The sequence below is a fragment of the Botryllus schlosseri genome, chromosome 12 (assembly GCF_051294905.1).
Source record: "Botryllus schlosseri isolate E-star chromosome 12, Bs_hap1, whole genome shotgun sequence".
Classification (NCBI taxonomy): Eukaryota; Metazoa; Chordata; class Ascidiacea; order Stolidobranchia; family Styelidae; genus Botryllus; species Botryllus schlosseri.
In genome coordinates, this window is record NC_137247.1 from 16,312,708 (window position 1) to 16,434,603 (window position 121,896).

Genomic DNA, 121,896 nt, shown 5'->3' on the forward strand with positions numbered 1-121,896 from the left:
ATGCATTACGTAATATGAGTTTGCGGTAGACGTTCTTGCTCAACCGTGCTAATGCGTGCGGTGTGCATACCCACGCATAATTGTTATCATCATTTCTATGCGTGACATCACTGAATACCTAATATCATGTGATTTGACATCAGTTACTATCCTGTCGCAAAACGTTATAAATTGTGGGTCGTGACGTCACTGAATACATTATCAGTAAGAGATATGCCGGTTCGGTTACATACATATTCATATCAACATACACGAGGCTGTCTCTTATGTTGAGTATGGGTCAAAAACATGAAAAATGCCATTTAATACGAGCGAGTCCGAGTCTGAGACCGAATCTCTATATGTTACCCGAGAATAAAACACGTAATATCAATTTACGACATGCGTTCTCACTCGTCCGTGTTAATGTGTGCGGTATACATACCTACATACATATGCACGCATGCGCGCCTAATATTTATCATAATTGTCAGTAGTGACATCGCTGAATACATACTGCGGAACAGGGATATCGATTCGGTCCAATACGTATATATAAATATACTCAAGTCAGTCTCTTATGTGGAGTATGTTACATAAAAAATGTCAAACAGTGATTTTCAAGGGCCGAGTCGGAATATGATTCCGAGTCTCTGTATGTTGTCCGAGATTGTATTACGACCTAACACTTCGCAATAAGCTTTATTACATATCCATTTGAATGTGTACGGTAAACATATATAGATCCATGATATTTATCATATCTTGTATTAGTGACGCCACAGACTACATTCGACGGAACAGGGATACCGATTCGGTCCAATGCATATACATATATAGATAAATTAATGCGGTATCTTATGTGAAGTATGGTTGAAATAAAATGAAAACTAGAGATTTTCAAGCGGCCGAGCCAGAGTATGAGTCCCGAGTCTCTGTGTGTTACTTCAGGCGGAATTATGGCATACCCGTTCGCATTATGTGTTCTTACAGATCCGTATCAAGGTGTATGGTGAACGTATATATATAGACTCAGCCAGTAAACTTATCATTGGACCTTATTTACTATCATGTTAAAGACATCATACATTATGTGTCGATTAAAATTCAGTTCATAATCGGTCGGAATCCACTATCATATCGACCATCAATTTGCATGCTTATACTCATATATGTGGGACACCTATTGAACAGCATCACTGTGTTCCATGTGACGACTAAACGCTTTATAACGAATAGTATCCACTTTATGTCATCATGTCGACCGTTATATTAAATTAACAGTATAGTGTCCACATTAGGTATGTTTGCGATTGCGCAGGTTATTTTTATAGATTTTGATGTTTTTAGCGGAATCAGTTTTCAATTCAACTGTCCTTATTCCTAGTTCGCTTTATCATTATAATTGTCTCGTTTAATCCTGATTTTTTGATTACTGTTATATCATGCTAATTGTCTGATTTTGATCCTGATTATTTGCGCATGCTATGTATCATAATATTAGTTCATGTATAATACATATACATGACTATAATCATGTCTCTTAGGTAGAGTAGGATTAGCAGCAGTACTGCAATATTGATTGGGTGTTGTAACCCGTCCGGCACCCAAGAAAAAATTGGGCAGCATTTATGTCCATGGTAATGACATGCAAATGTGATGTGGCGCCATTGCGCTACGCTCCGCTCGCGCCCTGGCTCGTCCGCTCGACTTATCTCTACTTTCGTGGCATATATCTAATGAGTAATGCAGCTACAATGACATGCATATATATTCGCATAAACGAATAGCTAAGTAATGCTTAGATACTGCAGTACTGCAATATTGCTTGGATGTTGTAACCCGTCCGGCACCCAACAAAAAATTGAGCAGCATTTATGTCCAGCTGGTCATACTCATGGTAGACATTACACGAATTATGACATACGACGAGCGGACGAGCCAGGGCGCGAGCGGAGCGTAGCGCCATGGCGCCACATCACATTTGCTTGTCACTACCAAGCGTGGCATGCTATGTTACTGTATTTCCCACCGCCTCCCTTCCACCACCCTGTAATATAACTACATTGTTACCTATCCTTTACGGTGACGGTGCGTTTGTTGTTTTTATTGCCTATGTGCCATGGCGCCACATCACATTTGCAGTTCACTGTAACGCAATGTCATCGTGACGTAATGTAGTCACACGATATCACAAATTTGTTATAGCACATTAAATAGTATTATGTCACGCTTGGTAATAACATGCAAATGTGATGTGGCGCCATGGCGCATGGTTCATTTGTGGTTTGCAGAAAAAAGCAATCATCCGACAGCGAAGATGAACACTCACCTGAAAGGGAACCGGTCAACGTGACCAAGGTCTGTACCGGCTTGTTTGACCCAATAATCCAGAGTTAATGGACCCCCGTCAAAAGAAATGGCTTTCCGATCGGCCGTCAAATAAGTCGTCGCCATAATAGATCGAGTAGAACTAGCAATATCGGAGTAATGAAAAAGGAAGTATTCTAGGCCTGCTTATGCTTAAAAAATGGGAAAGTGTTACCTGGAACTAATCTAAAAGCAAAACCACTTTGTAGGTAAGCCAAACCAGTAGAAGTAGCGATTCCAAGTAACAAAGTAAGTATTCTATACCGACATTTGTCAATCTGTCCCAAAATGAGAATGCCTGAGTATGTACTGCAAACCTGCTTAAAGCAGGACTTTTGTTAATGACCTGTGCATTTTTTTTTGCGCAACCAGAAACCTTTTCTGGAATTTTGCGTCCTAATCTGTTTGCAGCAGGTCGTCAAGCGTCAGGCCGCTAAACCGCGGCCATGACTCGAGTCATCCCAACACTGAATATGCATCTCATTAGATCTCTTCAGTCTATTATAGCTCAGAAACAGTGAAGTAAGTACTACTTTGCCATAACACTCGCGTACACCTACATAACTTAAGTTACGCACGCCGAAGGAGGTCAAAAGATGCTTCCACCGTGTTCGGTTTATCAGCAATTTTTATCAGTTCAATGCACAATGCAATGTATATCACAGGATAAAATAGATTTAGTGACGAGGTTCCAAACCTTTCATTAGGACAAATTAGGAATTGTTCACTAATTGGATGAGGCTGACAACTTCAAATCGGAAATGTTCCGCAAACATTTCGAAGTCACCACAAAAATGCGATGCAATGAAAGGATAGGAAGGTGTCGAAACGACTTGGAGTAGTCATCGGAATCAGACATCCATCTTGGCTTAGGCGATGTAAAGAGGAGGCATGCACATACACACAGAATGAAAAGTAAAAGAAAATAGTATAATAAAAAGCAAGCGACAAAAATGGGGTGGCATATCATGGGAGGCGAGGCGAGATGGATAGGTCAGGTCGTGGTCAGGTAATCTTGAGGGCGGACTAGTAGGCCTATTTATTTAGTAGAAATTGCTTGTATTTCGACCTGTATGTGGTCCGGCATATTTGATAGAGCGATTGTCTTTTCGGTCGATCATATGATACTTGGACGACGTGGACGGGCGTGTATTGTACTTGTGCGCTTTTGATTCCTAGGTAAAGAAGTAATTGAGATATTCGGGGAAATGACCGCAGTGGAACTGATACATATACTTGGCGATTTCTAGTTTCCGCATATCTTCTATGTTCAGGTCACCGAATCTCTTCAGCAGCGACTTGTTGTATGTACATTGTACAACCATGTGTTGAGCTGCCGAAGACAGCGAAACAGAAAATGAACTGCCCATTTTAAGGCGCATTATATGATTTCTGCAGTACATGGATCCATTTGGAATTCTTGTGGTCAAATATATTAAAACGGAATTTGTTTAGGTAAGAATCCCAATCATTTGCGAATATAGATTTCTTCCCCATAGGCCGTCATTGGCGGAATTGCCCCTTCCCACGACGACGACGGCTTCAAAATACTCAAAATCAACCCCACCTGAACCAATAACTCGCGCTTCGGTCGAGAAAACATAATCTACTCGCGTACCACCTGGAATACATTCACGTAGCCTATCACTAGTGGTACGCGTACCACAGGTTGGGAACCACTGCAATAGAGAGAGTAAATCATCGTTTCTTTTATTGTGAGCGGCTTTGAGAGATAGACAGGTGAAGCTTGTTATGAGCGCTACCGGGGCATGCCCCGGCTAGGCATTTACAAGGCGAAAACACTGAAGATAATTCGATTTTCGCATAGACTTCGTTACATATAAGCATTTAAAAGCGAAAGCACAAGAAGAATGCGATAATCGCAGTGATCTCTGTATGTATTGATTGCTTTATGTCTATATAAATGGTAAATCATTGTTTTAGAACAGAATTTTAGGTGAGGCAATGCTCCAGTTGCCCTATAGCACGAGCCGCCTCAGGGTTTAGGCTTAGGTACTCCTATCTAATACCGAATACTGTCCAATGTCCATGCATATTTTCCGTACCACCACCACTGCCGTGTGTTATGTATTTTGGTTGGATGAAAAGAAAGACTCTCTCTATCTTAGGGCATAGTCAACACCCACATCCAGAGTGGCGTCGGTGGTGTAAAGGTTAGCATTGTTGCCTGCCATCCAATAGATCTCTCTTCGATTACCGGTCGACGCAATTTTGCTTGTACTGCTCGTCATTGCCGAATGCCGATGAGTTAGGCTTAGCGAACACTTAACATTTTTTCTACCACAAGTGGTTGACCGGTCACCACCTTCGTGATAGTTCAGGCCGCTGGCTCTACGGTCACAATGGTATATTTGAAACACTACTACCTTACGAAATATTGCGAAAACTTTGGTCGGAGACGGCAAAATATGGAAACTTAACGTAAGTCGTGGTATGCAGACTAGGGCTCTTCAAAAATGACTTTTTTCTCAAATAGTACTGGCTACTTGATAAAATTGTTAGGTTACCTAATTTAAGCCTACACACAAAATTTGGTTCAATTCCAGCCAGTAACCGCTTTGCTACAGAAGAAGAAAGTTTCTATTTGTTATATAACAATAAATAATAAAAAAATTGAAAATTTCTGTTCACCTCATGAAAGTGTTAGGCTGTCTATAGAAACGATCCTCACCAAATTTGGTTCAATTCCAACCAGTGGCAGCGGAGTTATTGCCATTGAAAATTTTTGATTTGAATAAAATAGTATTTACGGTGAGCACAACTATAATAAATAAACAAGGATTCGGTCACCGTAAATACTATTTTATTCAAATCCAAATTTGAGAACGATTTGAGAAAAAAAATCATTTATGGAGAGTCCTAATGCAGACATTTCGATTCATCTTCCGGGCAGTCAGAGTTTGCATTTGCATTGCGGGTCGGTCGTCATTTCGCCCGGGTTTCGCAATATCTGACCCTCTCCCGTGCCATTGCACGGTTGCAGACCACAGGAGTTCCTAAACTTTTTTTATCGCGAACCCCTTCAAGTTTCAGAAGCCGATGACTAAAATCTAGGTCTTCACTTTGCAACCCAATCTCGATTTAGACTATTTGTATAAAAAGGGCATCACTCAGACATTGCTTCATTGATCATTTGCTACCATTGTTTAATTTTTTTTATATTTTCCTTTCCTAACTAAACATTTTTTTACAGCCAGACTGTTCTGAGTCAAGTGTACCTGTTTGATGCTGGTGTGATCAGACTAGATGACCTTCACGGTCTTATCGATCATTCCTATCTAATACCGAATACTGTGCACGCATATTTTCTGTACCACCGTCACTGCCGTTTGTTATGTATTTTGGTTCGATGAAAATAAAGACTCTCTCTCTCTCTCACTCATCAGTCATCACATCAAGCTCAACTCTTTTAGACTATTCCATGCCTAGAAAAAGCTAATGACTAGATAAGGTAAGGAAAGGTAAGAATATCAGTTTTTACTGAGAAAATGTGGCGCACTCGACGAATACCATGTAGTGAGTTCGAATTAGTGCTACCATGACGTCACGAATTTTCAATTGTTACGTAACAGCTTATTGGCAATATGGCTCTTTAAAAGTTAAAATAGAAAGAAATAGGTCCCATATGGCTCTTCGGACAAAACAGGTTCCCGACCACTGCTATATGCTGATACCATAGTGTCCTATATGGTGTCGACACAAGCAAATCTCACGCCTCAGTGAAATTGTATCACGTCACGATTTCCATTTGGCTACAGGCAATTTGACGGTCATTTTTGACCGGCTTGCCGAGCATTAGATTTGGTACAACGGGTATCAATCGAAAGCTGACTCTCCACTGATTACGAAAATATAAGTTTTATTCCGCTCGTGTCCCTGGAACTCCCACAATCAGCCTCGAATTTTTCATTGTTATGGAGATTGGCATTGGGACGCAACAATGCTGTCTGGCGAAACGAGAGACGAGCTCAAGAGAAAAAGAGCCAGACACCATTGTTGCGTCCCAATGCCAATCTCCATAACAGTGAAAAATTTGAGGCTGATTGTGGGAGTTCCAGGGACACGAGCGGAATAAAATTTATATTTTCGTAATCAGTGCAGAGTCAGCTTTCGATTGATACCCGTTTTACCAAATTTAATGATCGTCAAGCCGGTCAAAAATGACCGTCAAGTTGCCTGTAGCCAAATAGAAATTGTGACGTGATACAATTTCACTGAGGCGTGAGATTTGCCTGTGTCGACACCATATAGGACACTATGCTGATACCTTTTCCACTACTTCTTTTTTTCTAGGTAGTGACCGAGTGACGTAATCCTCTCGCGCGGAAAAATTCTCTCAGACTTTGCAATATAAACGCACCGGGAAAGTTCCTCACTTGTGAACTAGAAAATCACAGCTACAAACAAGTTTTTAGAATTGCGTCCAAACGACAAAAGTTACGGACTCACTATACTACCCTATTAAGTTTATTTGAATTATTCCACGTCGGAAAAAGTGAGAATTATGGACAATTTTCTTTCACACTCGTCCGAATTTTAATTCGCCCCATTCGCCCTGAATTTTTTTCATTTTTTCATTTTCATTTCGTCACACAGGTTGAAAAGCACTGATGTAGCCTAATTGAAGATTACCTTACCCCGGACCCATGGTTGTAACCAAGTCACTATTAGGCTCCGATCGAGTCACAATTCAATCTCACTTTTATAGTTTTGACTCGAATCAAGTCGAGTCATTTTAGTTCACCACCGAGTCGAGTCCAAGTCAGCGAGCATAGGGTAGAGTGTGAGTCATGGTATTATGACTCGAGTCCGAGTCCAAGTCATTGCGTCGATGGCTCAGTTTCCAGTTGAAGTCTTGTTTAACCCTTTGCGACCGGCGGTCTAGTATACTAGACCGCGACTGTTTAACACAGAAGAGTCGGTATTTAATCGAAGATAGCTAGACCTGTATTGGTCATAAACTATTGCAATCGGTTTGTATGGATAGCTCTTATAAATACGCATACATCAGACTATGTATAACCTATTATTGCAATGTATATCCTGCTTGAAATGCAGATAAAACACGCAAAAACGTTTCCCGCAAAATTGAATTTATAATGATGTTCGCGTGAATGACCGCCTGAAATATAAACCATTGTATCTTCCGTTCTAGACGTGATATACCCAATTACAATTATCTTCTATGACTTGTTGTTGGTCATACTATTCTATGAAAGTCCTTATATCGAAGATTAGCACGTAGAAGATGTTTCAAATTGACGTGAAAGAAGCATAGCTTATTACGTGAAAATCATGGCTGCGTAAGATCACCCGACTCGCTGCAGTTTCAAACAGATGTACAATTGCTTCATGCAATAGCAAATTGTACGTATGGTTAGCCATTATCCTGACATATTCATCAATATCCCTATCATGAAGCTTAGTTTTGTATAAGAAAGCCAACACCAGCCCTAACACTACACAAATAAGCGTGCGAGTTAGGCTATTTTGGTACCCGAGCCTGTAATAACAACATCATATAGAGGCAGTTATATATCAGTCTTAGATGACACACGAAGTTACTGTTGGCTTCTATGAATACTGTTGATCATACATGGAACACTAGCCGTGTAGAATACAGTTCAAATTGATGTGAAATAAAGCAATAATGTATCACGTGAAATGACTTTTCGAGCGTATATGGGCGCTGGGCAGTGCCGAATAAGGCAATATGTGTATACTTACGGATCCCTTATGCAGTTGCAAGTTACATATAACAAGCAACTGGGGTTGGATAACACTTCAATAGCATGGAGATATATACGATCTAAGGGAAAATTGCGCAGGCAGTTACTATGTTATGTAGAGCTGCACGCGCGTTTCCTTCAGCGAGAATACGAGATTACGTAATCGATTACTCACCGGCGGCGGCCGCGTGATTGTGCTTATCATCCCTACCTTTCCAAGATCGTAGCGCTGGGCTATGAAGCGCTATAGTAGCGTGTAATGTATCATTGGAACGTGGAGATTCATGCGGAAGGCAATCAGGTGGCCATATACCAAAAGACGGCCTAGGTATGACGTCAGGAGATATAGAAGAACAAAATTATATTTTATTTTCAATAAAATCACAAACATTTTCTCGCATAACGTTATTCCCTCTAGCGTCTGAGCCGTGAGAGTATCTCAGACCGCTAGGCGGCTACTTCAGGTTTACGGCAATATATTGGGCGTCGATTTAAGCCATATGGATGACATTTTATCGTTATTTTTTTTGGATGCAGTAACATTTTGGTCAGTAGGCCGGCCGGTTACAAAGGGTTAAACCACTTTTTATGATTCTGTTTGGTGATATCGAATGGTTCTCATTTAAAATATACTACGTACTACGTAAAAGATACTACGTACATTTTCTGGTCGCATTTTCCAGTACCAGGACCAATAGGCGAAATACCAACAGTGTGGTTACTTATTACTATTCTTCGCAATTACAATGAAATGTCGGTATTGGCCGTCTGAGACTCGTCGAGTCATATGACTTGATCCGAATCATGCGCAATGACTCGAGTCCAAGTCGAGTCAATAGACAGATTGACTCCAGTCGAGTCGAATCATTTCCGTATTTTGAGAAAATGACTCGAGTCATCAGAAAATCGCGACTGATCGCACCTTTGGTCTTCATTTTTGGGGACTTCACACGATCTTACATCGCATGCGTCATGAGCGTACGTATTATGTAATCGTCCTAATCCCTGTCTCAATAATAGTCTCATAACTTTACGAATATTTCTTACGTTAAGATGGGTCTCCTCGTGAAAATTTTTGGTCTATCATCGGCGATAACATGCCGTTTATTACGATTAAACTCCAATCACGCGAGTCACCATTTTTGCGTGGGGTTGGGCCTAACAACAGAAGTTTACTTATTGCTCTGGTGCGTCTTGTGGAGAGCTATAACGAATACGACATTTGGAAAATTTATGTTGTCTCTGCGTTACTTGGCGTTTCGGATTCTATACGGAAAGCGGCGATCATATAGACAGGATCGAAACAGCACTTCGCCAGTCTCCCGAAAAAACGTTGGTCTTGGGCCTCCCATAGGGTGATAAACCAAAGTTTTGATGAGGTTCAACACCCCAGAGCCGCAATCTGCCTATACGTTTTTGCCGCTACTCATTAGCGAGTTCTGTTGCACTGTTTAGTGAGTCAGCATATATCGCCTTAACGCGCCAATTTTACATAATTCATGATCGAATCGGTCAATATGATGGTCCGGCACTGCTGGTATGCTACCTTATTACGCTGTGTGTAGAATGAATAGCAAAAAGGCGTGGACAGAGGTGCTGGTCAGTAACGATGAAGTACTTTTACTTTTTCGAAGTACTCAAGTCGTTTTTCCTCTACTTGCAGTATTTGTTCAAGGAAATCTAGTTTTACGACACTTCTATTTCTACTTGGTCATATTATATGTGACTTACCAACTCACTTTTCGCTATTACCAGTTTGTAAAGTACAAGTATCACGAGAGAGAGAAAGAGCGCACGACGGAGAAATTCAGAGGCTGTTTTCACGGATAGTCCAAAATTTTCGTTGTGATTCGCACGAATTATATATGGTGTATCCAATATTTTTTCATGCAAGTATCGGTCAATATCATTTACGTAGCAGTTGTGTGGTTCGTGTCTGCAATTTCAGGCCACTTAGTGGTTAATATGTCAGGCTCCGCACAACTAGTAAATAAAGCTCAGCAGCATAATTGGAATTTTACGATCTACTGTATTTTCAGTTAGGATACCTCCCTAAACGCGCAAAGCCTAAATGTGCTTCGGCAAAACTTATCCGTATCCCTCGATTGTCTTAACGCGGGCGTGACGCTATACCGTGACATTTTTTAGAAAGGGGCACAAGCGTAAAATGGATAAAAACCAGAGTTCTAAACTATCACTTGCATCACATGATGCGGTCGAATCCTTATATGCTATTGAAAATATATATTGCAGCGCCCTGCTCTCTCTCTCTCTCTCTCTCTCTCTCTCTCTCTCCTATCCGTTATGGAATATTACCACACGACGTGACTTCTATTCACCGTTGGTATAAAACCAAGTGCATATTGTATATTGGAGGCCTTGAGAATATGAGACGTATGTGTAATACAAAACCTACTGTTTGATTAATCCGTACAATATATATTTGAAAAAGGCAAATGGTCGTCTGTTGAACTGCTAGTCAAGAACCCATTCGTCAGGACGCTGTACCAGCTATAGGCTACCGCCGCAGTTGAGTATATTTGTAAGTAAGCCAATGGACTCGCTGTATAACTTCACAGGCTATTGGAAGACAAACGTTCTATAATATCCATCTCCTGGGATGTAGCAATACGAAGCCAGCTCACTTCACCGCCCGCCCATCAGTTTCCAGGTTTCAGCGGTCAGTGAGAGTGTGCCTCATAAGTGAAGCTTTTCAAAACTTTTTACCTATGATTAGTTTCCAAAGCCACCAAGTTCTACTTCTACTTAAAGTAGTTTTGGGCTGCTTCAAAAAGCACTAAGACCTACTGCTATTCGTACTTGAGAAGAATTTTGGGCCGTTATACTTCTACTTCTACCTAAGTAGCTTTCTTGACTATACATTGACCAACTCTAGGTGTGGGCCACTGATATACGCACACTTTGATTGTCCATGTTGTGTCATGAAATAGGGATGAACCCTTTGATCGACGTTGGTAGGTCGCGTTCCTATTTGACATTTCTTGTGACGTTGTGAACCGTCTGGAATCGGCGCCAGCTGGGTGGCTATATTTTTCATATCTTTCAGGGATTTTTAACCTATGGGTCATGGCATACTGCTTTCAGTGGCTGTAGAACTTGCATGGTATACACACAGTGTGACAGTGATATAAGAAATCATGTTATTATAAACAATAGTGTGTAGCCTACTTCTCCTGTAGTCTCCTCATTATATTCCCAACTAATGAAACTGATGCCTTTTACACAACGTGGTTAAGAACCAGAGTCATCTCTGTTGAACAAGTCCAAACCGCGCAGCTGACATTCTCATAAAATTTGAGGAACTTATTGCGTTGTTGGAACTTTTTCATTGAACGTTTAATGGGCCAACGCCACTTTTTACAATTTAGTGGGCCATAATTGAGCGAAAAAAGTTGCGAACGCTTAATCTATTTACAGTACGTGACGATGTTTCCATGACCTCACGTCATTATTCAAAAACTGTAGCAATCCAAATGCCAGACCAGGTCTGAAATCAGCGGCATGTAGGCCTATCGCCCAAATGATAGGGTACGTTACCCATGTGTGATTTGGACACCAGTTGTACCACTTACCATATTTGAGAATCCAAAAATCCCAGAATATTACTGATACCCAAGTAGAACAAATGGGACGCATTGGTACGTTCTGATTTGTACCAGATATAGGCTAGTTTAATCGAAGCCAAAGAAAAACTTGAACGCTTAGGATGAGTTCTCATCTGAAGAAAGGACGAATACGTAAGTTTCAAAAGTCATCGAAGACTGAACTATATACTCTGTATTTCCACAACCGTTATTTCATGAACGAACCACGAAAACAAATATAGACCAACATTATTTAGGTATAGGGGATTATTTAATTCTGCCAATACTTTCCGTATAAATTTTAATGGGAAATCGCCGTCGTCACAGGTAACACGTAACGGCCGCAATACCAGTGGTGGCGTTTTGGGTGGTCGAGGTGCGCGGTCGCGCAGGGCCCCCTGGTCGAAGCCCCCCTCTTTGGCTTAAGCACTTTTGTTAAGGATTATAGCGAATGAACGTGTAAATCCGTGTACCAATCAAGAAGATGAATCCGTACAGATGGTTCAATCATGAAATCTTTGCATTTGTTAGAAAAGTCCATATCCCGATAATCATCACGTCTCTGCATACGGTAGAGTTGCTTAGTTTTGATGTAGGCCTAGTATATCCTTGCAGACTTACAATAATAGATATGGCCTAATCCAGTGCTTGGTCAAACCTTGACGAGTTGCGCTGGCCTAGCCGATAGCTTTCCAGATTAGTGAGGTCTATTTAACCTGCAGCAGTTGTATCGCTATTCTATTATTTCACGCTACATGCCATACATCTTCAACATTTGTGAGCTACAGATAACTCGGGCACTTCTTTTATAATTTGCCAATGTATGATAAAAGGCTCTGGAGCTAGAGAAATGCGACGCTTAAGCCTGAATCAAAGCCGTGTTATACTGTTATACAAAGATCACGTAATTCCGTTCAGTGGCGCATCAAATATTAGGTTAAGAATAGATGCGAAAGGGGGGTCTGGGTCGAAGTCCGCAAGAAGCTCCGATTCCATTATTACAGTCAACCCCCTTCCCAATCGTAGGGCCACCACTGCGCAATACGCATGCTGTATTTAACGGGGCAGGTAAAGAGGATACAGACGGCCGAACGCCAAGGCAACAATGGTATAGGAGCTAGAAAACATGCTATTATTGTGGATGTCCTCTCTAACGCTATGACGAGTGGAATCGCAACTAGGGCGTTGGTAATGGGAATATATCTTTAGTTCTTCACCAATGCCTCGTGTAACGCTCAACGCTAAGATGTCTCCGAATGTCTTCCAATAGCAGAACCCTTGCGTACTATAGTAGACCACAAAAACCACCAGTGATAATGAACACGCGAAACACAGCGATAAATAGAATACATTTAATTGGATCATGATTCGGCAGCAACATTTGATAGAACAGACACATCAACGAAACGATCATTATAACAACAGCAACAAGCTACACACAATCAGCCGGTACGGGTACGCCAAGTCCGGTCCAGCCGCCAGCTTCTAAGAAGTTCAATAGCGACTCCGAACGGGCATGCGGGGACAAGCAAATTGTCTACTTACCGGGCTGCCACAGCTACTTCACACATGATATTAGAAAGACAACAGAACACACTCAAATTACGGCGCATAAAGTAGCGATGTCTGACGTCATTAACATTCCAAGAATTATTTCAGTCGACGAATCAAGACAATTATGCGACCTCGAGCAAATTTGCGGCATCAATCAGGCTCCATGTGCGAGCGCAGCTCACATGAAACAATGACACATACACAACACCACTGGGAAATACGTCCCCGAACATAAAAAATTCTTCAGCATCCGTTTTTGTTCTGGAAACAAAACATCATCAAACTGCATCAAGTCATTCAATCGACTGCTATAATTTACCGATGGTAGGAAATAGGAAATAGACAATAATTCGTAAAACGGAGAATTTTACAGGAAGCTCGAAAGCGAGCCGCAATCACCGCAATCACATCACATGATCAATCGGTACAGAAAATTAAATACAAAAAAGTGGATGAACTTGCACGGTCTAGTGATTTGATTCTGGTTTCGTACTAAAAGTAAAGGAAAATCTAAGGAAGTCCCAGCCGCGAGCCGTACGAAGGAATAAGACCGAGACACACTCCATTAGTACAGGGTGGAAATCGTCAAATGTTCACAGCACACAAGTGTGAACTGAGCAAGCCAGTTGCTGAGCATAGCAGGACCGTCGTCTCCGAATTGAAAGAAACGATATGAAACTGCGGGGATGTCCGGTATAAAATGCACTACACCGTGAGCAAATGATGAAAAATAACAATAGGGGCGCTAACGTACGTTGACCCTAAAATTTCATGACCGATTGCAATTATGAAAGCCCAAACGCAAGCGGATTAGTATATCCCGCTATGAGGGCTGGCAATATTAATGTGGAAAAGGGTAGTTGCAATTTTACGAGATAACGGTATTCCTTTGTGGCACATTTCAAATAGAGTGCATGCGGCAGCAAAATTGAAATAAGCTTCACAGCGAAACTGAAGGTAGCGACACCACATTACAAATCGAAAATACCACAATTCAAATACCACTGGAGTTTGACTATAGTCTTACCTTCAAAAGACCGCATCGGCGATCGGCAAACAGACAAAATGAGCACGGCAAGCCCAAAGCAATCGAGGCTACAGCTTTTCGAGAGCATAAAAAATCGTGATTACCCGGGAAGCACAGTGATATTAAATTATCCATCGTTATTAAATGAAAAGTTTAATATTCAGGTGTGTTGCAAAGAAGACCCGATTAACCCGTAGAATTACAAACGAATTTTTACACCTAACGACAACCGGGGAAAAGATAGGTAGTAGATACGTTGATGTAATAAGACAGCAAGCCGAGACACAGAAGCATTCCGTCAACTCTCGGGTGCCGTAGGATGAATTGGCAAGCATAGACGAACATATAGAATACACAGGAATTCACACTACTATTGTCAGATATACGAAGTGATCGAAAAAGATTTATATAAGGGCAATGCAGAATACGCCAAGATAGCGGAAGAAAACCGCCGCAGAATTTTCAATGTTGGCATTCAAGCGAGTCATGTTCAGGTTCCAATGAAGACCAGCGGGAATAGTGGTTCGTGCTTGGCATCACTGATGCTTCAATTTTCCATTCCTATAATAAAAGAATTATCATTAATAGCAATCACGATTCGAGTACTAGAAGCCAACTAGAGTACGAATTTCGATAATTCGACATCAGTAAAAAGGGCGAAATGTTCGAGACCGAAATTACTCGCCCCTTGCAAAAACGAGATATTCCATCAACGAGAATCATCCTTTTGATATTTTCTTCTTCAAAAGCTATATTGCCCAGCTATGATACCACTCAAAACATGTAGCATGGAAACAAAATTCCTGCGAAGTCGTGATGGAACTGTCTGTCGCAATGGTACAGAGCCGCAGATCGATATGTCATAGTTAGTGCACAGCTCAATCAACTATGTGGGCAATTTAACTAGGGTTATTGTTGATAAAATGGTAATCAATTTCGATTATATATACAACAATTATATGAAGGTAGTAGTGTATATATATGAACTGAAGCCGGCATTATTATATGATAATGAGGAGTGGAATATATGATTCCGTATCGAAACACTTGCGTATTCGGTTTTGCCCAGCTCTAATTATCGATGAAATTGGGTTTTTTCCCTGCGACCTGATATACCATGCAGCTGTAATATACGTTTCGACTACTACAAGGCATATCTTTCGCAGTGAACAGTTAATCTGAAATTATCACTAATACGATGCGATTGCTGATTCAATGTTCTTTCCAATTACAAAGTACGAAAGTAGTATATGAATAGGTTTGTATCACATTCACGAGGGAAATAGCCATAAAAAATGGGTGATGCATATCCTGCATGACAGTAACAGATTATAATCCCGAAAATTGCACTCACGTTAAGCGATATTACTCATTCTGTGTCAAGTCTGCGTCTACTTTTACTCGAGGTAGGAGCAGCATGCTCTGAAAATCACTTCTACTTGCAACCGAGTAGGAATTCAGGGCATTACTTCTACTAGTAGCTTACTCGAGTAGCATGAATGACCATTTCAGTCACCTCTCATACATCTTACACTCCGTTAATAATGTAGCATTAGCTTGTACGTTAGTAGTTTCAAACCACAATGGCCCGTTCACACCATGGAGCCATTCACTCAATTCTAAGTTCTGTAATGTGGGAAGAGCCTGTGCCACATCCGAATGAGTACAATTCTTGATCTTAAAGCCTTTCTTTCTGAACATTCGATGAAACATTCGAATCAAAAGACTAGTGCCCGTTCCGTAGTGTTCCCATCCTGAGTTGATCATTTGCCAATCATTTGCATTAATTTCAATCACGATGGTTGTGCTAATTCACCTATCGTCCTTCAGTTATTGCAAATGTTATTATAATAGTCTATACCTTGGAGTCGTTGAAACAGCCATGCCTTACGCAAGCACGACATACAGATTTTATTTAAGCACAAAGCACTCCCACGGAAATAGCTTAGCCTACTCATCAGAAATATCTCGATAATAGATGACAACTACGTATCCATGATGTGTTATGATTCTTTACTGCTGGAGGAATCGGTCATAGCCATTAAACAATGGGATCATGTGACATTTCCCCAACGAAATTTCTTATTGAGGATTATTATTGAAGTATCCGGCCATGGAAAAGGGTCGAAACACGGTTCCTCTTTTAGCTATAGCTGATGTTCAATATTCAATGGCAACTCTTTGAAAAACAAGAACTAGTTTTGAGCAGGCTTGAGGACCAGGTTTAAATTCTGCGAGCTATCTTATGGCATATCGAAAAAAATCAAGTCCGCTTCCGAGGCGCTACAGTGATTATTATCACTCAGGTCTCATCAAAGAATCCGATTACTCTTACAAAATGACACAATATAGCAAAAAGCTATCGAGCTTTGCAAGCCACTAAAAACACCCAGTATACAGTGTGGATAATGTGCAGTAAACTGCTTCACTGCAGCGCAATATTCAAAACCACAATACCCGTCATCCAACGAATTGCAGAAATTCAATGCAAGAATAATGTTTTCACAACAGACTAAAAGAGCGCGCAAAGTAGTGAGCTCGCAACACTCTTATTGTATGAAACACGCCTGCATACTCTAGGAAATATCACAAAAGTCATGCAAAGATTTCAATAGCCACGAGCGACTTACTTTACATGGCCGTTCCTGTGTTCTTTCTTATGAACTCCGTTGGATTGCGGCCGTTTTTCCTCGTATTCTCGAGTGTCGTCGATTTCGCTAGCCTTTCCAGTGACGACACGATACGCCATGACAACAATGAACTACAAAAGCGACAGAGGTCAACCAAATCCACCCGAACAGGTAGTTTGCACCGGGGTTACCTTGAACCAGTAAATATTCATGGCCAGCAGCATCCACAGTAGGACGTTGAAAAATATGTAGAACGGTACCTCGTTGGGCAGAAAAATCAACGATGCGTACCCGGCGGAATACATGGCTTTCAGCGGATACCAGTAGAGACGGAAGACAAACCTAAGGAGAATAACTTGAATTAAAATCAAAATCGCAAACGTTAAAAAAGCCAGCACAGCTGCAGATCAAACCAGCAGCAATTTACAGGCGTCACCGTTTTCGGTGTCCGGTCAATACCGAGAATGCTATTACCGAGAATGCTATTACCGAGAAGGACAATACCGAGAATGGACATTACCGAGAATGGACATTACCGAGAATGGACATTACCGAAAATGGACACCACCGAGAATGCAATACATGCAATGCAGGCATGTTATGCATATGAACAGGTCGTGTGTGTGCAACACGGCGTTGCCACATTCGGTATCGATTCTCAGGTATAAATTTCTCGACAACGTCCGTTACATTAAGCTAGATACTTGGCATTGGCCATTCTCGGTAATGTCCATTCTCGGTAATGTCCGTTCTCGGTAGTGTCCATTTTCGGTAATGTCCGTTCTCGGTAATGTCCATTCTAGGTAATAGCATTCTCGGTAATGTCCATCTCGGTAATAGCATTCTCGGTAATAGTATGGAACCACCGTTTTCCGGGCCACATCGGGAAATAGATTCCGCCAAGCGAATACCACATATATTCAGGTGTCATGTAGAGGAAGGATGCGGCTATGCGCTCGAGAGTGGCAACTGAATTAGTAAGGAAATGGCGGTTTGATGCCAGTTGTCTCGTTGCAATGGATTTGGAGGCTAGCAATGGTCATATGAAAAAATCCTAGACACCATTTTAAAAATCCATTAAAAGTGCCGGTCGCAGATTTCATTTACATAGTCTGTTACACATTTGAACATCATCATAATGATGACAACAAAACATCGATTCAGATAACGTTGCCTTTGAAATGTTTGCAGATTTTGAATAGAAGATAAAATACATAGACCACATATTTCATCCAAATCTGAAATGAAATTGTGGCCCAATTTCATCAGCCTATACTCTTCCATTCGTTGTTTGGACGAAGGTGATAATGAAACTTAGCAGCATGAAGAAGTCACTGCCAGTGGTATATTACAAACACTACAAGAGAATAATTTCACATTCTGAAATCTCTGAAGATGAATGTCATCATCCCAAAATAAGCAGCCTACAACCACCAAATTCGATAAATCATCAACAAAAACCACCGCGACAAGTTTGTTTTAGTTTGCAATGAAGAATTATACAGAGTTACTTTTACAATCAAAGGCTAATTGAAGACTAACGAGAGCTCACGCCTTTCAAAAATGATGACAGCTTAACACCAGAAGCACCACTTCCACACAAGACTGAAAGATTATAAGCAGATAGTGCACTGCACATCATTTCACCGCCCATTCAATTCATATTCAGAACACCGTAACCACAAAGAGAAAATACAGCAAGCCACACCTTCCTTGTTATACCGTCTGTTATAGCACCAAAGTGATCAGCCTCTCTGGGATTATGCTTCAATCGGGCCACTACAAGACAGTCTACCACATGAAAGTTGATCGCATCCAAGGAATGTTGTGACTCAACATTAATCTTGATACTAATATTAACGCAAGGCATCACATCGGAATGAGCAAGGTATGAATGAAACTTGAGACAATTCGAAATATGCCCGGCTGACCATGGTGTAATCGAATTTAATTTCCCCTGGGGTCGAAAGCTGAAAAGATTCTCTAAACGGAAACACCATAACAGCAGCTAGTGCATAATTCGTGTTTCTAGTATTCTCTCATCGACATCTGTTTGCATGCAAGCGAATACACCCGCATTTGAATCTGGATTTGAAAGAATTGACCCAAGCATTTGATTTTGAGTCGGATTTATGATCCTGTGAAAACTAGTAAACCAGTAAGCATCAAATCCGGAGTATAATTGGAATAGCCTATACGACTCAGGAGAATTGTATCATCTAAAACTATACATCAAAACACTGAAGACGTCAAATGTTTTGACATTCGATTACATCACAGCACTTAAGGGCGCTGAGATGGGTCCGTCTTGTCGAAGGAATACGATAATTGATCCCCATCAAGAAATTGGTGATATCCCGATGCCGCACATTTCGGGCTATCAATAATTCAGTCTAAAATGGCACACTTAATCAATAGGAACAATTCAAATACCGCTGACACTTCAGGCGTCCGTGGCCTCTAAAATGAGCAGGTAGGGCATGAATAGCAAGTAGCTCTGAGTAAAGGTCAATCATTATCCATACAAGGCAGATGTTGCTATAATGATAACGATTCACGACAGACAGGTGCTTTGTCTGGAACAGTACGTGTAAAACTCACCACGCCACTCCAAAGCCCACAAATCCCACGGTAGACAATGCATCGCAGACCGTAGCCCATTTTCCGCCTTTGGATTTGTGGTACAATACGAGCTTCGTTGCTTCCAAAAATATGTCGGTGATGTCGTGAAGAAAGAGAATCAACACTCCGATGTTAGTGTACCTGTAAATCAAGAAGGCATTTATGGACATGGTAAGTTACATTCATTCCAATTATCAGCCGTCATATTGAGGGGTATTCAAATACAGAAAATAGTCCACAATGCATCGAATTTCAGAAAATTTCAACCGTAGCCGAATCCATACAGACCTATCTAAATAGCCTGTCTGCGATGACTGTCACTAGACCAACAAAAACATGCCGGGGGGGGGGGGGGGGGAGGTTAATATAGTCAATTTGGTTGCTGTTGCTGTTATCCTAAATAGTTGAAGGAAACGCAGCCAGCTGACCACGAAAACTGCAAGTGCGCACGAAATTCAGTTGTCATATGCCAGAAGTCTACTTCTTACTGAAGATGAGTGCTGCACTTTTGTGTTTCCTGGTAGACCACAGAGCTATTTGGAAAATCGCAAAGTTTCACTACGGTATTTTATTTCAGCAAACAATACATTGATACTACCAAACTTGGTTCTTTTAAACTCAAAAAGCTTTTCGGCTGACCCTCATTAGGATTGAACGGCACTAAGTGGGGTAAACCAAATCCAGAATGAAGATAAAATTAAATTTTGTGTTATAAAGGCAGAATCGATAGATATTTCGAGCTGAAATTCATGTAGGCAACTGAATATATTCAAAAATAGGCCATAGCTACAAGAGAGTTAAGATACCCTTGGGTCACGGGGACGCATTATTGGCAACTGACATCTAAATCTGCTGTTCCAAATGATATGGAAATGCTATCAGCCCACGAAGGCCCGATAAATGCACTAAATCAAAACATAGCAACAAGGCAAACAGTATAATTACCAGCAAGGGATATGATGGTCTTACCTCATGGCGTAGGAGAAACTCAGTAGCAACAAGGTAACAATATGGTGCATCATCATAACATTGGAATCTTTCCTCCAAACATCCATGCATAATGTGCCATATACAGAGTGTACGTAAAAGCTGAGTTGCGCCATGTAGAATGCATAGATATCTCCTGGTACGTCATGACCACTTTGCCACTCTGCAAACAAAATCGGTTTGCTTTTGAAAAATTTAATTAATTTATAATATAACTTCCTCGTGTATTGTGTTGTATTGAAATGGTGCTATGGAAATTGGTAATGTTCGTAGCTAACTTATTATTGTGATACCGGGAACCCACGAGATGCCTTTCCACCAATAGCAAAGGATCTTACATTATTACTATAAGAATATTTGGTATCGTTCATGTGAAGTAGGGACAGAAAAATAAGTTTGCAGCACGCACGTCTGAAACATTTTTTGGGTACCTTCCAGCAAATTGACGTATTGAAATGTCATGCAGATGCAGAACATGCACACAACACATGCAAAACTGCAACTATCAATCATAACTTCATATCCGTTACGTAATATCACTTGGTGTCAGGAACTCAAACCTGTTTGTACAACACAACGCAATTGCTTTTCACAATGTAGTACAATATTTCCAAAGCGTTTGGTGTGAACAGACACTATGCTTCAAAGTCTTGGGAAATACAATTTGGCATTTTCCACCACCATCACATTCACCTGGGATAGAGGCCCCAAATGATGAATTGAATAAAATGATATTTCCTGCTTTCTGCATTAAGGGCAGGCTACTGCAATGGTGTACTCCACCATAAAATAAATACTAGTTGCAAGAATAATAACCATTCTAAAAATCACAATTTTTACGGGCAAATCAAATCTTGGGTCATTTTTATAATACCTAAATAAATTGAAAAAATGCGCATAACCTTTCCTAAATACAAGCTTGGTACTTTCAAACTTCCAAAATTGGCTGTTCAGCTAGGAAAGCAAGACCTTTTGTATATGGCAACATCGCCGGCTGAACACAACAGTCAGCAAACAGTTTTTGCACCCTATAAATTGCATCAGGACATATTTTGATAAGTTATTAGTTGGGATAATAATGGTTCTGTTCTACACTATGATTGCTATTTCACCGTGCCTGAACACTACCAAGTTGCAGTCCCATTTCAGGACTGATTAATATCCGTATTATAAATATATGCATGTCGCATCATACAGAGTAAGTTATGCCACCAAGCTGTCCGACATGAATGTTGATGGAAGTCATCGTCGTATGTTACATATAACATATGGTGTATAGGCTGTCCACTGTATATATTTCAAGAAAGTGAGATTATAGAGCATAAGAAGGCACGATTGTGATTTTGCTACTCAAGTTGCTGATCAGTGATCACTTCCTTATCCCACATGTTGGAAGCTTTCACATCGCCTCAATAGGCTTGTTTTCATTGTACAACCAGGAAGAAGATCACTACACCTATCGGACATCGCTGCTGTGCCGAGTTGTGTCCATGCAAATTAACAACCAATTACAAATAGCCAAAGAACATGCTGTAATAATACTTGCACTTTGCCGCACTGATATACAGACCATGAAACATAACTTACTGGTAGATTAGAATTATAATGAGACCATAGAAACATTTCACAAACTAGAATAGAATTAGAACCTAATCCAGTGGTTCTCAACCGGGGGTCCATGAAGCATTTTCCGGGGGTCTGCGAAGCCTCTAAATTTGTAAAATGATTGACAACCTATATTTTATTCATTTTTTAATCAGGAAAAGCATGAGCCAGTTTGGCTTCATAATTGCTAAAACTTTAGGACTCACATCATTAAAATGGTCGTCTCAGATGAAATATCTGACTGTGCAAACTCATTTTAATTATAAAATTGCCAATAACCTACTGATACAAACGTATTGCTGTTTATAGATGTTTTGTTAGGGTTTGTGGAAAAATGAAATGTTGGAGATAGGAAAATATAACAGGGTGACTTTGAAATGTTTTCAAAATATTTTGGATTTGGAGTTGTCAGTCTCAGCAAATTAGTAAACAGTCATTTGAAACAGAAATTCCTGAATTTTTTCCTAATCTGTACCAATAAAGGAATTGAAACCTCGCCACGACATCCATTTTCCCCTGTGATATAACCACTATATAAATTCAATATGAGATCCTGGATAGAAATGACCAGGCTGGACAGTGGACATGATATGTTCATTAAAATGTCACATCAATAGCGTTAGTCGGAAGCGTTGCCCGTTGATATTACATTCGCCACCAATATAGCTTTGTGGAAATGGATTGTCAGCACTCATTCAAATCAAATCGAAGATGCGGATTTTCAAGACAATAAATACAGCTGGAAAATTCCCTTCGAAATAATAAAAGTCTAGCCAATTTCTACATAATATAGTGTTCTGTTATTTTCAAGATCAATCATTCTGTGGCTGTTTATCACTAGCCTGCAATCAATATTTGCACAAGACATATGACGGTTTGCACGTTAATTGAGGTAATTTTGAAAGAACACTCGAGGGGGTCCGTGGGGGTCCACGAAGACAAAAAGGTTGAGAACCACTGCTCTAATCGGTGAAATTCGATAACTAGAATTATATAGTTGCCTTGGTCTGGTGACAGATTACGACAAAGTGCATTTGCTGCGACCTGTGAGTACAGTCCCAATTCGTAACTTCACATGTACTTGACTGCTTGCGACAATTTTTCTATTGAATTTCTTCAAAATGGTTATGCAGTGTATTAATATATGATGTGCAAATTTCGGAGTCAAAATTAACCAACATAAAACATGCTGAGCATGTGTTTAAATGTAAGATATGCGCCTTATTATAACTCCACCAAGCTCTGTTCCTTCCTAATGACAGGCACAAAAATATTGAAGTCGAAGTGATATCCACAGTTGCCTGGCTACACTTTTACCAAATATTGTTATTCACCCAAACTACAGACGTTCCGTGCACACAGCCAACTTTAATTGTTTTCCTAATGACAAAAACGCAGGAAGTAGGACAAATACCGCATCATGGATAAATCCACAGGAACAAGTTTTCATATCTAACTTAATGATAATGAGTACGAGATGACGACAAAGATTTGTCGCTTCTTTACCACATTTTATATTATCATGAGCACCAACTGGAGTTATGGGTGGCGGGGAGTGCAAATAACAATTTCAAGATATCCTGAACTGACACATGTAGGCTACAAGTACACTCAATACCAGTGGTGGGCAAACTACAGCCTAAGGGCCGCCAGCCGCCCACAACACTATTTTTTGCGGCCTGCGAAAGCCTCAAGAAACGTTAAAATATTGAAATACGTACTAAAAATCAAATTACTGTGGGCACTTAATTAAACTTTTCCTTAATATATTTCAACACGATAATGATGAGTTATATTCTTACTATAGTATTTTTTCATTTTATTGATGGCGCGACAGCCCTAACTCACGGCCCTTGTATTTTGAAAGGTTTCAATTGCTAAACATGACAAAAAGCGAAACGTAAATGACTCAATTTTTATCACGAGTGTAATTTTACATTGGCAACACAAGCAAGTTTATTACTTTCAGTGCTGTACTTGGAAAAATCGATTCGCGAATGTTAGATCTATCTGACTCTATCTAATAGACTCGCTCTTTGTATGTGTAAAAGTATTTATATTTATATTGTAGAAGCGTATTTAAAGGTAACATGGTTATGATGCTGTCAGCATTGTGTGTCGGAGTTGAACCAAAAGTACAACCATCAAATCTATGAACAGATCGCTGCTCACAGACTCCAATGTACACCCAGTTCTAAAGAATCGTGACAACCGACTTTTGTCCCTAATTGTGACCATGAATACGACAAGCTTATAAATTCTTGTCAATGTTTCGGACGCGTGCACTTTCTTCATCAGTGTTTGGTTTGTTATACAAATACATAGATATTATTTCCATGTTGTCATTCACTATAATATAATTATAATCAAATAACAATATTGAATTTTGGCTTAGTATCCTAATTTTATATAGTAGGGCCCGCGAATGGATTCAAATGTTGAATGCGTACCGTGAGCTAAAAAGTTTGCCCACCCCTGCTCTACACTATACACAGTATACAGTAGCCTACAGCCAAGTAATAAGTGCAAAGGACAAAGAAAACTTGTCCAGTTGAAGGAATATGAACTAAAATATTTTAATTTATATTTCGCAAAGTGAACGCAAACAAGTCAACTTTAAGGAGTCATGTTTGCCCGATCCCCTTCATGCCCCCATTGATTGGTGTACTGAGGATACTAGAAATCGTGAAATTAATAAATGATGTCTGGCCGAATTTCGTCATCCCTTAATTCAACATATTCCGTGTACATTTTCCTCATCCGAACACAAAAACCCGTGTCAGCCTATCACGAATAGCAGGGGAACAAAGAGCTCAGTTATTCTCCGGGACCAAAACATGAGACCAGATCCCGCGTGTCATCAGATGGTAAACGAGTCGATTATGTTGACATTCACGACCAAATTTGAGCAATTGCTATCATATAAATAGAACCCTGAATCAACATTAAAGAATCTGGTCTGTGGCCAATTGATTCAGCTTCAAAGGCGTATGTAGCTTGTCGGTACTAATGCCTGAATGAAATTAACATCAAGAATTTTAAATACACCAGTGCGCAGTGCTCCTTCTAAACAACGGAATTATTATATATAAAGAGGAAAATCCAATCCTAGTGTAATAACTTTTCACAAAGATCACTACCCAGGTTAGAAGGCGACCCAAAGATGGGTTGAAATACAGGAATTCCGAACCACAATATTGATATTATAAACTTACAAATCGGTCCTACAGCTATCATTGAAGTAGGTGAGTAGGAAATCCTGAGAACTTGTGTGATAACTGGTGGCATGCACATTATTGTACGAATGCTGCTAAATTCTGGTATACCAACAAGACGCCATTTCTATGGCAAGTAAATTTGAAATGAAATTAAAGCACTAAGCAGCATCTGTCATTAGATTAGCAGTACACGGCAAGTGACTCACTCAGATCACCGAAATCCACAATCAATAGTATCTTGTACGACTTCAGAAATCAATATAATCTGGGCTGGTTTTAGTTTGAATAGATGTTCTCATCCAAGAATGAATGGAACGAATAAAGAGTTGGACGCTTCTAAAGCAAACCACGCCTAAAATTTAACCTATCTATAACAGGGGTCACCAACACGCGGCCCGCGACCTGATTTGAAATAATTTCAGAAAAACGCTTAGTAAATCATTTTGAAACGCTGAAATTGATTTCAGTTGAAACATCATGTTGTTGTTGTTCAAAGTAAGTCATTGTACTGTGCCCAATATCACTATTCCTCACTAGTTGATACGACTTCGGCATGGTAATATCATTCCATGGATGAAGAATTTGCTGGTACGAATGGGCATATTGCCTTGACGTGCAATGGCCCACCACTATCAAGACCGAGACGCTTGAAAAACGACTTCGGGCTCTCCAAAAGACCATGCTTTACGAGGAGATAGTTGTCTAGCAAGTAGGCCTACCGTGTCTAGCTAACCCCAATATTGATTCTTTAATCCAGGGGTGGCCAATCTGCAGCAGTAAGGGAAATTATGCGGCTGTCGACACTTTTAATAACTACGGTACCCTAAGTTTTCGACGATGCACCCTGCATCAGCTCTATCGGTGAATCTGATCACATTGGCCGACAAAGAATAAATATCTTATAGTAATAGGTGAAACTATACTAATATTTATTGACGAAATTCACTCACGAACATGAAAACTACAGAACGGTTTCATGTGGCTCTTTACAACATAACTACTAACCATTTCGGTGGTCATAGTAAGCCGATATACGTAAATAGATTAGTTCGGAGTGTACCGGCAATGGACAGGACATGGGCAGTTTAACGTGGGTATTTGGCCCCCGCTAGTTTATCACGACTAACCACCGGTATGCGGCCGCAGGCTACATGAGTAATCGAAATGCGGCCGTGAATAGCAAAAATGTTGGCCACCCCTGTTTTAGCGGCTACAGAGTGTTGTCAGGTATCGTATACAGCTCATAGTTCAAAATATAATGAAATCGATGAGCATGATACTTTTTGTTGTATTTGTGTTTGTTCAATAAAATATTATTTCTTTTGTGGTGACTATAACCGTCGCTATGTTAGAGAGCACAGCATTGTAAAAACGTGGAGTTATCACACGTGGTTGTTGAACTGTGTTGCCTACTTTTATCTCGAAATTGATGTCATGCGGCCCGCGGCCTCTAGGAATTTGGAAAAGTGGCCCGCGACCCATTTTGAGTTGGCGACCCCTGATCTATAATTTTGGATTTTTGTCAGAATCAACAGATGACAGAGGAAGAATGGAAACACACTTTAAACAAAAATGGTTCTTATTTTCGAAATTTAATGAATAGCCTCCCCGACGTGGTGTTACTATCATAATATTTTGAACTTAGTCATGAGGAATACTCCTTTCAATCTGAGGATGACTGGACGAGGTAGAGTTTCATACACCCAGAACTTAATTGATCTGACTATGGCAAATGCAAATTAACTTGCAGCATAGGGTTAAGAGCAGGATATGGACAAAGTGGAATGAGTCTGGTCAATGTGAAAAGCTACTTACAACCATAGCCATGACTAATAAAAAATGCAACTTTACCAGTTGTCGCTAAAATGAAAGTTTACACAGCTATATGCATACTCAGATTTGTGTTCACAGTCTACACATCATACTACAGTATTTGGTAAAAGATTAGAATTGTATACTTGATACATCAAGTAATTACTCTTCACCAAGTTTCAAAAATTAAATTATGAGCCGGCTGCTATTAGCGTTACCAAATATCACATCCGTGTAAGTATCTGAATCACATGACTGGAAGTTTCGATCAAACTCGGCTGTTTTCGCCGCTCTGCACCGGGCAATAAAGTGACCTATACTTATCTATATCAAAGTCCAAAATCATACAAAAGGACAAATAAACAACCCAGCTGTCGAAAATCTTGCTGTATTGACACAATTCTATACACATAACCTGTGGTAACCTGGATTGGAAAACAGTTGTGAGCAATCTTGGTAAACTTGATATCAGATTTGGTCGTACAATGCAATTAGCTAAGATTTCGTCAGAGTTGAGCTGTGGCATCAATGGAAAATTACCAACATAAATCCCCTACATATAAGTGTCACATACTCACATTTACAAGTTCAGGTCTGCAAGCGAAGCTAATGCTAAATTGCTTTTAATAACTCTAACTGTGAATCTGCAAATTTATGATCTTCGACCTTGTTCGAAGTAGGGCCTAGATTTATCGGAATCTGGCAGCCACAGCCTACTGAGATCATAAATTAATAACCATATACCAACACCTGTCAAGCTTTGTTAAGTGTGTCAAACAAGAGTGATCTAATGCCTCATCCATGTTTCCATGCTCATACAGCACCCCTTGAAGATACACCATGTTCGTTATATGTCAGAAGGGAATACGAATTATCATGATCAATACTTAGTTCTTGAGCATTGTAGCCTAATGCGTGTACTTACTGTAAAATGCCAATGGTGGATGATGAAAGAATTCATAATTTGAGTAAAACAAGAGTTTGACGGAGTAACACCATGTTGTCGAATAAAACATCAATTTCCAAGCGCTTTCTGGAGCTTTGAGAGTTTCTTGCTCCTTCAGCTTTGAAGCTGCTATGACAGGCTGTAAATGAAACGATTATACTTGATTACTGGGAAAGGTCTAGATTATTTTAAAATGAAAGCACACATCACGAGTAAAATATACAAATCCGAAAATTTCATAGTGCATACAGACGTATTATTATAGACCACAACCCCAGAAGAGAAGTTTGGCCAGGAGATTTTTTACAGCTGTTAATGACTTTAAAGCTGGCTCACTGAAGCTCAAATTAGGCTAAGCAGTATGTTTGCTTATGCTTACATTTCATTGAGTTGATGTCTCTATGTTATTGTAATCAATCGGATTCATTGTCGCGGTGGAGTCAAGTAGCTTTTGTCCATTCTTTCAAATTTTGAGGTCCATTTTTTCAAATTGATAGAAAATGAAGTTTTTGTAAAATTTTCATATTTTTTCAGCCATATAAATGTGGTGAGTTCGCGAGCTTTATGGTAATTGCAAGGCTCATTATGCCAGTAAGAAGTGATAGGGGGATGGTGAGACTTGTCCATAAAAATTCAATGCTGGACTGTACAATAAACAAAAAGTAAAACGCAAAGCGTGATAAAAATTCAGGTTGAATTTTGTGGAAATATTTATGCGAGAAGTAAGCATTATGTAAATATTTGCGAAGTATTTTTGTCTAGCTTCTTTCATCTCAGTTGAGCATAGCTCAAATGTACCAGACTAGAGCGGGCCACACACCATCCGAGACTGGCAAATTTTCTCTCAAAATGGTTCGAACAAAAGCAAATGGTGATATGTATAGGAGTGCTTTTCCAACTTTTTAAGGTCAGTGAACAGTTGTTTCAACTCAACTAGTCAGTTGAACATGGTCGATTTCAATTGTAATCACTCAATTTACGATTAATGATTTTTTTGTCATCAGCACTACTACATTCGCAATTCACACCTAAATTGATGATAATACATAGGCTACAATCTTACCTTCAGTATAAGAGCAGTAACGATATAACGCAACAAAGTCCAAAAAACAGCCAGGAAAAGGCAACATTGGACGTCGGCTCTCGAAATGTATAAATGTTTGTTCCAAGTTTCCAGCCATGACATCTGCTTTTCGTCAGATATTGATCGTCTTATGCTCTTCAAAGCAATTTGACTTACATCAGCAAGAAACTGCCAATATGTCGGCATTGAGAAATTATAGGACAAATATTCCGTGTCCACTGTTGCCACAGCCATATCGACAGTTGGCTTTTCCAAAAGAACAAATTAACTTTGCTACACTCTATACATATGCTTTCTCACGTCTATGGTATTAGCTGTCAAACAATAAGAAGCCTGTCTCAAATTATGCATGAGGGTATAGGTAAATCACTCAAGAACACAAAGTAAAAGCAATGAACTGTGAACTTTATTTAATTTTCAGGATATTGTTCCGGCATTCCAGAGCTTGGCTCTTACTACTGAACACAGAATATTGCTTTGAAATTTATTATTATGTATAAGCTCCTTACTGTTGAAACACTCTGAGAATGATGTAAATACATTTTTCAACATCATCAGGTCGGCGTGTATAAATAAACAAATATCGGTTCGGGCACGCGTCATATGCATCGATAAATGATATTATCACACTATCCCGTCCTTTCCTAATGTCGAAACTCACGAATCAACCGATTCAATACGCGAACATCTAATCCAGTGGGCTGAATCCGCTGACATACTGTCACCTACGACCTACGTCTCTAATGAATATCCCTCAATGTGAAGCAATGAAGAGACTCCCTTTTGCTAGCCAGCACGCAACAGAGTAGCAGACTTATTAGTGCCCCGCCACACATATGAGGCTGATAAACAAAATTTCGGCATATCCACTGATCTATAGGCCTACGTGCTAAACGTCGATTATCCCAATTCCAGCAAACCCAGCGACATATTGTTCTGAAAACAGTTGAACTGCCGAAACACGCCCGTCGTGTGATTGTGATTATCGTACGAGAGTATTCGTGACGCACTACGCCAACGCGTGAGTAATCCATTCATTCCTAGAATGATTCCGCCGCCGTAATAGCTCGGCTCAGCTGCATGTTTCGCATTCTGTAGCCACTAGCCATTGTAACTACTACAACCTAATGAAATAGCTGTGTCTAGCAGGAGTAGGTCATTCATTCACAAATAGCATCATCGCCTACTTTACAGTATATCACCTGTGGGAGTAGTTGACATCTTATGACATACCCTGTGCCTGTATATTGCATAAACTGTAATCTAGGCCTACTAGACAACGTACAGCCAATAATAACGTATTTTGCTGTCAAATAGTGGTGTTTACGCTTAGATTCACAACAATTTAGTCGTGTCGCATACTACGCGCAGCGCTACAGCAATGCTAGGTATAGTATACAATACAATAGTAACTCCATGTATATTGGGGATTTATTTCAAACCAGAGTAAACTTTGTTGCATGGGGTAATCGTTGAGACGTATTTTCATCTTAACAATACACACGCAATGTACTATGCGATAAGACACAATAAGCAGATAGGAAGATGTCAATAGATAACCAAGGTAAACCGGTTTACCTAATCTCTAGTCGAACGAAGCGCAATTGCGATCTTATAGACCAGTGGTTCCCAACCTTTTTGTCTTCATTCCCCACTTCAGATCTATTCCGAGCCTTCATTCCCCACCAGGACCGTAAGAGCACTGTGTTAGCCCCGCCACAAAAACGTTGGTCTTGGGCCCCCAGAACCACCTAAGCCCCGCTGAGCCTGTAAGCTTTTTCCCTGTAACTTATAAGCTACATTGGGTCTACTGTTTAGTGCGTCGCCTTATTTCGACTAAACGCGCGAAGCGCGAAAGATTTATATAATTCGTGTTTGAATCGGCCAATATGATCGGGAATTGCATATATTTTGCTATCAATTTTTCATCCCCTCTCTGCTCACGTAATCAGATTTACCGGTAGAGCTGAGTGAGGTGTGTTGGAAAAGGAAGGACCCCTAAACAGGGCATGGTATGGTATGGTATGGAATGGGAATCTTCCATACTCCATACCCGCCCAATCGTTCCATACCATACTTGACAATTTTCCATACCATAGCAACATTCTTCCATACCATATTTGATACTTTTTCCATACTTTTGCAACTTGACCAACCTTTCAAGTGATATTTTCTGTTTGATGTGTGGAAATGCTCCGACGTTTATATTCTAATTATTTTGGATGAGATCGTCTATTTAAACAATCCCGATGCACTAATGATATCCCCAGTTTCTCTATATCATATGTCGTCAGCGATGTAGGAACGTATAAAATAAGCCTATACACACGTGATTATTTGGAAATCACAACAGAATCTCACGACATGTAAATCTAGTGTGGTAACGCATTGCTAGCAGTAACCTCATCTACAGAATAACATAAAACAAAGGTATTGTCAAATTATAAGATAGGTTCCCAACCTTTATACACTTTGAAATTGCTCCTCCAATAAAATTTGGTAAAACTTTCTTTTAGAAAGACTTGCTATTGGTGAAAGTTAAGACCCCCAGAATGGAACAGCACGCAAAAAAATTAATCAGCAGTGAACTGGTAACCATACACTCAATGTTGCGCCTCCGTAAAATGGATATGTGAGGTAAGCCGACAGAAACATAGGAAGGGTTTGACATTTTTCCAAATGTACCAAGGTAGCATCAATTTACATGTGTAAATGCCCAATATATTGCATGGGTCAGATAAACTTCCTGGTGTTGACGAACTTATGCGTATGGTAGATATAGGCCACCATAATCTACACTGTCGCACGCCACTGAGGCTATAACTCGAGCAGTAAGATATATGTCATTTTATCAGTAACAAGTCCGGCTTTGCTATCAATTAGCGATTTCACGATCTCCCGTGAATACATATTCATATACATATGAACTATCATCTTAACGAATCAGGTGATTTCAATCACACCATTTCACATGCGAATGAATAAAAACCTATGTGAGCGAGATCGCGTGTCGCTGTCCAATCGATTCTCGCTAATTGAAGGCACTGATAATACGAATTGCTAAATTGCAAATGAGCGAAGAAATATTAGAGATATATACGATCGGCATTTCATACAGACGCTTAATAAACGAAGTAAATAATGTAAAGAATTTGTTTTCCAAATGAGTCTATTCCCAATCAGAAGCCCCTAAATTCAACACAATTCAAGTATTCCCCACCGATTAGAAACACCTGCATTAGAATATATTTTTAAATATATAATTTTACATCACTACAATCATTTTACGACAGCTGATCAAATGTCTATTTTCCCAGCCAATCTGTGGGTCACACTCATTAGCTTCATTAGCCAACATCAAGGTGTCCGCTATCCGTTATATCAGAAATAACCAGATTACAATGCGTGTTGTAGGCCGGCATATCGTAACGTCGCTCCAAGACAAGCTACATATTTTTGAATTACAATGATGGTTCTGTCAAATAGATATTGCGTGATGATCATCCTCCCAAAGCGTAGAAAATTATTTCCAAGTTCAACAGATTGATAAAAATATTCATGTAACTTCTAACTTCTCAGAGTCTACGATTTTAATACTCCAGTGGAAGTTACGATAAGCGAAATGCAATTGTAACGCGACAGCGGTCGAATATCATTCATTTTTATGCTATTTAAATTGGAATAATTATCAGTATTAATATTTTCATTCATATGCGCGTCGCGAAACTTCGTTGTCTTCGAAAGATGTCGACCCAGGATGGGTGAGTCATGAATCACAGTTTGAGATATGAACGTAGGTAGACAGAGAGTGATTTTGTGTGGTATGCAATCAATTTGACAAATCGAAAGTAGGATTATTGTCATGGTTCTGGCAGAACTGTCAAAGTATGGAAAAAGTATGGAAGTATGGAAAACCTGTTCCATACCATACTTGAGAAAATTCCATACCATACCATACTTGCACTCTTCCATATTCCAAACCGAAATTTCGTTCCATACCATACCATACTTCCATACCATACCATTCCATACCATGCCCTGCCCCTAAATAAGAATTGAACATCCTCGGGCGGACCCGTTGGTATATTGACGTCGTTGCATTATGCTATTCGTGACCTCCTAAATCTGCTATGTCAAAAGGTATGGAAATCGCCAAAAGTAAAAGGCACACACGATTTCAAATTGGTATTGCTTTACTGGCAAATAATTTTTCCCTGCGGGATGGCATTTGTCCTTTGGGGCTCAGATCGCCCAGACAGGAACATTCGGCGCAGCCATTTAGCCAATTAAACATATTATGTGTATTGTATATATATCAAGGGCATTCCTTCTCGATCAAGGTCTTCTCGTTGCTGATCCTTCTGGCACACTTCTCGGAATTGCACGTTACATGGCCTATAACTTCATATGCCTTGGTGCGTCGTGGCGCAATAATGGCCGACGCCGAAGTCTCCATTTCTATAAATTCTACGTATTTTCGTGGGGGAAAGGTACCCAATAATCAGATATTCGGCAATATTAAATCGCGCACCAAGCGCGAAATTATTTTGTAAAAGTGGCATAAATTAAAAAAATACTTTAATTTATGTTGATTCACGAAATAATTTTGGGCCCCTTCGAGCTCGCCCCCCTAATTGGGGGGTTTGGGGTGCGGCAATTACGGTCCTGCTCCCCACTACCCAGCACTTATGTCATCACAGAGCATCTATTTGCTGGTTTGACTACACAAGACACCAGGACCGTAACTGCCGCACCCCAAACCCCCTATTGGGGGGCCCGAGCTCGAAGTGGGCCCAAAATTATTTCATGAATTAGCATTAATTATAAGGTATTTTCTGAAAATTTGTGCAACTTTTTCGAAAATTTTTCGCGCTGCGCGCGATTTCAAGTTGCCAGTTTTCTTTATTATTGGGTACTCTTCCCCCAAGAAAAAATACGCAACATTTATAGAAATAGGCATATCAGTGTTGGCCATTACCGCGCCACGACGAACCAAGACGTATAAAGTCTTAGGCCATGCAATATGCGACTTCAAGAAGCGTGCCAGAACTATCGGCAACGAGAAAACTTTGGCCGAAAGGGACTGCCCTTATACTGACCGAAAACTTCGTTATATATACAAATTACATATAGGTTTAATTGTCCATAGGCGCCTGAATGACAGGCGCCGAATGTCTTGGCAACCTGAACCTCACAAGACAAATACCATCCCGCAGAGGAAATTAGATGGCAATGAAGAAATCTATATTTTTTTGATATAGCAGACAAGAGGTCACGAATTAACATCATTAAATGAATAGCAATATATATGCAATTCCCGATCATATTGACCGACTCGGTCATGAATTAGAGAAATTTCTTCGCGCTTCGTGCGTTCAGCCGAGAAAAGCTGACTCATTAAACACGCCCCAACGTAGATGATGTGTAGCGGTAAACGGCGTACAACCTGAGGGAGGGTCTGGGGGGCTTCGCCCCCCAGAAGTTAGGTTTATCACCCAATGGGGGGCCCAAGACCACCGTTTTTGGGGGGCTGACGAAGTGCTGTTACGGCCCTGCAAGACACACAACCACATCAGTACGTAAGTCAATCGCCTGTAACTGCAACATAAAACGTATTGTGAACCGATACCAGTAACGCTCAAAATTTCGCGATAGCGTTATTTCACGTCAAACTATAGTCGTGCTGGATGCGTTTGCGACGCCATCATTGGCCCTCCAGAGTTAAAAATGAGGTTTTGTGAACAACTAGGGTTGGGACTTCGGGATCAAATTTCAAATCCCGGGATCGGGATTTCCCGGGATTTTCGCTCCTCAATCCCGAGATTTCCCGGGATTGGCAAAGTAGCAAAATGCACATACAAGCTACACAGGCAACATTTATTCATTGTAATATTGACGCAAAAACATGCTCCCGTGAATACGAATGAAACGCAGCGATTGAAAGCCACCCGGATAATGAGCGTTTAAATTCATGTACCGCCTGCTTCGTGTAGGAGTTGATTTGTCCAACGTGATCGAAAACGTCCATCATTCCGTTACATTGCCATAAGCTCTTCTTCCACACACTTGCGGATTTTTTTTGTGCTCGATCACGAATAAGTCCCGAACCTTCTTGGCAAGTTATAGCCGTCAGCCTTGAAGGCCCGACGAATTTGCTCACTTTGAAGCAATTTGTTTAAATGCTAGCCCGTCCACAGCAGTTAACTGGCTAGGAAGTTCATCGAACCGACGATTATGTGATTTATAAAAGGAATGATATTTTTTGACTTACCCGATTGAGATATGTGGGTTGATTTAATTACTATCATGTGTACGGACCTTGAATGCGTTACCAGTCTCTTTGTGCTATACCAGTGGTTCCCAACCTTTTTCGTCTCATCGCCCCCTTATTAACCTCGACACACATTTTCGCCCCCCCCCCCCCCCATCCCCTATCGCCCTATATTTACGGATCCGAAGAAGAGGTCATATAAACGAGAAAATCATTCACCTAACTACTTTGATCGCCAAAGAATTGAGTAAATCAAAAGGTAATTTTTCCGAGTAGGTGCTCCAAAAACCGGTTTCCGCCGTTAAGTTGACCATTTTTTTGTCAACTTTGGCGTCGTATGCAGAATAAGCCACTACTGCTACGACCCGTAGACTACGACGGAAATGATTGTGCAGTTCATTTTATGCCATAGTTGGTTTTAATATCATATAATTGTGAATTATTTTAGACAATCAGCCGAGTTTGTAACACTGCTTTATTACCAAAATAAGAGACATGACGCTACGTAAGGCTTTGGTAGATGCTGTTTACAAATCCCGAAATTTCATTGCGATTAATCCCGGGATCGGGATTGCTTCAAATCCCGGGATACCGAGATCGGGATTTCCCGGGGTCCCAACCAATGTTCCCTCTAATTTTTCACGGGTCTGCGCAAACACGCCAACTCACTGCGCAGGCCCTTGGACAACAGTGCGCAACCAGGCTCCCAGGGTGATAAAACAGACTTCTGGGGGGCGAAGCCCCTTGGGCTATGCGTTTTTTTCCGGCACTTATCATCTACATTGGGTAAACGCGCGAAGCACAAAACATTTATATCATTCATGATTGAATCGGTCAATATGATCGGGAATTGCATAAATATTGCTATCAATTTTTATCCTCTCTCACATAATCAGACTTACCGGTAGAACTGATCGAATGAGGTGTGTTGTAATAGATAGACCCTCTAAATAATAATATAACATCTTCGGGCGTACCCTTTGCTATAATGACTTCGTTACATGATGCTATTTCGTGACCTCCTATATCTTCTATGTCAAAAGACATTGAAATCGCCCAAACGTACTAAACTAAAAGACGTACACGATTTCAAATTGGTATTTCTTTACTAGCAAATAATGTTCCCTCGATGTGGCATTTGTCTTGTTGTGGACTCGGGTCGCCAGGACAGGAACATTCCGCGCTAGCCATTTAGGGGCCTATGGACAATTAAACATATATGTATATATATCGAAGTTTTCGGTCAGCACAAGGGCAGTCCTTTTCGGCCAAGGTTTTCTCACTGCTGATCGTTCTGGTGCACCTCTCGGAGTCGCATGTTACATTGCCTATAACTTCATGTCGTGGTGCGATAATGGCCGACGCCCAAGTACTCCTCCTCGCCACCTCATCCGCGTAAGCAGAGTCTTACAAAAAGCCTAGAAGTGGGCCGTGCTATAAGTCGGCAGTTACGGAAAATAATGAAGAATATCGGCCTGGTGTAAATGACCATAGTAATCGATAAGTGGGGCAACGCGCCTACCCTAAGCGGGAAACGTCATAATATCCAACTGACTAGTCGAAACGAGTTGAATTCCGGAGGGATAGCCTATATTCGACAGTTGGGTAGCAATTTTGATAGGAATGGCGTTCTCCGAGAAGGCATCCTTGATGAACCCATAAACGGCTACTCAATCCACATTTACTGGACTTCAAGGGGTGGGGAGTTTTATCCCATGGGTGGGATAGGCGTTTTAGCCTCAAGGTCGCCTTTGTTTGTGGATCAGCTACCAGGTAGTTATTGTGTGAATTCGCCTTTGGACTGTGGCTTAAATCCAGAGGTGGTCAGTAACGAAGTACTTCTACTTTTTCGAAGTAATCAAGTAGTTTTCCTCTACTTCTGGTACTTACTCAAGTAGATCTTTTTTTCGTTACTTCTACTTCTACTTCGTAATATTTTGTGAACTACTTACTTACTTTTCGCTATTTTCAGTTTGTCAAGTAGAAGTAGTTTGATACCCCAATAAGAAAGATAGCCTAAGGAATTTCGGGGCTGTTAGCACGTATAGTACAAACATTTAATTTTCATAAAAGTCATGTAATACCCAGAATTTTCATTGCGCTTCGCGCACAGTAGATATGGTATGAGAAATATGTTTTAACGAACGTATCTCGCTGAATATAATTTGGACACCGGGTTGCGTGGTTCCGTTCACATCGCATTGTCGCCTATACCAAATATTTCATCACAGTAAGTATGGCCCCTCATAACGTTTGAAATTATTGTTTCGCAATCTAGCAATAACCTATTATATCTAGGAGCCCATGACGTCTCCTAATCTGGTAAAGTGGAATTTGACCTTTTTTTAACGTTAGACCTGTTTTAGCAGACCACCGTTAAAACTTTCTGGACAAAAGACATGAAATATATTTTCCGCTTTTTAGAAGTAGTATTTGTATTTTTCTTTCAATTACGAGTATTATACGATGAGTTCTGATCATAGTTTCAGTTCTTTTGTCTGGAAAACATACATGTTGAAGTATAAAACCATCTGCCATATTTTTAATCAACGTATACTAATCGCGCAAACTGTTAAAACCGTATCCGACAAAACTTCTCCGTATTGCTCCTCGACTGAACTAGGGGCCTTTATAATTTGGGGGAGGGCGCCATGCCATGATATTTTCTAAAACGAGGTGTTCGAGTAAACAAAGAATTAGTATCGCATTCCATATCAATACTAATCATCTACATCCCATGATATGGACGACTACTTATTCTGTCAAAAATTGACCCCTCCTGGGATGCATCAATATGAATCAAGCTCTTTACACCTTCTGCATACCTCAATTTGCAGCTTTTGACAGTCCATGCGAACGAATTACGATCTTTTTCAAAACTACTTACTTACTTGAGTAGATTTAAAGTCAGTCAATTCTACTTCTACTTCAAGTAGTTTTGGACTGCTCATGAAAGAAGTACTTCTACTCGTACTTGAATAGATTTTTCCGTCGCTACTTCTACTTCTACTTGAGTAGCTTTCTTGACTACTTTGACCACCTCTGTTAAATCCAACTACGCGCAGGGAAATCATAAATAGAACCGGAAAACTATGTAGCATCCGTTAAACATGACGTTTCACTTGGCTGTAAAAGGCGCTCTTTTGGTAAGATTATGTGTCAAAGTCATAAAATCTCATAAAACATTACAAATCTTCATCCTGGTGTGGAAATCAAAGTGACAGTTTCGTCTGACCATTAGGCGATATTTGCGATACTGCGACGCATCCAGCTCTCGCTTTGTTCTGTCATATTGATGGTGGGCGTCTTACCTCGCCTGGGCGTTTTACCCCACTCTACCCTAAACACCATGAATACCACAAAGCAAAAAATATATAAAATATAAATATAAATCATGCGTATTTTTTGTTGGGAACGGGTACCCAATAATGAAGATATCTGACAATATTTAATTCCAAAAAATACACCATGATTTATGTTAATTCACGAAATAATTTTGGTTTGGGTGCGGCAGTTACGATCCTGAGTAAATCTTACGCAATGTTCATGCCACGCGGAGAAGACCATTCGTTAGTTTCTTGCAGATTAACTTCGAGCAAGCCCATTGTTATTTATAACTTTGTTAAACCATGTTATTTCTCCATGCCCAGAAAATAATGCGCTATTGAAATGATATCAGTATCGCTCACGCGTACCAGACCAGACTAAAAAAAATTTCCTTCGTCAGGCGCACGAGATTGCAAATTCTCATTTCTTCACGGAGCGCAATATTTACCTTTACGGGCCGCACTTGTACATCGGTTTCAAACTTCCGTGATAACACTATTTGCCCCTGGCAATGTTCCCTCTAATTTTTCACGAGTCTGCGCGCCTGCGTGGTCCATTGGAAAACAGTGCGCAACGATTAAAAAAAACATCACTTCGGATTTTTTGTGCGCAGCTTAGATTTTCTGTGCGCAGAGACCGTTTCAGCACTGCGCATTTGCGCACGTGCGCAGCTTAGAGGGAACATTGGTCCCAACGCTATGAACAACACGCAGTATAATTTTCGATACATACATTCCAGAGCAGTTAACTGGTAACGGTGATTGCGCATGTGTCTCCGTGAATATGTAGACTGCCCTGTATATAATTTTGAAGAAATGCGTCTATTCCCCGCCTGAAACCATTGAATTCCCCATCAGTGAATTCCCCACCGTTTGGGAACCACTGTCCACCTCGGCCAAGAATACCCGACGTCACAGTCCTTTTCGGATCTTTCGACGTCGCGGACCGTTCTAGCTCTTTCCATTCTTTGTGAGTGCTTTCTTTCGTCTGGTTTATAGCATTTTTGTCGGGGTAAGAGGAGCCAAGCCAAACCTCCGACGGGAATCGAACTGTGGCCGCCCGTTTAGTGGGCGCTAATCGTCACCATTACGCTATCTCCCCCGCCAAATCGTACTCGTATTAACCATATAATCGTAATCGATTCTTGTACATAGGCTATCTAATCGATTTCTTTGAAAAAGACGATCATCATCATCATTGGTTTATCAGCAATTTTATCAGTTCAATACACCACAAAAATGCGATACAACGAAAAGATAGGAAGGTGTCGAAGCGACCTGGAGTAGTCTATGTAATCAGACACCCACCTTGGCCTATAGCCTATAGGCTATAGGCGATGTAAAGAGGAGGCATGCACTTGCTCACTGAATGAAAAGTAAAGAATATAGTAAAGAAAAAGGAAAGCGGCAAGAAATGGGGCGGCATGTCATGGGAAGCGAGATCGATATAGGTCAGTCGTGATCCGGTATGCCTAATCTTGAGGATGGACTAGTATTTCTTTATTTATACTCAACAATTTAGTTCTTAGCGCTATGTCATAAACTAACATTTGCCGTCAACGAATAGTGCGTAGATATATCATCAGTTTTTCATGGTATCATCAAGTTATCGGCAGCATATGAAAGGTATAATTTGCAAACTCCGCTGCTCGATTGATCATTATTACAGCACAAGTTTTGCCCATGTTCGTCATTACTAGGGATGGTGTGAACGTGCTGAGGTTCACGTTCGCGTTCTGTGTGTGAACCTCGGAAATTTGGAGGTTCACGTACACCGTACACAAACGAACCTTGGTAGGTTCTGCACTGTGATCCTTTCTCGTATATTACAATTTTCACTTTATAATGGCCTTTTTGGTTGTAATTTACCGAATGTGCATGGCGCTGACAGCATAAAAAAGTCAACACTAAACGAGCATGCAGTTTGACAATCCAAAACATTTTCCTTGCTTTGTTAGAAAAGTAATATCCAGTTTTCCGTTTGTGGATATTTAGTGACTCTCTGCTGTGAGCTTAACCCGTAATCACACAACATCAAGAGCGAAATACACTACATGTAGGTAGCTATAGCGAATGATGCTTTAACCAATCAATGAAATTTATATTAAGAATACATCGTTGTCTTATGTGAAACATCTATAGCAGGCGTACGGGGTCAATCATTATTTCATATGTTCATTGTATCATGAAAACCAACTCCGTGCAATTGGGGTGTTGGCTACTGCCGTAAAACCTGTTAAAGGGGTAATATCGGTAGCAAGTATACAGAAACCCGTTTTACACTCGGCTGACTCGGCCCAATATTAACGTAGCAATTATACTCAACACGGAATACATTGCCCGGTCTGGCCTATTGACAGTCAAGGCGTAGGCCTAACCTTATATTCCCTTCCAAGTCCTCGTCGAAATTGTTGGCAAAGCAACCGAAGCTATTGATTATATGGCAATATTATATCATTTGATTGCCCCAGTTGATACATTTGGCGTGGTTTAAAACGTCAATATGTAGGCTACTTCAGCATTGTGGCATATTATGCGACCCGATCGTCGCTAGGTATCTGCTTGTACATTAATATAGGCTAACACTTCACTGAAATGTTGGGTTCGAATTAGCAATGTGACGTCACGTGACGTCATGACGTTCACGCTCGCGTTCACACAGAACCGTTCAAAAAGGTTCGCATTCATACGAACCTGAACCCCTCATAGGTTCACACCATCCCTATAGTCAATACGTCGTTAGTAGGGTTGGGCATAACGATCAGAGCACCAATCCGAATCGAGTACGGTATCAATTATGATGATTCGAGTTGTGAGAGCCCAAGTATTATATTTGCGAAAAATTCAAAATGCGCCTAAATGGCAGGAGCCGAATGAATGTTCCTGTCCTGGCAATCTGAGCCCCCCACAAGACAAGTCCCATCCCGCAGATAAAAATTATTTGCCGGTAAAAAATTACCAATTTCAAATCGTGTCCGTCTTTTAGTTTGGTACGATTGGGCAATTTCAATATATTTTGACATGTGGACACGAAGTAACATGATGTAACGAAGTCATTATACCAACGGGCCCGTCCGAACATGTTTACATATTATTTATGGGCCCTTGGCCTACATTTTCCACAACACCTCCCTCACAACTGGACCGGTAAATCTGATTACGTGGCCAGAGAGAGGATAAAAAAACTTTTAGCAATATATATCCAATTCCCGATATATACCAATTCCATCATGAATTATAGAAAATTTTTGCGTTTCACGCTATTAGGCGAATGCAGGCTGGCTCAGTATAATGTGTAACAAAAATGTCGCCCAGAAGTAGCGGTGAACACTGAACAGTGAACATGCTCTACCGATGAAGGTCTATTTGGTTTATCACCCTGCAGGGGGTGGCAAGACCAACGTTTTTTGGGGGAGGGGACTGACAAAGTGCTGTTCCGGTATTCGTATATAAAGGTATATACCTACCTTACTAGCTAGTAGTAGAAAATAATCACCACCCGCCTATAGATTCCAATATCATCACAAGTCACAACTATTGTTAATATGTTTTGGGTTTGCTTGTGGATAAACGCAGTGTGTGCGAGGAGTATGCATACTGGAAATAATACCCTACCCACCCCGATTAACGATTTGAAATTTTATATCCGTCAAATAAACCATTGTTTCATATCAAATCATTGGAACTGACGGGTTGCTGACATAAATCATAACCAGACTCTTCGTTCGCGTTACTTGCACAGCAGTGTAGCGGTATACGCGTATTCAACTATACCAGTGGTTCTCAAATTCGGGCGCGCGAAACAGCTGAACAGGGGCGCGAAGCATCGGTCAACTTAAAGAATTTTTAGCGCTACGCACGATTTACCTCCAATTCATAGTTATTGCTCGGTGCATATAAGCCTAGTCCTAATTTCATATTTGAGAATTCTCTCATCAACAGTCCTAACCTTCCATGCCATCAAACTATCCGTTGGGATTGCCAGCATTCTGGTTGCATTTTGTGATATGACGAATGGGGGTGCGAAATATTTCAGTATTCTATAATAAAGTGGGGCGTGTCTAAAAAGTTAGAGAACCACTGAACTATACGATAAGCCTACTATATGATAAAAAGCATTATTAGTTATGACGGAAGAATTTCATGTTCATTTTGTATTTTCCTACTATTCTAGAAGCAGTGGGCACCAATTCGTTATTTGGAGATTATTTTCTCAAAAGTTGTATCTGCCGTCAGCCATCCGCAATTCCGCATATATCAGGGGTCACCAGATTTCGGAAAACGCTAAGTAGAACATTTTGAAATGCTGAAATTTATTTCCATTTCATAATATTGTTGTTTCAAAATAAGCTATTCGCCTGTGTTCAAATCACTACTCGACATTAATTGAAACGGTTTCAACATCCTTTCAGTCATGACAACAGTATTCCATCGAGCGAGTATATCAGCTGATACGAATGGGCAATGGGGCATATTTAGGTTTACCGTATTGTGAGATCCGGAAGAGGACACTTTTTAGAAAACAAAAATTTTATAATATCGTTCGACAAAACGGATAATTTTAAAATCTTTTCGGGAAATACTATTGTGCAGACTGAAAAAAAGCATTTATGCAATTCGACTCCCGACGAAAGATCCGCTCAGACGTCTATATATTTCAGATTTCGTGTCATAGTATAGCCTTGCTGTAATCTGTCAAAGCTATAATAAAAGAGGTCGAATTGCAAGAAAGGAGGACAGTTGGGCGTCCTCGGAGAACATTTCGAATTTTCTGAAATAGGAGGACAAATCATCCAATAGGAGGACGGCTGTGGAGTCGAAGTATGAGTTTCGTTAAATTTTCTCTTGTTGGAGTCGGAGTCACAGAATATCTCTAGCACTCGTCGGAGTTGGGGATGCACATTGCACATACTGGCTGGAGTCGTAGTCGGAGTTTGTTAAAATGCTCTGACTCCGACTCCGACTCCAGGTTCTCTAAAATCGAACCAGACGTTAGGCCTACCGATGCAGAGCCCTGACTCCCTCTCTCTCCTACCGATCATGGTAACATAGTTGTTTACAGCAGTGCTGTAAACGACTATGATGGTACAATGCCACATCGCGTGACTTATCGCTGGTATATAAGATAGCGCATATCCTATATTGATTCAGAAGATGAGACTCATGTACGATTTAACTGCTCAAATTACCCGAATTACTAATCGTCTGTATCTGTACAATGTATCTGGAAAGGCAATATTGTCGTCTATTGAACTGTCAGTCAAGAGCTCACTCAGGAGGCATTCGTATCAGCTATACTACCAGTTGAGTATACGCTGTAGGCTGCTATCCGTATACCACGTACTTGCCGTTATGGCAGATATAGCCCGTCCGTCGTCTGCGGATAGTATACGGCAAGTCCGTGGTCTACGGATATCAGCTTACAGTGTATACTTAACTGGCACTTCCGCAGTAGCTGACACGAACGTCCTGTGTTCTGTGTAGTTCTTGACTGGCAGTTCAATAGAGACGACAACAATTGCCTTTTCCAGATATATTGTACAGTAATTCGGATAGTTTTAGCAGTAAGTTTCAGCGTACATGAGTCTCATAATCTCAGTCAATCTTTGATATGCACTGGGTTATAACCAGCGATAAGTCACGTGATATAGCATTATACCATAACAGATAGGAGAGAGAAGGGGCCAGAGAACCACACCGTGTACTATCGCAGGCTACCGGACCCGATAAACCTCCCTACACCGAAAAGTGCGGTTGCAGTTGCAGAAGTCATCATTTTTTCGCTTTCGGACCACCACAAAGTTATAATTTCTTTATGTTACTACAGTTTTCATGATTTCTATGGATCGTACATTTCTAAAAATGTTAGAGGTATAATTTTCCAAGTAGATTTACAGGAATATCGGAGTCGGTGAATTTGAAATTTTCGGAGTCAGGGTCGGAGTCAGAGGCGGAGTCGGTATATTCAAAACGTCTGGAGTAGGAGTTGGAGTCGATGCTAAAAGGAACCGACTCCACAGCCCTGGGCACCCCTAACATATTTGAACATTCGACATTTGACTTCTTTACCTCCGAATCAAAAGCGCACAAGTACAACACACGCGCGTCCACGTCGTCCAAATATCATATGATCGACCGAAAAGATCATCGCTCCATCAAATATGCCGGACCTGATGTGTGGAACAGTATCCCGCCGGCCATCCGACAGTCGACGAGCATGTCCACATTCAAGTCGAAATACAAGCAATTACTACTAAATAAATACAGTCCATCCTCAAGATTACCGGACCACGACTGACCTATCGATCTCGCTTCCCATGACATGCCGCCCTATTTCTTGTCGCATTCTTCTTCTATACTATCTTCTTTACTTTCATTCAGTGTGCATGCCTCCTCTTTACATCGCCTAGGCCACGGTGGGTGTCAGATTCCATAGACTACTCCTTGTCGCTTCGACTTCTTCCTGTCTTTTCATTGTATCGCAAATTTGTGGTGTATTGAACTGATAAAATTGCTAATAAACCAATGATGATGATGAAGTGAAAGTTTATTCACACAATGTCATCACTTCAAAACATTACAATGACTGACAGGAAGATGCCGAAACGACTAGGAGTAGTAATTGGGATCTGACACCCACCTGGGCCTAGGCAATGTAAAGAGGAGGCATGCTCATTGAATGAAAGTAAAAAATGACAATATAATATGGCAAGGGATATAATCAGGTTACGTGACGGAAGGCGAGATCGATATGTCAGGTCGTGGTCCGGTGTATGGTGAGGGCTTCCACATCATTCATCCTGCTTTGACGTCATCATGAGTGGTACTCGAATACTCGGCTCGAACATTAATGCTTGATTTAGTATCGAATCATTCAGGTATTCGATTTTGCCCTGCCCTAGTTTGCACCTCGGGCTCTATCAAAGAGCGTCATCCAACGGCGATCAAGCGTTCTGCTTCATTGGATTAAGACCTTGGGTCATTCAGCATCAGCAGCAGACGTACCGTACCGGCCGGTAATGAATTTATATGATAAGGTGGAACGGAAATAGTCGTAACTTACTGCGTACTTTCCATATATATTTTTATGAAGTCTACAACTCAATCTCTCTACAACGATTTATAGGACGTCGTGACATTGGATATAAATATGTATGGTACTAACGCTGTGTTACGTGGTGTTAGTGCCAGTCCTGATTGGAATCTCGGTACGTTTTGCCTGATATATCAGGGGAGCATTGAAGATTCCTCTGTGAGCACAGGCGATTTTGATGTGGGACTATCTCGTTACCTGTGAGACATTGACGATTTTGCTGTGAGAGAATCTCGACACAGGTGAAATTGCTGTGAGACAATCTCGTTCCCTGTGAGACACCGAGGATTTTCCTGCGAGAAAATCACCATTGCCAATAAGAAATACATAGGCCACCCGCACAAAAGTGATTTACTCGCAGGAAAATCCTCCCTATCACTTTTTGTCGAGAGTGATCTTCAAGAAAAACTATGGAGAGAATAGCGTGGGTAAGACAAGCAGTGAGCAGTGAGCAAGAGCCTCCCTGTCAGGTGAGCACGGGGCGCCAATTCATGAGGAACATTGTGAGCAGTGAGCAAGGCACCCGGCAAGCCGTCAGGGGAGCACCTGCCACCGATTCCAAACGGGGTGCCAGTGGTGTTACTGTTACCCAGTTCCCACTCCCAGCTCAATTCCCTACTTATGTTAGAGTTTTTTTTGACTTATTATACAATCAGTATAGTACGGCACCGGAACTCGTCTTGCTAACTCATTGAATCTAGAAAGTTTTGATATATTGCAAATATTATACTGGCAATAGCCTATATTGTGGACCGAATGTACATGGTGCACTGAAATGCTGGGTTGATCTCTTCCGGAACTGTATTTGTAGTTGCAGCTTTAGAATATAGTCTCCAAAAAAGTAAGAAAAGGATAACTGATCTTAGAACCGCCGAGTCCTGTGTGTGTTGTGTGTGTGTGTATTATGTAAGTCGTACCGTACACCATTCATTCCCGCTTTATATTAACTGTTGAATATGTAAGACAGAGGATGTTGTCTAAGAAGGAACATGGCAAAACTGAGCAAACTATTGGCTGGCAAGTGAAAAAACCAACATTGAACTTTTGTACTTGCCTACCTGGGTCTATCTGTTCTAGCAGTTTAGAGATTGATTGCATATCAAGAACCGAAAGGTTTTCTTTTCGTATGTATGCCCTAGAGTGGAATTGGTGGTAACTTCACATGCGACTTTTCGTTTTATTACATGTAGAATTATCGTATGTGAGAAACCCTTTCATTCACGTGCAAATATTGCTGAAAACAACCACTGTCTCAAGTCTGGTGTAGACATATACATATTAAATGTGCAGTTGAATTTTCAGTTCAATGCTATTCTGTATTTTCTCGTGTTTAGAGTGTGTGCTGAAAGACAGTATATTGAATTTAATAATCACTGTTACATTGAATCTTTGTAGCGGAGGTGGTATCCTGTCACTGGGTTTTAATTCTTTATATCATATATAAGTGAGCTCTGATCAATATGGCTGCAATATTCCGCAAAATCGGCACCTCCAATCTTCTTCGTGGGCAAGCGGAAAAACTTCACGGCAAGAATTTCTCAACGACTTCGAGAAAGGCGAAAATTGTAATTGTTTTTTTCTGTACCGGTATTCATTAGATTGTGCTTTTCTTTGTCATAGATTCTTATCTTTTTGGTTATTAAATCTCATTATATGACAGTGGTTGCTATTGACCTTGGCCATATTTCAGGGTCACTATTCTTCCAGTTCTCGTCTAATTGAAGATTTCAATTCTTTTAGGCATGGTCAGCTTGCCCATCTTTGAAGCAGTGTTTATGTGTTGTGTTGCCATGGAATATTGATTTCAATATAAATGACTGGACCAGTCTCCTGATTATGGATCTAGCATTTCAAGATCTCCTTCATGAAGAAACCCTGTCCTGAACTATTGTGGGGTCATTAGATATCCGACATGGTAACGAAATTGTGCGAAATCAAATATACTTGTTGAATCTGAAAATACTCCCAGCACAATTCATATTTGTTTCATTTTAGAACATTTTGTATGTGTATGATTTAGCGTTTGTGTACAGATCATTAATCCCATATCGGTGTATGACATAGTATATTGTCCTTGATGTTTTTGAGGCATATACACCGACTCGTGATATACATACACACTATCTGTGCATAATTTGCATTTGCATACCATGAGTCCATGATGTGCATATTCCACTGGACAAGCAAGGTGCAGATATAGCCTTGCAAGGCTTTCTAAGTCTTGCACCATCCCTCCATATGCTGTCCCGGGAATGTTGAGTGTCAAGCGGGAAGTCGTGGCCTCGTGGATATCAGGTCTGTGTTCTGACCCAGCCCGGGATTGAGTCCACGACCTATCGATCAAGAGGCCAGACGCTCCACCATTATGCTGTCTTCGTCTGCCATCTCAGTATTATGCGCGTTCGAACCAAGTTTCGTGTATTCAGTAAACCTGAGCACAAAAACAATCCTCACAATGCAAGTAGGGAAAGTCTTTGAGCTAGTGTGGTACCAAATCAACAATCACTGTGCATCTTGAAGTTTCTAGTTTTACCGTTTTACAATATGAGTTACCTTACCACGTCTGTGAGTGTGGGTTTGTAGCCCATACATTTGACTTTACTGTAATTTTCTGTTGTGCTACCATATGCTTGAAAAAAGCCATCTACTACTGAAACCCTAATGAAATTTTCATATCATCGCAGGCTCTTGGTGCTGGTGCGGCTCTTGCAGTTGCTGGATCAGGAACAGTTGCGCTACTGCATCATTCCGTATATGCGTCGGACTTAATTCTACATCCTCCAAGCATGCCGTGGAGCCATGGCGGCTTGTTGCAGACCCTTGACACCGCCAGGTACCCGGTTTACTACATTTCATCGCATACAGGTCTGCTCTGTACATTTTTTTAGTCGGTCACTTCTGACACTGCAATTCTGGGCATTGTCGCACTCACACTGATGTTTAAATTCTCTGGATGCATATTCTATATTGATTTGATCTGTCTTCAATTATATCATATACTCGCGCTCTGTCAAGTGTCCACTAACAAGTGCTTTTGCTTTGTAAGTACATGGGACCTGTTGTAGTGCTTATGCTCCTTGTCTAACTGTATTTGAAACTTTACCTCCTATTTTTACAATCATTTTCATGTAGATTTGAGGCGAGTCCTATTCAAAGCGAAAGTGCCAGAACCACTAGGCAATAGGCCTTTTGCAGGACTTCGATCACGTGACTAGATACGCATAGCAACAACAAATTGGTTAGCAAGCTACTTTCTCGCGCACCTGCTTCAGTGCTAAATATCGCATAGTGTACTGTTGATTTCTGGTTGTAAACGTTTCGGAAATTTGTTGTAGAAGTCATCAGAGATTCACCTATGCTAGATGCCAATCCTGTACAAAGCATTTAGAATGATATCGTCAGAATTACGCAGAAATCCGTCGTTAACGTAGCCGTATTTCGGATACAGTATATTATCGTTTTCGGGCTGTAAACGTTCGCAAGTGTCATGGAGATGCGCAAGGATTCAAATATGTTGGATGTCTTTGATTCATGAACTATGTAAACTCCTTGCGTCAAAATGATCGACATTGTAGCCGTTATTTGGTAGTCAACTATGATTTTATGACACAAAATTCGACATTGCAGGACATTGACTGCGTGATATTTATTGCAGCATTAAGTTAGGTGTGGATAGTAAACTATAGTTGTATTGTAGCGGTAGTTGGTAATCATTGCAGCATTTTGATGATTGATATCGATTGCAATATATATAGGATACTGCTATTTTTAAGCCTAAGAGACAATGACTGCCAGTGCCAGTACGTTGATGTGTTATGAATTCATGCAATGTGCTACATACCATATATATATTAAATATCCTAAGCTATTGTATGACTTCTCAGTTAAACAATTCAAAATATTTAGACCTCTACACCTATATTACAAGTTATTGATCATTCTGTCATGCTGCCAAGTGCCACTACCCGAAGGAAAATGATCATCAGCTCCAATTGAGGGTGAAACAAACTGTCCCGGGCCTGGATTACTTGATTGATTGCCTGGATTGGATTACTTCACTCTATGGCACAGTGCAAATATCTTGAGTTTCAAGACATATTGCTATACCACATGCATACGGATTAATGATCCGATGAATTATCCCAAGAGAGCCGAACATAGGCAACTAAGAAATTGATGAAGCCCTCGTCAAGAATTCAGCCTGGAGCCAATTATTATCACCACATAAAATTTGGTCATGCGGTGGAAGGCAGCGTGGTTTCATGCCAACAGAAAATGTCAGCAGATGATCTGACCACTGACTAACTGTCCTGAACTTATTTCCCGATGTTGATGTCTGCTTTGAAAATGATATTTCATTTGTGTACAGCAAGACAAGCACTCTTCTGTGGATGCTATGAATATGTCTAGACAAGTGGCTATGGAGGTAGAGGAAAATACATAGGCATAACAGTCTCGGCAGTTATTGAACTTGATAAGGTTAACATCCATTTTTCTTCAACTATTTCTTATGCTCTGGGTATCGAATGCACAAAAATTAATAAATCGATCTTCTTTGCAAGTTTATTTGTAAATTCAATGAATCAAAGAATATCATAAGTTCAGAATATTACGGAGTCAATGCGAAAGAAACAATGTTAGTCGTCTTTAGAGGATGTCTCTGAGTTGGTTGAGCCAATACACAGAGGGGTTCAGCAACGAAGTACTCTTTTACCTGAGTACTAGCGAGTTTAGGCTACTTCCAGCACTTCTACTTGACACTTTTTAGGTAGTACTTTTTTGTCAGGTTTGGGATTTTGTCAACTAGAAAGTAGCTTTGGCGCATGATTGCATCCCCTTCAAGCGTGAGGTTGTCATAACAACTGGGCAAAATAGCCCCAGTACCACGGTAACTAAATTAATTTTTGAAAATTGCACTTATTTGTGGTGTCATCACCCTTTTGCGTTGATCAAGAAGATGCAACATGCAATGTTTACAGTTGTCACATGGCATCAATTTCTAAAACTAAGTGACCCTCAACCAAATCTACTTCATGTAACGAATTTCTTGACCGCTTTTCAGAAATTCATTTCTACTTCCACTTGAAGTACTTTGGACATGTCCTGGAAGTAATTAGTGCTACTTGTACTGAAGTATAAATTAAGGCATTACTTCTACTCGGTTCCCAACAATGACCACGTTGACCACCTCTCGGTATAGGATGACCGATCTTGTCACTGCGTTTGAGCTGCTCTAAGAGTTATATGATAGTTACTTCCCTTAGTTCGCTAAATATCGCACATATGTGACATCAACTATTTATCAAAATCGAGTGTGATTTGCCAAATCCACTTCAATCGCAGTTGCGAAGTAGTGGTAATAAAATTGGCATTGTATAAGGCAACAATAAAGTGCACTGATTTGCTTAGTCTTGACGGCAGGTTCTCCCAAAAGATACTTCCGGTGTGTTCTGCGACATTTGTTTTATAGCAGCACGCCAGCAGGCCAGCACCCAAACCAGCAGACAGTATATCCTGATGCTTGCGGGTCCCGGTTGCTTCAGCCATATCTTCCATCCAAAATCAGGCTCCACAACAGACAAATAGTACTGCTTGAACTAACAAATACTCGTACCAGAATATAAGCCAATCACTTTACTTCAAATGCATAAATTTAAGTACATATGATCAGAGTTGAGTACCGTAATACGACTACGTTACCGATGGATTTCTGCGTAATTCTGACGATATCATTCTAAATGATTTATGTACAGGATTGACATCTAGCATAGGTGAATCTCTGATGACTTCTACAACAAATTTCCGAAACGTTTACAACCAGAAATCAATAGCACACAATGCGATATTTAGCACTGAAGCAGGTGCGCGAGAAAGTAGCTTGCTAACCAATTTGTTGTTGCTATGCGTATCTAGTCACGTGATCGAAGTCCTGCAAAAGGCCTATTATAGCCCGCAAATCTCAACTCCATAATGCAGTTTTGTAATTAGGCCTTCATAACAATAACATAATATATTATCTCATTCCATGTTCAAATATATCAAGATTTTCTCAGAATGCAGGACTTGAACTATTTGAAGCTATACGGTCAATTGCTTTTGAGAAATATTTGAATTTTGTTTATTGTTCGCATATTCTGCAATAATAGCACTGATTATTACAACCCATTATGTTAATGCGTACGTACACTTATATTTTTAGTGTTCGACGTGGCTACGAGGTCTACAAGCAAGTGTGTGCAGCTTGTCACAGCATGAATTACATCGCTTTCCGGAACTTGGTCAATGTCACCCACACCGAAGAAGAGGCGAAGACTCTTGCGAAAGAGGTCAGTTAGTTGAAAGTGTCCGACTTTGTCCTCGGAGTGAATCAACTGCAAATGTTAGCATGGGAAATTTTTAAATGATACAAACTGTATATTGATTGAAAACATACGACCTCGTAGCAGAACTCAAAAACTGTGATTGTGCTATCCCGAGGTGTATTTCATTTGTCATGGTGACCTGCCTATCAAGAAATGATTGCCAACTCATATCACAAGTTTGTTTGTTAAAGAAGTTTTCATACTTTTTCACATAGGCGGACCTTCATGAACATAATTTCTTTCTGTTGGGACAATTTTTTTGAAATCAAAAATAGGTTGATTCACTTAGTAGTAATAATATAAACGAAACATGTGTCTTAGTAGATTTACAGAGATGTTGGTGGTAAAGTAAACCGACTCCACAGCCATGGTAGCAATGCTGATTTCACCCTGTCATAAACTGAAATGGTTTGAGTGAGGTCATTCACCTTTATCTACGCGCGACTTGAAAACTGACATTGCCTCGTTGTAAAGCCATCTCGATTGGTTCCACAATCCCGGTATTTGCACAGGTCGACGTTGTGGACGGACCAAACGAAGCGGGGGAGATGTTCACGAGGCCCGGAAAACTGTCAGACTACTTCCCGAACCCGTATCCAAACGAGGAAGCCGCTCGTGACGCTAATAACGGAGCGTTGCCACCAGACCTGAGCTACATCGTGCTGGCTAGACATGGTTGCGAGGTAAGCAGGATTGGTGTCGTGCAATTTCAAAGTAGGCTACTAAGGGATCATGCAAACGGTTGCCCTGCATATGAGCCATTGAGCATGCGATACAATGAAAAATGACAGTTGCGCATGCGACACTTTAGCATGCGTCACTATAGTATGTGGGTTTATAACCCAAAACTGACCCTGTCCGGCTGTCCCCGACTGTAACCCCGATATTAACCCTTGTATATATTCTAACCCCAGGCTTAACCGTGGTATATATTCTAACCCCAGGCTTAACCGTGAACTAACCCTTAATCTAATCCTAACCCAAAATTTAACCCACTTGCCCATGTGTCGCTTGCTCAATTGCTGCATGCTCATGCTCATATGTCCATGAACCCATGCAGACATGGTCAGTAGCGAAGTCGGAGTACTGAAGTCAGTTCTGGATACTTTCATGACTTACGCCAAAGTTTATTTTACTAGTTCCACTTCTACACAGTTTTCAGTTTCAACTAAATATTAGGCCTAAAATGCTTATTATGTATTTGGAAATCGGTACTTGTAGCCTACTTATACTGTAAAATTGTCATAAGGACCGCATAAAATAGCCCCTGTAGTGCAGCAACTGAAAATATTTTCGAAAATCGTGCCTATTTGTAGTGTCTTTCGTCATTTTACATTAGTCGCGAACAAGCATCTTGTGGATTTGAAAGTAGCCGTCTCCGATTAACCAGTACAAGTAAGCAACCGTCGCAACCAAATCTACTTTTAGAGACTCTCTACTCTGGCAGTTTTCAGACCTTTCATATTCTGCTTTTACTTTACGTAGTTTTGACGTGTCTTGGGAATTATCATTTGTACTTGTGACTAAGTAGAAATTTACGGCGTACTTCTACTTCACTGTAGTAGCAACATTGACTACTTCGACCACCTCTAGAGATGAGTCTCCACTTAATCGGGCAATGTCTACTTAGTACTTACGTGAACTTGCATTGGAATAATACTTTGATGCTAACAATTCCGTTTTGTTTCTTATAGGATTATATCTTCTCATTGCTCACCGGATATGTAGACGCGCCCGCTGGAGTAACGATGCAGGAAGGACAATACTACAATCCCTATTTCCCCGGACAAGCTATCGGAATGGCGCAGGCCCTTTACAACGAAATTATTGAATACGAGGATGGTAAATTGATTTTGTCCAATCTCATGTGTAGAATTGTTTTTACGACTGTTTCGTTTGTTGTGTAGGCACTCCTGCTACTCAAAGCCAGTTGGCTAAAGACGTTTCGACGTTTCTACGCTGGGCTTCGGAACCTCAGCATGATTATAGGAAAGAGCTTGGTTTCAAGGTACGTTTTGGAGAAAATGCGGCATTACTGTTGCAGCAGTAGAAAATGTCACGATAAAGAGCATCGATGAGAAATTAGGCAATAAAAACGCTTGAATGGTAATCGTGTTGAAGGCTTGGAATATTACAGTGGTTTTGGTCAAGAGCTATTGCACTGCCTACGAATATTATCTTACTTGAACACTTCAATTTTTTTTGTATATTGGCAACTCGTGACTAAGATCGGTGTGTCTCGCACTGTAACGTTCCTGTTCCTCTTAATCTACACACACATCTGTCGATTGCAGGGCACCAATGTTAATGTAATAGTATGTGTTAGTGCTTGGATTGGGGACTTGGCTCTGGACCACAGACCTCCTATTGCAAGAAAACAATTCTTCCCTCACATCTTAACTTGGGCAGTATCAGTGAATAAGGTGCTGAATTTGACCTGTATCAACTTCTAATTTCAGGTTCTCTGTCTGGGTGCCATATTTTTGCCATTAATGGCGTATCACTATAAGAGAGTCTTCAGCACGTTAAAGAGTACGAAGATTCACTACAAAAAGTGATGATTTTATATGAATAGTATCAGCGCTCCATTTACGGTTTCTAAGTATAGAATGTTGGAATTATGAGTCTGTGTGATCTTGCAGGCTGTGCTGTGGGGTGGTTAGTAGGGTGGAGTGAAAATGACTTATTTTTTCAAATCGAAAAAAGGGCTTCCTCAATCCTGACAAATGACCTAAAACTTCAATAAAAAGTGACTTCAGGGTATTACCCCCATTTTCCAGCCGGCAACCCCCCAATTTCTGCGCGTCGGGGGGTAAAATGGCCCATCTCGGCAACCGCTGGTCGTAGAGTCATGATATATAGTTCAAAATCTGCGGAAACATCATGTTTCTATCTGTCTTAAGAAGAAAGTTTTCTCTATTGTGAACCCAAAATGAGTTATAGCCAAAAAACAATATATACGCACATTTTTGTTGAAATTCGGCATTTATTCTGACGAATTGTGATCTGTCATCTGTTTTTTAGAAAAGAAAAGTAACACACTGACAATACCGAATACTGGGCCCATAATACAAATATATTCACAACACAGTCCTTTTAAAATCGGTTCAAAACATCATGAAACACTCACATTTAACGACTTATTGAAAATGCATTTTTGTGTCAAATTTTTTCATCAGTTTACGAGACTTAATTTTTTGGCGAATGAGGCCATCTCGTCTTTCAAATCCCGAAACTTGTGCTGATGCTTCTGTTACAAGCTTTACATGTCGTTCCACTGTTTGATTGTGGCATGGATGAAACAAAATCAGAGGCTTCTCACGGCATTCTTCCAACTCTGCATCAGGTAAGTGCTCAATCGCTGGAGGAAGTTGTTGATAAGGTTCAATATCAACCAACTCGTGGTATGCCTTTGCTTCCAAGTTCAACTTTGGGACACAGAATAAAGGAATAGGACCGCAGTTCAATTGGTTGGAACTGCTATGACTTTCAATGTCCATTAGTGAATTTTGTTCAGCGGCATGTTTTCGAATCGCAAGCACCTTGGTCAGACCCTTATTTCGTATGTCTTTATTATCATCTGCCAGCATTGCAATCATAATATTTTCGGGGTGTGCGAAATAACCGTTTCTTATCACCACATTCAAAGCAATTTCCCGAACGTTTTGGTCAGAGAAATTCAAAACCCGTTGAATCAAGTGCTGGAAGTTTCTGGATCCGTGTGTTATATGTTTGTTTAGCTTGATCTCAAACCAAGTCGGAAAATATACTTCAAGGCAAAAACGAACCGGAATCTCCAGGTTCAAAGACGGTTCATCAACTGTCACATAATACCGTAAAACTCTGCATCCCAAAGTTAGCCATCTTGAATGCACAACTGGCCCAACCTCCAAATAAGCCAGATCATCATCAACATTTCCTTGAATAATTGCCCAGCACATTTTATAAGCATATAACTGATCCGTACTTAAGTCATTCGCAACTTCGGATGGGAGCTTTGGAAAGGCCAAAAGTGGTGGCGAGAGCTTTTTGAATTGAGTAGCTGGCCAACAAGATACACTTCATGTAGTTTTTTTTTTCAATTGGGTGTGACCAAGGTGCTTGCGATTCGAAAACATGCCGCTGAACAAAATTCACTTATGGACATTGAAAGTCATAGCAGTTCCAACCGATTGAACTGCGGTCCTATTCTTTTAGTCTGTGTCCCAAAGTTGAACTTGGAAGCAAAGTTGGTTGATATTGAACCTTATCAACAACTTCCTCCAGCGATTGAGCACTTACCTGATGCAGAGTTGGAAGAATGCCGTGAGAAGCCTCTGATTTTGTTTCATCCATGCCATAATCAAACACTGGAACGACATGTAAAGCTTGTAACAGAAGCATCAGCACAAGTTTCGGGATTTGAAAGACGAGATGGCCTCATTTGCCAAAAAATTACGTCTCGTAAACTGATGAAAAAATTTGACACAAAAATGCATTTTCGATAAGTCGTTAAATGTGAGTGTTTCATTATGGTGTTTTGAACCGATTTTAAAAGGACTGTGTTGTGAATATATTTGTATTATGGGCCCAATATTCGGTATTGTCAGTGTGTTACTTTTCTTTTCAAAATAACTGATGACAGATCACAATTCGTCAGAATAAATGCCGAATTTCAACAAAAATGTGCGTATATATTGTTTTTTGGCTATAACTCGTTTTGTGTTCACAATAGAGAAAACTTTCTTCTTAAGACAGATAGAAACATGATGTTTCCGCAGATTTTGAGCTATATATCATGACGCTACGACCAGCGGTTGCCGAGATGGGCCATTTTACCCCCCTACGCACAGAAATTGGGGGGTTGCCGGCTGGAAAATGGGGGTAATACCCTGAAGCAGGGTTGTAACCAAGTCACATGGTTCCGAGTCACGAGTCAATCATACTTTTGTAGTTTTGACTCGAGCCGAGTCATTTTCAATTCATCACAGACTCGAGTCCGAGTCCAAGTCACCGTTTAAAAGGTCAAGTCCGAGTCATGGTGTTATGACTCGAGTCGAGTCCAAGTCACAGTATTGAAGTCATGTTCAACTCATGTTTTCAATCCTGCCTGGGTGATATCGAATTCCCTGTTTGCGAAACATGCTCATTTTGTCCCTATCAGAGTCTTGCCACGTGTTCATTTAGGCAGATAACGGACAGGTCCTGGCCTCATTTACCGATGCTAAAGATAACTTTACTAATCTTAGAACTTAAAATCAAATATCTCTCTTGTCAGTCTGATATACTTCACCAATACAAGCATTCAGTTTTTATTATGAACACATCGACGATAGCTTACGAATAGCTGATAGAGAACCAACAAATTCACGTCAAGATACTAGTTGATAGAGAATCAATAGATGCATGTTTGAGGTATTTACAACAGGCCAGCATGCTGTAAAAGCGTGCATGCAACTATGTGCATTGTGCAGTGACAACAGAACAGATACCTTTTGATTATACCAAAGGTTTTCCCAATTGCATTACAGACTACACCGCAGTTACAGCATTGGAGAAATAATTGTACAATGGGGCTGTTCAAAAACATTTTTTCAAATTTTCCGGCTACTTCTTAAAATTGCTAGATTGCCTAAAAAATCAAATTTGGCTCAATTCCAACCAGTAGAAAGCTATGAAAGAAAATTTTAGACTAATTACAAATAGAGATTTTCGAATTTTACCGGCTATCTCATGATATTATAACATATGAAAGAATTTCTCACTAAAATACTCCATTTATTTTCAAATCCAAAATATTCTCCTCTCATCATTGATTCCACTTTTTTCAAATTAAGCCAGATTCAGTGTTCCTTTTATGCAACATAACAATTTTATCATGTAACCACCCAGTAAAATAAAAAAGAAGTTATTTTAGAACAGCCATATTGTACAAACATCACCCAACATTAGCCATTCATTATTACTCATGTGTACAATGCACATACCTAAAAAAAACGTCAAATGGACGAGGGGCATTGTGTGTTTTCACATACAGCAGATCAAATCAATGAGTTACACCTCAAAAATACTAATGTGGAAAGGAGATCCTCAAATATGTTAAAGCGGCATGGCCGTAGAATGAATCCACATCTACTGAATACACGTTCCACTAGTGCACTAGGTGCAGGAATTCACAAGCATTTTTGAACCACACTGAAGAGCATTGAATACTCATTCTTTCTAGTCGCCCAAAAATGCAAAGAATCATCGCCTTCAAATCTACACATGAGCTTATCAGTCTCTTCACCATCTGAGTAATTTCATTGGCTCTAATGAACTTTGATTCAATTGTTTGCTTGCATAATTGAAAAGTCTTGAGTAGCCTACTTTAATTGGGCAGGATCTATTACCTCTTCATCACTGGACGATTTTGTACAATGCATTGCTGCTATGTATCATTTTCTGTTGTTTTTACGGCGGCATATCTGATATCAGACAAGTGCAACGAAAGCAGTGGTGACAAATAGCGATGTCGGCAGAATTCGTCGGATGCGTTGATCTAGCCATTTTTATTCGCCAATTTCTTCATCTTCAAGTCATATAAAATAAGCCGAGTCAATGACTTGGGTCAAGTCATGCGTAATGACTCGAGTACAAGTCGAGTCAATCCAAATATTGACTCGAGTCGAGTCGAGTCATTTTCCCATTTCAAGAAAATGACTCGAGTCATAAAAAAAATCGTGACTCGAGTCTGACTCGAGTCGAGTCATGACTCGAGTCATAAAAAAATCGTGACTCGAGTCTGACTCGAGTCGAGTCATGACTCGAGTCATTACAACCCTGCCCTGAAGTCACTTTTTATTGAAGTTTTAGGTAGGGCTGGGCACAATGATTCGAGTACTCGAATCTGAATCGAGTATTAATTTTAATGATTCGAGTCGAGTAGTAAAATACGATTTTTTCGAGTACTGAAATTATACGCTTCTCGCCACTGCAAGTTAATTTATCTACGAGATATTATAGTTTCGACACTGATTTTCTCTGCTGAAGCCTTGAAACCTTGATTGGCGGTATCGTATGATACGAAACACATCGTACGAAGCTACGAAGGTTACTGGACGTAGCACATTTCCGAAGTCATGATTATTCCACAACATTGTTACCAAGTGGAATGACATCGGTATGGTCGAAAAAATACCAAAATATCATTTATGAGATGGATGAATGCATTATATTCGCTGTGGGGGCATAAACGGTACATATTTGAACTTTGACGTATTACATTCTGTTATGACGTCATAACGAGTGATACTCGATTACTCGACTCGACTCGAAGCATATTACGTGATTCAGAATCGAATCACTCAGGTACTCGATTTTGCCCAGCCCTAGTTTTAGGTCATTTGTCAGGATTGAGGAAGCCCTTTTTTCGATTTGAAAAAAAAGTCATTTTCACTCCACCCTAGTGGTTAGGCCTTGTTACAATTAGTTATGTTATAGGTGAGAGAACTGCCGCGGCTACATCAGGGTTTCTTGACCAACCTGTTCCCAGGGGGTGTGGATATGTTGAATCACTAAGATTGGTAAGGTCTGTTCCAGGGGTCGCGAGCTGCTTTAGGAGAGGCCACAGGCCGCATGAATTCGTCATCGATTTAAAATATGCCACACAGTACAGTTGGACAATCACGTTTTTAAAACTTCATGTCAGAACAACGCTGTGCTCTCTGATATGGGCGACGGGGATAGTTACCACAGAAATGTTTCAAAGAAATACAACAAAAATGTCATGGTCATCACTTTCGTTCTATTTTGAGCTACTAGCTGCGCACGATTGCTGACAACACCTCACCTACTAAAGAATCGATATCAAGGTTAGCTGGCCACGGTACTTGCTGGAAAACTATCTCCTCGTTGAGCTTGTGGTGAAACCCCAGGTCGTTGTCTAATCGTCTCGGTCAGTGTCTGAGCACCTGCACGTCAAGGCAATAACCCTGTTTATATCAGCTAATTCTACCTCCGTGGACTGCTATAATCACAGCCGAGGCCCTATCAGCTAATGAGGAATAGTGATGTTGGTTACCATACGTAATCTTTTTTGAAGATTCTTGTGAATTGCATGTAGAAATTGGAGTGAGATATAGGAAATCAGCGCTCAACTAGCGGTCCGGCGGGCTTTTCGGGACTTGAGCCAGAGAAATTACCTTTTGTGCCCTCTTCTCAGATTCCCAAAATATGGTAACCCTAGATGTTAGGAACAGGAGAATAGCTTATTTTGATTAGAACCACAATATTTTAAATTAAAATCAATTTCAGCACTTCGAAACGATTTCAGGGGACTAGCAAGTAGCAAGTCAAAAACCCAACTTTCAGGTGCCTACCCCCATCGCCATGAAATTTTCACAGTCGCTAGATGTCGCTATGCCATACACCAAAAACGGTTCCATACTATTACCGAGAATACTATTACTGAGAAAGGACATTACCGAGAACGGACATTACCGAGAATGGACATTACCAAGAATGACCAATGCCAAGAATATGGCTTACTGGTACGGACGTTGTCGAGAAATCTATACCTGAGAATCGATACCGAATGTGGCCACGCCGTGATGCACACACACGACCTGTTCATATGCATAACATGCCTACATTACATATATTGCATTCTCGGCAATGTCCATTCTCGTTGGAGTCCATTCTCGGTAATATCCATTCTCGGTATTGTCCATTTTCGGTAATGTCCATTCTCGGTAATAGCATTATCGGTAATAGCATTCTCGGTATTGACCGGACACCACAAAAACACAAAATTTTGTTCTACCCTGCTGATTGTGGATTTGAAGGAGAAAAAATGCACCGACACGGGGAATACAAAATCTCAAAACTGTGATGCTCTTTTTTCAATCCAACGCTTTCTTTAGGAACTATTAGGACAGTGCTGTGTTATGCTAAAATTTTAAGGAATATGTGCAACCCCTCTGGAGAAATTTCATTCTGAAATTTCAAATTTCAGGTCATTTTTTCAAAAAGTTTGCTGTGAAGCTCTGTAATTCAGAGCAAGGTAGACTTCGATCAAACGACTCTTAGCATAACATAGGTCTCGATGTTAGCTTTTTAAAAAAACTGAGTGAATACTATACGACATATATGTCATACAAATTTTTGATTTACCATGAAGCTGTTCAACAAAATTTTACAATGGAGAAAAACGTTAATAAACATTTTACCAGTAATAAAAGATACTAAACCGGTGCTGATGAAAATCGAAATTATGGAGTTTTTAGTTATGTTTTGGGTAAGATAAGGCCATGAGGTAAGAGTAGCCTATAGGTACTATGCTTAAATTTCAAGTAAAAAAAATTGAAAATGGTGACCAATGCTCTGCTCCATATAAATAGCAAACCCTAATTCAAATATTGCTTTGGAAATTAGCAAGAGCAGCAAGTGCCTTTGGACTACAACTAAATTTGAGTATGTCAAATTCATGCTCATCTAAAATGTAAGCGGGGGCGATAGCGTAGTGGTGAGCGTAGGCGGCCTGGGTCCGATTCCCGGCGTCGGAGGTTTGGGCTCCTCGTCCCCCGTGTCGTTGCCTGTTCTTACGACAACAAAAAGGATCCCATAAAGAAAAGAAAGAGCAAGAAATAGTTTCCAAAGATGATAGGCGAAGAAAGGATAACATCGAAGAAAACTGCGGCATCGGGCACTATAGGTCGAGGTCGATGCCACTTCAAGAGACCCCGACTGGTTGGTTGTTCGGCATCCCCATGTCTGTTCATTAGATCGCATTGTGTGTCTTTTATATCGCATTGTACATTGTGTGTGTGTCTTAGGCAGATGCAAATATAATCTGTCGATTGATTGATTAATTCCGGGCACACCACCGAAACTACGATTCCGTGTCTTATCCGGGCCCGGCTTGAGATTAATGCTTCGCGTTGCTAAGCTGATTCATATAGCAGTGTTGGGATGACTCGAGTCATGACTTGACTCGAGTCAGACTCGAGTCAACTTTTCGCATGACTTGACTTGACTCGAGTCACTTTGCAAAAATGACTTGACTTGACTTGACTCGGCGCTTCAGAAATGTGGATTGACTCGTGACTCGGAGCAAAATTTACGAGTCAATTTCAAGTCATCTAGTAAACGGTGTCAATTAAATAGCTGCATCTCTTTGATGTTCGGATTCTTCGCGATACGCTGGTGTGACTTGTGAGAGCAACCAGTCATTCACAGATTGTACTTTCACTGATCCTCCATTGTTACATCACAAATATATTGACCGAAAACGAAATGATCACAGCTTACGTTTATACTAGCTGTAGAATAATCTAATACCTACGTATATCTGTTTGTTAGACGGCTCAGTGCTCACATCGCGAAATGCCCAGCTTAGCCAACCATCTAGTATGATTGAATCGAACGAATATAGTTTATGCATTTATAATCTCACGGATGCGTTGATGGGTAGTGTATTGTACCATATCAATTTGTTTCAACTTCTTGGCGCTTCGTATTCGATCCTCCATCTTGGCTCACGTATTTTATTAGCAGCTCTAAGAGTTCGTGAGTGATACAACGCCTTTTTGCACGTATATTTAACTTGATACTCATTATTTGATTCAAGAGATATCACCAACCAATCTGTCATTCACACAGCTAGCAAAATGTAATGACTTTGAATCATCACTCGTACTTCGAAAATTCAATTTGACTTGAATTTTGAATTGACTCGTGACTTGACTTGACTTGACTCGACTTGACTCGAGTCACCTCCAAAAAACGAGTGACTTGACTTGACTCGAGTCACCTTCGAAAATCGATTGACTTGACTTGACTCGAGTCAAAATGTGCAATGACTCGAGATGACTCGTGACTCGAAGGTAGTGACTTGATCCCAACACTGTCATATAGTGGTTGTGAAACATGGCGAAGATAGAAGCAGGACCGTCTATCATAGGGGGCGGGAACCTTTTTCGACAAAATAGCCATATTGACCCTACATTTTCAATTGTAATTTCCGAAGAGCTATGCATCCAATGTCAACTGCTACGTCATAATTGACGATCCGCGACGACTTTGAGGCACAGAATCAAAGGTAACCACATAAGGCAGGGGCGGGAAGCTTCTCCAGTCGGCGGGTCGGATAATGGAAAGTTAAGTAGCCTACTTGGCGGGCCGGATTGCTGAATCGATACATTATTCGCCCATTTATCCACATATACAAGGAATAAATCGTATCTAATGAATGTATTTTAACAACAACAATGTCATTTCAAAGCCAATTCTCGTCGATAATGACGTATAGACCAGTGGTTCTCAACCTTTTTCACCTCGCGGACCGGTAAAATTTCAAAAAATATTCGGCGGACCGGTGAACCTCCAAAATTAAATTAACCCAAAGTATAACTTATGTCACCGTTTTGTTGCAAGTATATGGTGCTAGGGATTGACAGTTAAACGGTATTGATCGTCAATAAATATGATAAAGATGGCATTCATGTGATTTTACGGTAGTGGGTCTGCTGAGTCGATGTAAAATTGCCTCGCCCTGAGAAACGTGCTACCGCCGACAGCCGTCCACGGTCTTTCGTGCCGAAGGCCGCGGATGAAACCTACCACGCTATCTCGAATAATATTAGGCTATTATATTCGGCAATATCGAGAGATGAAGCGTTTCGGAGTCTAACAAAGCACCTTTTCGTGCAACCTTGCTCATCATTGCCCACTACCACCAGACGTATAGGCCACTCTGGCTACTACGCATACAATGCTCCGCACGAAAACACATGAATTATCAGAATTATCAGGTTTCCCAGTAGAGCTAATTGAAGTGTCCGTCTTGTAAAATTTAGGACACGTTAATTAAACATATTCGGGCTGGCCTGTTGGAATAATTATTTCGTGACATGTCATTATTTCATGACATATACTGTCTGGTATGTAGTGAGTAGCCTATATATTGGATTCGCCCAAGCGTACTAAACCAAAAGACGGACACGATTCCAAATTAGTATTTCTTCACTGGCAAATAATTTGTCTCTGTGGTATGGTATTTTTCCTATGGGGTACGCAGATTGTCAGGACAGCGAGAATCGTGTCCAGCCGTTTAAGCGCCTATGGACCATTAGACATATATAGATCGAAGTTTTCGGTCAACAAAGGGCAGTCTTTTTCGGCCAAGGTTTTCTCGCTGCCGAATATTTTGACACACTTTTTGGAGTTCCATGTTAGCCCAAACTTCATTGTATGTTGATGCGTCGTGGCGCGGAAATGGCTGACGTCAAATGCCTATTTCTATAAATCATGCATATTTCTTGGAGAAAGGGCACCCAATAATCAAGAAATTGACAGTAAATCGCGCAAAAGTTGGATAAATTTTCAAAAAAATACTCAATAATTTATGCTAATGCAAAAAATAATTTTGGGTTCTTTCAAGCTCAACCCTGCTCCAATTGGGGGTTTGGGGCACGCCAGTTACGGTTCTGCGCAAGATTAATGAATCCAAAACGAAGGATCGCACACAGCGCGGCTTGGCGAATCAGCTTTTACTTGTCGCTCGCATATCGTCAAATGACACGGCTTGAGCTTCAAGTCAAATTGATTGAACAATGAACATGCTACCTCACGAAGTTCTGGATCAGTTTAAAATTTGATGATTTTTTATTTTACCAATAGACAAACCTTCAACATATTGCATCTTGAAATTATGGTTAAAATTGTAAATTACCTCGCGGACCGGCAGGAACGTCGTCACGGACCGGCACCGGTCCGCGGACCGGTGGTTGAGAACCACTGGTATAGACAATATAGACTTGAGAACAAAATTGTCATACCAGCGTGTACTCAAAGGTGATGTGGACACAGAAAAAAATTCTCTCCTTCACGCTTCACTTGGGTAATCGGTATTGGTATATTTGATTTTGACGATGTTTCATATCGAGATGGGTGACAAGATTTCGTATGGTATATCTTGATGATGTTATCTAATACTGTACCAAGTTTCAAGGTCCTCACTTCATGATTAGGGCAGTAATTTCGTTATCCAAGTCAAGTATGTTATTGTCGATCCGTCTGAAACAGTGATTTAACGCAAACGTGTAATTCAACGCCGCATGTACCGCCACACCGTTTTGTGTGGCCCGTGAAAGGCTCAACAAATGTATTAAATAATTGATAACCTCGATTAAACTTTTTTCTTATTATATTTCACCACGATAATTATATGTTATATACTTACTATAGTATCTTTTTATTTCATTGGTGGTGCGATAGCCTGACCTCTAGGCCCACGCATTTTAAAAGGTTCAACTGCTAAACATCACAGAAAGTCAAAACGGGAATGACTTTCGGATCACGAGTGTGATTTTCCATTGGCCACTCCAGCAACTTTATTACTTGGGTGCTGTACGTAGAGAAACCGATTCCCGAATGTGTTAGGTAGATTCGTTCTTGTGGTAGATTCGTAGGTACAATGTACAGAAGTATTCATATTTACAATATAGCCTATATATATATGTTAGTGGAAGCGTATTTGAAGCTAACATGGTTATGACGCTAAACTGGTTATTGAGGGTAACCAGCTTATGAAATCTCGCCAATGTTTCTGACTCGTTTACGATATCATTAAATCAATGGTTTGTTTGTTTTAAATAAACATACATATTATTTTCATATCCTCACTGTATAATCAAATACCAATATTTCGTTTTGGTTTATAATACAAATTGTATATAGTGTGGCCCGTGAATGGATTAAGATGTTGAATGCGGCCCGCGAGCTAAAAAGTTTGCCCACTACTGTCCTAGAAAATATTATGGTATGGCGCCCTTCCCCAATTATAATATGCTCGTAGTTAGTTGAAGAGCAATACGGAGGAGGAGTATCGGATACGGAGTAAACACTTTGTGCGATTGATAAACGTTAATAAAAATATGGCTGATCGTAATAATGCCATATTGTGTAGCTTTATTTCCGGAAACTGAAGGCATCACTACATTTGCTTTTATACTTTAACATGTATGTTCTACAGACAAAAGAACTGATACTAATTAGAACTCACAGTATATATGATACTGGGAATTGAAAGTGAAATATAAATACTACTTCTAAAAGCAGAAAATGTATTTCATGTCTTTAGTCCAGAAAGTTTTAAAGGTGGTCTGCTAAAAAAGGTCTAACGCTCAAAAAAGTCACAGTCCACTTTTCCAGATTAGGATAACAAGCCATTTACGGTATGATAAGTAAATGCTAGATTGCGAAACATCAGTTTCAAACGTTATGATGGGCCATATATACTGCGATTAAATATTTCATATTGACGACAATGCGATGTGAACGGAACCACGCAACCCGCTACCTAAATTATATTCACCGATGCTTTAGTGACATCATATTGGTCACTCCATATCCAGTATCCACTGTGTACGAAGCTCGAGGAAAATTCTGGGCTCTACTCAACTTTTATGAAAATTAAATGTTGATACTCCGTGAAAACTCTGGATATCTTCCTGATTTGAGGATTAAACTACTTCTACTTGACAAACTGAAAATAGCGAGAAGTGAGTAAGTAGAAGAAGAAGTAGCGGGGAATAAGATCTGCTTGAGTAAGTACCAAAGCAGCGAAAAACTACGCGAGTACTTCAAAAAAGTAGAAGTACTTCGTTACTGACCTCCTCTGACTTCGAGTCCATTTTTCTTCAGCGCTCCCATACCGCCACCCTGATCCCAGCGCCCCCATTTCGTCCCCTGGGCGTTTCCGCCCCCTGAGCGTTTCCGCCCCCTTCAAAATCCAAATCTCCCTTGGGGGCGCTGGAGACAAGGTTAAAAACCAATTATTTAAATTGCTAGTTTGATAGTATGTGCCAACTGCCTTCAAAAAGAGCTAAATATGCGACATTTGGACCTAAAAGGGCCGAACTGGCAACCTGGCTAAACGATATGTCGGGCCGATATCTGTCTCGCTAGAGCCAACTCCGGTAAATACTTATCAGCCCGTCCTGTCTTCTTGTAAATCTAAAACGTTGTGTTTTCTCAACTGCGATATAGATAGGGCAACCAATAGCCTACTAACTATATGTTATCATTTAGGAGAATTTGTCCTCCTTTTTTCAAGAATTATAAAATATCATCCGAGGACAGCCAAATATCGTCCTTTTCCGCAATTTGTCCTTCTTTATAGCTTTGAGAGCCAGGCGATCGTACGGAGACAACTAAAAATTGCATAATATACGTGAAATCTGGATTCGGACGGCGAGGCAAAGGTCAAACCCAACCCATAATGGGGGCGGATCTTTCGGGAGTAGAATAGAAAGAATTTGCCCATTTCTTTAGTCAACACATCAATAGTAGCGGCAAAATTACCAATTAAATCCCGATATTTATGAGTGCTATTTCACCTTTTGTGATTTGTAAAAAGTTTCCTCTTTTTCGGGTCTCAAAATATGATAGCCCTAGATAAACACGCCGTTGGACTGGAAGTAATGATTTCTTACTGCTTGATTGTAAATATAAATGATGTTTATATGGTAGGGTTACCATATGTCCTCTTTTCAGAGGATTTGTCCTCTTCTTTGACTTTTTTGCAAGTGTCCTCGGAGGACGCCCAGGTGTCCTGTTTTTGAGAATTTCGGTTACATATAGGGCAAAATCGACTTATATATAGTAAATCAGCACTGAAGTAACGCTCCGTCGCGTATTTCGGGAGCTTGTTCGGAAAGTTGATCCTTTTTTTAGTCAACCACCTGATAATGTGAAAGAAAAAAAACTGTATTTCGGGCGCTGAGCGATAAAGATTACTGTTTTGTAGTCAACCGACCACGATGTGGGAAAAATGTACCATTTTTTAAGGATTTTCCTCCGCTTTTGCAAGTCGGAAAATTTTGAAAAAGTGTCCTCTTTTCAGATTTCCAAAATATGGTAACCCTATTATATGGGATATGTTTTTTTTAATTGCGACCACTGATTATTAGATGTTTTGGTTGAGAACGTCATATTTTAATATCGTAATCATCGGGCCGAAATTCTGTTATCCACCGGGCTCTAGTTGCAATCGTCATACCAGACACTATGGTGGACGGTTTGAAGTGTGCCTGATGCTCATACAAAAGTTTATCCAACGCTTTTTTAATACTTACTGTTATTAATGATTTTCGTAGCTCCTATTCTACTATCGCAAAATAGGGCTTTCTTGGACGATGTCCGATCTTCAATAAAAGCGGGGCAATTTGAAAGAGCATATATAAGCGATCACTCTACCTGGACACAGACCCTAAAGTAAACGGACGTTGACGCGATGGACATGTCATGAAAATAGCTTTATTGACGTGACATATATATATTTGGGGGTACATATGATAGGCTTACCATATTTTGGAAATCTAAAAAGAGGACACTTTTTCAGAAATTTGCAACTTGCAAAACCGGAGTAGAAATCCCGAAAACCGGTGAATTTTTCCCACATTTCCAACACATCTTTTGCGCTCAGAACTCAAAATACCGTTTTTCTGTCCTCATTGCCTGGTGGATGACTAAAAAAAAAAGGTCTTTTTTTCGCTCAGAGCTAAAATCACCGTTTTTCACTCCGAAATACCCGCAGGAGCTTCACTTCTGTGCTAATTTGCGGCATATCACTCGCAATTTGCTCTAAATCTGACCTAAATTTTCAAAAAAGAGGACAAAATCTCAAAAAATAGGACAAAAAGGCGTACTCCGAAGACACTTTCACAAAAGTCAAAAAAGAGGACAAATCCTCTTAAAAGAGGACGTATGGTAAGCCGAACATATGACATTACAAATTTATATTGCCCAAGGGCCCATATTCCCGCAGTTGGGTCAACAGCACTCTCTATTCCCGGTCTAGGAATATCCAGTGTTGGGATCAAGTCACTACCTTCGAGTCACGAGTCATCTCGAGTCATTGCAGATTTTGACTCGAGTCAAGTCAAGTCAATCAATTTTCAAAGTTGACTCGAGTCAAGTCACTCGTTTTTTGGAGGTGACTCGGGTCAAGTTGAGTCAAGTCACGAGTGAAGTCACAATTCAAGTCAAATTGAATGTCGAAGAATGAGGGATGATTCAAAGTCATTACATTTTGCTAGCTGTGTGACAAGACAGATTAATTGATGATTTATCTCATATCAAATAACGAATATCTAGTGAAATGTACACTCAAAAAGACGTTGTATCCCTCACGCACACGTAGAACTGCTAATAAAATACGTGAGTAACTGTACATGTACAGTGTGCACCTACATGCTACAGTCAGTTATTAGCAGCCAAAATATAGGACCTAATACGAAGCTTCGAGAAGTTGAAACAAATTGATATGGCATAATATCAATATACACTACCCATCTACACATCCGTGAGAATATAAACGCACAAACTATATTTGTTCGATTGAAATCATACAAGAGGGTTGGTAAAGGTGAGGACTGCGCAACGTAAGCATTGCGCCGTCTAAGAAACAGAGACATATTGCTACTACGTTGCTACACTACAACTTCGACAACGTAAGCTGTGATCGTTTAGTTCGCGGTAAATTTATTTGTGATCGAACAATGGAGGTAGTGTAACGTCGAATCAGTGAATGAGCGGTTGTTCTCACAAGTGACACCGGCATATCTCGAACAATCCGAACATACACAATATACAGTGATTTTTTCGACACCGTTTACTTGATGACTTGAAATTGACTCGTAAATTTTGCTCCGAGTCACGAGTCAATGCACATTTTTGAAGCTCCGAGTCAAGTCAAGTCAAGTCATTTTTTCGAAGTGACTCGAGTCAAGTCAAGTCATACGAAAATATTGACTCGAGTCTGACTCGAGTCAAGTCATGACTCGAGTCATCCCAACGCTGGGAATATCCACATAGAATTCGTTTCCCGTAATTGATGTTTTAATTCGCTCAAAACACGTATCAGAAGTTGGATATCGACGAGTAACGCTTTCCGTTTGGCGTAATACTGGAACGTCAGCGCTCTACAATTCATGCTCGACTGACTATGTGAAGTAATAGGTTGCCGTTGGATTTCGTAAACTTGAAGTGTATGACTCTCCGACCGCTGACTGCTCGTGAGAAATGCCGCATGTGTGTGTGTGCCTCACTGAAGCGTGAGCCAGACGCCGCTGCAGGGCAAATATATGTATTTGTAAAGCTCCAACGGATCTGTCTGCAAACTATCGGGGGTTTGCAATTACCAGATACTGTGTAGAGTAGTGCAGAGTAGTGTGGGGCGGGATTATTGGGTCATGTGTGGATAACCAATCCGCCTTGACTGACTTTACTTAGCCGGTTGATACTGTGTGTATCTGGTTATGACGGTGATAGTAACTGCCCTTTAATAATGCACTGCTTGGTTGGATTATTCAAAGAAGCACTTTCTCAGTCACTGGCGGGCAAGTTGACATGCACAGAATGTATTCTTCTGTAGTTGGATTAGCACCAGGTGAGTCATATCGTCACGAATAGCATGTATAGCATTAGAGGTATACAGATCTGTAAAGCATCTTTGGTGATGGCCATTCAAAAGGACACATTTCTGTTACTGGCAATGCAGTTTTCTAAGGCTCGAGATTTCGCACTAAATCATGCAGCTGCGTCAATCTGCAACCATCGACATGTTGGTCAGTGCTTTCGTGTTCACCATACGAATCTGTACGGATTGAGAAACTGTTGGGCTTTCTCCTCATTCAGATATCTATTTTACCTTAGCGTTTGTACTGAATGCATGCTCACAATCCTTATCGACTGTTTACCATTTTCATCCATGGCGATGCACAATGCTATGCACAATGCGATGAACGGATAGGATTTCGAAACGACCAAGTGTACTGAATCAATCTAACATCCACCTCGGACTAGTGTTTTGCATAGACGCCGTAAGAACAACGAATCCGATTATATACGCGTTCATTAGTAAAAGTGACATGAATGTACTGCACAATGCACATTGCACATGGATGTGGTGCCGTAGTGCCGTATTGATGAATAGTGTTGCAAATGTATCATTCGTTGATACTTCACTCACTGTGGCCATCTGTAAGCTTCCTGCGTTCATCTGTGAATTTCCTGTTGTTACCATTAATATCTTTTTACAGCTTTGATACTTCTCCACGTTTCCGCATTAACTCGTGCACCAGGTAAGCATGACTTTTATCTGCTGATTTATTTATTATTGGAGAAACTTGGGTTGTAGATTACAGTGAAAACACAGTGTATCGAGGCTTGCGCAGTGTCATGTTTGGCGTCTAGTTGGTTCATCGATTCTATATCAGTCGATGCCGGCGCTTCAACTCTTCGCGCGCGATAAATTTTGCTCACTACGAGCCCTGTATGTTATCCGATAAGGGGTATGTATTTTCTGACTTCGGAGCGGAATATGTGTCACGTCCTATGTGTCTGAAGTCTAGACTTCTATTCAGCCTTGGAGGTCGTTACATTAGATGGCGTCTGCGATGCTTGCCTAATGTTTACAGTTCGCTCTCGTATTTCAAGTCTGCTCCTCGCAGAGATTAAGACGACTTGCGCCGAACGCTGCTTTCTCTCGGACCAGGCTTTCGCAATGTGTTCTTTATTTCCTGATCGCCCGGTGCCCATACGGCATGCCGCTCATTCGCAGACTATGATTCATTCACTATTAATTGATGTCCTGCGTTCAAGCCGTTTGACTTTGTGACCGAACTGCGCTCTGTGCTGCAGAACACCCGTTCTCAATTTGTTGGTTGATCGGCTAATCCTCGCAGAGCTAACGCGACCCGTGATAGATGGCGGGATTATGTCAGTACTGTGTCAGTTCTCGGAAGAGCATGAGTCATCGTCATGCTAATGGTTCGCGTCTTGCATTCTCCTGTTTGACAAGCGCGCGTCACTTACGTTCCGTGACGTATTTGTAGATAAAATCGGTAATTCCCCTGTTATGGACACAAATGACTAATTCCGTAATCTCTGAGCTGGTGATTGCTATGCCTGTTGAGGTCATGGTGGATCTGCGTCGCTGACATTGACATATTGTTACACGACTTGTAACCCGCTGGTGAATACACGATCAGCAATGTTACTCAAGTAGAAGTAGACGTAAAGCCGTGAATTTCTACTCGATTACAAGTAGAAGTAGCTATTTCCGACACATGTCAAAACAACTTCAAGTGAATCTAGAGACAATGGAAGTTATGAAAAGTAGGCTGCACTAGTAATGTCAAAAAGTACACTTGGTCGAGGGGTCCCATACTTTTAGCGGTTGTGCTTTTGTAATTGAAGAGCTTCTTGGAGGTACAGAACTTCAATATACAATTGAATAGTATATTCATATTGAAATGAACCCGAAGATTTTCGGCTGTGATTGCAATGCGTATCTTCGCGATTGACGCAAAATCACTGACGGCACACGACAAATAGACAGAATTCGTGAATATATGCATTCGTTTCTTGTGACATTTCAAATGCAAACTTTGTCTAAATTTACTTTCCATTTGTCAAAATCCAAAACAATTTCGACAAGAGTTGAAGGAAGGAAGGAAGGACGTAGTTAATTTTTGTCCTTGATGTTTTTGCGGCATATACACCGACTCATGAAACACATACACACGATCTGCGCATATGCATATCATGAGTGCATGATGTGCATATGCCGTTGGACAAGGAAGGTGCAGATATAGCTTTGTACGGCTTTTTAAGTCTTACACCACCCCTCTATGCTATCTCAGCAATGCATGAGCGCCAAGCAGGGGGGCCATGGATACCAGTGTTACTAATCAGGTCTTTGGTCTGACCCGGCCGGGATCGAACCCACGACCTACCGATCAAGAAGCCAGACGCTTAACCATTACGCTATCTTGTCGGTCGGAAGTACAGTTTAAAAACGAACCCACCCGAGTATGTAGTGCAAGTATGGGCAGAACCTACCTCAGCTCTTCTAAGAAGAAGTATACCTCGTCACCTACCATCTGTGATGTTGAAATATACTGTACAGTACATCTTTTCAGACCAGACCACCTGATTTTATTTCACAACAATATAGATCCGATTCGATGCAGACGCGTCATCACCGAATCCTGCAAGCTCAGATGGTCGCAGGAAAGCCTGGATTTTTCTCTGGACCCGAACTGCCAATTCAAGTCAACCCCATATCCTCCGGAAACGAGCGGGTCGCCCGCTTGGTGCGTTTCGACAGCGAAAAGCCAGTCCGTGTGGATCAAGTTTGAATTCTTCGCCAACGGTCGCCTTGTGGAAATGACAAACTGTCGCATAGATCCTGATCGCGCTTGCAAATCACCATGTGTGGCACTCGATATAGACAGACAGAGCGGTGTTATCGGCAACGCTGTGGCTGATGTTAAAAACGTGAGAGTTGTACTCCCAGCGGGCGTTGAAATCCAGCGCTACACGGTAGTGAACGCGTCTGCCGGTAAGGGCCATTTAACGCGACCCGTCAAGCGGGCGACTCGGGAATCTTTAGCGTCTTCGCATTTTCACCGAACGCACCGGTACCAGAGACGACGGAGGCGACGGCGCAGAAACCGCAGGCGACGCATGCAGATGAAAATGATCGCCAGTGAGTTTATAAGTGAGCTCATTGACAAGGCCCGGCGACTAGGGGCGACGGACCCGTCATCCCTAACCCGTCTGTTGCGCCGCAATCGCAAACTCAGCTCTCAGGTTGAAAAGATACGCAGTTACGACTCGAAAACCCCGGTGAAGTCCTTCAAAAACTCAAAATTGGAGGGCGTGCCGAACATTTCAGCGCAATACGATTACACGGGTAGCGACGACGACAAAAGGTTCAAACGCGACCCGGAAAACGCACGCGCCGCAGCGGAAAATCTACAATTTTGCAGGCTGACTTCTCAGCGTGGTATCACGGCACGCGACGAGTCGCGGTTGTCTTCAAACGAGGTTACCGCCAGCCCGGGGCGTTGGGTTACGCCCACGTTACCTTTTACCGTCCTAGCCGATGATTCTCTCGTAATTTTGAATATTTCCGATCTTTCAAACCTCGGGCGTGCTTTATTAAAGCACCTTGTTATATCGATAGAGTATGGCGTTTTCGAGACTCTAAAGCCGAAAACTGTGGTTTCGGAATTGATCTCGTCCTCCACTACGGTGGTATCGTATTCTTCCGTGTTAAACAGTTCAGCCGCTCGTCCTTTAGCGAACAATATAACGACGGCAGCAGTTGCCATCTCTGGAGGGCTGCTGTTTCTGATCGTAACTGTGGCGGCTCTGATACTCCTTCCCAAGAGTAGGAGCGGGCGGTTTCCGCGTTCCAAATCGCGGCGTTGCGACTGCCCCAGTGTCTCGGAAAGCGAGAATCGTCTTTACCTTGCTGACAGCGCGGAAGAGAAGACCACCAGCGAGTGCTGCAGTGAAGGGAAAAGGCACGTGGAGAACTCCGTTGACGAAATCGTGAGTCCATAATTCCTCCTGTTCATGTATTTTTGGATTTTGTAGGTTCCTTTTTCGATGCGAGCCCAGTTCAACAATTTTCGGGCCTAAATGTGCGTTGCAATAGCGATGTTTTACAGCAGGGGTCGGCAATCTTTTGCTAGTCACGGGCCAAATTTCGAGTGTGCAACTTTTTGGCGGGCTGGAATTTTTCTTAATACTATATTATACGCTCACTTCGGTATTTCATCCTACATTGCTGCAATCTGAATCATACCAATCATGAAACACAGTTATTTACACTTCAACAACGCAGAATAATTGTGACAATTGACGCAGCTTGCTTTGTGAAAGGTTTTCAACTTCTGGTAACAAGTCAGATGCAGCAAGAATCAGACCATATTCTAAATGGGCGTCCGAAATACGTGATCTTAGCTTGCTCTTCGTGAATTTCATTGTTCAAAACTATTGCTCACATGCGTACGTGCTACCAAAAATCGATGCAATGTCTTTTGCATTGTTGGGCAAGCTGGGATAAAGATCAATTTCAAGAACTTACTCTTTATCAAAGTCATGCAGCGACATGATCTTTGTACGAAATTTGTCATTCAATCCAACTGCATCGCATTTCAAAAAGGCCCATTGGAAATTTTAAGGCAATGCTATTGGCGTCCACATTGAATGGAGTTCTTAGTAGTCAGAATTTATTTTGTATTGAAGGAATGTCGGAAAAGCGGGTGAATATTCAGTAATTAGATTTCGTATCACAGTTACAAATATAGCGTTGGTATACTAGGTTTTCTCTCCTCCAGTATAGGGAAGTGAGCATAATTTTCTTTGTGCTGTTGAAATTCTCCGAGACGCAGATTTGTTTCGAATGCGCCTCAACATCTCATGTATTCAGTTGTTTTCCCCCCGAAGTTGCAAATTCAATTTGTTCAGATGTTACGTTAAATGTGCCAGGAGAGCAAGATTAGATACCCATTGTCGATTGTAAGATTATGAGTCGGCGATATTTGTATTTTCGAGGAAAGTTGCTATTTCATTTCTCAGTTCATAGACTCGTGCAAGAATAACTGCTCGACTTAATGCGCGAACATGGTAGATATACATTACATCGCCATATTGATTCTATGCTTCTAGTAATATTTGGCGATTCAGTTTGTGAGACAAAATCATATTAACAGTTTTTATCATCGTGGCCAAAACACTTCAGGTTTGTTGTCTCGGCGCACAATGCCTTCTGGGAATTAAACTATGGATAACTAACCAACGGAGGCTAGTTATCTGTAATTAAACAGTGTGAGTTTGAGATTTTGTAATTGCGTCTGAGATGTTCCAAGAGTTTTTGAAACCGAGGAAGGACACCATTATTGTCACATCCCATCGGTAAACCCTTCAAAAAGTATGGCACACTTTCGGTTGCGAGATACACCCGACTGATAAGCACTGATAGTCTACTGCTACTCTATACAGACAATCTTCATCTCCTACTTCAACCGCCTTCGTTTTATGGCGTCACAATAGACTAATACGATGTAGGAAACTTATATCGTAGCAATACCGCATTCTTTCCAAGCATTGCGGCACTGCAGACTGAAAAGCATTGTGAAACGGCGGGCCGTATTCTTGCGATAACTAATTATTATGTCGCGGGCCGGACGATTTCGCTTGGCGGGCCGGATCCGGCCCGCGGGCCGTAGGTCGCCGACCCTTGTTTTACAGGATTCATGTTTTCGTGCATATACGAATGCAAAAAAAATAGTATAGATGAACTAGACACGCTGATCAAAATGTCATTGCTTTGCTATACCCACGAATGAAATATCCCATATCCAACTGAGGATAACTGAAAATTTTACTTTTCGGTGAAATCGCCAAACCCGATTTGTTCCTGTCCTTGCATATTTCTGTTATCAATTATCCAAATTCAAAAAGAGGTCGTAATGTACATTTAGGGTCGCACTTAAAACAAAAATCAATATAAAACAAACGTGTTTAAAGCAATGCCCTTGTTTGAAACATGCCTTTATTTTATTTTTTTCAAGTCACCACGTCACGAATATTCAATTGTGACGCCATAGTCGATTAAAATTGACAATTGAAAAATAGGGTAAATATTGCTCCTTTGACGAAATATCTACGTACTATAGCTGTAGAACCGACTATTTTGAGGGTTCCAACCATCCCATATCGTACACGTCGGCATTGTCGGCTGGTAATTGTCCGTAGGCTCATACAACATGTTTTTTGGAAAGTATTTACACAATTATGGCATAATTTTGCAACTAAAAAAACACGATTTTTTCAAAAGGCCTTTGTTTAAAACAACCATTTGTTTTGAATGCAAATTGGGATTTGAATAAAATAGTATTTACGGACGGCCCACCTATAATAAATAATTAAAGAATTGGTCACCGTAAATACTATTTTATTCATAATCAAAATTTTTGACGGCAATAACTCCGCTTCCACTGGTTGGAATTGAACCAAATTTGGTGAACATCGTTTCTGTAGACAAGCTACTTTCATGGGGTGAACAGAAAATTTTGAAATTTTCTTTATTTATTTCTACATAATAAATAGAAACCTTCTTCCCCTGTAGCAATGCCGCTACTGGCTGAAATTGAACCAAATTTGGTGTGTAGGCCTAAATTAGGTAACCTAACAATTTTATCAAGTAGCCAGTACAATTTGAGAAAAAAATGTCATTTTGGACACCCCTACTCTTCAGTCAGGTGCATTTTACGTTTTGCTAGGGAGTTCAAATTGGAGTCTTCTTTGATCTATTTTGCGCCCTTCGATGTGAAGTTTTTGCTTTTCAGCATTATGATATGCTGCCTGCATTCCATGTTTCGTAGGAAACGGGCGAGTTGATGATAATGTTCAGAGTCGATCCTCATTCTTATGCTATTACGCTTACTTGTGAAGCCGAGATATCGCGCCGATTGGTAACTTATGATTGAACGCCATTGCTGGAGAACTTGCGTCATAATGTCTCAATCCACATAATTCGTAAGTTGTACCGTGCAATCATTTTCGGGTCGCGTTCCTGTAATAAAAACAGCAGACAGCTGCACGGAGTGTACGCTGCGGGCAGTAATTTTATGGGATAAAACTCGGATCTCGCAATCCCGCCATCAATATGTATGTGTAATCTCGTTGTCTGGTGGTTTTGCTCGAGATTGCTACCTTGGAGGGTCGGCGTCGCGTCGCGTAATCTGCGCTGTATTACGGTTTGAAGAGGCTCGCTAGACTTGTGGTGGATTTTTGTGGATATTGATTAGAAACGGGTAATTGAATTCACGATTAATGGAATTATCTGAAGTGCTGTCGGAAATGCAGCCAGAGCACAGTAATAGGCTACTGTACTATTTTGGAGTTCGCGATCGGGAATTCAGTGAAATTATCAACCTGGGAATACAATGTATGTCATCGTAACGACAGCGGTATATTGCACAGCATGCAATGTACAATACATATACTGTACTCTGTACAGTGTACAGGGTACACGTTACACGTACCGATCCCATTTTTTATGCAGAGAAGACTTCAGTACGGATTAACTGAAGAAAACGTTGAAATGAAAATGGTAAACAGTAAGTACCATGTTCCATTTGAGCAGCACGGAGACACTCTTTCTAGGGTTCAATTTAAAAAAATCAATTTAAAACAAACGTGTTTAAAACAAGGCCCTTGTGTAAAACGTTTTTTAAGCCGTGACGTCACGAATATTCAATTGTGACGTCATAGTGGATTGGCATTGACAATTGAAAATGTTGGTGTAGGGCAGGGCCGGCCAACCTTTTTGGCCAAAGGGCCACATTCGATTGACGAACTATTGCGCGGGCCATTAGCCGCGCGAAGCGCGAAAATTGTTCAAAGTTCATACGTCAGTAATATTGTCACTTGACTATATTGCGGGCCTGCTGTATATTGCTGGGCGCAGTTTGCAAGGACTGGACTATTCGTCGCCTCGACATATCAATATCGAAAGCTTCGACCATCATTCATCAATCATTTTGTGTCGTCGACGGCGCCGATATGCCTATTTCTCTAAAATATGCGCATTTTCCTCTTAATTTACTGATGATATTTAAATGCAGACCTTTGGGCCCATGAAATCGCGTAGAGCGCGACGAAAATTTTCATGTCTAATAAATGTCCTCCAACAAACGACCAACGAAATAATCTTGTGTCCCTTCGAGCTCCCGCAATTGGGGGTTTGGGTACAGAAGTTACGACCCTGGCAGATCATAGGCTAAAACTCTGTGTATATTATGATCGTCCGCTGCTCCATTCGCGTCGCGAAACACGATAATCAAAACCACGCATCCGCTGTGTGATTGGGATTTTAGTTCCACTATTGTGGGGAAAAATATAATCATTCTGGGTCAGCTTCAAACAATTCATTGGTGAATGGGGTACTACAGTAAAGTGGAGAAATATTTTTTAATATGTATGCTGTACAATGCACAATTGCACATTGTATGTCTTGTACCAACCAACTGAAGTTGCGATCTCGGAATATTCAATCCAATCGTACAATCAATTCATTTGACTCCTACATTATATACAATGATTTCCTAGGCGGACATTTTAAACCGACTCCAAAGATTAATGCGCTCCGCTAAACCCATACGATCCCATACGATTCGTTGCGGTGGTTCAGATATCTCCGCCAGAAGTTGCTAATAATTTGCAATTATGGCTATTGTTATCTTACAATAATACGACTCGCCTAAGTACAATAAATCTATACCCCAATTACACTTCATTCCGAGTTTATTGCACACCCCTTTCAACGGCATACGACATTACCCTGCCGGAATACTTGGTTACTTCAGCATTACCTTCCAGTTATTATATACTCAAAATTATTTTAGTTGCTATTAGCCGTAGGTTGTCATAGCCAGTGGAAAAAGCCGCCGTTTCTCCCTCCCGTTTTTGACTTGAACATGCTGACTCCATATATGCCATTACGTCTCATCAGAGTCGGATGAAAAGCTTTACGTAGCCTACGTATAATTAGATAATAAGAGTATCTTTTAGCGATGAATGTAACAAATATAACTAAACTAAACATCAATTCTAAAATTTTCTAAATAGCTTTGCGGCCCACCTCAAATGCTCCTGTGGCCCACGGGTGGGCCATGGCCCACCCTGTGAGAACCCCTGAATTAGACTCAATCTGATACATTTGGCGTTCTTTCATTTTCACAAAGTTCACAATCGGTGCAATCCATTTTGTATTATATTACTAATTTCGGAAATCACCTCGCGGGCCACGCGGGCCACTCAAAACCTTCTCGCGGGCCACGGGTTGGCCGGCCCTGGTGTAGGGTAATAATAGCTCCTTTGATGTACTATTGCTGTTGAACCCAATATTTTTTGGTTCGAACCACCCCATATCGATATACGTCGACTGTATCGGATGATAATTGTCCGTAGGCGCATACATGTTTTTTGGAAAGTATTTACACAATCATGGCATAATTTTACAACTTGAAATAACACAATTTTTTTAATAGGCGTATGTTTAAAACACTGTTTAAAACATGTTTTAAACAAAGTGTTTTAAAATACCGTCTGTTTTAAATGCAACCCTAACTCTTTCGCTCGCCCTAGTGTGCTTTGGTTTATCATACGGACTTTGCAAATAAAAAACAGAATGCGGCCTGCAGTTATTCGAAACTATCCCAACTCCGGTACATTAATGCTTGTTTTGATCTGCGATTTCTTTTCCCGCGAAATTCCAAGACAATAGATACGAACTCCTGATATGTATATATGTGTATATGAATTTGTTTATGACTCGCCCTTTTTAGAAGCGTAACCGACTCGAATTCTGCGTTTTGCTCAAGATACAGATATACGCGTAAATACTAGACAGCTACAACGTCACTAATTAATTAATATGTTTCGCCACTGTCAGGAATATGAATAGTAGCTACAAACCCACAATGAATATGTATGTCAAACGAGCTTTTTATCGAAAATGTCATCCCGAAACGGTGTGGCATCGGGCGTTTACGCGTCAGTAGAATTAGGATATCAATATCTGCCTGCAACGTATATTCGGAGCTATTGCGTCTCCGTTGATGCATGTAAAATCCTTCACGATTTACTGCCGATAAAGCAAGTATTCCGTTTAGCAGCCGTTGGCAGTTTTGAGTGGCGTGGAAAGAAACCGCCGGTAATTTACACATCTCTTTTGACAAGCCGCGCTATGCTGGGTTGCAGGTTCGTCTCGGAGTTTGATCGCGTAGGAAATTTCGAGTCGCCCACTGCAAAGATTCTCGAGAAAAGGCAGGGAAGACATACAGCTTCCGTTTGCGTGATTATACACTATACAGAGACAGGGAGCTGTGGAAACCACTTGACGACACTTGATTATCAAATATCCACATCGTTCTACTGTATCAAATACTTGAGGAGTTGATCCGAATCCTGGACGTGATTCCATGATCAGGAAACTGTCAGGAAATATTGAATAAATCGGTGTCCATGCCACATTGTTCATAATGGGCTGCACTATTCAAACAATTGGGTGCTTTCGCGGCATGCTTAGTATCTGAAGGACTGAAGGTGTTAAGCCATGACAGTGACTTAAAATTACGTAGTTTAAAATATCTTAGTATACCTGATTCGACCTTGTCAGACCTCGTCATTCGTCAGATTTATCATCACAGCAGTGGTGACATGAGAGCTGATGGAACTATTGTAGAAGTTGCTTGCTATTGAAGCTAGATTATTTACAATCAGTACCGTTTCACCTAGCAGGGTGAGCGGCTGCATAGCGGAAGGAATTACCTGCAGAAGTTATGTGTAAGTAACACACAGCCTCCGAAATAACTGGATGAAACTGGGTAATAGCGTGTTCGTGACGCCACTTGAACTCAGAATAATTGTTTGCTGTCAGAACTCTGGACGTGCTCATACTACCATTGGCACTGCCCACTTTTTCTTGCAGCCAATGCTGCGTATTACTGCAACATGCTAAATTAAAATTTTGCAGAGGGTCAGATTACCGAATGCATTTGTTTGCCACATTACACGTTTCCGTTCGGACCATATGGGCATACAATTGTTCAAGACTTGCCTTGTAGTGTGCGGGATTACTGTATCGATTTATTTTATGGCTATGCATAATGATCTTGATCATATTTCAACAGCGCGTTTTGCGTCAAGCAGGGTAGAGTCTGGATTCAGAATGACTACTGACTCCGCGACTTAAATACTTTTTGCAATCCTGTACTACGCAAACATGCGGTGCCATGCCGTGCGAGTCTAGTTGTATGGTCCTCCATTCAGGAAATAATGAGTTGAACTTCAGTCGCCAGCGATCGCTATAACTTCTGGTCGATTCTCTGGTCGCTTTTGATCTATGACGCGTGTGATTCGCCGTTGGCGCACCTTGCAAAACACCAAGTTCGAGCTACCCAAAAAGTTTTCGACAACCAACTCAGGGTACTACAAAAAAAACATCGTATTGAATTGATTGTGAGATGTAATGGTCTGATGAACAGTTTTTTCTCCAAAATAGATTAGAATTATTGGTACAGTTTTTTTTTGTTCCAAACTAGATTAGAGTTAGAATTATAGCTACGCAGGTTTTCAAAATTAGGTTAGAATTATAATTACTTAACTCGCAAAAACTTGGAAATTGAACCAGGTCCAGTTCATTCTAGTAAGGATTGTAATGACAAATGACTGCACAGAAAGCTTGGATTGTTTCGCACCATATACTGTCCTGTAGTATTTTCAGAAAACCAGTAATTATATTAGAATTAAGACTAGAGTCTAGAAACATTTCACAAATTAGATTAGAATTGGAATAAGATCAAAGAAACATTTAACAAATTAGATTAGAATTATATCACCGGTATTTCACTGTAATGTCTAATTGGTCTGATTGTCCAAGTCTGCCCGGCATTACATCGTGGAAGACGTTAAATTTGGGTATATGCAGAATAGAAGAGATCTCTGATCCGGAACTGTGCCTCCCGCAGAAGAAATGAAACGAGAGGTTGCGAAATCACGTTCAAAGTGGTAGACGGCGGATCACTTGATATGTAATGTTGCGACAGCTTTGTCGAGACGGGACGCGACGAGAGAAAGGCCTCTCTCTTGTCTAAATTGCATCTGCCTGTCGCGGTGACAACTTCGCAACCGTACGGATACAGAGCGTTTTGCTTTGGGTTTATTGACTGTGATTAGAAAAGGCTGGCGATAAAAGTAAAAGTTTACCGAGGCTTATCTATATCGAGAGTGTATTCTGGATACGAGTTTTTCCGGCGGGTAGTGTCGCATACTTGAAGCGGTCGAAGCTCTCCCTTGGTTTCTTTTATTTACGTCAGGTGCCGTGCAGACTCCTAGTGACGTTGTGTCTGCGTACTTGTCTGGAAGCGCGCTAAAGCGATAGTTGCGTGAGAATGGAATAGTTGGGTATGTGTGTTGACTGTTGAGCCACGAAAGCCAGGCAGTTAGAGATTAGATAGTTTATATTGCTTTGTTGCAATCTGCGTCAAGTTAAACTCGGAATTCACTATTTTTAGCGTACAGCTCACCATTCGCCGACTATTGTGCGTGCTAGTTGTTCTCGAGTATTGCTCGCGGCGCTGCGCTAGCTTACGGATATGCTTATTTGAACCTGTGCCGCTACTTCCGTCCACAACCTCGAGCAAGCGTAAACGCGCAGTGTAAATTCCACGCCCGTATAGCGTACTGCCGAAAACCGAGATTGTGGCTGGTTTTTGGTATATCATAATTGGTGGCATTTAAAAAAAACGCGTTTCGAAAGGCCACGGTTGCGGTAAAACGATCTGAGAAAGAAAATTGCCCAATCTCTTCATATATTCCTGAGCTAAGACGCAGGGTTCATATACTGTGAATATGATTATGGTAACGGTGATGTGATAGCTAGTTCCTGTTGTTAGAGGAAGGTACCAGTCTCGAGTGAACGGTGATGTTGTAAGTCTTCGGCTCAGCCGACGCGTAGCATTGGTTTGCGTGATCCTGAAATCTGCGTCGTGCGAATATATTCCGAGAGGAATCACGAAATCATGTCCCACGCTTCCACGCTGGCTAATTGCATTCGCCAGGAGCCAGTTTATTAGTGATGCGTTTTTGATTTCCTGCGTATTGCCATGATTGACGTGGAATTTTGATGAGCTGCCTGTTTGCAAAATACTTGAAGCCGAGAAGGGTCGTATTTAAGCTAGGACGCAAAATGTTCCGGATAACGTACTGAATTGTTGGCGGTGGGCGGACAGCATCCGGTAATGTGCAGGTTAAGCAAACAGCATGCTGCCCTGTCACTTCTATTCTCATTTGTAATTACATATGTGAATTTTACGAATCACCAGTCCCTGTTCTTGATATTCTATCTGCCTCCTAGAGGTACAAATCTATCCCATTGCATAAGCTATCGTTGATTTCATCCCTATTGAACAGGAACACACTACCGATACCATCAATGTTCATTTTCATCGGTTATGTCTTGATATCACAGTCGAAACTGCCCCAAAGACCAACCACACAATTGAGGTTCATGATTCTCAAACGCGAGCTAAATTACGAAGATATGTCGTGTCAGTAGTCTCGAGGAATTTGCAACTAACGTGATATCGATGAGCCTCAGCAGCAGCACCACAACAAAAGCATCTGTTGCTTCATGATATCGGGACCAAGGCAGAATTATCATGCTATTTTGTAGCGTTTCTTGGATGACCGAATATGCGTTGTTTTTTCATTAGCGGGTTACTTCGTAGCGCGTGGACTCCCGACTATTTTGATTTTTCGTAGTGCGTCCCGTGGCCGCTATGACTATAGTTTTGCTTTTGCGCTGAGGTCACGAGACTTCTGTCCGGTACATATATGGTATGGTATGCACCAGAGGTGAGCGTAGATTTGAACTGGGATTTGGAGATTTTTGTCGGACTCTGTGATTCACAATTGCATCATACAGCTCTGGGATTTACATTCCTATTAGGTTCGGTTCACCCACTCATCTCGGGTGCAATCGCTTCACACTCGTTATACTCGTAACGATGCGAGGTGTAACTTTGAGGTTTGTGAGAATTTGTATTTGTATACCTTTGATCTGGAATCCGAATCAACTCCCCTTTCCCGTTTCTAATTAGCTCAGCGAGGTTGTTCGCAGTATTTTGAAGGCTTCGGTGTGGGCGGACGGAACCGGACAATTTCGTTGAGTGGGCGACCAGGCGCTCGCAAACGCTGTATCAGACAGGTGTGGCGAGATAGCGTAGTGGTATAATCCACAGCTGCAACACCAATGGGTTGTGGGTTCTAGTCCGGCCGAGGTCGACTCCAGAATTCGTACTTAAGTGTTGGAGGTTTATCCAGGCTCCTCATCGTCATCTCGCCCGCGCAAGCGGTGTCTTGAAAAGCCAAGAAGTGGGCCGTGCTACAAGTCGGCAGCTACGGAATCAAATATAAGGATTATCGGTCTGGTGTAAATGACATTGACCATTGCAGTCGACAGACACCATCAATACTAGGGATGGTGTGAACGTGAGGTTCACGTTCGCGTTCTGTGCGTGAACCTCGGAAATTTAGAGGTTCGCGTTCACAACAGAACCTTGGTAGGTTCTGCACTGTGAACCTTTTTCATATATTACAGGTTTCACTTCATTACAACATCTTTGGTTCAAATTTATTGCATTTTAACTGCAGGCCACTCTATGCATGGCGCTGTAGGCATAAAAAATCAACACTAAACGAGCAGGTACCTTGACAATCTCAAAAGTTTTACTTGCTTTGTTGCAAAAGTTTGCTCGAAATATCCCAACTTTCCGTTAGTAAATATTTATTGACTCTCTGCTGCGAGCTTGACCCACAATCACAAAGCATCACGATCGGAATAAGCTGCGTAGTCAGCGAATGATGCTTATTCAACTAATCAATCTAGCAGGCGTATGGGGTCAATCATTAAAACCAATTGAGGTGTTGGCTACTGCTGTATAACTTGTTAATGGGGTAATATCGGTATAGCAAGTATAGAAACCCGTTTCACACTCTGCTCAATATCAATGTAGCAATACTCAGACGCCTAATACATTTTCCGATCTGTCATACGAGAAAGGTGACTCGAGTCTGACTTGAGTCAAGTCTTGACTCGAGTCATCCCAACTCTGCGATAAGGCTATATCTGCATCTTCCTTGCCCGACGGCATATGCATATCATGTACTAATGGTGCATATACGCAGATCGTGTGTATGCATATCATGAGTCGGTGTATATGCCGCAAGAACATCAGGGACAAAAATAATCTACGTCCCTTCCTTCCCTTATATTACCTGTTAAGTCCTCGTCAAAATTGTTGGCAAAGCGACGGAAGATATTGATTTTATGAGATTATAATATCATTTGATTGCCCCAGTTGATACATTTAGCGACGTTTAAAACGTCAATATGTATTTCAGCATCGTGACTTATTGTTGCCCGAATCGTCGCTAGGTATCGTGCACACTGCACATGTACATTAATATAGGCGATCATTTCATTGATGGATAGGTTAGAATTAGCAATATGACGTCCCGTGACGTCATGAGGTTCACGTTCGTGTTCACACAGAACCTTTCGAAAAGGTTCGCGTTCACACGAACCTGAACCTTTTAGAGGTTCAGACCATCCCTAATGAATACCAAAAACAAACAAAGAGGCGGTCAGTAACGGAGTGCTTCTACTTCACACTTTATAGTCCAAACTAATTTCTTTATACACAATGGATTTTGTAAAGTAGAAAGTAGTTTCGGGACATGTTTGCATTACTTTTAAGAGCGAAATCGCCACGACTTGACGAAAAAGTTACTGTATCAGGGTAGCTGGATATTTTACGGAAATTGTACCTATTATTTGTAGCGTCATTGGTCGTCTTGCGCTAGTCGCGAAGGTGCACACTGTATGATTTCGAAAGTGACTACCTCTTAATAACTTGTTATGGTATGCTACGCATTGGCGAAATCTACTTGTCGAAATTACTTACAGAAAAAATTTTCAGATATTAATTTTCGACGTCTAGTAGCATTAACATGTCCCTTAACTTGTATCTGTAATTAAGTAGAAAACAGTGGCGTTACGTCTACGCATACACGAGTAGCAGCTCAGACTACTCTGGCCGCTCCAAGGGGCGATATCGACCCGTGGGAAAGATTTTGAGAAAGAGGGGCGAAAATATCGAATGTGTCGATCGTGGGGTGAAAATTTTAAAACAGTGATTCCCAGTGGGCTATTTTGAGGAACAAGGGGGCGAAAATACCACAAGTGCGAAAGTGTTAGGACGTTCGGTGAGATATATTTCACTAACACGGCCAAAAAGGTTACCAGCCGAAAAAGGTTGGGAACCATTTTGTTAGAACGTTCAGCCAATTTTATTGGTAAAAATGCGACTCCATGCTTGACTCATTCTAACACGAGAAAAGTGAAAAAGGTTTGGCACCACTACAACGATATCCCTTTGTACGAGACCGAAATATCGGGACTTGCCCCCGAACTGCCAGACGGCGTGATACTCCGGCCAAATGTTTAACTTGCGTCACTGTTTTGAAATGGTGATGACTCTCCATCGTCGCAGACCGCTCGGATCACGAGAGACGCGATACACATTTGGTCATGGTCACAGTTTCTTGTTTTGACGTTGAACGTACCGTGTTTTTATTTAGTCTACCGATCCCCGTTCGGCCGGTTTGTTTTTTCGAGATCTCCGCAAACTGTCTTTCGACCAGGTATACGAATGATCTGATAATTCTAGATATCTAAATGTGCTAGTTAAAGAGCAAACGCATTTACTCTAATTCTAATATAATTAGTGAAATGTTTCTATATTTAATTTCAAGTCTTGTTCCTGAGAATGTTACGCGAGTACTGTATAGTGCGAAAAGGAGCCGAGCTTGGTGAACAGACAATTTCCATTATCATACTTGTGAGAATAAACTTGTGCTATGAACGGGACTTGATTTTTGTTATAGTTCTTTCGAATTCAATAATTTCAATCTAATTCGAAATACACCGTTACCGTGTTGCTGAAATTCTAATTCGAATCTAATTTAAAAAAAGCTGGAAACATTCTAGTTGTCGGGCTCTGCAAATCCAGTCTTGGCAGTCGCATTCCATGTCTTCTCAACAGTCGATGAGATTAGCGTTTGATCCTGGTTATGTATGCGCCTACAGGGGCGTTCGTTATAATGGAATGGGATTATGAAAGGGACGAAAATTTTCGAGTGACGTCACATACTGTGGCGTGTGAAGGGCGGACATGACGTCAAAACTTCCAAATCAAACAACACATGAGTGACGTTGGCTACACTATCGTACTGCTCGACTGTTGCCAAATGTATTTGAATTACTTTATCAATTAAAAAATGGGAGAGTTCGAAGTCTTGTACATTAATTAGTGAAATAAAACGCCCATTATTAAACTGATTCTGTAATTTGGAGCGTAACTTGGAAATCTTTATGACGTGATATAAAAGAGTTCGTTGTTTACTTCCGAATTCTCCAACGTCACAATGATGCAAGTATTGCAGCAAGCTGTTAAAAAATAACCTGCAACTCGTAACAAGACGGGTAATATGTGAATGCTGAGAAGACTAATACAATACTCGTACGGAATTTGACGAAATTCGACAGTAAAGAAGACATTTTAATAAGTCGGCAGCAAATTTCTCATTCAAAGTTCTTGTTCTTTGTTTCGATTTGAATAATTTTGTCATGATTACATTCTGGGTTGCTTTTAATTGTTGAAATTTCACCGGTCCTCAAGCTAAAACGGTTGGGCACCACTGAGCTAGATCCCATCTGCCAGTACGCACGGATCGCACAGACGCGAAACCCGAGGCTAATCTATAAAGTAAGCGACGCGGATTCGGGCGTCGTTATGCGTACAGCATTTCTTGGTAATTGGAAACAGGTAGAATTCTCTCGTCTTCCGGGCCACGCTAGCCGTCTGGCACGCCGAGACATCTACATTATTTATTGATCGCTTTGTTGATGTCGGACCCGGAGTTTGAACTGTGGTAACATGACCGTGCTGGATCAATTCGTGGGCCCTTTACTGCGCGAAATCCAAGTAATCTAGCAGGGCGAAATGATTGCAGTCTAGCTAGACTGTCGGAGATCAAGGCCTCGGGGCTTTAATATTGCAAACTTGACTTATAACCCGATTTCGTATGTCTGTTTCGCACTATACGAGAAGAGATCCCTCGCGACTCTTGTAGAACCTACTGCGTGAACCGTGAAGAGCACTCGTGACGGTTTGATCAGTCTCCCGACGTGTTTTTCTAGCTGTCTAGTCTGTGGAATGTAATGACATATGAGCCAGTAGCCAGCACGGTACGCATTCTGGCCCGCGACAAATGCGGTTACGAGTCTTTCCGGAACCTGACTGATTTGAATGCGCAGAGTAGACAAAACAAGATTTGAGAGGGTCTACGATAGATATCTGGACTAGACAGTAGACACGCTTAAACAGTTTCTCTGGCCTCTACGTAGATTAGATCACATTGGTTGATATCGTTAATTTGTGTTCAGCTCATGCGTTGAATCTCTTCAGGCTAATGCCACAGTTTTCCCATGAGCCAGACTCTGTTTGGATGCGGTTTATGTACAATTGTACAATGTACATGAGTCAGCAGCCATGTTATCTGCAACAAAAATAGCATCGCTCAAGCTTTGCAGCTCTTTCATAGTCGAGTTATCAGGCGGGGCATCTGCATTCTGTATGGTACGCAGCCAATACTCTGATTAAACATTCCCGTTTCTGCCCCCCTCTTCATGTTATTTACCACGGCAATGCTATTTCACGGTTAATAAAATGAATCTGGCGCTCTTGTATCGCAGGGGTTGTGGTGTTACACACTCGCATTCTTAATCTCGAATTTTCCATTGAATTCGCTTTCTGAATATACTTATCCTGTAACAGTTGAGTAACTGACCCAATTTCCAGATAGCTCTGGTTTATGTGTGCTTCGGGCGAGGGGCGACTGTAGGCTGGTTATGGTTGTGCAAATGTGCACTGTACGTACAGTGTATCGACACTGCTTGATACCAATACACCAACTTTATAGATGTAAGTAAGGTTTATGGTCGACCCGAATTACTGTTGCGAGACAAATATGATGGCTAGCCTTGGCGCTATCAGCAATATAAATGACCTGCTGCCGGTAGTCGCTGTAGCGAGCCGCAAGGTTTACCTTTCAATCGACTCGCTTCGCTGCGGCAAACAACTTATCATCCCAAGTTCAAATTAGCCTTATGAATTTTTCATTGATGCTGCTCCGTTCGTCACCACATCCGTGGGGGGAGATTGCCGGTCAATCATTTCCGTATCTTGCTAACACTTGGCATCGGGTTTCGGCCTTTTTGGTGTCCGTAATGCATATAAGCTAGGGTTACCATGCGTTCACTTTTAAGAGGATTTGTCGTCTTTTTTGGCTTTTTTGAAAGTGTCCTCGGAGGACGCCCAAATGTCCTCTTTTTGTGAATTTTGGTTGAGTATAGGGCAAAATTCGACTGAGATACAGTGAATCAGCAGTGTAGTAACGCTCCGGAGACTATTTCGGGAACTGAGCCGGAACGATGACCGTTTTTGAAAAAATGACTATTTATTAAGGATTTTCCTCCGGTATTGTAAGACTGAAAATTTTGAAAAAATGTCCTCTTTTCAGATTTCCAAAATATGGTAAACCTAATATAAGCAGCACTGCGGAATAAAGTTTGGTTGTGTTTATTCCATCTTCCGTTTATAGATTACGGAGTATTGATCGGATATTGCGATGCTTTCTGATACCATGTATCTTAGCGGCCTTCGCTTGAAATATGTCAACGTACCGTGATTTAATTTGCATACGTTGCGAACTTGCGGTGATAGAGGCCGACTGTTCGTACATTATGGAGCGTAGTTAGTCACGGTTTGTGGATTCAAGTGTCGATTACGAACGCCCTACGGGTACTGGAGCTTTAAGGAAAGCTGACGTGTGCACGAAGTAAGAAGCAATATTGAAATGTTAAGTGTGGCAGCGCCGATAGTACCTTTCATAGGGCTCCGCGATTGTAAACCCAAAGAAACTTATCTCAGCGATAGGGGTCTTACATCGATTCGTTGGCGCTTACGTAGGACAGGTCTCAGTGTGTATGACCCGTTCCTGACTGTTCAGTGTTCACACATGTTCGTGTGCCCACAAACCGATGCGAATATGTTCTAATAGTATCCGATTGGGACTGATATTTAGCAGATATCCGCGTGACGCGTGTACCACTGCTAACATGAGCTTGCCTAATGCCTATATCGCACGCTCGTTCCCGAGTGCACTACCCGAGTGCGATGATTCAGCGTTCCAATTTGGTCTGACTTGCTTCCTGAATGTGTCCAAATCTGGACGTGGAAGTTAACAAGGATATGGTATCTGGCGTCGGAGCGGTTAATGCGGATCCCGCTCGTTTGCCGGTTGCGGCAAAGCATCGCATAATCTTGGGTATGGGAGTTTGAGAAGTTACCTTGGCGGTTGATATTTAAGTCCATTATGAAACGGAAAATTATGTTTTTAATGCAACTGCACATGCTTCATGCTCAGAGGAATCCGAAAAGTTGATATACAGAGAGAGAGAGAGAGAGTCTTTATACACTAATATTCATCCCAAATCCGAATAGCGCGGGATTTCACCGACATGCGTAAATAAAGATTAGACTTAGTTGTCGCTTGTATACTGTATAGTCGTTGTCACTCCAACTTGGATAACTGATGATCGATTATCCAGTAAAATGAAGGTGTATCCGTTTTTTTGAGCGCGTATGGTTTTCCTATAGTTTGCTCCGATTGGCGCTTTTGCCTTCTATGACCACGGGAGCTACTTTTACGAGCGTGAAGGGGCGGTGAATTCACGCATTAAGAACGCTTGATTTCGTGCGGACATGATCGCGTTGTTTGTCGCTGTGATCTGAATAATGATTTTCTGGCATCACCGTAATCGATTCCGAAAACGCTGTATAATCCACCAAATTCAGGTATGTTGTGTACTGCGAACTCTCAGACAAGTGGCGTCGTATCATAACCGCATGTTCTGAATCTAGCTTCGGACTATACAACAGAATAGGTCCATATAGTGTCGGACTGTCGGTGCTGATTGATATCCTCGGAAGAAGTTGGAGTGGGTTGGTCATTAAATTTGATAATATCGTTGGTGGTTCTGTTGGTGTCCAGGCGTCGGCTTTGTAGAAGTCTATTTCGAATGATTTTTAGAAAAAAAATCGAGGGAAAATTCCCTTATCGTCAACAACTCATTCAATAGCGCTTCTACTTGTGAATTATCAAGTGGAAGTAAAATGCAGCCGTTTCGGGTCTGCCTCACGCATTGAATTTCAAAACCCGACACTTTTTATTCTATGCGCACGCGTAACTCGAAATACTGTAATGCTGACATTCTTGTAGCGGGCGCTTCTTATGAATAAGGCAGAATGCCCGACCAGGTGATTGACCCCTCGTACACCGCCCCCAGAACCGTGACTTTTGTAGCTGGCGAAGTAGCCCAGTGTAGTGACACGCCTGGCGTGCCGCTTGCTATTTTTTCGTGTGTACTGGAGTGTAATTGCAGGATGTCACATCCGGCAGGTTGGTAATGAACACACATTCCAGTGTTATGATAGAGCTCCGCTCGGGCCCCTCTTCACGCCATTTCGAGAACGGATGATTGATTGCTTTTTAATGAGATTAATCCTGATTTGACGTGACCAATAACCCGATACGTGCTTGACAGAGTGTTGCGCGAGTGCTTCCAGTTAAAAACTCGCGTTGACCGTGGGCGTATCTCTACTCATTCGCGGATTCGTTGGTTAGTTCCACAGTTCTGCCTTGTAAAAAGCGGAGTGTTATCGTAACGCGGGTAACGGGAAAAGTACCAGTAAAGATTTCTCGATATATAATATTGTATGCAAATACAGTTTTCGGAGGCGCAATAAACTCTTAACCCCAGTGTGATTTTACGATTGCACGCTCGGGTTGATCAGCGACGTAGACGTTTGCCTTTGTAGAACACTGCTCCTGGAGCTTTCTTGCGGACGGCCCAAGTGCGTACTTTGTGAATGAATGCTTCCTGTTTTAGCCGCATGTGACGCTAGTGTTGAGCAAAAATGTAAATCAAAGACTAAAAATAACGACCGCGCCTGGTATTTATAAGCTAACCGCTCTCCGGAGAGTATTTTTTCTCTAAGCAATGTCGCGTCTAAAGTGCACTGCCGTTTCGCGCTGATTTGTTAAATGGCGGTGTGAATTATTGAATTATTTGTTTATTCTGATGTGATCGCCCCTATTTGACCCGCTCTGGCGCACTGCTATTTAAATTACCATTTAATCTGCCCCCTGATATAGTGATATCTTTGTGCTGTTGATTTTCGATCCGTCAGAAATGAATTCAATACTTCATTTTCTCGTTTGCTGTGGTCATTTTCACCTTGTACCTATATGTAGCGTTATGCTATGTTATTAGTGCTCTATTACTGTCGTTGGTGAAGTGCAATGTGCAGAAACTGGCTCGGTAATCGAATTGTCGGCTGTCGCTCTAAGAAGTGTCCCACCATGCGGATTCGTGTGCACGACGCGTTAGCTGGACTTGTAGACTGGCCCCTAGTACGCGGTGGTGTTGACAAACTGGAGAGACGTTGTCGCGGGCTAGGTTCAATCGAGTACAGACACTGTCAACGAAAACACTTCAGATTGACTCTACCTTGAAGGAGTGCTGCTAGTGATAGGCCATGACTTGTTGACCAAGGCTGAATTCTTGGTTTCTTTTGTGACTAGGGCAAGCGCGGGATTGAGACAAATTCGTCGCCTCGTGACAGAGGCGGCTCTGCCTTTTTCCATCTCAATCTTTAATTGCTGTTGCGGATTTGGTAAATGAGTATTTGCAGGAAAACGTAACATCTCTTTGCCTTCTGTCAGCGTGTATCACATCGTTTGAAGTAATGCCAGTTGAAGAAATCGCTCCATTACTGTTGTGTTGGTTGACAACAGTGGACAAATCGGATTTTCAATTACTAGTCCTACTGGTGGCGAAATTTATCCAATTTGGCAAGAGAGGTTAAATTTCTGAAATGCGGAATTTTTGTATGCCGACGTGACGTCACTGATCTATTGTGATGTAGCGAACTGCATTTATAGGGGCTATTGCGTTGGCGTGGTGCAATGTTTCCGGACGAATATTTGATTATATACCATAACAAAAGCGCCTTGGTGCCGGATTTTGTGCTGTCGTCTCTCCCTCCGTATGCGCATTTTTTTCAGCACCATTGATCGATTCGGACGGCGGAAAGTTCGTTGTCAATGATTCAATCCTGATCTAAACGGATCGCACATTTACCTCAGGATGTGGATTTCTATTGAACGCACTAACCCGAATCTGTCTCATCGTTATTGGAAGCTCGTAAATGTTGCTTTGTCGCCTTGAGGATGCGTGCCGTATTTTCTAGATCCACACTTTTTCCCATTTGCGATCAAACACTCAATCATTTTATGTGATTGCATGGGAATAGACACTAAAAGCGAGTGATATGGTGGTTCATGAGATGGATTTGCATGCAATTTGCATACAAATTGGTGTCAGGAACCACCGCATCACCCCCTTTAGTATCTATCGCTTCTGCACCTCCAACACTACACATCGCCTGGTGATAATCGCCCATGTAATCTGTCAACGGGTATCTATTCTTCATTCTATACGTTGTCATCGAGGAGAGTGTATAACCTCCCCAGATAGTGGTACACATAAATGGTACTCGGCTGACCCTTTACATGTGGAATCATATTTATGGATGTGGAATCTGAATCGCACTCGATTTCCGCCAGAAGTTGCAGTGGGAAGCTGAAAGAGACACTTGATAAATAAAGCAAGAAAGGGCCAGAAAACCTGAACAATTTAGTTGAGGCTGAACGTACATTTCAAACACTTGGATATCGTGTTAGCAGTACCAGAACTCGTCTCCCATGGTTTTGAGTCGGTGTTACAATAAACAAATGTCTTCTGCGCAGCTCACGTGTGCATTTTACTGCTTAGCTTTGATTGCGGAGCAAAAATGCCCAAATTTGAACCCGCAATCCAAACCCTACATTACCCCCGTGCGCCTATGAGCACGGTCGTTCGCGACAAACAAAATGGAAACGCGATTCTCGGTAAAAGACTAAAGGTCGCATTATCCCTCTACATCTAGCGGTCTAATATCGCGTCGACATCAACCATGAGTCACGCCGTGGCGCGCTAGACGATATTGACGTTTCGAAGGTCATTTAATCGCGATTTCGTCTTTGAACGTATCGTGTGTTTTGACAGAGGGTCTCCAACATTAGTTCCGCTGACTGAACGCTTGCGGTCGACTTCAGTAGCGTCTGATCGTGCTATTTGCGGTTAGGTGCGGTGTCTCCGAGGCGGTCTTTCGGTGCCTTGTTCTCCCTAGGCGAAGGCTAGCTACTTGTGTGGTCTGTGACGGTCGCTCTCTCGACTGCTAATTGAGATATGGGAATATCGATCATGCCATGTCAATATCCATTACCAGAATTCCACAATTTAGGTATAGTGTGTGAGGCGCAATGAATTTTCAATATGGAACTTTTGTGGCTTTTGAGGACCGTTGTAAAACCTATCCGCAGAGCAAGTGAGATTATCGTCTCCTGTCGCAGTGAATCGCAATACCTCGGCTTTTATAGCCGTTGAAAGGAATCGCTAAATTTATCGATATTCGACATCGACACATCAACATCCTAACACGGCATTTCTGCTCAACTGGCGGACCGCGGTCGGAATCCGGACATAATATGTGTCCGTATTCGCCTAGTTATTTTCAACAAAACAAAAAAAGCCCAGATTAATTTCATGCTTTTCGCAAATTAGCGGTGCAAATTCTCAGTAGGCTGCGTGTGGGTTGACTTCCAGCGGCGAGTCACACCTTCCAAACATGAACTTTACAAATAATAGATTTCGCATCTGTATGACCAGCGAAGACCCTCACCACTGCATACGCGCTGCCTCGCTCCCGCCATTTCAAAACCAATATTTAATGAACTAGCAAGGAATAAAAATGCCAATTCTCCCACCAGGGTGACCAACAGGACAAGAAATACAGTTCGCTTGTTGCATTCTCTTACGCCGTTTAACCAGATTGTGTATACAGTTGTACACTTTATTACATTTGAATAGTATATACATTAGGGTTGTTCAGATTTGAAAAATTGTCAGGAAACTTCTATGCTTGTGACCCAAATGAAGGTTTAGTACATAAAAACACTTTTATGAGCAATTTTGGTCATCTTCGTCCTGATCTTCTATCCCCGAAAACCCCCCAAAGATCCACGGGGCAATTCTCCTTACTACTGGATATGCAATGTTGACCACGTCACCGGTTTATAGCTTTTGTGACGTTATCAGTTGAAAACGGCCGTGTAGAGATGATATATTGCAATAAAATAGCCATGATTTCAAAATTGTACTTAACTGCAGTCCCATAAAGGCCACATGCGTAACGATTTCACTCTGCACAACCTGTATATCATGCTCATGGGAATCATGTATTGGTTGCACCATTGACATCGGCTTGTTTTGGATCGTACATTGAAGAAGCGCCGTTGGATTGCAATTCGTGAACAAATACTGATATTCCCAGCTAGTTTTCAGCCATAAGATATTATTCAAAGGTATGTCATGTCAGTATAACTTTTCTCAACTTCAAATCATCTGTAAAATACCGAGTTATCTTATTTTATGGTAGACTGCAATTTAGTTGAAGAAGAATGCCTGAAACAATGCATCAACACAATGTTCCGCGCTTGCCTTATAGATATTCTTGTCATATTCCATACGTTGTCAACCTCTTCAACAGTTGGAAGGACACAGTCCTGCGTTGTGGTAGTTTCGGGGCAATTTTCTTTCCGATATGGCGGATGTAGTAGAACCTCATCTAGAGTCGGTAACTTGGAGTGACTAATACACTCAGATAAATATCCTTCAGAATAGTGACCAGAATATCATACCAAATAGTGGGCAGACCTGAATCTTGTTCATGGTTCGTCCGCAAAACCCATATCCGCTTTGTTTCAGACTTTCTTCTGCAACTAAATTGCAGTCTACCATAAAATAAGATAACTCGGTATTTTACAGATGATTTGAAGTTGAGAAAAGTTATACTGACATTACATACCTTTGAATAATATCTTATGGCTGAAAACTAGCTGGGAATATCAGTATTTGTTCACGAATTGCAACCCAATGGCGCTTCTTCAATGTACAATCCAAAACAAGCCGATGTCAATGGTGCAACCAATACATGATTCCCATGAGCATGATATACAGGTTGTGCAGAGTGAAATCGTTACGCATGTGGCCTTTATGGGACTGCAGTTAAGTACAATTTTGAAATCATGGCTATTTTATTGCAATATATCATCTCTACACGGCCGTTTTCAACTGATAACGTCACAAAAGCTATAAACCGGTGACGTGGTCAACATTGCATATCCAGTAGTAAGGAGAATTGCCCCGTGGATCTTTGGGGGGTTTTCGGGGATAGAAGATCAGTACGAATATGTCCAAAATTGCTCATAAAAGTGTTTTTATGTACTAAACCTTCATTTGGGTCACAAGCATCGAAGTTTCCTGACAATTTTTCAAATCTGAACAACCCTAATATACATATTGAAATGAACCCCCGAGTATTTTCAGCTGACACTCGCCAGAGGTAATCGTCGGCAACTAGTAGAGAATTGGAAAGAACATTGTGTCAGCCGAAAATATTCGGTTCATTTCCATATGAATATGCCAGTCAATTGTATGTTGAAGCTTTGTACCACCAGTAAGCTCTTCAAATGTATCGCATTTGTACGACTGCAAATGGTGGGGTAGCCCTGCGATACGGTATCAGAACCGTAGCCCTAACGATCACCAATCACGGTAGGACATTGAATGCGGAAGTGGTTCACGTTGCGATTTGAAGTAGTTTTTTAATGACTGATGAAGGCATAAACGCTTTACATTTTAGTTCCGCAACTTGGTCATGATTCGTAAACTTTGTGCATACATCTATGTAGCGAACTGGCGATTGGGACTTCCCCTCTTCGCTCAGTATTTCCTGACTTCGTGTCGTTGTTCGACACCCGACAATGCAACTTGCGATAGAGGGGATGTGCATTGTGCGGCCACGCATTCGGGAAGCATGGAAAGATCGCCGGTTTTTCATCGAGGTCTGATTACACGGTATCCGGTACCGATAGGGTTTGTCGTTTTAAGGCCCAGTTCCAAACCATATGAGGCCACCCACAGGCTAGAAATTGTTATCTCAGATTCGCTCATAAGAAAATAATGCGTTTTCAAATGTCGCGCGTTCGCTGTTGCGGTACACTCCTAGATAAATTCAGTTGAATATTGATGAATTCAATATTGAATTACCATTATTACTTTTCCCTCCAATTCCGCCATAGACAAACGATGGATCGATGGTATGGCTGTCGTGTTCTATGGTTACCGTATGACTTATCCCTGAGAGTGACTGAGTGGATAATAGGTGTATATTCCAAATTTCTCACCATGTCGGGGTGTGCGAATCGAGTACTTTCTGCTAGGTGATTCGGCTTTACACTCGCACAGCCTGATGATAATGAGCCAAATACAGCTGTCATTATGAAGCCATATGCATTGGATGGGAGCATTCGGCATATTTTGCAAGAGATGTATGGGCGTAAAAGTTGAATTTTTTTATCACAAAGTGTCACAAACTCGACTGACACCCCCACCTTGGGTCATGGGAGAAATCTGTAAAATCAGGTCCCAATAGTTGACCATGCTCACCGCGTTGGCATTTGACCCCGTATGTGTATCTCGTTCAAATACCCCGATCAACAAATGTCTCCGGTCCATCTGTTTAAATAGACATCTATTGTGGTCTAACAGTAAAAAACCAAAGTCTGATGATGAAAACGATAGTTATCGCGCGTTCCTTTACATGGCTTGTACGAATGTAGCGCCCTTTTTTGGAGTAGTTCTGAAGTACTTCCAATTTCCATTAGTCTGTTTCGAGAGAGATGGGCGTGCTCACCGTCTCGCCGGCGTTGCCGTGACTTGCGTTCCGCCCGCCTAATAAACACTTCACACATTCGAATAACGTACGCGCGTATTAGTAATGTCATTCCCCTTGTTGTACTACATAGTACAATGGCGAAACGTGACTGCCCTACAGACGGAGGCGTCTACGCGTATCAATCATAGGTTTTATGTGAGTTCGTGTCGGTCGCACGCTCCTTTGATGACTGGCGAACGCTAAACCTGTTTCGTGCCTTGTCTAGACTGCGAACGCAGCCGTGAAATTATTCCGGTACAGTTGATAAAGTTTGGATCCTTTGCATTGCATGCTTTCCCATTTCGTAATGACATGCAGTGCGGCGCCGCGACTGTTGATTCGTCGTTGTAAACAACTGGCTAAACTTGGGCGTTGTGAGGTTGTCCCCGACTTTGAAGAGCTCTCCAAGTGCTTTCGGTAACACTCGGAAAAGGCTGTGCTATTTGCTTCCGTCGGCAGTCGTGTATGTGTAATTGTGTATGTGTATAGTAGGTGTGTAAAAATTCCGCTCAAAGTTTAGTTTGGTTGGTTGCCGATGTGTGCATTTCAGTTAGCGCGCGTTTATAACATATAGTTTGTCAGTTTTGGAATGTAGTAGTGATAGTAATGATATTGAACCTTTTAAACCTTTGCATTTGAGCGACATCAGGAGTGTTACAGTTATATGTCGACGGGATAGACACATACGATACACATCACATATACAAGAGTGGTATTAGGAACTGTACGGTACCACTGTATCGAAGACGCATTCTGATTCTATGAAGTTTGGGTACGAGGTGTAACACACTGCTGCAGTGATACTTAACCGGGTTTCACACACCACACACACGGCTCATGCAGCAGAGAGGTCACATTGATTAGTAGGGAATATTCATTGTTAATCTTTTCGTTGTTGTGTGACAGTCACGTTTCAATGGTTCAGTTCAATTAGCACTATTGTCGTTCCACAGTTCGTTTTACAGAGAGCTTCTTGGAGTACAGAACTTCAATATACAATTAAATAGTGTATTCGTATTGAAATGGACCCGAATATTTGCGGCTGACACTCGTCAGGGGTAATCGTCAGCAACTGGTAGAGAATTGGAAAGAACATCGTATATCAACAATCGCATCACAATATTCGTTTTGCGCACCGGTATTCAATAGTAATATATTAGATGTGTAATGTGTAATATGGTTCGCGACGTTAGTACAAGTTTAAGAACCCCTGCGCTGTAGTAACCAAATGGTGATTTGTCTACCGTCATTGTCAGGGAAAGATTAATATATTACGTGCATGTACAGTTAGTTACGATGTATTGCGATACATGAAGCAAACTGCAATACCATGTGATTTCCAACAGGTCGTAAACACGGTATCGTCCATGCCGAATATTTCTTGTTTTCAAACGTTCAAGATGCCCCGCTGCCCGCGTGCAGCTGACAATTCTGCCGTTCGCTTTTCCAGGTGTCCAAAAATACTTTAACGATGCTGGAATGCAAACGGTGCACGCGCGAAAGAAATAAAGGCAAAAGCCGGCGGTCGTGCGCCAATTTCAAGTCCTCCAAAGCGGCCAGCGACCGATCATCGACGTGTCATCACACGGCCGGGATAGTAGGCTCGTCGCGACACGACCACTGCATTGTTTGCCAGATAGCGGAGAAGCCGCACGCGCCGATCGTAGACGCTCAGCAATACAACTCGCAAGTTCTGCCGTCGTCCGATCGACAAACACGAGGCGAGTATGCTTAGGTTATTTATATGGGCGATAACGCTGTCTGCGTGTGGCGGAATTGGAGTCCCGATTGGACCGAGATATCGTTTCTTATATGTTCATTGTTCAGCTATACAGTTTACTTATAAGCATTTGCGGGCTGCAGAGGCCGCGGAGTAGTCAGCGTTGCTACCGAAAGTAGTAGCGCTTTTCATGACGTCTAGAAACGTACCCATTTGCGTAAGAGTGCATATGAGCATTTGAGCAAAACCTATTTGAGTAGGCCTACTTCGAAAAAGCACAAGTACTTCGTTGCTGACAACCGCGCGCGGGAAGCGCTAATTTGGGCTCATTGCCTTTTACAAACTTGAATGTGAACGGCTGCGGTGTGTCCCGGGCAATTCTAACATGTAAATTCCCGGTATTTTTGCCGGTTGCGCGTGTTCGCGATTCGTTAAATTTTTTGAGGTCAGCGTTTTCGATTCATTGCCGGGTTGCCGTCGAAGTAGATCCAAATATAAGAACCACTGACAATTTCGCGTGTCAACGACGCGAATCGAAGTAGTTCGTCCGTGAAAATTGTGTAACAGCTGATTGTGTGACATGGTTACTGGTTATCCTTTCGGCCAACCGTATTTCATCATCATGGCGTTGTTTTAATCGTGTCTGATCGGTATCTGCACAATTAAGGGCACTGGTCGAAAACGTAGACAAATCTTATAAACAAATGATTGCATGACAACCCTGATGCTGGCTTATAAGTCACGCCATCACGTGAAAGCATCGCCAGACGCCATTTGCCCATGCTTTAAGATACCGATCGATTCTGATGTTTTGGTAGCAGATCAGTTGATATCCTGCACTCCGGTGATTTCAAATAGTGTTTACTTTCTTATATTCATCAGCATTGTACGCAAATCGAAAGTGCTTGCGAATATAAAGCTATTGATAGTAAGGCACCGATTACGTTAATTGCTGCGATGTATCCGTATATCGCCGACAATCCGTTTTACCGATACCGAGGTCCTGATCTAGCGTTTGGCAAACAAGGCCTCAACACACATTAAACAAATGCGCGGCTCTGCCATTGAACAGGCGGCGGGTGAGGGGGCGGAGCTCGACTCCGCAGACATTCTCAACGGCAATTGGCTGTCCGCGAGTTCACCGACACCGTCTCGTGTCTAGCCGGCGCGCGGTACACTCAATAATGAGAGCTGCTTACGTGGCACAGGGGATAAAGTAGCGCAAGTTCTGTTGTTACGTTGTCAGTTCATATTTCGTAAGTCTGTGGCTCCTCTAAAACCAGCGATGCTACAAAATAATAGGAATCGCTGAATGCTTTACTTCAGGCACCTCACCCGTATGTTTTATTTGCGGTGTACTTCAAATATACACTTTGAATTTATTTCATTTTTTTTTTTCAGGGCAATTACAAGAATGACATTTTGAAATTTTCCAAAGAATTAGAATTTACTCGACAGTTTCGATTGCATTCAAACACTAGTTGAAAAATGAAAACTTTAGTAGTATTACATTTGCAGGATCATAATATACAGCAGCATATGTCGCACTCCAGCGTCTTGAAAACGTTAGAATAACGCCGACGCTGTTTCTACGCAGGTGCCGCGGCTAGCGTGGACGGCGACGACTTCGATTTATACCGCGGCGGAATCCGTGCCAACACCACACACGATTCCGTTTCGTCGCTACCGCAAACTGTACGATTACCGGACGGGGAAGAGATCCGGCGAGGTGAGACTTGTCGCTTGCGAAACGCGTCCGAGTATATTTCGCTTGCGTGCTGCCCAACGTATTTGCTTATCACATGCGCAACGGAGAGAACGTGCAAACTGCCTATGCCTATCTACGGCCAACTAACTTTACTGGTTTTTCGATTAGTAGTTCTAGTTCTAGTTTGTCTGCAAGATAATTGCGTAATGGCGGAGCGCCCGGCTTCTTGATCGGTGGGTCATGGGTTTAATCCCTGGCCGGGTCAGACCAGAGACACTGGTATTCGTGGCTTCCCCGCTTGGCGCTCGGGATTTCCGGGACAGCATGGAGGGGTGGTGCAAGACGTAAAAAGTTTTGGAAGTCTATATCCTCACCTTCCTTGTCCAGTGTTATATGCACATCATGACCTGAAGTGATGCGTATGCAGCACAGGTGGGTTCTTCAACAATGACTTTTTTCTCAAATCGTACTGGTTACTTGATAAAATTGTTAGGTTACCTAATTTAAGCCTACACACCAAATTTGGTTCGATTCAAACCAGTAGCCGCATTCCTACAGGAGAAGAAAGTTTCTATTTATTATATAAAAATGAATAACAAAAAATTTGAAAATTTTCTGTTCACCCCTTGAAAGTGTTGGGTTGTCTATAGAAACGATGTTCACCAAATTTGGCTCAATTTCAACCACTATGGAAGCTGAGTTATTGCCGTCGAAAAATTTGGATCTGAATAAAATAGTATTTACGGTGGGCACCACTATAATAAATTATTACAGAATTGGTCACCGTAAATACTATTTTATTCATAATCCAAATTTTTCGACGGCAATAACTCCGCCTCCACTGGTTGGAATTGAACCAAATTTGGTGAACATCGTTTCTATAGACAACCTAACACTTTAATGGGGTGAACAGAAAACTTTCAAATTTTTGTTATTTATTTTTATATAACGAATAGAAACTTTCTTCTCCTGTAGCAATGCGGCTACTGGCTGGAATTGAACCAAATTTGGTGTGTAGGCTTAAATTATGTAACCTAACAATTTTATCAAGTAGCCAGTACGATTCGAGAAAATTTTCATTTTTGAAGACCCCTAATGCACAGATCGTGTGTGTGTAATCATGAGTTAGTGTGTATGCCGCAAAAACGTCAAGGACAAAATGTGCAACGTCCTAATTACTGATTTTAAAAAGTGAGTAGTACTGGTTCTAGTTGCGCATTTAAAATTAGTTAGGTATCGTTTGGTATGAATCGTGATAGGTGATACCCGTGTTGTGTTGCGTGACGTTCCTGTATCCATTCGTAACTGGGAGTCATCACTACGTAGCCAGGTCGGTTTTTGGGGTCGACACCATCCCATTTCAAATTCGAAACCCCGTCCCTTTTTGAAATGCCGATTTGATTCTGGTGGAACATGAATTGATCAGTTGGTTCGGAATTGAGTCTAGTTCAGTGATTCCCAAACTGTGTGCCGCCACAGATTCTCAGGTGTGCCGCGAACATTCTTGGGAGTTTTGGAAAAGAACTATAAATATTTTGAAAAAGGCCCGAAGACAAGTATATGCGACATACAGACGTTTCGCCTTCTTCAGCAGCTGATAAATAAGCGCAAGTGACAATGAAATCAGTTATGGCACTCCGATAAATCAGGCAATCTTCCCGCAGAAGAGCAGCTAATTGATTTACGATAATTTAAAGCTATTTCTTCAAAAGGAATTGGGTGAGTTTTCGCTGTGCTGCCAGCAAATCCTAGTCCATCATCGGTGCAAAAACAATCAATATTGTATTAAAATTCGCATCTTCATGGCTAGATGGATATGGCTTTTCTTTTTCGAGTGAAATTTAAAGCTGTCAACGCGAGACACTGCTTGGAATTGAAGACAAAATGCGAGTTGCTGTTGTTGATTAATGTGTTTGATTGGCAATTTCAACGCAAGTGGTTTAGTTCGCCATATCAAACAATCCTTTTAATATGTAGGGATGTGCATTGCGGGTAAGTTTGTATATATTCTGTACGTAAAATAAATAAAAAAACAATATTTTTGGAGCATCTTCTCTCGGCCCAAGTGTGCCGCGAGAGATAAGCCCAAAAAGTTTGGGAACCACTTGTCTAGTTGGTTGTGTTTTAGTTCGTGAAGATTTTAGTTTTTAGTCGATTTGGTCGTTCAAGTTCCTAGTTTTGAAAAAACGGTTACAGTAGCTTGTACAATGTACAAGTCTGATCCGAATCTCTTGCGAAACGCATGCGTGTCGCTTGCCTGTCGTACGCGTATGTAGCATGCGCTAGGCCAGTTGAAATTTATAGGCTATTATCCCGCTGTCTCATTTCAGGCGAGCAAAGACTCGGCGGTCTCATGTCGCAGGGCAGCGCGTATCGGGTGTGCGTGAAAGCCCCGCCGAACAGGACGGTGTATTCGTGCGACGCGCTGCCTTTCGCCCCGTTCAACAACAACAGTCCGGGACTGAAAGTCACAGACTACAAAGGACAATCGGCCGGGCGCAATAAGCACAAGAATTGTGCGGGCCTCGCCGCTAAAGACAACGCCAGGACTCAGCTCGGCGGCAGGGCGTACTCATGCAGGTGCCTGGTGAATCACATGGGCGACCCGCCGCCGGACTATTCGGATGTCGTGAGCTAAGATGCTGACGTACGGCTGCGCGTCCTGGTCAGATAGAAGCTAAAGCGGCCGATGGTTAAGACCAAGTCCGCTGGAAAGGTAGTGTACACGAGCGACATGTAACCGTTCAATAATATCCACTGTCCCTGTATGCGGACAAGGCTCGATCGAGCTACCTGATGAAATCTATACGAAGGCAATATAAATTACACCCAATCGCGAGTTCCGGATCGACTATGACGTCACAGATTTGGATAGTTTCTGTCGTCCGAAAAGAGGAACCTGAAAACGTATTGTAATTTTCTTTGCTCGCTTGCGGTTTGATGCGTCTATCGATGCATTACATCGCCTACTTTGAAATTCCTTATCGTTATAATGACAGCGTTAAAAGCTGCCGATGATTTTCAACCCCGACCCGTCTGGAGAGACTAAAGCGATGTATGCTGCGTACGCGAAGCGTAAAAACGCGGTATGCATTATTACCAGTCAACCACTGTCTATTGTCGGTACGGTCGAGCTGCCGGTATGTATTGCCGGTGAAATATTTGTTATAAAGCGACCGATGAGCGTAGGCGACATTTTCAAGCCGATTTTCAATTGGTGTCGGTATCCGATCCATGTATTGTTCCTTCTGTTCGCTGTAGATGTACGCTTAACCCAAATTTTTATTTCTGAATTATACCTTTTTATTTTTATGTAGTATACTACGAAAAAGCACCAAGTGCGCCATACTAAATCTTTATCCGCCTAACATGCTTAGGAAAAAAACTTGCTGTGTACATATAACAGTATATTACGATCCTGTTTATAATTTACAAAAACTTGTCGGTTCGCGTGGTCAATTATTCTCAACCCCGTGTGTTGTTGGGCCACGTTTCCTATTACAGCGAAACACCATCTCGATCGTGCTCCTTATTTAAATGCCTTCGAATTTCAAGTTCAACATAGATCATGCTGTTCACATTCTGTTGAACGTGTTTAGAAAACGCGTGCGTGTTTCGTCATTGGTCTTCTTTGCAGCAGACAGCATTGTACGGTAGATTAGTTTTGTCGTGAGTTCACCTTCTAATCCGAGGAGATACGCGAGACACAATGATTCGAGAAGTGAGGTGGGGTTCGTATAGTTGGTGGGGCACTGACTCCTTCAGGGCTAGATTTGTAAATGTTTAAACACAAAATGATAGCTGATTCAAGTGGAGACTCGCAAGAAGCTACTATATAGACTAGGCCTGCATCAGTGGTTCCCAACCGGTGAGTCGCAAAGAATCTTATAACATTTGCTAAATGTGCCAAAAACTTATCTTCTCAAGATAAGAAGAGCAAATACACGTTCGCCTCTGTCAAGTCCCTCTGCTCGCAATAATTCTTGAGCCAGGGTTTCGTGACAGCCATTTTGATTGGAGAGTGAAATCGGACAGTGCCTTATTGTGTATGCCTGAGAATTGGAATTTATTATTTCCTCCAAACGCTTTGCGAACATTGATATGGGGAAATGCAGCACTACTGCCTGATTTGATATAATCAGCAAACCATTGCCTCGACGCAAGCTACTCGCATTCACTTAGCGTTCGATGTAAAAGATATTTCTGATTGATACCCGCTTTCTCGTTTGTTGTTGTTTGTGGTATTCATGATCTTTTTCGACTAAATGGTCATTTACGCCAGGCCGATATTATTTATTATGATTCTCATGTCTACCATTGGAGGTAGGTATGGATGGAAAATACATACGAGCTACATAGGTGAGCGAATTTAATTGTTTTGCACTACGTCTTGACCCTTTTTACTTTAACTAAAAAACTCGTACACTCCAGACCACATAGTAAGCCTAGTCAGGGGTGTTAACTCTGTTTCTAAACACTGCCGCATTTCTATTACACAATATACATATGGCGTAATGGCCGCATTCCAGCGGAGAGGCGTAATGACCCATCTGGACGACAAATATTCGTGTGAAATTGGATACCGGGAACTCCGCACCACGGAGAGCCCCTGTGATGTTCTGTACCATCACTGATTTCTTGAGATATATGCCTTGCGTATAAAAGTTTCTAATTGTAGAAACACAACGTCCGCGCAGGCTTACTTTATTATGTAGGGTTGCATTATAAACAAAAATCAATTAAAAACAAATATGTTCAAAACAAAGCCCTAATTTAAAACATGTTTCTTATTGTTTTTGTTTTCTGTTTTTTTAAGCAGTGACGTCACGAATATTCAATTGAGACGTCATAATTGACTGACATTAACAATCGAAAATATAGGGTAAATATAGCTCCTTTGACGAAATATTTGTACTATAACTGTTGAACCGAATATTTTGAGGGTTCCAACCATCCCATATCGATATACGTCGGCTAAATCGGGTGGTAATTGTCCTTAGGCTCATACAAAAGGTTTTTTGCAAAGTATTTACACAATTATGGCATAATTTTACAACCTAAAATTATTTTTTTTAAAAGGCCTTCGTTTAAAACATGTTTTAAACAAAGTGTTCTAAAACACCGTTTGTTTTGGATGCAACCCTATATATTAGTGCGGAAGGGATCGACAACTTCTCTGGTCCAGCTCCGATCCTATTTTTTAAAGTTCTGGTCCGACTCCTAGGCCGGATTCTAGAAATGACCGTAATCCGGTCCGAAAAACTCCGATAATAATTATCTGCTCATATTATGATATTGAATATTGATTGAAACAATATGAACAGGATATTTGAAACTCAAAGATCAAACCAACTTGGCCTTAGCATGTGGTTTATTTCCATGGACGTTTCACTTTAACTATATTGATTCGAGGGTGGGAGAGAGTAAGGCTGCCGTATTCTTAGTAAAAAGTACTGATCTGGCTCCGATCCGACTCCGGCCGTGTCAGAAATAGTACTTATCCGGCTCCAACCAAAAATGAGAAAATTCGGCTGCATATCCAATCTAGCTCCGGTCCATGCTCCACCCTACCATATATGCATCAAAATCGCGAGTATAAATAAATGTTAGCATAAGTTATTGGGATTCAGTTTGTAGTGAATGAATGAATTCCGTCAATATTATTGGTAGTTTCAGATATTAGTGACAAATATTTATATTCATTCTCAAACTCAGCTCACGTGATCATATTAACCGGTAGATCTGATGGAGGGGCGGTGTCTTCGACAATTTTGGTAACAAAATTAATGAAAATTCATCCTCCGGTTTTATTATTCATTTTGTAGCATATTGTTATTTCTTGACCTCCCATCAGGATTGTCGGTATAGTCAAAATATCATAAATCGACCAAACGTACCGGGAAAACCTTCATTCGTGAGACGTAGGCCTAGCCTCCACGATGCTAGTGGCATTTCTTTGAGGCGCTTCATTTCCTCTACGGCTCGGATTTGTACGGTGAGGCTCAGATTGCAATTATATTAAAAACGAAAATCCAAATCAATATGAATCGCCGCTTCACTTGCCTCCCCTGACCGAGTATTAGCAGCAAATATTCGAGTCCATTTTTACAAGTACCTATATTAAATATCCAATCTGCTACTAAAGAATTGTAATATCGACGAGAAGTATCGTTTTAACGCTATCCTTCCATCGTGTAGGCCTTCGAGTATGTAACACAATGCTACACTGTACGCAAGCTCATGGAAATGTCATTTCTGTGAATTAATCCAGATGTCGGCAACAAATTTTGCCCGCGTACCCGTTTTAAAATGCAATTTTTTGCGGACCGGTCCTCATAAAACACAGATTTTCAACAGTGAAAACTCATTACAACTCGTACACTATATAGTATATAAGTCCAGTAAAGGGTGCCCAAATATGTTTTGATTAAATAGATTACCTCGATTTTCTTTCAATTGCTATTAATCGGCGAACGTTACCGCCATGCACGAACTTTCCGGGGACCAGTAACGAACTACTCTGTAAGCTGTCGACTAATGATCGAATTATTCGACTCGCAGCATCGCCACAAAGGTGGGTAAATGGGTATGGAGGTTATTATTATGAAAACGAATTTATTTTCGATGATCAAGTGCTGGCCATATTTTCTTTGTCAGGTCAAGCAATATATTTTAGCTTATATGTCCTTACCGTTGCATAATAGGTAGGCCTACATATTTCAACTCACTATGCGTGACGGCCCATAATGATAAACTCAAAGCTAATGCGTCAGGGGAATCGAATCAGTCAGCTACTCGACCTTTCCATGCTCTGCCGATGAGAAGTCTCATCGAGAACCGCAAGAGGCGCTGCATGTTTGGGACGAGGCAAAGGCAAACTTGACATAGCACTGGTAACTCGCCTGTAACTATAGATAACTAAGGTAAACCGGTCTATATTGTAATCTATACTGTAACAACCGAGCGTTTGGCGCCGAGGTTTCGCCGGCAAGCGGGATTGCAGGACATGGCGGTCGACTCGTCTGCGCGCTGCTTGCGAGTCTATGGAATTGTTACGCTACGATAGGAGTGATCGTAATTCGTTCCACGACAAATATTTTCTTACCGTACCACTGCGGTATTATCAAATACCCTACCGCTGAGGCATAGTGATATCATCGTATTGTAAATTCGTACCTTAATCGCACCATACAATTTACATGTGATATCACTCACCGCGAGTTAATAGCAGGGCGGCATAAATTCCTGAAAGATATGTACGACGTACGTTCCCCAATGCGAATGCCTCGAACGAAAGCCGTATCGCGGCTAAATACCATAGTATTGATGATTATATGCAGCAAATAACATAGACCTCATCCAGAGATATTTAGACTCCCTGGTGAATCAAGGACGTTGTCCATTGAAATGTTGTATCGGCCTTTCATGCCGGAAGCGCGGGGTGAATGTTAGCCTAATTCTCAGTTGGTCCAGCGCGTATAAAAGAGAGTGCTGGGACAATTGAACATTTACGTCTGCTCCACAGCCCTGGTAACAAGTATGGATGTACCTTGCGGGTTGGGGCACGGAAGAGATCATTGACGATGCTCCGGCTAGCATGCTGGGGAGTGATGGTGCCTGGTTAAAACTTAACAGTCCATACTCCTAATGCAGGGTTACCATATTTTGGAATCTGGAAAGGAGGACACATAAAAGTTAGTTTATCGAAATTGTAAACAGCTGATTTTGAAATATTTACTGGAAATCTTGTGTTGAGTAGAAAAAAGGTCGTCAGCGCTTTGACGAGACTCCCGCATTACTCCCCTTTTTACGAAACTTCTGTGGTATTGACTAAAAAAAGTCATCACTTCGATTCGACTCCAGAATGACCCGCTTGGCCGTCCGCATTACCTATTTCGTGTCTCCATGCCGATGTCCATTAGCCTATAGCTGTAAAAGCTGTAAAGGAGGACGAATTGCCAAAAAAGAGGACATTTAGGCGTCCTCGTAGGACATTTTTAATTTCATGAAAAAGGCGGACATATAGTAAACCAGGGGCCGGCAACCTTTTGAGTGCACCGTGCCAAAATGTCAAAATACGTCAAATTTTTACCAGCTTATGTGCCAAACATTCAATTTATTAATATTTAACGTTTCAAGCAAGGATCGAATACCACCAAGCGTTTTTTTGCAGCTCGCAACGGCTCGCAGGGAATAAATTTTGGTCGTTACCGCACCCGACCTGTCGCGTATCCGTATATGTTGGCTACGTAATATTTTACTTAATTTGTTTTCAGTCGCGCAATGATCGATTTTCTGTGGTTGTTTCCAAGTACACTGTGCTCGGTACCATATTCAATAAGTGACAGGCCAATCAGAGTGATGTGGTCTGATGATGTTCAAAAATATGCCCACCTCTGTACCCCTCAAGTCGGTTTGGTGTCACATTAAGGTTTGTGTGACACTAGATTTGTCTGCAAAGGTCGCGGTAAAGCGTTAAAGATTGTCGTTGATCCGGATACATTGGAATCGCTTGCACACCGTGAGACGAACACGATTCCAAATTCGCCTTTCGACACTAGACTCATTCTTTTCCTCGGTGCGTCTCATTTGATACGTGCGACTCAAGCTGCGCGCGCTGGACTATTGGGCGCTTGGTTACTTCGGCGCCTTGACAGTGAACAAGGTCGAACGTTTTGGCCAGCAAGCGGCGGTTATTTTGTTTCAAGGTTTTATCGCCGATAATCATTTTGGCAACGCATGGTCGCGTGTTGTCCGAAACTTTATGTCCAGGTCGTGTCTTCTATAGCGTGAAAATGCCCAGCGCCGGAATGCGGGTTAAGAAGTTGCGCTCCCGTTGGCTGCACACTGCGCAGTGAACGCTCCAAATCGTTCCATACGATATTTGGTTGACTTTCTTTCATAACTGCTAAGACGGTTGACTCATTTCTGTACATTTATGCATAACTTTTAAAAACATTTTCTATATACATATATATGAATTTATTAGGAGTTCCCACATTATAATCAAGACATCATGTTCCAATTAATCGCGCGTGACGCGGAAAATAATCCGAAGATGAGTAGAATCCAGTGTTGGGATGACTCGAGTCACTCGAGTCAAGACGAGTCACCTTTTCGCATGACTTGACTTGACTCGAGTTACTTTGCTAAAATGACTTGACTTGACTCGTCGTATCAGAAATGTGGATTGACTCGTGACTCGGAGCAAAATTCTCGAGTCAATTTCAAGTCATCAAGTAATCGGTGTTGATAAATATCACTGTATCTTGCATATCTTCGGATTGTTTGCGAAACGCTGGTGTAACCCGTGAGAGCGACCAATCATTCAATGATCGTGCGTTTTACTGATCCTCCATTGTTAACTCACAAAAACTTGACCGCTAACGAAGTGATCGAAGCTTACACCTTACGTTGTCATAAACTAGTATAGTGAGCAGTTTAATAGAATAGTATGGCAAGTAACTTCATAGCAAAATGTATATTTCTGTTCTCTGTTCCTACCTTAACCAAACCTCTTATTTCATTGAAATTGAATTCAAATAAAGTTTATATAGTACTCAACCATTGGCGCAGGCTCGAAATGTATCATATCAATTGTAAATGGGTAATGTATTGCATCTTATCAATTCGTTTCTCTATTCTCTATTTCGGCTGGTAATTATAAACTGAGGCTATGCAATTCGCAGTTTTACGTATATGTGAGCGATACAATGCCTTCTTGCGTGTATATTCAACTCTATGACCACGCAATCGGTAGTTCAGACAGCTAGCAAAATGCAATGACGTAACCATGCCTCATACTTCGAAAAGGCAGCTTGACTTGAATTGTGACTTGACTCGACTCACCTTCGAAAATCAATTGACTTGACTTGACTCGAGTCAAAATGTGCAATGACTCGAAATGACTCGTGACTCGAAGGTAGTGACTTGATCCCAACACTGGAGAATCTGACCAAAAGACTCTATTTTATGTTGATTTTCGAAATAATTTTGGATCGGCTACGAGCTTTGTACATTTTTAAAACTTCTGTTCCACTTTTTGCAAAAACATGGTCTCAATATGTCGTTAGCTTGAAATCATTTGGCGTGCCATTAAAAATCAACTCGCGTGCCACAAATGGCACACGTGCCGGGGTTTGCCGACCCCTGTGGTAAACCCTATCCTAACGTGAATGGAATTGTGTGGAGCTCGGTTAATATGTAGTATGCATCATACAGACCAGGGGCGGAAAACCTGCGGGCGTAGTCAAACATCGTGCGGTCTTCAAGAATTGAATTAAAATCGATATAAATTATGCAAGAGTTTCGAAAAGATTAGCACTGAGCAGAATGACACTGCTATGGATAGAATACTACTAGTTGTTTCTACTGATCAATTTATTTGCGTAAAACCAGGCTGCGCAATCGTTGAATGACTGGTTGCTCACACAGCGAATTGGTTGACACCGATAAGCCTACTTGATGACTTGAAATTCACTCGGAAATTTTTGTTTCGAGTCACCAGTCAATCCACATTTTGGAGACGCCGAGTAAGTCAAGTCAAGTCATTTTTGCAACGTGGTTCGGGCCAAGTCATCTGAAAAAGTGACTCGAATCGTCCCAACATCAGGGAAATTTCATGTTGTAATCGATTGTTTACAAATCATGTCTAACCACGAGGAACGTATTTAAATACGAATTTACAAATATCATAGGAAAAACGAAATATTTTCGATTCAACGCTTCATAGATACAAAGTTATGGCTGCACTATAATGCGGTCCATCACATTACAAAAGCAAGCGGTGAAAGTCGTAGATGTTCCATGGGAAAGTTTGCAGATTGCCCTATTAATTCTTTAACGAAGTTCCGATTCAAGCTACATTCATAAAGCAAAATTTCCCACCTGTTTCATAGCATTGTCATTGCAATTTCTGCGTCCAGAAAGCATTTACAGACATAGATTTTATTTCATTTCAGCAGGAAAAGAAACCAGGTCAAAAATGTTCAATGCTTGAATGCCACGTCTGATAAACAGCCCAATACATGGGTAGTACAAAGTGCATGCATAATAAGATGGCATAGTAATTTTGGTAGAATAAAAGACTCACAAGTGCGTACTGCATAGGAATAAATGAAATGAGCAAGGATTTATTTACGTATCCGAAAATTTGCACTCCCTGACCCTGCGCCGCAACCCAAGTCGATCAGCAGCCTAATAGCGTCAAAGACACCGATTTGAGAATTCTATACCATGCACGAAGTCGCCGAAACCGATTGCAAAACAGAGTCGTCAATTAGCGACGCCCGCCATCTTTTTAAGCTGATTCCTCATGATCTTGCCCAGCTCAGATCTGGGAATGGATTCCACGAATTCCACGCCGCCTCGTAGCTGTTTGTAATCCGCCAAATGATCTTAACGGGAACGAAGGATTAGCGTTTCAAATTCAGAAAGGCATAGGGCAGTGATTCCTAAAGTTTTTGCCGCGAATTTTATGGGAATTTCGGAAAAGAACTGTATCTATATAGAATGTGATTTACAAAACCGCAGAAAAATTGATCAGTTTTGGCAGTTTTCTCCCAAATCCTATTCCATGACCGGTTCAAAAGCATATGCTGATATGCATATGTGAACATCGCTTTCCTGTTTCAACAGGAATGAAAACTGTAAACAAAGACACTGATTGAAATTGACGACGGAATGTGGGTGTGTTTATAAACACCACGATCTCACTCCGGTCCTAGATGTTTTGTATAAGCAAAAAACATATATCGCATCAACAGGTGGAAAAACCTTTTTGAAGTACATTACGCCCTCTCGCGCATGCGATGCAGGTGGTAAGCGAAGTATTACTAGGATACAGTAAACAACTCAAGCAGCCTGCAATCGTGACCACTTCAGTGATTATTCAGGGATTACTGCGGCTCTACTACGTAACACCCAAGTAGCCTATGTTAATGTGGTTTTTCTGAATAGGCTTATTGCTGGACAATGCAGCTGTATTCTCACGACCACGGAAATTGTAACTTTGCAGCAGGACTGCATTGGACAGGGATTGGCAGCCAGGACAGTGTAGTTTAATAGGGACCTGACGTAAATGAAAGGCTCATGAGAACTGCAGTCACAGTATGACGCCATTGTTAAGAAGGTAGCACCTTAATGCATCGATTTCTGGTTGTCTAATAATTCACATTATTCGAACTGGAGCGCAACTATCCCTGTTGTAAAATCTATTCGCCTATTAATAGAAAGCGTTCTTAGGTCAAGAACGATGATGCCACAAAATTCAGAATCTTAAAGTGGGCGGGAGAAAGGAGCGCTTCCCGCCACTGGCCACACTATAAGGTTGAAATCGTTTTGCGCCGCCTGAAAATCCTACTCCAAACTATGTAGTCTGAAATTCAGAAAACTCAAGCCAAATATTGACGCTACCTCTGACAGTGTCATCCACTTCATCCTTGGTAAGCGTAGTGTCCTTTTTCACAACGAAGGCCTTCGGTAGCTCGCAGTCTACCGGGTGCGGTATTCCAACAACCCCAACATCGGCTACCTTTGGATGTTTCAAGATGACACACTCCAATTCAGCCGGTGCCACCTATGTTAGACGTAGATGTGATCAAAGTAGTCAGCTGTGCTGCTCATGTAGAAGTAAAAGTAACCGTATTTACTACCCAATTATATGTCAATTCTATTCAATTTCGTGCTAAAAGTTTATCATCTCAATACACCACAAGACTGCGATACAATGAAAGATAGGAAGGTGTCGAAACGACAAAATCAGACACCCACCTTGGCCTAGGCGATGTAAAAAAGGAGGCATGCACAATTGCACACTGAATGAAAAGTAAAAGATAATAAAAAAGGACAGGTGACAAAAATGGTGGCATGTGACGGAAGACGAGATCGATATGTCAGGTCGTGGTCTGGTAAACTAGAGGGCTAACTAATATTTATTCAGTAAAAATTGTTTGTATTTCGAGTTGAATGTGGACAGGACATGCTCGATGGCTGTCGGATAGCCGGCGAGATACTGTTTCACAAATCAGGTCCGGCATACTTGATAGAGCGATGATCTTTTTTGTCTACCACATGGTAGTTGGACGACGTGGACGCGCGTGTGTCGTACTTATGCACTTTTGATACTGAAGTAAAGAAGTCATTGAAGTTTTTCTGGCAGTGGCCGCAGTGGAACTGATACATAAACTTGGCAATTTCTAGTTTCCGCATATCTTTCATGTTTAGGACACCGAATCTTTTGAGCAGTGATTTGTTGGACACACATCCTGGTCTCTTTGGCAATGATACGGAGGACGTGATGCTGTCGTTTTTGCAGTGGCTTCAGTGTGCTAACAATGACAGCTCCCGAACAGATGATGCCTTATTGCAACTTTGATTGGAATAATGATTTGAAGAGTATCAGAAGAACCCAGACTGGCATGCAGTCTCTAAGGCTGTAGAACAGACCACAGTTCCGTCAAAATTTTGTTTCTTGCGACTGAACATACCTAGAGAGTACTCCAAAAAAGAACAAGTACCGCACTCCATTACTGACCACTTCTTGTTACTCGATAAGTTGCAGTATTTATTTCATAACGTCAGTTGTGCAAAATCTCACTTGAGTTCCCTTGTACTTGATAACTTCCTTGAGTCGGTCCACTATATACAAGAGGTGCTTTTCGTCCAAATAACCGATATCACCCGTGTGAAACCATCCGTCCGCATCGATGGTACTGTTGGTGGCTTCGGGATTCTTAAAGTAGCCCGGAGTAACCTGCGTGGAACGCGAGTAGTTAAATTTTCTTCCAAATTTGCTGTTTCCTTCGACTACCTGCGGCCCACGAATAACGATTTCACCTCTTTCGCCCGTTTTGCATTCATCTCCAGTTGTGAGATCTGCAATCTGAAAACGTGACGTTCTTTGTTAGAATCAGCATCGTTTTGGATTGCGAGAGGCAGGGTTGTAACCAAGTCACAAGTAGGCTACAAGATGTAAATGTCAAATGATAAGTAACATAAATTCGCCAACAGTGCAAATATTTACAACACCAACGAAATGCAGGTAGCAAAAAATTTTGATTTGTAAACGATTTTGACAATTTTTTTTGACAAAATTTCAAAAAATAAAACGCCCTGCTTATGACACTAAAATAATTTAAAATATATATTCAGGTACCATAATACGGGGGATGTTTCCACCAGTTGATGTTACAATTTCATTCATAACGAGACCCAAACGTATCCCAAAATTATTCTCTACTTTACAAAATCCAAATTGGAAAAATTAAGTAGTTTTGCCTAAAAACTGGCTAAGCAGAAGTCAAAGTAGTTTAAAACATAACCATTTGAGCAAGTAGTGCAAGTAGAAGTTAGGCATAACACGCTTGAGTACTCTGAAAACGTAGAAGTACTTCATTACAGACCACCTACGACGTTTGGATTAACAAAAATCGTTACCTTGACTTCAACGGTGGTTGTGATGTACCCTACCGAGGACAATGTTTCTCTTGCATTTCGACTCATAGAAATGGATCCGGCTTCTGTCATTCCGTATGCTTTAAAAAGGGTGGCAGAATGTGTGTTCAATACTATATATATGTACTGGTGAAGAGGATCATGTCAATTCATAGCAATAGGACACAAGTGACCATTCATAGTCTGCCACTGGATTATCCAATGGTATATGATATATTGCTTTAGCAATACCTTCCAACGGATGTGACATTGATTATTTGCAGGAATCTGTGAGACACAATCGGTGTATAGAATGAAATATAAGTAGGGTAATAGGCTACTATCATTCTTCAGTGATTTAGAAAAGGGCATCAACCAATATTCACAGTCGGAAGTAGTTTGGATCACTTTTACGAGCGAAATTATCATAAAAACCGTGTGAAATAACCCCTGTATCATGATAACTATATATATATTTGAAGAATGCACCTATTTATAATGTCAGTAATAATTTTGTATCAGTATTTGCATTTTGCATCTTGTCATTTCGAAAGTAGCCAAGTTCGACCAACTGCAAAACTATACGATCCCTCGACCAAATCTACTTTTTGAAATCACTTACTTGAGTACCGTAATTTACAGACCTATATTTTCTAGTTCCACTTGCAGTTATTTCGACACGTAACGGAAATTGATTATTGTAATTGACTAAAGAAATGTGGCAATAATCCTGGATGACTACTTTGACCAACTCTACCCAATTCCTATCAAATAATTCTCACATACATATAATTCCACAGATAATAATTATTCGCAATGGAAGTAGAATAGCTATTATGAGTGACTACAGGTTGGGCAGCAGCCCAAATCGCCCAATTCGAAATATATTTACTAACCTGGAGCTACTGTTACGTGAAACTTATCGCTCAGTTGGATAAGAATATCAGGTGACATAGAGGCGCCTCCACCGGTGATATACTTCAACGATGATGTATCATAGTTTGCGCAATCCTTACTGTTGACTAGTTGTATCATAATCGGTGGCAATGTCATCAGATGCGTGACCTTGAAACGGAATAAAATATGTTCGCATGAGTAAACGCCGAATTGAGTGACAGCTTATTTGAGTGGCAAATGAACATGGGGTTCATATAAGTCATTCATATAAGTCGATTTAATTTAAGGCTCCGAGCCACAAATCAAGTCGAGTCACTTTCAATTCACCCCCGAGTCCAAGTCAGCGAGCAGAGGGTCGAGTCCGAGTCGTGGTATTAGCCTAAGACCCAAGTCCAAGTCATTGCGTTGACTGTTAAGTTTCAAGTTGAAGTCTTTTTAAAACCACTTTTTATAACTCTGTTTGGTGATATTGAATGGTTCGCATTAAAAATATACTATTTTTCCTCACTTTTAGCAGTTTCTGGTCATATTTTCAAGTACCTGTACCAATAGGCGAAATACCAACAGTGTGGTTACTTTACTCTTCTTCGAAATTACGATGAAATGTCGGTCTTGGTCGTCTGAGACTCACGCACAATGACTCGAGTCAAGTTGAGTCATCAGAAAATCGCGACTCGAGTCATTACAACCCAGTGGTCAAAATAACCTCATTTTACTTATATCACCCAAACGACTGAAACCGCAATTTTGACATAGTCACTAAAAAAATCACAATTTCATCACCCGTTAACACATCATTGGCTCAATTCGGGTGATCGAATTCGAATAGATAATTAGGTAGGCATACTCTATCAACTAGAATTACAGTATTGATCGTGTCTTCCCACAGTTGAAGCCTTGGGAAACCTCGCTGAGTCGTATCATAGCATACAAAACGTGGGTGAGCTGAAACATTGTCACTAAGCAATATGACACAGGTATGATCAGAAAATACAAAGTCTTTATTCATCTTTATACATCTTTAATATGGTGCATCGTTTAACCGCCATTATCTCCTTTGTTGTCGTCTAAAAGGTATATATTGGAGGTCTACAAGTCATTAATACTGTTATGACGTCATACTGAGTGGTGCTCGAATACTTGATGCCTAATTCTAGATTCGGAATCAAATCATTTAGGTACTCAATTTTGCCCAGGTCTGATTATATTCCAATTTACCTTGTATTTATCGACGGCTTTCAGCGTTGTCACAAAATCAACTTCTTGCGCCATTACCAACTTCATTCCAACAGAAAGACTGAGCAGCACGCATCCAAAGCCCCCAACATGATACATAGGCCGATCCATGTATCCGCATGTGCCAGGCTGGTCAACAGGCCATCGAGAATGTTTTCTTTTGACAACATAAATGTAATAGGTAAGTGAGTCGTAGGGAAAGACACAGCAACAACATTTTACCATAAGTGATCTAGTAACTACTTATTTTACTCAGATACAAGGTGCACAAAATGCGATAAAATTATTCTCAACAAATCAAACACCTATAATATTTCCACATCGAATAGACTTCTCACGCTGAAAAACTTAACTGTCAGATCTGGGTTCCATGTAGAGGTGGCCTGGCCAAGGTATTTAAAGTAATCCTACAAATCCCCACACAACTACAATTAGAAGTATCGATTTACTGTATATGTCAAGACAACTTCAAGACGGTAGTAGTAAATGAAATGTCTGAAAAGTACTCGAGTAGCTCAAAAGATGTAAATACGGTCGCAAACTCTAAGTGCTCAGATAATCTGAGGTGGATACTTTAAACATATAGATATGTGTATCCGAGATTAACACAAAATGACTAATGATACTACCAAATTGATAGAACCTTTGAAAACATTACCGTGATACAGCGATTCTTATGACAAATTCACCGAAGTGGCCCAAAGTTATCCCTACTTTCTGCTTTTGAAAATTCAAATTGAAGAGCTTCTTGGAGGTACAGAACTTCAATATACAATTGCATAATATACTCAATATGAATATATTATACAGAATAGAGAAAGTTAATAGTTTTGCAACCGTTAAACTGGAAGTGCAAGTATAGCCAAAACACATCAGCATGAGTAAGTAGTCAAAGTATGCAAAACCTGCTCGAACATTCTGAAAAAGTATCAGCCCTACATTTTCAATGGCCTCTGGCCAATCCGTAGTCGCTTAAATTGCTGTTGCCCACTGGTGTCAACTACTACTCACAGATAAGCCACCATCGCGGAAACAAGGTTGCGATGAGTAAGCATGACTGCTTTCGGCATTCCAGTAGTCCCGCTGGAGTACGGTATCAAAGCCAGGTCTTTTTCCGTGTTAAACTCGATTTTATCGACGGCGCCTACAAAGACATTCAAATTTACAATGGAACAGATTCAACTTACATACGAAAAAGAGAAGACTTACTTAGATCATGTTGACTTTGAATGATGGAGTCAAATGTTCTGAGATTACCACTCTCTCCGATCACAAATATTTCCTACCAAATACCACGCGTATTTTAGAATAGCACACCGAATCCCTTAATCAACCGCAGCTACAAAGTAGATTGTAGCAAAGCATTTTGATTGCTGTATTACCTTAATGAAAGGGAGCTTGCTTTGAACTTTTATCAAAGTAGGAACGGCGTCCTCATGCGCAATAACATACTTTGGTTCCGTTATCTGAAATTGCTGCAGCATTTCGCCTGATAATGCAAGAAAAACGACTTCATTTGGTTATCGTTCATCTGCAAATCCACATAGATCGATAATGAGACCATGTATGTCTTTACTTTGGATGAAACAATCAGTGACATTTAGATGTCTGACATTCAAGTAGAAAAGCGAGAATATATACAAATTATGAATAATATATCATATGTATACATGAGCTAAGGCAGGGACGGTAAACCTTTTTCAGAAAACGGACCATATCCAAAAAGTGACACACATGTCATTGCTTTGTCATCTCTCATCTACGGATGTCGTGCATCTAATCTCCAAAATCTACCAATTGTGTATTACCCATTCAGATACAAACATACATCGTCAGAAACCTGAATAGACCTAATCAAACTATTAGTTTTGATTCATAATTAGGCTAGTTAAACCATTGGTGAACCATCAAATTTGGTCAAGTAGGGACTTTACTACTAAATACTGTACCATATCTCAGTCATGACTGAGTAAATATGTGGCAGCCATAGGATAACATAGATACTGCAACACAATAAAAAACAGTAATTCTGTAACTCTTTCACACTTTGTACATTTGTTTGAAATTGTTTTGTGTTGACTTGGAAAACGCTGCTTCAATAAATCTGAATACTTTGACAAAGGATGAGATCTTCTGAGAAGGGTTGACACCAAGTGTGTATGCAGTACGATTGATAACTACGCATCGAAATTTACATACCTTCACTGAATTTGGGATTGCAAGGAGCAACCGCCGCTCCACTACTCATAATCCCAAACATTGCAGTCGTGAACTCCACCACGTTTGGTGCGCACAATGCCACAAAATCGCCTTTGGCCACTCCCATTTCGATGAGGAAAGCGCCACACTTTTTTGCATGATCGTGAATTTGACGAAATGTCAGAGATTTGGAGTCGACAGTGTTCTCGACCTTATGAAGATGGAAAGGTTTTTTGTACATGGCTTTTCATTGTTATAAGCAGAAATCCACATACCAAAGCGATCTCATCTTCTTTGTGCAGATTTCTTGGCAGCAGAAAGTCATGGATCGTCACATTTGGGATAGGAACATCTCCTCCATATACTGGCATTATTTTGGTTCAATTTATCAAGTATAGTATTGTGTTACCTGTACCTATTTCTTTTCAACGATTATGAGTTATGACTAGGGCAAGTTTTTGCAACTTTTGCAACTTTTTTTTACAGCTTCCTAAATACTCGTAAGATATGTAGAATGCTGTTTTAAGCTGTTTGAACGAATCTTATAGTGCAACTTTTTGCAACTTTTGTCCATTTTTTTCATGCAACTCTTTGCAACATTTTGCAACTTTTTCGATTTTTCATCAAAGTATTTTCGGTTTTGGTGAAATACACAGCCAAATTCGACAGAAACACTGTAAATCAGGGGCATCCCTAAAAGACGGAGAAGCGGAGGCAGCGGAGACAGCGGAGACAGCGGAGAATGGACCCTAAAACGCGGAAGCAACGGAGACGGCGGAGAGAGCCAAAAATGCCGATTCCTAAAAGACGGAGATAGCGGAGAAAGCGGAGAGCGGAGCTTTCGGTCATTAACCTTTACAGACACGCGCGACATAGCGGACGGATACTGAAAGCGGAGTTCGGGACCCCGCGAAATAGACATAGCGGACGGTTATATAATATAGAAAGCGGAGATCAGGGCGTATCGGAAGATGTTTCGAAGCAGTGGAGAATAACAGAGAA

General features: G+C 41.2%; 4 protein-coding genes and 1 long non-coding RNA gene across 5 annotated transcripts; 2 read left to right on the top strand and 3 right to left on the bottom strand.

The window, feature by feature from the left end:
- Nucleotides 1-13,042: 13,042 nt before the first annotated feature.
- LOC145451881 (ceramide synthase 1-like) lies at nucleotides 13,043-29,731 on the bottom strand. Its single transcript, XM_080330100.1, has 7 exons — nucleotides 29,169-29,731; nucleotides 28,085-28,244; nucleotides 20,507-20,687; nucleotides 19,517-19,678; nucleotides 17,107-17,257; nucleotides 16,916-17,046; nucleotides 13,043-14,846 (listed from the first exon to the last, which is right to left on the bottom strand). The coding sequence occupies exons 1-7, from the start codon at nucleotides 29,421-29,423 to the stop codon at nucleotides 14,822-14,824; spliced, it is 1,065 nt and encodes a 354-aa protein (XP_080186226.1). The 5' UTR covers nucleotides 29,424-29,731; the 3' UTR covers nucleotides 13,043-14,821.
- Nucleotides 29,732-47,243: 17,512 nt separating this feature from the next.
- Nucleotides 47,244-54,865, top strand: LOC145452057 (cytochrome c1, heme protein, mitochondrial-like). The gene is made up of 7 exons (XM_080330269.1): nucleotides 47,244-47,444; nucleotides 48,564-48,712; nucleotides 52,079-52,205; nucleotides 52,754-52,924; nucleotides 53,936-54,083; nucleotides 54,149-54,249; nucleotides 54,701-54,865. The coding sequence occupies exons 1-7, from the start codon at nucleotides 47,340-47,342 to the stop codon at nucleotides 54,797-54,799; spliced, it is 900 nt and encodes a 299-aa protein (XP_080186395.1). The 5' UTR covers nucleotides 47,244-47,339; the 3' UTR covers nucleotides 54,800-54,865.
- Nucleotides 54,700-59,787, bottom strand: LOC145452058 (uncharacterized). Its single transcript, XR_013919183.1, has 2 exons — nucleotides 59,659-59,787; nucleotides 54,700-54,876 (listed from the first exon to the last, which is right to left on the bottom strand). It is a non-coding gene; the product is annotated as an uncharacterized LOC145452058 (long non-coding RNA).
- A 10,492-nt stretch (nucleotides 59,788-70,279) lies between these two features.
- Nucleotides 70,280-105,712, top strand: LOC145452641 (uncharacterized). Its single transcript, XM_080330823.1, has 6 exons — nucleotides 70,280-70,653; nucleotides 71,306-71,347; nucleotides 73,225-74,609; nucleotides 100,152-100,422; nucleotides 102,019-102,150; nucleotides 104,460-105,712. Exons 1-6 carry the CDS (start codon nucleotides 70,614-70,616, stop codon nucleotides 104,765-104,767), a joined length of 2,178 nt encoding a protein of 725 aa, XP_080186949.1. The 5' UTR covers nucleotides 70,280-70,613; the 3' UTR covers nucleotides 104,768-105,712.
- Nucleotides 105,713-113,060: 7,348 nt separating this feature from the next.
- LOC145452244 (uncharacterized) lies at nucleotides 113,061-121,551 on the bottom strand. The gene is made up of 12 exons (XM_080330461.1): nucleotides 121,170-121,551; nucleotides 120,895-121,105; nucleotides 120,078-120,184; nucleotides 119,905-119,977; nucleotides 119,707-119,839; nucleotides 118,678-118,852; nucleotides 117,459-117,627; nucleotides 116,566-116,663; nucleotides 115,940-116,011; nucleotides 115,727-115,882; nucleotides 114,544-114,706; nucleotides 113,061-113,525 (listed from the first exon to the last, which is right to left on the bottom strand). The coding sequence occupies exons 1-12, from the start codon at nucleotides 121,263-121,265 to the stop codon at nucleotides 113,404-113,406; spliced, it is 1,575 nt and encodes a 524-aa protein (XP_080186587.1). The 5' UTR covers nucleotides 121,266-121,551; the 3' UTR covers nucleotides 113,061-113,403.
- Nucleotides 121,552-121,896: the final 345 nt, after the last annotated feature.

What these genes read in the sequence shown, in the direction of transcription:
- LOC145452244 (XM_080330461.1), bottom strand. Translation starts at nt 121,265, where the DNA reads ATGCCAGTATATGGAGGAGATGTTCCTATCCCAAATGTGACGATCCAT. An exon ending in CAACCACCGTTGAAGTCAAG is followed by an intron (nt 116,012 to 116,565) that starts GTAACGATTTTT and finishes TCACGTTTTCAG; the next exon opens with ATTGCAGATCTCACAACTGG. An exon ending in TCAAGTACAAGGGAACTCAA is followed by an intron (nt 114,707 to 115,726) that starts GTGAGATTTTGC and finishes CGTCTAACATAG; the next exon opens with GTGGCACCGGCTGAATTGGA.
- LOC145452057 (XM_080330269.1), top strand. Translation starts at nt 47,340, where the DNA reads ATGGCTGCAATATTCCGCAAAATCGGCACCTCCAATCTTCTTCGTGGG. An exon ending in CGAAGACTCTTGCGAAAGAG is followed by an intron (nt 52,206 to 52,753) that starts GTCAGTTAGTTG and finishes GTATTTGCACAG; the next exon opens with GTCGACGTTGTGGACGGACC. An exon ending in TGGCTAGACATGGTTGCGAG is followed by an intron (nt 52,925 to 53,935) that starts GTAAGCAGGATT and finishes TGTTTCTTATAG; the next exon opens with GATTATATCTTCTCATTGCT.
- LOC145452641 (XM_080330823.1), top strand. Translation starts at nt 70,614, where the DNA reads ATGCACAGAATGTATTCTTCTGTAGTTGGATTAGCACCAG. An exon ending in CGCATTAACTCGTGCACCAG is followed by an intron (nt 71,348 to 73,224) that starts GTAAGCATGACT and finishes ACAACAATATAG; the next exon opens with ATCCGATTCGATGCAGACGC. An exon ending in AGAACTCCGTTGACGAAATC is followed by an intron (nt 74,610 to 100,151) that starts GTGAGTCCATAA and finishes TCGCTTTTCCAG; the next exon opens with GTGTCCAAAAATACTTTAAC.
- LOC145451881 (XM_080330100.1), bottom strand. Translation starts at nt 29,423, where the DNA reads ATGGCTGTGGCAACAGTGGACACGGAATATTTGTCCTATAATTTCTCA. An exon ending in AGTTTCTCCTACGCCATGAG is followed by an intron (nt 19,679 to 20,506) that starts GTAAGACCATCA and finishes CTTGATTTACAG; the next exon opens with GTACACTAACATCGGAGTGT. An exon ending in TGAATATTTACTGGTTCAAG is followed by an intron (nt 17,047 to 17,106) that starts GTAACCCCGGTG and finishes TCGCTTTTGTAG; the next exon opens with TTCATTGTTGTCATGGCGTA.